We start from the raw sequence: 142986 nt of genomic DNA, 5'->3' as shown, positions 1-142986 counted from the left end.
TACTCTCATTGACAAAACTTTCCATTGAGGAAATGTATCACTTCAAATGCTTTTGGAAGAAGCTGAAAAAATGGCGTTTTTGCAAACAGTAATTGTGAGATACAGTATGCTCAAAATTATGAGATCACGTAGCAGCTTACTCGATGACTACATGTCCCTTCGCTGCTTTATGTCGCATACGCTTACTTGTTATGTGTTGCATTTTTGTTCAACGGTGCACTGTGTATTGTTCCAAAGAGCGCAAAATAAAGATGATAATGCCTCGTCTTCACTACAAAATATTTTGTATTGTAGACTAGGCATAATGCTCGGCGTCACATCAGACAAACAACAAATCGGCTTTCTTGATCATTGATTCAACATCTGAATACGTTGCGCCAATGTATAAGAGGCCGGCTATTGTGAAAACCCGCCATTTATAAACGATCTGATTATTCCTAAAGTGGGATAAACTAATGGATCAAAGAATGAAAAAACAATGCTGAGAAAACTAAATCTAAGTGACGAACAATACCGATGTCTTCATTTATTTTGGAAAAATGCTGCCTAAACTTATCAACAAAAAATACCGAAAAAAACGGCAGGGATCCCGAAAGCAGAATTTGCTCGACTTTGGCATGAATTTAGTCAGACAGCTAATAAATCCACACATACAATAACGGCCACTCAACGGCTATAATATTCATAATCAACCTGGTTCTGGGCGGTTTGTGTAACAGTTCAGGGGAAGACACTACTTGAAATGGTGCACCACACAAAAGATTTTCAATGTTGATTGTGGATTTCTAAAAACCGGTGTGGATTGTGCTGCACAGTGACTTCAAGTTTAGGACAGAAAAGGTACAAAAATATCAAGATAAAAACAAAGACCTTGTGGGAAATTTGTGGGAATCATAACACGATGCAAATACCATAAACGCGTAGTTTGCATGCTGCTGTAAGCTGGCCGGTAACCACAAAGGTAGACAACAAAGGCAGTTTATAACTAGATAACAGCGTAATAAACATTATAAATACGTAACCCGACAGTTTTCTTTTACAAGCGTTTTACGTCTAACAGTAAAGTCTCCGCAAAATTTTTGTGAAGCGTTTACAAACCATGGTTATGTGAAATTATTCATCATTATTTTTTTTACTTTTCGGATGTTGTAAAACGTCATCAGAAAAAATCACAAAAAAAACATTTCATTACTTCAATGTAGTAGGCCTAAGAATTTTTTATAGAATTGTAGCCACGTTTTATCAACCAAGAAGCCATTTTTTGGCAATATGAAGTTATACAAAATAATTTGCAATACTGCAAATGTTTGAAAAGAATCTAGGAAGTCTTCTCACAATCTAGCACAAAATGATTGTGTTTATTGTATCTCTGCAATATTTTTTATGACAAATTTTGAAGCTTCGTTATAATCATTTTTATCTTTCAAGTCATAAGTCCTTTTTTTTGGCCAGAAACATAATCGCTGCTTTGCTCTTGTATCGCTTCGTCGCGTTTACGCGTATTTTTTGTGTTCCAAACAATAACGACCCAGTCAGCAATTCAGTCCTTTTACATTGATTCAACATTTGTAAACGTTAAATTAATGTAGATCTGCTGACTGTGGGTTTATTTCACATTTCCTTTGTTTACGCATGTTCCTCACTGCGCTGTTGAATTGTTTCGACGCTGGCGGACTAAAATGCATTTTCAAATTGATTGACACAATCTTCAATAAAAAGTGAACTTCGAACTTAGCTTTGTTGATGTAAATGCTGTATTTTTAGTGGATGTAATTCATGAGTTATGTTTATAAACACCCGTAAGCCAAATGACTTATGATGTAGCCTGCATGATATTTGTGATGCGACTTGACACAAATCCACAATTCCAAAAGCGCCTAATTTGAACTTAGAAATTTCAGATAATTTCAACAGCTTGTTCAATTGTCTTCTCTCTACTAAAAATATTCATACTACAAACTCAATTGTAGACCTAAAATACACAAACGAACATGTAAACAGCTATTCAAGTAGGCCAAGGTGTTACTTATGAGAAGTCTGGTTCCATAAAACAAGAAGCTGGCCATGGGTTTCGCAAACCATTAGTTCAGGACAAAAATATAAAACAACGCAGTTTTGTTTTTTTCAAATTCATGTAACAATGTTACTTTGTAACTATTTTATAATTAATGAGTAGCCTACAATAAGATTTGCTCGCATGTCGTAAATCTTTATCGACGCAATGAGTCGGCACACCACACACACACTTCGTGCGGTTGATCGAGCTCTTTGTCCTTTAGAATTTTGCATGAAATCGGATTAGCACGGTTAATTAAAGGCGGCAAGTTAAATCAAAATTGTCGTTTTTGGGTACCTTTGCAAAAGTTGAAATATCAAGTTTAACATATAAAATTTTAGAATAATGACTTTTCAAACTCATAGACAAATGATTTTTTTTCACACCAGTGCAACTTCTGTTGAAATAGCACCAGCGGATCACACGTAACAGCTGATTGAATTTGATCCAAAAACGGCCCCCCCTTGAGCAGTTAACTTCCAAAAAAACGTTGAAAGCAAAGGGTTAATTCGATTAGTTTACACTTTTGGTGTTAACGGTGCAATGTGAACAAATATCGCTCCCTCAAACTGCTGGTAGACCCCTACATTATGGCGGAAGTGACTAAACGGCTTTAAGATGGTGTTTTTCAAGCCGGTCCACAAATGGGTCGTGGAAGCATTAGTATGAGTCACAAAACAAGTGAAAAATAAAAATATTTTCCCTATTATTTTAGCAAATAATAACTCCCTTCTTCTTTATGAAAAGTCTTAAAGTCTGAGCAGAGTCGTTTATTAATAAAAATGCCTAAACGATTATGAAGTGATTAATAACTCCGATTATTAACATAAGTGACGGAAATGTTTGTGGTCATCTTCCATCATCATTGTTTTCAATAAGTGTTTGGTATCAATAACACAGGAACACGAGAAGAAGAAGTACTGGGCTCTTATTTATCTATCCAACATAATCATTGCAGTAATTTTTTTGCAACTTTTGGCTTTTGGTAGAAAAATATTGCAGCGCTAACTTGCATGGGTTGGTCTAATTAGAAAATTAAAGAAACCCTATACACAAATGTTTTCAATATCACCGTCTTGGTTGTCGGAGTTAAAAATGCAGTGCTCTGTTTATAGTTTTACCTCGAAGCAATCAATCAAATCAAGAACCGTATTTCAGATTGCAGCTACCACTCCATATGTTGCTATGCAATTAGATCTCGTCTTTTTTGGAGCATTTCTTTGTACACGATTAGTCGTTTTATTTCCTACTTGCGATGTCTGTCTCACTTTTTAGCTAAGTAGTTTCAGAATTTGTTTCATTCGCATTTGCAATATGTTTCTCGTTCAATATGCCAAACACAATACATACTTGCTTAAAGCAGCGAGTGCAGTGCAATATTTATAGAATATATCGATACCACATTCTATTTGGCTTATCACATACCATTTGTTGACTCCGTGCCTTAATGGTGACAGCTCTGGTACGAAGTCCGAAATGAGGTTGGTTTAACAGAGATTGAGGTCTCGTTGATGTGTTTTTACCTGTGATAAACCACTGTGATAAACCACAGCAAACTCGCAGCATCAGGCTAAACAGGTCGTTAATATCTATATTGTGAAGTAAGCAACGGTCATGCTGCTAAAAGCGAAACTCAATCTATTGCAAAATGGACAATATCAAACAATAATTTGTAACAAGATGGACGCTGTTTTATTTACATTAAGCACAAGTACATATTTAATATTTCTGGATTTCTTGAATACGTACGTTGAATTATTTTTGACATTTTTCCGTAACCTGCAACACAAATCTATGCATGAGTAAGATAATACTTTTTTTAAACATACAAGGCATTAGTAAAATTGATTTTTCAGGATTCATTTTTGCAAGCTTATTAGATTTGTATAATTTTTTGATTACTCATCAATATTCTTTAATCGTATTAATATTAGTAGTAAATTTTAAAATGACCTATTAATGATAAAAATCTCTCAAAAAAATCTGGTTTTACATTACTATTGTTGATTTCTATTATCACGACCACACGTGCTCCTTCACTCTGCACCTTATGTCGTGCGTCAACAACTTCCCGTCTAAATAAACTGATACGGAGTCGTCTTCGTAAAAGCACTGAAGCCACTGGGAAAACTTAACCACTTGTCATATTCATAGACACTATTTTGACTAAGATTTTTAAATGTTGTTGTGACATTGTTAGAGTTGCCAGAACAACAATTAGTGTTGTTACTGATATGCCTTGGCTTATCATTGTTATTAACGTAATTGTTCCCGCAGGGTGTTTAGATATCGAGAGATGGATACAATGCGCCATTGTTCTCGACCATGAGCTGTTCGTTGTATCCAACCCTCAATACGAGGAAGGAATATAATGATGATGACGATGTGTTTCGATAAAAAATTCTGGTCCAAAAAATAAAAACTTGAAATTGCAAAAAAGAATTATAATCACGAATTGCTAGGTCAGAATAAATTTACATTCACTAAAGTGAAAGCATAATTAATAACAAACATTATTAATTATTTTATAATTGTTGGAAAGATTTAATTCGATCAACCGATAAGATTTTTGAACTAGCACAGGAAGCTTAAGATGTGCAACGTAAATGAGCTTTATTATTTTTCAACTAACTTTTTTTATGCAAGATTATCAGAAAGTTCTTTCTCTTAAGCCACCACGATGGCTCGGTCATCGCGGAGATATTTTCCTTGTCGTGTATCACCATGAGTGTCGCGAAAATAACGTTCTTGCTTTGCATCGGCATGGAATCCATGAGAATATTGTTCTTTTTTAGCATCACCTGGACATATACGAGAATTTTTTTCATCTTTTGTATCACAAGGATCACTGGAATATTCATCACTTTTCGTATCACCAGGTATGCCACGGGAACGCTCGTCTCCTATTTTGTCACCACACATGCCATGGGGACATTCGTCTCCTGTTGTATCACCAGGTATACCTATGGAATATTCGTCTCCTTTTGTATCACCAGGTATGCCACGGAAATATTCATTTTCTTTTGTATCACTAGTCATGCCAATGGAATATTCGTTTCCTTTTGTATCACCAGGTATGCCAATGGAATATTCGTCTCCTTTTGTATCACCAGGCATACCAATGGAATATTCGTCTCCTTTTGTATCACCAGGTATGCCACGGGAATATTCATCTTCTTTTGTATCACTAGTCATGCCAATGGAATATTCGTCTCCTTTTGTATCACCAGGTATGCCAATGGAATATTCGTCTCCTTTTGTATCACCAGGTATGCCACGGGAATATTCATCTTCTTTTGTATCACTAGTCATGCCAATGGAATATTCGTCTCCTTTTGTATCACCAGGTATGCCAATGGAATATTCGTCTCCTTTTGTATCACCAGGTATGCCACGGGAATATTCATCTTCTTTTGTATCACTAGTCATGCCAATGGAATATTCGTCTCCTTTTGTATCACCAGGTATGCCAATGGAATATTCGTCTCCTTTTGTATCACCAGGTATGCCACGGGAATATTCATCTTCTTTTGTATCACTAGTCATGCCATTGGAATATTCGTCTCCTTTTGTATCACCAGGTATGCCAATGGAATATTCGTCTCCTTTTGTATCACCAGGTATGCCAATGGAATATTCGTCTCCTTTTGTATCACCAGGCATACCAATGGAATATTCGTCTCCTTTTGTATCACCAGGTATGCCACGGGAATATTCATCTTCTTTTGTATCACTGGTCATGCCAATGGAATATTCGTCTCCTTTTGTATCACTAGTCATGCCAATGGAATATTCATCTTCTTTTGTATCACTAGTCATGCCAATGGAATTTTCGTCTCCTTTTGTATCACCAGGTATGCCAATGGAATATTCGTCTCCTTTTGTATCACCAGGTATGCCACGGGAATATTCATCTTCTTTTGTATCACTAGTCATGCCAATGGAATATTCGTCTCCTTTTGTATCACCAGGTATGCCAATGGAATATTCGTCTCCTTTTGTATCACCAGGTATGCCACGGGAATATTCATCTTCTTTTGTATCACTAGTCATGCCAATGGAATATTCGTCTCCTTTTGTATCACCAGGTATGCCACGGGAATATTCGTCTCCTTTTGTATCACCAGGTATGCCAATGGAATATTCGTCTCCTTTTGTATCACCAGGCATACCAATGGAATATTTGTCTCCTTTTGTATCACCAGGCATGCTGCGGGAATATTCGTATCCTTTTATGTCACTCTTCTTTCCTGTACAAGCTGGGAGGCATCCTTCCTCACATTCGTATCCACCACTTTTTGTGACGTAACAGCACTCTCGTACACAGCGCCTAAAATAGAAACAATTTGAAGGTAACTGAATTAGTAATTTATATTTAGTCATATCACAGACATGGAGATTTGGAAAAATATTTAGTCATATCACAGACAATGGAGATTTGGAAAAATTAGCATTATTGGGGATGATACAGGAAAAAAAAAAAGTTCGACAAAAATTAACTTATTTAAACAGCTTGAATCAATGGGCCACAAACACAACAGTCAAAACGAAGGATTTTATACGAGTGGCAAATGACCAAGAAGTTTGGAAGACCATGATCGCCAACGTCTGTATCAGATCAGGCACATAATCATCATCATTTAGTCATAAATCATTGCACTGTAAATTTAGTTTCGATAACTTAAAACTAGAAGGACCAAGTACGTCAATTGACGTTTGGTGAAACTTGCATGTCTTACACTTCATTTTTAATCCTCGTAAAAATCAAACTTTGCACTTTTAAAAGTCATTTATCCCTATGAATCAAGGAAAAACTCGCGAACATGTTTACAATGGTTGTGACATGTGCGACAAGCATTGTTTACTGCAACATGTTCTACATGCAGGATTTTGACACAAAGTTCAATGGCCAGTTCTATTTTTGCACTATTTAGCACAACATGTCCGGCGATATTTAGTTGCGGGTTGTTCCAGATTGTCACTTTCTCTTCGTTCCAGTGAGTTTTCCTGTAGCAGGAGAGGCTGTTTTGTACGTAGTAGATTTTGCAAGAGGTGATAAAAAAGAAGCAATCCAGAAGATCTTTGCTTACTTTTTGCGTGTACACTCTTCTGCTTATGATGATTTCACAAACTGCTTTGTAGATAACCCAACTGTTCATCGTACCAATGTACATGACATCATAACAGACGTGTACATTTTACGCTACTTGCTTGCACTGAGTGCAGCCCAGAAATTTGATCTAAAGCAGCGTGGTCTAACTTCTTTTCATTGCGGGCCAAAAACTTTTTTTTTTTTATCTTGCGGGCCAATGTTTTTAAACAGCGATTCATGGGCTCATTGCTGGCAAATTTTACATAGCCTATGGCATATAGTTACTACTCTTTAAAACCTCTACTAGGCTCTACAGCTTGTTTCATCCTAAAAGAGGGATCATCTTTAACTTTATCAACTTTAGATTTTAATTTTAGACAATAGCGTTGGTAGGCTATCCACGACCACGAGAATCGTAGTTGTGGCCATGCGAACGCAAGCGTAAAGAGCCTCGTTTCCAAGTTGATTTCGATTTTTAATATTGTTCATTGCCGAAAACGTACATTCGCAAATGTATGTAGTTCCAAACATCGAGTGGCCTACAGGCAGGGGCGCGGATGCCCCCCTGCCCTCAATTTTTCTGTGGATGGTGGGGGCAATGGTGCCCTTTTAAGGTCATGTCAGCTACTGCACATTTTGAAATTTAACAATTTCTGCTATTCGCTTTTAGCCTAATTGTAATCTTTCATTATTGCCTCAAAATAATATTCACAAAATGTGATACAAACACAAAAGTCTGTATCACAGTCGGTTAGATCATTATAACATTGCAGGATGCCCTTTTGTGCCATTGTTTTTTGTATACCGGACACTTATTATATCATTACTCGATAATGAGCTCATAGATGAGCATTATCGCTATATCTTGTCTTAAAAGTTTAAAAAAAATGGCCTTTCAGCAACAAAAGTGCCCTTTTTTCAAAATCTTGCCACCCTAGTCAAAAACCGCTCCGGCGCCCCTGCCTACAGGTTCAGAACAGCATCTTTTAAAAGGGGAAACTTCTCCCTTGACACTAACTTCCAAAAGCTTGCAGGATTTTCCATTTTCTTTGACAGCAAAAACGAATCGTTCTGAAGTTCACATAATTGGAGTTGAAGTTTTGAGGGCTGTCTACTAACTCTCACGCCCATGGGAAAATTTTTTGAACAAAGTGGTATGGTTGTGCATCACAAAGGATCACTCACAAAGTTTTTTTGTCAATTACAATAACAAAGAAACAAAAATTGAAGTGATATTGCTAGAAGCAAAGCTGACTATCAGTTCGATGGCCAAAAAAAAGGAGCTCGCGAGCCAAGTTTGGCCCGCGGGCATGCAGTTGGACCACTCTGATCTAAAGCATCTACACCAACTTTGGTTTTATTGTAAAAGAGCACAGTTGCAGGCTTACGATTGTTGGTTTTGGGAATAGCAACGTGCTTGGTTCTTCCAAGTCAAGGATTCTTCAACTTTTAGGCTGCGCCATCCTTGACGTCACTTGTAAAATTTGTGCAGATCCTTTTCTCGGTTTAGTTATAAATCAAAATCAAACTAAATAAATTTTAATTGAAATTAAGTTACTACTCACTAAAAATCTTATAGGCCTATTTCATCTTATTAGGATCACCGGGAGGAGCTTATTCAAATTAATCTTTAAATGTTTTGGATTTAAAAGCAAAGTTTACTTTCCATCATACATAAATCAATAGCCTAACAACTTTTTTTATACCTTTAATGATTCATTCGTATCTTAGTTCAAGACAATGCACATCTCATATCAAGTTCACAGTTAAGTTCGTTTTAGTTTGTGTCTTCACACTTGCAAGTCCAGAATAGCCACTTTCACACAAAAATATCGTCACAAACAGCTATTGTTACATAACGTGGGGCGTTCCCCCATGTTCACTGTTCTACTAACTCACTGTTCTAGACAATGCTGCACTTTCTCAGCAACCTTTGACTCTAAAAACACGATATTCGACCAATGTGTTTATACTATGGCCGTGGGAGAATAAAAGATTTTAGTTTTGCAAATCTATTTTTTAAATGCAACAATTTAAATTTTTCCAAATAATTGAATGTTTTTGTCCAAACTAGCAACGTTTTTTTTTTTTTTTTATCAAGGTTGCGACTGCCTCCGCTCCCTGCACCTTCATCTTTTACGGCTATGATATATAGGCTACCAATGAAAACATAACAGTCAGAAAGTATGAAGTAATACACTTTTACAGAATAGGAAATGCCAGAATTTAAAAATAAAACAACATCAGCTGAAGTGTTTGGTCCTTCTATGTTGACGAAATTTTAATAGCATATCATAATGAATAAATATATTTCAACTTACCTTAACCTTCTTGCGGATGAATTCGGTGATAGAAGTAAAACAGATAAGAGCAACATTTCTACCAACGTATTCATTGTAGCCTAACGCAAATTGATTTTTTTATAACATAGGACAAGATGGAACTTACAAAATGTTTTATAACTGATAAAGGAAAGTGAGAGTGAAAAGCTCTTAAAGTTTTTAGTATTTTCCTTTTTCTTCAGCAGCCATTGGCCGGGATAAAGAATGCATACTGCACCATGTGTTGTGCACAGATGTTCATCGATTTTACTCTGGTTTTCCCTTTGCCAATCATATAAAGATTAATTATTTCCATCACCTTTTTTACATCACATTTTGGGTATAGGTTATGTAATCTTATTTTAGTCTTTTCAAAACTTAGTCTTTGGATAGACTAAATTTAAATCTGTCCGGTTGAGAGGCCTCGTTTCAGTGTATAAAAAATTTGATTTAACATTTGTAAATTAATGGCCTTTTATAAAGTATTACATCTTGACCTTAATAACTGCATGGTCATCGAGACCACTAGAGTACTTCAAAGGTCAAAGTTTGAAGCATTCATATTCAATTCTTTTATAAGTTTGTATTTGTAAAAAATGAGTTGAAAATTTATTTTGATTCTTATAAACTGGTTATTGAAACAAAGTTTTTATAACGTTACGCAACGAAACAAACTTAAAAATAATTGTTTTTTTTTTAATTCTCGTGTAAATGTATAAATATTATTGGCCATATTTTTGTTAAAGTGATATATTAATCCTAAAGTTTATACAGTAGAATAATTTCAAACAAATGATTTGTCGTAGTTTGGTTGAAAAATTATGAAGTGAACAACCTGCCACAAGCTGATTAAAATTTCACAAGTTTAGTCTAAAATTTAACATAGAATATACGACTAAAGTAATAACAAGCGCTGCGTAGTTGCTTTAAAGTTGTAAGACCACTTATAGATTTATTCTGTTCAAGTAATGATCTTCTTACATGTTGGCCAGTGTTTTTCAGGAATCCAAAAGCCCATCTGGAGCTGAGACATAATGGAGGAATTCTACAATATAATGGCTTTCTTTTTGCATCAATAAGATAGATTTGATTATTGCTTGTATTCCCCGACCGGTTGGTTTTGGATCTTTATCCTCGCACTGCCAAAGCTTTTGATATGTTATTCCTGGGGGTTTCGCATACTTGTAGAATGTAGATGGCTTTTGAACTACTGACGCAGGGCCGGTTACCGAGATAGGCAAAGTGAAGTTGTTATATCTCTACCTGGGTGTAGCAAAAAAAAACAAAGATTCAAATCGACCAACCAACTTAATTTGCTTTCATTTTCAATCTGAAAATATTTTTCAAAACATACAATCCGTTCCACAATAGAGATCAAATCGGAACGACTATCAATCAATCTCTGCACAAGGCAAGAAACATATTGAAGCGATTGGCAGAGTGAAAAATAATGTTAATAGCAGCTCATGAATAGGAAATCAGTAAAATATCCCCTCTAAACACTCCGGATATGTTGTGTAAAGTGAAACCATTAGAACACATACCGGAATGCAGTAAGTCCAATCTTTTTTCTACTAGTAACTTAAAACTGCCATATGGGTTTTCTTATGTTCCAGTGGGGTTTTTGTCTAGAAACATATGCAGCTAAGCTTGAGAGTAGGATTTGCAACTCCTAGCATAAATGCTTTAAAAATGCTAACTCAAGCTAATGCAAAGATGGGTGATATAGGGTGTGATGTCATAGAAGTAGCATAGAAATAGTTTGCTGCATTGTGAGGGTACTACAAAACAATAATGTTGTTTTGCGCACAAAACTACCTTATGAACACCAGATTTTACTTAAAGTAAATCCACTAAACTCACTCTGGCTAACGGTAATGAGATATCGCCAGCATGGTTTTTCGATTTCCACTTTAGGTCTATTATGTTCATCTGTTTTCAATCTCATATCACGTCTAATGCAGTTTCTCGACTTCTTTTAAAAAGTTAATTCTAATAAAGTTTGTTGAACAAAATAGTTCACGAAATTATGCTTCAGTTTTATGCATTATTCTTGACTTCGTGTTGAAATTTATGAGTCTCATTCTGCAATACCCTGACCAAAAACAACCTATCTACCTTAGAATCCATAACGCAAAATTCAAAAGCGAGGCTTTGAATGACTTTTTCAATCTTTTTCTAATTTGTTAAGACTAATGGTTACTGGAAACAAGACTATTCAAAATAAAATGTTTTTATTGTTTTGAATTGTGTTTATAGAATTGATTTAATTTCGATAAATTCTTTCTGCAACTCACTGAAAGCAATGGCGTAGATCGTGAGTTATTCATTGAATTCGTTGAATAATAAGACAGATCTTTTGGTGGAGAGTTTACTTTGCTTTGCCACACACATTTGAAACAAATGAATATGTCCTGATTTATTTTTATTTTGGCAAAAACATAAAAAAAAATAAATACCGAATCATTTTTATAGTGCCTTGCTTTTATCACGAAAATTCCGCTGAACAGCGAAGTGGAGAGACTCTTGCACGACGTTCGAAAGTACGTTATATCTGAAAAGCTTTACGGGAAGAAAATGGTGAATAGAAATTATGATGGATGGCAAATTTTAAGCTGGAAGCTCAATTTATTCGAAATGACAGTAGTCTAACCGAAACACGACACATTTCAATAAGATATAAAATATATCTTACTTGTTTCACATGATAAATGATTCCGGCAACGGCTTTTATGACGTGAATCTTTTGGTTTTCAACAGAACCAAAATTTATGTCTGTTTTTTAATTCTTTTTTTTAAATTGAAGACCGAAGTGGCCATAATGCCATGTATTTGTGAAACGAATCAGGACACCTACTGTAGAAATCTCTGCTTTCGCATCTGTAAAGAAAACGTTCGTTGGTAAACACAAACAGCATTTAAAAATTGTACTTCCTGAAAAGACCAAACCGGTTATTTGTTACCGGGCATGTAAATGTGTGTTTGATTGTTGTTATGTTACACTATTTGTTCATTTTAATCTGACTTTCGGCAAAATTTTGAAAACATTTATAAATCAATCCGCAATTTCAAGTATCATTGCACAATGCACGAACGTACATTACATTGATTTTTTATAAAAAAGAATAAGCGCGCATCGACTACAGGCGATCACCATCATATCAAGCCATACCACTCACCAAGAATATTGGAATAGTTTTGAGCTGAAAAAGAAACTAGAAGTTTAATACGTAGACCTCATGATAAGCTTCGAGGGGTCACTGTTATATCATGCTTTTCCACAGCTCTAGACCACTACTATGAGTATAAACGAAGGACTAAAATTTAATGCGAGTGAATTCAAAAATGTTTCATAATATATTCAGATTGAATTTATATTTATCCCTTTGCTGGACTTTGTGTACCGGGGAACCAGAAATCTTGATGTATTTATTACTTTAATTTATTTGCTGTGTGGCAGATAAATGTTCATTTTGCACGATAGAGTGTACGATTTTTCAATTAAATGTACGATTTTGCACGAATCATTACTTATGTAAATTAATCGATTAATCAGTATTATGGAATAGTGATGTTGCAGATAGAAAATTGAGATTGTTTTTCGATTTTCATTCTTGCAGCTCGGAACCATGTATGTTGATTTTATTTAATTGAATTTTAAAGTGCTTTTCGGGATGAAACAATCTGGGTATAAATACAAAGATTGAAAAATGTTTGTCAAATTTTTATTCTCCATATGTTAGGCTTTTATCATAAATTATTATCTAATTTGAAGAAGCTGAATTTACTACAAATTCAAATAGCAGGATACACCTCGATTAGAGATATTAATCTTCGATCTGTTAAAACTGCCAATTTTCATATTGTTAGGGTAGCTTTATTATTTAAAAGCAATTTGGTTTTAATCCTTCAGCTTGATCAGGCATATTAAAAACTACAGTTGTAAGTAGATGAAGAAAGTCGATAAATAACAGGTTATTTTTCAAATATTGTATTTGTGGTAGATTTGATTGGAAATATAGACATTTTGCTTTTAAATTTATGCTGCAGAAAAGTTTGAAGCATTTTAAATTTCGAGAGCTTCTGCTTCTGGTTTTATTCTCACCTCAAGTGCAGTTGGTGGTGCAGATTGCACTCCTCCACATCACTCTGTCAACAGAATCTTCCTCCTTCACTCCCACTATTTCCATATCTTCTGCTACACAATCTCTTCATCTTCTTTTCGGCCTTCCTCTTTTTCCTCACCAACTTTCACTTGTTTCATTCTTCTTCTGTCATAATTTTCGTCTCCCCTTACGAAGTGGCCCAACGATTTAAGGCGCATTCTCAGATTAATATATTTTTTTCATACCGCAAGCACTCAAGAAAAATAGACTGACAATAACACGATTATCCCATTATCATCAGTGCAAATATATACCAGGATCAAAAGGAACTCTTATCAATGCACTGCGATAAGTTATCAGGACATGTTAAAAACATTTACAGTAGTTGAAGCATATTGAGATAACGTAGTTTGTCAAACTATACGATTGATGTTTCAAGAATGACTCCATCTTTTCGTTTGGGCTGCATTGGAGTGTATAAATTGGAATTTTATATTCACTATTAACACAATTAGATGTTTTTCTCGTAAATTATGTACTGTAGATGTGCTATTACTGTGTGCAAGTATTGTAATAACAAAACGTTAATACTCTAATAAAATAAATCCATTTTGTATGTAACTTGAACATATTGAAAACCTTACGTTGATAGAATTAATTTTACACCAATGTGATAAGTCTTTTCAACAAAATGTGGGTTGATTAACGATTTCTTTGAAAATGTGGTAAGTTGAATTAGTGAGAATAAGCTACCAGTGGCTTTATTTGCAGGAACGATGTGGTTACGACAGACTGAAAATCATTTTTAAGTTTATTCTATATGTACAGAATCCTAGCGTTTCAAAATTGTAACACTGTGTGAATGATTCAAATTTATTATTTACGTCAACATTACTGTCTTGGAAAAAAATTACCCTTTTTACTTCGAAACGTGGCAGTCTTGGAATAAACGAAGTATTTTATGATCTAACTGGAGCATTTAAGAATGAATTTGAAAGTCGTATTTTTAATGTTTTGTTTAATTGGTTGTTTGAACTTATCATCTGCTTGGCCAAGGGCACAAAGGTAAGAGGAGTTAGCTACTATTCATATCACGTATTTTTAAGCCGTTCCGTAGCCACGTGTGGCAAGAGGGTCTATACCGAGAAGGACATTTTAACTCATAAAAATAAGTTGTCAAGCTACAGAACTTTTACATTGCATTTGGTTAATTTTTTTTTATTTAAATTTTTTTATAATTATTTTTTTTTTTTTATTAAAAAAAATGATATTCATAATTATCTATTTCTAAAGATGATTTTCAATATGTTGATGGAAACGTTGTTGGCATACGCAACACAAAAGGCAATGTGTTTGATAAAAATCTACACTTTTTTTTCGGGTTTTCTGTATTTAACCGGTAGACTTTTCTATACACTTATCAATTACAACATGTCCGCAAATTAGGCTTCACTGTATATTATGGTAAACAATTCAAAATCTACAGATTTCTTTGCCAACGACAAAAGCAATGACATCGACTATACGTGGTAGTTAAAGAATTCTGTAGTCGCAGAAGAAAAGACTTCTCTAGCAATTTATGATTTGTGCAACATTATTATACGTTAAGTTATACTATATTGTATATTTTGACTTACAAAGCTGAATATTTATACATTATTATTACTGTAAAATTGCCATATGCACTTACAGTAGTACCCAAACATGCAATATTTGAAGTTATAATGATGCAAAATGTCGTTGTTTTGCATGAATCTTTCAAAGTGGAAAAATTGTAAGTATTTGTTTGATTTCAGTTTTTAAAAAAGTTAAACATACGTTCACTTACAGACCACGCAGTCGTCGACATGCAAGGCAGAACTGTCTATGGAGCCCATGGAGCACAACTACACCATGTACAAGAACTTGCGGAATTGGAGTCTACATAAGAACGCAATATAAAGTCGTAGAAGCAAGTCATGGCGGGTCGGATTGTTCTGGAAGTTTTATCCTGTTGAATTATTGCAATGTGCAATGCTGTCCAGTGAATTGTACATGGGGTTCATGAGACAACTACGGTGAATTTTCAGCATCATGCGGACGTGGAGAAATGAAAAGATCACGTACCATACAAACTGCTGCCAAGTTCGGTGGCGTAAGTTGTGTCGGTGAAGATACAGAAACAGAAAATTGTAATGACCAAAACTGTCCTATTGATTGTTCTTGGTCTGAGTGGAATGCATGGGAAGAATGTCCTGTGACTTGTGGAGGGGGATTACAATCACGAAGAAGATCAGTTAACGTTCCAGAGCAATATGAAGGCAAAACATGTAGCGGAAGCAATAGAGAAACAAGGTAACTGTTTACCAACGCTTGACTTTAATTCAAATGTACAATGTTTAAACTTGTACTGTATAGCCTACCGGAGTACAAAAAAGAGTGAACTTGTTCTTGAGCTTGAAGTTTCCTTATTACTTTACCATCTTACGAATACCATCTTACTATTTTACGAATACCATCTCACCATTTTACAAGTACCATTTTACCATCTTTCGAATATCATTTTACCATCTCACGAATACCATCTTGCAAATACCATCTTACAAATACCATGTTACTATTTTACGAATACTATTTTACCATCTTACGAATACCATCTTACCACCTTGCTAATACTATTTTTCTAGAGGCACCATCTTAAAATAGACCAGAAAGTTTGCGTGGCCTGGATCACGAGTCAAAAAACTGACTGCTCTTCAGTAGCATCACCAATACAAGATGATAAAAAGATAGATCTTCCACTCCACTTACATGATCATGTCGACTAAAAAGTATATCGAACACGCGTTAATTCAAAATTTGTCGGTAACGTTTGCAATGCTTTGTTTTGGTTGTCATGTAAAGTCGACTATGCTTTGCAGTAGCAACTAATTCGAATATTGTTTTATACGAATTCTATTACAAACAATAAACAAAATGACGAGATTTTCAAGACTTAAAATAAACATTAAAATTATGCTCTTCTGTAGCCTACTGTAGTTACTTACTAAAAAATTGAGTTTTGTGCATATGCAGTGGCAATATATTGTTGCTATGAAATGTGTAAGAATTTTTAGCAACCGATATTTTATGTGGTATATCATTTATTATTTACAAGGCGCACGTATTATCGGTAATATGTTTGATTTTTCAGATGTTAACAAAATCAAAATGTTTACCGTTTCCAATAACGTTAATAGTGGACAGTCTCATCAGAAGTAGGCCAGGCCGGGCACTGTACCACTGGTTAAGAGTTTTAATGAATGATGGCTTTCCTGCTTTGGTGATATTAACTATTAATCTGATAATTTCAAACAAAAAACAACGTTACAATGATGATGTTTTTCTCTATGAACTTGCCGGTATTTATGTATTGCGAGTTATGGTTATCAAATTGTAGTGTCACGGCTAGGAGCTCGGGTCAGGCGATTCAAAATATCCGTTACTCACAGTTATTTTTATTGTTAATTAACCCTTCTTCCGCCTCGAAATACCAACTGTTCCTTAAAATCATGAAGCCTTAACCCTTTGAAGGTTGGAGGGGGGCTGTCAATTCAACTTTTTTGTATCAACAGTTGTATCTCTAAAACCACTGAGGCTGCGACTACGAGATTTCTTGACTTTTCCTAACTTTTATTCACCTCTATTGAGCTGAAATTTTGAGCGAATAAAGGTTATAAATTGAGAGATATAAGGCATTTCTCAGCACATCCTCTGAAATATTTCATATCCTATTGTTCAAAAATTTCCCACCAGCTGGATGAAAGCAATTAATTTGGCCCATGTCTCGTTAATCCTAACTGTTTCACAGCGTGAAGGGAATTGGCTGTATGTAAAATTATGTAAAAAAAATTTAATCACAACATTGCAATGCATGCTCTTTATTACTCTACCAAACAACAATGTGTAAACTCACGCTACAATTACAGTTATAAGTCACCTCAACATTTCAACGTATATGAGCAGTTCTAAAATTCACATAATTTTAACTTTCGGATATGCTCAGCATGAATAATTTTACAAAGTGAATCCAAAATTTTGAAACCGTGCCTTCAAAAATAACAGAGATATCACTCCTAAAGCATAAGAAGAATCGACAGCCCCCCCCCCCCCCCCAAACTGAGCAAGACTCCAGGAGCCCAACCATCTGAGGGTTAAATAAAAATATGCTTACAAAAGCCAGGAAACTAAGCGTCATATTTAAAGTTCCCAAACAGTCTGCACATGGAAAGCTTGAAGCAATTGAAAATTTTTTTTTAGAACATGCAATGAATTGGAGTGTCCAGTGGATTGTATATTTTCAGAATGGTCGGAATGGGAAAGGTAAATTGGAATATTTTAAACTCTGTTGTGGAAAACAATTTTTTAATTATTCAAGATTGGATGAAGCTGCCAAAAAGGCAGAAACGCCAATACTCGTACCAATGTTTTACCAATTAATTGGAAATCCTACCATTGTTGTTTACGACCTATGGTTTCATGTTTGTTATTTGTGCGGTTCTTATAGTTCCCTCTGACCTCAAGCTAAAAGTAAAAGTACGAGCAAAAAGTCTTCACAAAATAATTTTCTCGAACATGTCTGCAACATAGGTCGCTCATTATTATGAAAATTTATTGTAAAATTATATCCAAGCTTTTTTCGAGTGATATTTAATGCCTGTGGTATTAACAGGCTCAAAGTTTTTGCCCTAAATAAACAATTAATTACACAGTTCTTTTTGTAGTTGTAGCAAGCGATGTGGGAATGGTACTCAAATCAGACGACGTCAACTTGTAATAGAAGCTTCATTTGGTGGAAGTGGTTGCACTGGAGACATAACAGAAGTTAAAAACTGCAGCATGGAATGCTTTCCAAGTAAAGAGCAACGCTTTAATTTTTCTTTTTTATCAGTCATACAAAAATGTTGCCATGATTTTGTATGCTCATTAAACCAATTTGGACAGATTCGTTTATATTTGATTGACAAAGAATAGTATAGCATTCTTGAATACCATAGACAGATAATTAATTAACCGTGAATTTAAATATATTCTATATAAAAATCTGCAATAAAGAAGGATGTGATAGTAAAACTTACAACTATCACAAGATTGTGCATTGTGCAATGCATCAATGAGCCAGGCAGTGGCCTAAGCGTGTGCAATGAAGGACTCGCCGAGGATAACTTGACTTGCAGAGATCATTTGGACTAAATATTTTCATTTGTTGTATAAACGGTATTTTATGCTCTAGTCTAGATGTTTGAAGTATGTGAATTTAAAATAAGCTGTCCAAATAAAAAAATAAAATATTTTAAGTCATGTCACACAGTTGCCCAAGGTCATATGCGTTTCATTATTTAAATTTTGGGACATGCAAATATGTTAAGATTAATATGTTTTGCAAATACTCCAATGAATCACTTGTTTTTAATATTAGCAAAATCAATGCGACATTGTTGTAATGCAATTTAATTGCCAATCTCTTTATTAATGGAAGCATAGGCTACATGTTGTCAAAACGTATCTCTTCGTAATTTTTTTGCATGAGGTGATTTCTCTTAAGTTTTCTCATCCAGCAGAGAATGCGGTTGAAATAGCAAAATTAAATCAATACAGCTGCACAGTGCGCGAAAAAGCTATTTTTTAATGACAGGCAATACTGACAATAACTCAAACTTTAACAAGACTTGTGTTAATTTTAAATGTATTCTTTATCAGAATCTCCGAAAGACCAAGAGAAAGATCGTGCTGCAAGATTGTAAGGGGACAGCAAGAAAAACTCATTCATAATTCCCAATCATGCATTGTCTACTAATCAATCATACCTACAAACGAGTCAGTGATATTTTGACACTGCGGGATGCGAAACACGAAATCTGCCCGTCCAATTGAAGGGCTAACTATGCTGTCTACATTGTATTGACCAATGCCGTGTTACTGCATGAGAATGTTTGTTTTGCACTGGCTGTTTTCACTTGAACGCTTCATGAACGTGGGATTTGTTATGTTTTTTTTACAAAAGTAATAATATTTCATAAGTTGATTGCCTTTAAGTTTAAGTTTATAAAAAAGTAACATGAAGAACGGACAAAATAAGAAAAACAACAACTATTGCCGTATTGTGCATTAGCTTGGCTAGCATGTACACAAAACAAAAATAATGCACATCGATATCATTGGACAATTAGATATTATAACTACAAACTGTCACCAAAATCAAGTGATGACATAAATTCAAATATTCACAGTCTTGCGTGAACCACCGCTCGTAAGCTTGCGAACTGTTAGAGTCATCTTCGCGGGTTCCTCGCACCTGGGAGCGTTCAAACGTTTATTCTAAGAAAATGTTCACCTTACCAAACCCATGCTCTGCTTTTGTTCGAGCTGATAAGAATGCCGCACAGACGTCATTCGGCTTGCAGGCTGGTGAAGCTTGTCCCATAGGCCACTATGACTTCGAATTGATTGTCAAAACTTTGTTTAATTGTTTCACCAAACATGAACTGAAACGCTTGAATGCTGCATGGAGAGTCTAAAATCAAATCAACAGTTTGCCTGCTTTGTTCTTAATTTGGACAAATCGGTGTGTTCTGATGCCTCCATCGATGAAGAGTGGTAACAGTTCGGACATGACAGGATAAAACTGTGTATTTGAACGCATGAGATTTGGTTTCAATTATATTCTTTGTCGATGATTTCCATTTTGATACGCTACAAATAAAACATTTTCAATTACATTTATTTACTTCTTGCCAAACATGCAAAGCAAAGCATCGGAGTTTCGAAATTGCCGTATTCAAGCTTTTATATCCGGTGGTTGAAAATTATTATTAATTGGACGTTAACCGTAGGCTATCTGTTACTGCTTCCTTTTGGCGGCAAGAGTTACTGGCCGAGACCATCAGGTCTACGTCTCTCTTATTGCTAATTACTCCGTCGGCTTATATCAAATAACACCGGGAAAAAGTATGCCGTTGGTCAAAAGCCTTATCTATCACTTCAATCAATTTATTTCGCAAAATATATTCGTGATTGTGTATTTTAGGTAGAAAAGGTAATAAAGACTCGGTTTTTTACCTATTTTCGCCATTTCTTGGTCAAATTTTTCAGTTCACATTTTATTTTGAAAGTCTTCTTGCATTGGACACAAAATTTCATCAATTTTGTTTTTCCGTTTCTGTGCAAACAGTATTCCATGCACTTTTTGCACTACAAAGCAATTTGTGCAAATAACAAATCACCTTCCTAATTATTGTCTGCCAGCAAAGAATGACTCATATCGCGTCAGAGACCGACTCCTTACCCAGACAGCAAAATCGACGTTGAATCAATGTAAAAATGACGGATTTTGCTGCCTGGGTTTCGGAGTGGAATTTTAGCGCCGTCGCGTTATGAGTGACAAACACAAAATGAAACCACACGCTTATAGTAAACTGTCAATCAAGCTTTGAATATTAGCAAATTTCTTGCATTTCATAACTGGCTGTGACAAAAGGTTTATTGTGAAGTTCACGATTATCCGATACCAACATAATCGGGGTTATAAGTTGGGGCAAGAAAAAAAAGTAAAAGTCAAGAAATCTCAGGTTTCTAGCGTCACTGCTGCTACGTGAAATTGCTGAATTAGCAGAGGGCGAGACCATAGGGTCTACGCCAGTAACAGGTACGGTTAAAGAAGCCAATGTTCGTCTCCACTTTCAAGGATGTCTTCAAATGTCTTGTCATAGATACAATCCCATGCTCTCGGTATGCGTGCAACTGATGATATTGCCCAAGCATCATGTTGCTTAGTCAACATTTTTGATAAATTTCGTGTTTGGTAAGTTAAACAGTCTCTTCTTGAAATGATGATGAGATGTCCGAGTAAGAACTTAGCTTTCTGTTCTCCAGATTTAGGCAAAATACAGTTTAACTTCATAAAGCAAACTGTTACAAAATCGTAGTGGCTGCTAAAACCAAAAACACCTTACACTGAATCAAATTTCAAAAGCCCTTCAAAAAAAGTGCAGATGCAGGAATACTGGGGAGTTTTGTTTTATTAAGTTAACTTGGCTTTGATGAAGCAAGTTACCTCAATCGACCTTTTGTAAATGGAAATGCATGATCTCAGAACTGCAGCGTGAAAAACTTCGATTTTTGTTGGTTTTAATCTTCCACATCACCAAACTTCTATGAAGCGGCTGAAAATTATTCTGTATAAAAACAAAGTGCTGCTTTTTACTACTAGATGTTGCTCCTATAAAACAATGTATTACTTATATTATTTATTCATATCATTAGTATTATTATATCAAATGTAGTTACTGTTTTCTAATACCTCTACTGCCGGTTTCCCCCTAAAAGGGGGATCATCAGAAGGTCTTTATTCAAATAGAAGATTATAATAATAGTAATAATAATATTCTAAAAGAAGATATAGATTCTATTTGAAAAAGGACCTTTTGATGATCCCTTTTTCAGGTGAAACAGGCTGTAGAGGTTTTAGAAAGTACTAACTTTATTTGATGTAATTTTCTCTTCTTAGCTTTTTTATTAGGCTGTGAGCACTTTTTGTAGTATTAATAGCATTTATTGTTTCATTACTATGTGATATCTATACAATCGATCAACTAACCTTTTTTTTGTTTTTTTTCATATTTTTCTGAAAAAGTTGCAAATTTTTTACAATTTGCAGCTTAGTTTCATTATAGTCTTTTGAAAAACATTAAATTAGTAAAAATGGTTTTATTGGTGTGCTGAAATTCATAAGTGTTTGTGCTTGGCAGCATATGTTTTTTGCATAGTCCTACGTTGTTTCGCTTTCTTCTTCTTTCTTAGGCATGTTTGTGGCACTAGACATGACAAACATTGAATTAATGCAATTTGATACATGACATAATGTAGATGAGTTAATTTCTTTTTCCTTTTATGGAAGTTAGCCTACGATGTTAGTATACCGGGACTGGTTATTCTTGTACACACTCAATGGGTTGACGAAATTTTGGCAAAAACAAGATGGCAGTATTCAAAACACACGTTACCTTGTTTGTGGTAATTTACTAATGCAAGCTATTGCCAATAGCTTGTTTAAACATATTTTTTAACTGATAGCTTAGCAAAGATGTACATGCTTTATAAACGTTGAAATAGAAGTATTCTTTTCGTGTGTTGTAAGGTCTTAGACACTTTGTCATTGATGCTTCTTGCAGATCATTTGTAACATAATGCAAGAGATCTTATCACTGATATTTTTAGCTGTCAAAAGTAAGTGTATTTGTAAGAAAAGGTTTATGTTAATGTTCCTTTCAAATTCCCACCACCCATGTTGACTATTGCTAGAAACTACCAACCTGAATGAAGAAATTTTCCCTTTAAAGTGGAGTTTTTCAGCACTGCTCAGTGTTCACATAGTGAATAAATGCTTCATAATACTTTTCTTGACAAGTGTAAAGTTTTACCCATATTCCTGCAATGCAGGATAAAAATACAAAACAAACATCAAAGATGAAAACTTATTTTATTTGGGAACTAGGCTTACTACTTTTTGTGATAAAAGAAATTGACCTCTTGTCGTTACGCACCAATAAAACCATAATGCGTTTTTTTTTTCATTGGGTTGAGGAAAGATTGACGAAAAGTTTGGCAAAAACAGAAAAGTGCTAAAGTCTCAAAGTCCTGCAAACTAGTTCAAATTGGATGGATTAAGTGCAACCATACTTCTTTTAAACATGTCCATGACAGCACAATGGTGTGATTAAGGGAAAAAAAACATCACTATGACATCACAAAGGAGTATTGAACCTCTTCAGGGAAAATAAAAAACATCAAAATGTTTCCATCTTTCACTACATTTAAATGTGATTTGAGCTAAAAGTTGGGACTTTAGCACTACACTGCTTTTGCCAAAATTTTCATCAATCTTTCCTCTACTCAAATAAAAAATTTTTTTAAAGTTACGCATCATGGTTTTGTCGGTGCGTAACGACAAAAGGTTAATTTCTTTTTATCTCAAAAAGTAGTAGCCAAAACTTGTTTTAATGTTTATAAACAGATAGCCCATCCCAAAGTAGAGCTAAAAATTATCCAAATATGGTAAGCGGTTCTTAAGATATTGCCGTTTTTCTATTGCTCTTTATCTATGAAGCCACCTAGTGGCTAAGGTTATTTCACTTATAACCCGAGAACCGCTTGTGTGATTTTCATCAAGTTTGCACCAAATGCACATCAACTGGAATAACCTCTTGACGTAGTACTGGAAAAGGTGTGGAGTGCTGGTCAAAAGTGCCTTTGTGAAGCAGAGAAACAGGACACTGACCACCTGGTCCTGACATGCCCATTAACCAAAATACCAGGTGGCTTCGAAACTGTACACGAGTGTGGTACTGCATTTAACAACTGGCTGGACCAAATTACAGACAATACTTGAGATGTGCCGACCATAGGACACTGTTAATACTATTTGAGACGATGAGAAATCTTTATGGCTCGTGTGTTGAGACTTGAGATCTACAAAATTGCAATGAAAAAATATACCAGACATATTGTCTGATTTGAAATAAGTTATACCAGTTATGAGACTGTTTGTTTGTTGAAAGAGACGCTATTGCAATGAGTTTACCCCAATTGCTGCATATTGTGACATTTAATGTCAAAATAGGTAAAAAAAAAAAAAAAAAAAAAAAAAAAAAAAAAAAAAAAAAAAACGAATAGAAAACAAAAAAAAACGATAAAAAACAAAAAAACGAGCTCGTTTTTTTTAAAAACAAAAAAAAACGTTTTTTTGCATCTCTACTCACAATGCATAACTAATACGTTGTTCAAAACAGTGTTTGTGGTAACAAAATTTCTTTCAGTGCAAGCATTCATTGACTAAAATAATTTGAGTCTCATGTTGTTTTCTTTGGGCTGTTTTCTTCACTGCATTATTTTTGTCATCATTCCATAATAAAACATCATGAATTGCATATATGTCTTGGTTTACATGCCATAGAAACGAAATTTATCTAAAAAATAAAACCAACTGATCACTTTTTTGATATGTACTTTATGGTTAACACCGCTCACCTCTACCCATGGTGTAATAAATTGGGTGGGCGTAGTTGCTGTAGGAAAGGCGGCCGAGAGAAAGGAACTGCCCCCCATACTCTCGTTAGTGCCGAAGGCTTAGTATAATGAGAACCTTATCTTCTCATCACCTGATGATTGGATTCAAGTATGGGACTCACATTTACCTTACTTTATGGTAAACTCGTTGCGAAAATATTCCTGCTGTTTAGGATTGCATGAGGAGGATTTCGTGGTTCTCACTTCTTGTTTTTATAACTGCCTACTGTATTCACATTCAAGAAGATAATAATGATAACAATATTATGTGTTTTTATATAGCACTGTATCCATCGCTGATATGCGTTGCTCCTCAGCGCTTTACAAAGCAGACAGTATCAGTGCAGCAGTTTGGAAGTGCAGTTGAATAACCCACACTATCGTCCTAAATTGAATTTATTTGCTGAATACCAAGCAGAAACAAGATTCAGTGCCACTTTAAAAAAATCATTGACAAAAGCCGATATGCTGTCTATGGGACTACGTAGCCTAAGTTGCGCATTGCCTATCATCGGCGTATGAGCAGATATTTCCAGGCTAGATTGGGGAGCAGGAAATCATCAGCCACTGAGCAGTCTCGTCGTCCAGGACCCTCAGACCATGCGCACCGTTTGAAGGCCTGTGGCTTAGGCAGTGGTGGATGACATGGTCTGCGGTCTGTTCAGTAACACCACTGTAACTGAGTAACTGCCTATGAAACAGAGGTACTTACTAATTTTTTCTTGTATGTATCGAAGTGAAATCAATAAAAAGTTTTATCAAAGGGTTAAAAAGAAATTAATGTTATTCTCATGTAAAATTAACAAAACTATTTTTCTTTTTTGCCCAATATTTCTATAACAGACAAAGAAATATCATATACTGTAGTTTTGGTACGACAGTATCTCTATGGAGAGGATCATACCATCGTTACGAGGTAATTACTTTGTTTGGTCTATTTGATGCCTTACATAAAAATCCCATTGCAAAGAATTATCTGTAGTAGTCATCTATACTTAGTCTAGAATATGAATTAATAAACTGGTAAAACGTCACAGCTTCTTAGGCTACGTCTTTTAATATCTAATCATAACGATTCAGCGTACAGGTTCCGCATCTCTGGTTGAACCCCGAATGCTCTAGAAGTGCAAGACACTATCATGATATTCTGTTGCTTCATAAAACACTCATATCATCTTAACCTTTAGAAGGTTGGGCTCCTGGAGTCTTGCTCAGTTTGTGAGGGGGGCTGTCGATTCTTCTTATGCTTGTGATATCTTTGTCAATTTTTGAGGCACGGTATCAAAATTTGGGATTCACTTTGTAAAATTATTCACGCTGAGCATATCCGAAAATTAAAATTATGTGAATTTTTGAACTGCTCATATACGTTGAATTGTTGAGGTGACTTATGACTGTAATTGTAGCGTGAGTTTACACATTGTTTTTTGGTAGAGTATTGAAGAACATGCATTGCAATGTTGTGATTAAATTTTTTTCTTACATAATTTTACATACAGCCAATTCCCTTCACGTTGTGAAACAGTTAGGATTAACGAGACATGGGCCAAATTAATTACTTTATCCAGCTGGTGGGAAAATTATAAACAATAGAATATGAAATATTTCAGAGGATGTGCTGAGAAATGCCTTATATCTCTCAATCTATAACCTTTATTCGCTCAAAATTTCAGCTCAATAGAGGTGAATAAAAGTTAGGAAAAGTCAAGAAATCTCGTAGTCGCAGCCTTAGTGGTTTTAGAGATACAACTGTTGATACAAAAAAGTTGAATTGACAGCCTCCCAACCTTCAAAGGGTTAAAGAAGATATTTTTCTTTGTTCACCGCAAGAATGTCCTTTCTCTGTAATTAGTCTCACAGCAGACCGTGAAATAAGGAACAGGTTTAGAGCTTTAATTAGAGAGCCTCCGCTTAACGCTGTCTTGCTCAACTATATTTTGTAGACGGTTGAAACAAAAACAATCACACGATTTTTGTTCTTCTTTTGTTAACATATTATTTTTTTCCTGTTTGTCAGTCACCTAGTGGTTGTTTATTTCATCATAAACAATACGTTTTTGCAGAATTTCTTTATTCATCTATTTATCCAGTTTAATATGAAAATCAAAAATAGTAAAGTATTTTCAAACAAGATTGACTCTGTTTTATTTAATTATTACAAAAGTTCAATACGAACAGGAAATTCACGAACGGTTTTTCTGGAATTCTTGAATACGCTGAATAACTCTTTCATCTTTTTATCAGTAGCCTATCCTGTAGCATACATGAGTGTAGAGATGAGATAAGTATAAAAATATACCAAATTGACATGACTTGTGCAATCATGTACAAAGTTTTGTTGATTGTATACTTGCTTATGAGGAATTTATTCTTGCGGCAAGATGAATCAAAAATTACTGCTATAACAAACCGTTACCGAACAGCCTAATCACAACAATGCCTTTAACACTTTGCTCCTCAAAGGGAGGCCAGATTTGGCCCCCCCCCTCATATTTCCGTTGATTACTTGAAGCACAGTAACGCCATGCACTTGGTTTTTCTTGACTTTTCCTAAAATTGCCAGGCGGATCTGATGATACTAAATTTGATGCTAAAAGTTGTGTAGTTTTCTTGTAAATTCAAGATTTTGGTGAATTTTTGCTATTTCTAGCTAACTTCCAGCAAAGCGTGAAATGGATTACATTGCGATAACAAGCCATTAGCTCATAATTGCTTCGTGAATCCATATGCGCGAGCAGAGAGGAACATCCTCTTGTTTTCCTTTGTTTGGTTTGACCTCAATAACACAAAGCGCGTTATTTCTAATGCTACAAAAAGAAGCCAGTGGTCACAAAGTTGTTAATTAGAAACAATAATAGCAAACGGTTTTTGCGTTATCAGCTTTACGAAGAAAAGCAATCTATGATCAATGTAGGCCACAAACTATTCAAAACAGTTGTTTCAACCAGCAAATATCCATTGACGAATAAAAAGCGTTACAATAAGAAATCTTCCCTTAGGTAGTGAGTAGTGACATGAAAAACCTGGTTTCGAAATAAACGTTCTATGGAAATACTCTCATTGACAAAACTTTCCATTGAGGAAATGTATCACTTCAAATGCTTTTGGAAGAAGCTGAAAAAATGGCGTTTTTGCAAACAGTAATTGTGAGATACAGTATGCTCAAAATTATGAGATCACGTAGCAGCTTACTCGATGACTACATGTCCCTTCGCTGCTTTATGTCGCATACGCTTACTTGTTATGTGTTGCATTTTTGTTCAACGGTGCACTGTGTATTGTTCCAAAGAGCGCAAAATAAAGATGATAATGCCTCGTCTTCACTACAAAATATTTTGTATTGTAGACTAGGCATAATGCTCGGCGTCACATCAGACAAACAACAAATCGGCTTTCTTGATCATTGATTCAACATCTGAATACGTTGCGCCAATGTATAAGAGGCCGGCTATTGTGAAAACCCGCCATTTATAAACGATCTGATTATTCCTAAAGTGGGATAAACTAATGGATCAAAGAATGAAAAAACAATGCTGAGAAAACTAAATCTAAGTGACGAACAATACCGATGTCTTCATTTATTTTGGAAAAATGCTGCCTAAACTTATCAACAAAAAATACCGAAAAAAACGGCAGGGATCCCGAAAGCAGAATTTGCTCGACTTTGGCATGAATTTAGTCAGACAGCTAATAAATCCACACATACAATAACGGCCACTCAACGGCTATAATATTCATAATCAACCTGGTTCTGGGCGGTTTGTGTAACAGTTTAGGGGAAGACACTACTTGAAATGGTGCACCACACAAAAGATTTTCAATGTTGATTGTGGATTTCTAAAAACCGGTGTGGATTGTGCTGCACAGTGACTTCAAGTTTAGGACAGAAAAGGTACAAAAATATCAAGATAAAAACAAAGACCTTGTGGGAAATTTGTGGGAATCATAACACGATGCAAATACCATAAACGCGTAGTTTGCATGCTGCTGTAAGCTGGCCGGTAACCACAAAGGTAGACAACAAAGGCAGTTTATAACTAGATAACAGCGTAATAAACATTATAAATACGTAACCCGACAGTTTTCTTTTACAAGCGTTTTACGTCTAACAGTAAAGTCTCCGCAAAATTTTTGTGAAGCGTTTACAAACCATGGTTATGTGAAATTATTCATCATTATTATTTTTACTTTTCGGATGTTGTAAAACGTCATCAGAAAAAATCACAAAAAAAACATTTCATTACTTCAATGTAGTAGGCCTAAGAATTTTTTATAGAATTGTAGCCACGTTTTATCAACCAAGAAGCCATTTTTTGGCAATATGAAGTTATACAAAATAATTTGCAATACTGCAAATGTTTGAAAAGAATCTAGGAAGTCTTCTCACAATCTAGCACAAAATGATTGTGTTTATTGTATCTCTGCAATATTTTTTATGACAAATTTTGAAGCTTCGTTATAATCATTTTTATCTTTCAAGTCATAAGTCCTTTTTTTTGGCCAGAAACATAATCGCTGCTTTGCTCTTGTATCGCTTCGTCGCGTTTACGCGTATTTTTTGTGTTCCAAACAATAACGACCCAGTCAGCAATTCAGTCCTTTTACATTGATTCAACATTTGTAAACGTTAAATTAATGTAGATCTGCTGACTGTGGGTTTATTTCACATTTCCTTTGTTTACGCATGTTCCTCACTGCGCTGTTGAATTGTTTCGACGCTGGCGGACTAAAATGCATTTTCAAATTGATTGACACAATCTTCAATAAAAAGTGAACTTCGAACTTAGCTTTGTTGATGTAAATGCTGTATTTTTAGTGGATGTAATTCATGAGTTATGTTTATAAACACCCGTAAGCCAAATGACTTATGATGTAGCCTGCATGATATTTGTGATGCGACTTGACACAAATCCACAATTCCAAAAGCGCCTAATTTGAACTTAGAAATTTCAGATAATTTCAACAGCTTGTTCAATTGTCTTCTCTCTACTAAAAATATTCATACTACAAACTCAATTGTAGACCTAAAATACACAAACGAACATGTAAACAGCTATTCAAGTAGGCCAAGGTGTTACTTATGAGAAGTCTGGTTCCATAAAACAAGAAGCTGGCCATGGGTTTCGCAAACCATTAGTTCAGGACAAAAATATAAAACAACGCAGTTTTGTTTTTTTCAAATTCATGTAACAATGTTACTTTGTAACTATTTTATAATTAATGAGTAGCCTACAATAAGATTTGCTCGCATGTCGTAAATCTTTATCGACGCAATGAGTCGGCACACCACACACACACTTCGTGCGGTTGATCGAGCTCTTTGTCCTTTAGAATTTTGCATGAAATCGGATTAGCACGGTTAATTAAAGGCGGCAAGTTAAATCAAAATTGTCGTTTTTGGGTACCTTTGCAAAAGTTGAAATATCAAGTTTAACATATAAAATTTTAGAATAATGACTTTTCAAACTCATAGACAAATGATTTTTTTTCACACCAGTGCAACTTCTGTTGAAATAGCACCAGCGGATCACACGTAACAGCTGATTGAATTTGATCCAAAAACGGCCCCCCCTTGAGCAGTTAACTTCCAAAAAAACGTTGAAAGCAAAGGGTTAATTCGATTAGTTTACACTTTTGGTGTTAACGGTGCAATGTGAACAAATATCGCTCCCTCAAACTGCTGGTAGACCCCTACATTATGGCGGAAGTGACTAAACGGCTTTAAGATGGTGTTTTTCAAGCCGGTCCACAAATGGGTCGTGGAAGCATTAGTATGAGTCACAAAACAAGTGAAAAATAAAAATATTTTCCCTATTATTTTAGCAAATAATAACTCCCTTCTTCTTTATGAAAAGTCTTAAAGTCTGAGCAGAGTCGTTTATTAATAAAAATGCCTAAACGATTATGAAGTGATTAATAACTCCGATTATTAACATAAGTGACGGAAATGTTTGTGGTCATCTTCCATCATCATTGTTTTCAATAAGTGTTTGGTATCAATAACACAGGAGCACGAGAAGAAGAAGTACTGGGCTCTTATTTATCTATCCAACATAATCATTGCAGTAATTTTTTTGCAACTTTTGGCTTTTGGTAGAAAAATATTGCAGCGCTAACTTGCATGGGTTGGTCTAATTAGAAAATTAAAGAAACCCTATACACAAATGTTTTCAATATCACCGTCTTGGTTGTCGGAGTTAAAAATGCAGTGCTCTGTTTATAGTTTTACCTCGAAGCAATCAATCAAATCAAGAACCGTATTTCAGATTGCAGCTACCACTCCATATGTTGCTATGCAATTAGATCTCGTCTTTTTTGGAGCATTTCTTTGTACACGATTAGTCGTTTTATTTCCTACTTGCGATGTCTGTCTCACTTTTTAGCTAAGTAGTTTCAGAATTTGTTTCATTCGCATTTGCAATATGTTTCTCGTTCAATATGCCAAACACAATACATACTTGCTTAAAGCAGCGAGTGCAGTGCAATATTTATAGAATATATCGATACCACATTCTATTTGGCTTATCACATACCATTTGTTGACTCCGTGCCTTAATGGTGACAGCTCTGGTACGAAGTCCGAAATGAGGTTGGTTTAACAGAGATTGAGGTCTCGTTGATGTGTTTTTACCTGTGATAAACCACTGTGATAAACCACAGCAAACTCGCAGCATCAGGCTAAACAGGTCGTTAATATCTATATTGTGAAGTAAGCAACGGTCATGCTGCTAAAAGCGAAACTCAATCTATTGCAAAATGGACAATATCAAACAATAATTTGTAACAAGATGGACGCTGTTTTATTTACATTAAGCACAAGTACATATTTAATATTTCTGGATTTCTTGAATACGTACGTTGAATTATTTTTGACATTTTTCCGTAACCTGCAACACAAATCTATGCATGAGTAAGATAATACTTTTTTTAAACATACAAGGCATTAGTAAAATTGATTTTTCAGGATTCATTTTTGCAAGCTTATTAGATTTGTATAATTTTTTGATTACTCATCAATATTCTTTAATCGTATTAATATTAGCAGTAAATTTTAAAATGACCTATTAATGATAAAAATCTCTCAAAAAAATCTGGTTTTACATTACTATTGTTGATTTCTATTATCACGACCACACGTGCTCCTTCACTCTGCACCTTATGTCGTGCGTCAACAACTTCCCGTCTAAATAAACTGATACGGAGTCGTCTTCGTAAAAGCACTGAAGCCACTGGGAAAACTTAACCACTTGTCATATTCATAGACACTATTTTGACTAAGATTTTTAAATGTTGTTGTGACATTGTTAGAGTTGCCAGACCAACAATTAGTGTTGTTACTGATATGCCTTGGCTTATCATTGTTATTAACGTAATTGTTCCCGCAGGGTGTTTAGATATCGAGAGATGGATACAATGCGCCATTGTTCTCGACCATGAGCTGTTCGTTGTATCCAACCCTCAATACGAGGAAGGAATATAATGATGATGACGATGTGTTTCGATAAAAAATTCTGCTCCAAAAAATAAAAACTTGAAATTGCAAAAAAGAATTATAATCACGAATTGCTAGGTCAGAATAAATTTACATTCACTAAAGTGAAAGCATAATTAATAACAAACATTATTAATTATTTTATAATTGTTGGAAAGATTTAATTCGATCAACCGATAAGATTTTTGAACTAGCACAGGAAGCTTAAGATGTGCAACGTAAATGAGCTTTATTATTTTTCAACTAACCTTTTTTATGCAAGATTATCAGAAAGTTCTTTCTCTTAAGCCACCACGATGGCTCGGTCATCGCGGAGATATTTTCCTTGTCGTGTATCACCATGAGTGTCGCGAAAATAACGTTCTTGCTTTGCATCGGCATGGAATCCATGAAAATATTGTTCTTTTTTAGCATCACCTGGACATATACGAGAATTTTTTTCATCTTTTGTATCACAAGGATCACTGGAATATTCATCACTTTTCGTATCACCAGGTATGCCACGGGAACGCTCGTCTCCTATTTTGTCACCACACATGCCATGGGGACATTCGTCTCCTGTTGTATCACCAGGTATACCTATGGAATATTCGTCTCCTTTTGTATCACCAGGTATGCCACGGGAATATTCATTTTCTTTTGTATCACTAGTCATGCCAATGGAATATTCGTTTCCTTTTGTATCACCAGGTATGCCAATGGAATATTCGTCTCCTTTTGTATCACCAGGCATACCAATGGAATATTCGTCTCCTTTTGTATCACCAGGTATGCCACGGGAATATTCATCTTCTTTTGTATCACTAGTCATGCCAATGGAATATTCGTCTCCTTTTGTATCACCAGGTATGCCAATGGAATATTCGTCTCCTTTTGTATCACCAGGTATGCCACGGGAATATTCATCTTCTTTTGTATCACTAGTCATGCCAATGGAATATTCGTCTCCTTTTGTATCACCAGGTATGCCAATGGAATATTCGTCTCCTTTTGTATCACCAGGTATGCCACGGGAATATTCATCTTCTTTTGTATCACTAGTCATGCCAATGGAATATTCGTCTCCTTTTGTATCACCAGGTATGCCAATGGAATATTCGTCTCCTTTTGTATCACCAGGTATGCCACGGGAATATTCATCTTCTTTTGTATCACTAGTCATGCCAATGGAATATTCGTCTCCTTTTGTATCACCAGGTATGCCACGGGAATATTCGTCTCCTTTTGTATCACCAGGTATGCCAATGGAATATTCGTCTCCTTTTGTATCACCAGGCATACCAATGGAATATTCGTCTCCTTTTGTATCACCAGGCATGCTGCGGGAATATTCGTATCCTTTTATGTCACTCTTCTTTCCTGTACAAGCTGGGAGGCATCCTTCCTCACATTCGTATCCACCACTTTTTGTGACGTAACAGCACTCTCGTACACAGCGCCTAAAATAGAAACAATTTGAAGGTAACTGAATTAGTAATTTATATTTAGTCATATCACAGACATGGAGATTTGGAAAAATATTTAGTCATATCACAGACAATGGAGATTTGGAAAAATTAGCATTATTGGGGATGATACAGGAAAAAAAAAAAGTTCGACAAAAATTAACTTATTTAAACAGCTTGAATCAATGGGCCACAAACACAACAGTCAAAACGAAGGATTTTATACGAGTGGCAAATGACCAAGAAGTTTGGAAGACCATGATCGCCAACGTCTGTATCAGATCAGGCACATAATCATCATCATTTAGTCATAAATCATTGCACTGTAAATTTAGTTTCGATAACTTAAAACTAGAAGGACCAAGTACGTCAATTGACGTTTGGTGAAACTTGCATGTCTTACACTTCATTTTTAATCCTCGTAAAAATCAAACTTTGCACTTTTAAAAGTCATTTATCCCTATGAATCAAGGAAAAACTCGCGAACATGTTTACAATGGTTGTGACATGTGCGACAAGCATTGTTTACTGCAACATGTTCTACATGCAGGATTTTGACACAAAGTTCAATGGCCAGTTCTATTTTTGCACTATTTAGCACAACATGTCCGGCGATATTTAGTTGCGGGTTGTTCCAGATTGTCACTTTCTCTTCGTTCCAGTGAGTTTTCCTGTAGCAGGAGAGGCTGTTTTGTACGTAGTAGATTTTGCAAGAGGTGATAAAAAAGAAGCAATCCAGAAGATCTTTGCTTACTTTTTGCGTGTACACTCTTCTGCTTATGATGATTTCACAAACTGCTTTGTAGATAACCCAACTGTTCATCGTACCAATGTACATGACATCATAACAGACGTGTACATTTTACGCTACTTGCTTGCACTGAGTGCAGCCCAGAAATTTGATCTAAAGCAGCGTGGTCTAACTTCTTTTCATTGCGGGCCAAAAACTTTTTTTTTTTTATCTTGCGGGCCAATGTTTTTAAACAGCGATTCATGGGCTCATTGCTGGCAAATTTTACATAGCCTATGGCATATAGTTACTACTCTTTAAAACCTCTACTAGGCTCTACAGCTTGTTTCATCCTAAAAGAGGGATCATCTTTAACTTTATCAACTTTAGATTTTAATTTTAGACAATAGCGTTGGTAGGCTATCCACGACCACGAGAATCGTAGTTGTGGCCATGCGAACGCAAGCGTAAAGAGCCTCGTTTCCAAGTTGATTTCGATTTTTAATATTGTTCATTGCCGAAAACGTACATTCGCAAATGTATGTAGTTCCAAACATCGAGTGGCCTACAGGCAGGGGCGCGGATGCCCCCCTGCCCTCAATTTTTCTGTGGATGGTGGGGGCAATGGTGCCCTTTTAAGGTCATGTCAGCTACTGCACATTTTGAAATTTAACAATTTCTGCTATTCGCTTTTAGCCTAATTGTAATCTTTCATTATTGCCTCAAAATAATATTCACAAAATGTGATACAAACACAAAAGTCTGTATCACAGTCGGTTAGATCATTATAACATTGCAGGATGCCCTTTTGTGCCATTGTTTTTTGTATACCGGACACTTATTATATCATTACTCGATAATGAGCTCATAGATGAGCATTATCGCTATATCTTGTCTTAAAAGTTTAAAAAAAATGGCCTTTCAGCAACAAAAGTGCCCTTTTTTCAAAATCTTGCCACCCTAGTCAAAAACCGCTCCGGCGCCCCTGCCTACAGGTTCAGAACAGCATCTTTTAAAAGGGGAAACTTCTCCCTTGACACTAACTTCCAAAAGCTTGCAGGATTTTCCATTTTCTTTGACAGCAAAAACGAATCGTTCTGAAGTTCACATAATTGGAGTTGAAGTTTTGAGGGCTGTCTACTAACTCTCACGCCCATGGGAAAATTTTTTGAACAAAGTGGTATGGTTGTGCATCACAAAGGATCACTCACAAAGTTTTTTTGTCAATTACAATAACAAAGAAACAAAAATTGAAGTGATATTGCTAGAAGCAAAGCTGACTATCAGTTCGATGGCCAAAAAAAAGGAGCTCGCGAGCCAAGTTTGGCCCGCGGGCATGCAGTTGGACCACTCTGATCTAAAGCATCTACACCAACTTTGGTTTTATTGTAAAAGAGCACAGTTGCAGGCTTACGATTGTTGGTTTTGGGAATAGCAACGTGCTTGGTTCTTCCAAGTCAAGGATTCTTCAACTTTTAGGCTGCGCCATCCTTGACGTCACTTGTAAAATTTGTGCAGATCCTTTTCTCGGTTTAGTTATAAATCAAAATCAAACTAAATAAATTTTAATTGAAATTAAGTTACTACTCACTAAAAATCTTATAGGCCTATTTCATCTTATTAGGATCACCGGGAGGAGCTTATTCAAATTAATCTTTAAATGTTTTGGATTTAAAAGCAAAGTTTACTTTCCATCATACATAAATCAATAGCCTAACAACTTTTTTTATACCTTTAATGATTCATTCGTATCTTAGTTCAAGACAATGCACATCTCATATCAAGTTCACAGTTAAGTTCGTTTTAGTTTGTGTCTTCACACTTGCAAGTCCAGAATAGCCACTTTCACACAAAAATATCGTCACAAACAGCTATTGTTACATAACGTGGGGCGTTCCCCCATGTTCACTGTTCTACTAACTCACTGTTCTAGACAATGCTGCACTTTCTCAGCAACCTTTGACTCTAAAAACACGATATTCGACCAATGTGTTTATACTATGGCCGTGGGAGAATAAAAGATTTTAGTTTTGCAAATCTATTTTTTAAATGCAACAATTTAAATTTTTCCAAATAATTGAATGTTTTTGTCCAAACTAGCAACGTTTTTTTTTTTTTTTTATCAAGGTTGCGACTGCCTCCGCTCCCTGCACCTTCATCTTTTACGGCTATGATATATAGGCTACCAATGAAAACATAACAGTCAGAAAGTATGAAGTAATACACTTTTACAGAATAGGAAATGCCAGCATTTAAAAATAAAACAACATCAGCTGAAGTGTTTGGTCCTTCTATGTTGACGAAATTTTAATAGCATATCATAATGAATAAATATATTTCAACTTACCTTAACCTTCTTGCGGATGAATTCGGTGATAGAAGTAAAACAGATAAGAGCAACATTTCTACCAACGTATTCATTGTAGCCTAACGCAAATTGATTTTTTTATAACATAGGACAAGATGGAACTTACAAAATGTTTTATAACTGATAAAGGAAAGTGAGAGTGAAAAGCTCTTAAAGTTTTTAGTATTTTCCTTTTTCTTCAGCAGCCATTGGCCGGGATAAAGAATGCATACTGCACCATGTGTTGTGCACAGATGTTCATCGATTTTACTCTGGTTTTCCCTTTGCCAATCATATAAAGATAAATTATTTCCATCACCTTTTTTACATCACATTTTGGGTATAGGTTATGTAATCTTATTTTAGTCTTTTCAAAACTTAGTCTTTGGATAGACTAAATTTAAATCTGTCCGGTTGAGAGGCCTCGTTTCAGTGTATAAAAAATTTGATTTAACATTTGTAAATTAATGGCCTTTTATAAAGTATTACATCTTGACCTTAATAACTGCATGGTCATCGAGACCACTAGAGTGCTTCAAAGGTCAAAGTTTGAAGCATTCATATTCAATTCTTTTATAAGTTTGTATTTGTAAAAAATGAGTTGAAAATTTATTTTGATTTTTATAAACTGGTTATTGAAACAAAGTTTTTATAACGTTACGCAACGAAACAAACTTAAAAATAACTGTTTTTTTTTTAATTCTCGTGTAAATGTATAAATATTATTGGCCATATTTTTGTTAAAGTGATATATTAGTCCTAAAGTTTATACAGTAGAATAATTTCAAACAAATGATTTGTCGTAGTTTGGTTGAAAAAATATGAAGTGAACAACCTGCCACAAGCTGATTAAAATTTCACAAGTTTAGTCTAAAATTTAACATAGAATATACGACTAAAGTAATAACAAGCGCTGCGTAGTTGCTTTAAAGTTGTAAGACCACTTATAGATTTATTCTGTTCAAGTAATGATCTTCTTACATGTTGGCCAGTGTTTTTCAGGAATCCAAAAGCCCATCTGGAGCTGAGACATAATGGAGGAATTCTACAATATAATGGCTCTCTTTTTGCATCAATAAGATAGATTTGATTATTGCTTGTATTCCCCGACCGGTTGGTTTTGGATCTTTATCCTCGCACTGCCAAAGCTTTTGATATGTTATTCCTGGGGGTTTCGCATACTTGTAGAATGTAGATGGCTTTTGAACTACTGACGCAGGGCCGGTTACCGAGATAGGCAAAGTGAAGTTGTTATATCTCTACCTGGGTGTAGCAAAAAAAACAAAGATTCAAATCGACCAACCAACTTAATTTGCTTTCATTTTCAATCTGAAAATATTTTTCAAAACATACAATCCGTTCCACAATAGAGATCAAATCGGAACGACTATCAATCAATCTCTGCACAAGGCAAGAAACATATTGAAGCGATTGGCAGAGTGAAAAATAATGTTAATAGCAGCTCATGAATAGGAAATCAGTAAAATATCCCCTCTAAACACTCCGGATATGTTGTGTAAAGTGAAACCATTAGAACACATACCGGAATGCAGTAAGTCCAATCTTTTTTCTACTAGTAACTTAAAACTGCCATATGGGTTTTCTTATGTTCCAGTGGGGTTTTTGTCTAGAAACATATGCAGCTAAGCTTGAGAGTAGGATTTGCAACTCCTAGCATAAATGCTTTAAAAATGCTAACTCAAGCTAATGCAAAGATGGGTGATATAGGGTGTGATGTCATAGAAGTAGCATAGAAATAGTTTGCTGCATTGTGAGGGTACTACAAAACAATAATGTTGTTTTGCGCACAAAACTACCTTATGAACACCAGATTTTACTTAAAGTAAATCCACTAAACTCACTCTGGCTAACGGTAATGAGATATCGCCAGCATGGTTTTTCGATTTCCACTTTAGGTCTATTATGTTCATCTGTTTTCAATCTCATATCACGTCTAATGCAGTTTCTCGACTTCTTTTAAAAAGTTAATTCTAATAAAGTTTGTTGAACAAAATAGTTCACGAAATTATGCCTCAGTTTTATGCATTATTCTTGACTTCGTGTTGAAATTTATGAGTCTCATTCTGCAATACCCTGACCAAAAACAACCTATCTACCTTAGAATCCATAACGCAAAATTCAAAAGCGATGCTTTGAATGACTTTTTCAATCTTTTTCTAATTTGTTAAGACTAATGGTTACTGGAAACAAGACTATTCAAAATAAAATGTTTTTATTGTTTTGAATTGTGTTTATAGAATTGATTTAATTTCGATAAATTCTTTCTGCAACTCACTGAAAGCAATGGCGTAGATCGTGAGTTATTCATTGAATTCGTTGAATAATAAGACAGATCTTTTGGTGGAGAGTTTACTTTGCTTTGCCACACACATTTGAAACAAATGAATATGTCCTGATTTATTTTTATTTTGGCAAAAAAATAAAAAAAAATAAATACCGAATCATTTTTATAGTGCCTTGCTTTTATCACGAAAATTCCGCTGAACAGCGAAGTGGAGAGACTCTTGCACGACGTTCGAAAGTAAGTTATATCTGAAAAGCTTTACGGGAAGAAAATGGTGAATAGAAATTATGATGGATGGCAAATTTTAAGCTGGAAGCTCAATTTATTCGAAATGACAGTAGTCTAACCGAAACACGACACATTTCAATAAGATATAAAATATATCTTACTTGTTTCACATGATAAATGATTCCGGCAACGGCTTTTATGACGTGAATCTTTTGGTTTTCAACAGAACCAAAATTTATGTCTGTTTTTTAATTCTTTTTTTTAAATTGAAGACCGAAGTGGCTATAATGCCATGTATTTGTGAAACGAATCAGGACACCTACTGTAGAAATCTCTGCTTTCGCATCTGTAAAGAAAACGTTCGTTGGTAAACACAAACAGCATTTAAAAATTGTACTTCCTGAAAAGACCAAACCGGTTATTTGTTACCGGGCATGTAAATGTGTGTTTGATTGTTGTTATGTTACACTATTTGTTCATTTTAATCTGACTTTCGGCAAAATTTTGAAAACATTTATAAATCAATCCGCAATTTCAAGTATCATTGCACAATGCACGAACGTACATTACATTGATTTTTTATAAAAAAGAATAAGCGCGCATCGACTACAGGCGATCACCATCATATCAAGCCATACCACTCACCAAGAATATTGGAATAGTTTTGAGCTGAAAAAGAAACTAGAAGTTTAATACGTAGACCTCATGATAAGCTTCGAGGGGTCACTGTTATATCATGCTTTTCCACAGCTCTAGACCACTACTATGAGTATAAACGAAGGACTAAAATTTAATGCGAGTGAATTCAAAAATGTTTCATAATATATTCAGATTGAATTTATATTTATCCCTTTGCTGGACTTTGTGTACCGGGGAACCAGAAATCTTGATGTATTTATTACTTTAATTTATTTGCTGTGTGGCAGATAAATGTTCATTTTGCACGATAGAGTGTACGATTTTTCAATTAAATGTACGATTTTGCACGAATCATTACTTATGTAAATTAATCGATTAATCAGTATTATGGAATAGTGATGTTGCAGATAGAAAATTGAGATTGTTTTTCGATTTTCATTCTTGCAGCTCGGAACCATGTATGTTGATTTTATTTAATTGAATTTTAAAGTGCTTTTCGGGATGAAACAATCTGGGTATAAATACAAAGATTGAAAAATGTTTGTCAAATTTTTATTCTCCATATGTTAGGCTTTTATCATAAATTATTATCTAATTTGAAGAAGCTGAATTTACTACAAATTCAAATAGCAGGATACACCTCGATTAGAGATATTAATCTTCGATCTGTTAAAACTGCCAATTTTCATATTGTTAGGGTAGCTTTATTATTTAAAAGCAATTTGGTTTTAATCCTTCAGCTTGATCAGGCATATTAAAAACTACAGTTGTAAGTAGATGAAGAAAGTCGATAAATAACAGGTTATTTTTCAAATATTGTATTTGTGGTAGATTTGATTGGAAATATAGACATTTTGCTTTTAAATTTATGCTGCAGAAAAGTATGAAGCATTTTAAATTTCGAGAGCTTCTGCTTCTGGTTTTATTCTCACCTCAAGTGCAGTTGGTGGTGCAGATTGCACTCCTCCACATCACTCTGTCAACAGAATCTTCCTCCTTCACTCCCACTATTTCCATATCTTCTGCTACACAATCTCTTCATCTTCTTTTCGGCCTTCCTCTTTTTCCTCACCAACTTTCACTTGTTTCATTCTTCTTCTGTCATAATTTTCGTCTCCCCTTACGAAGTGGCCCAACGATTTAAGGCGCATTCTCAGATTAATATATTTTTTTCATACCGCAAGCACTCAAGAAAAATAGACTGACAATAGCACGATTATCCCATTATCATCAGTGCAAATATATACCAGGATCAAAAGGAACTCTTATCAATGCACTGCGATAAGTTATCAGGACATGTTAAAAACATTTACAGTAGTTGAAGCATATTGAGATAACGTAGTTTGTCAAACTATACGATTGATGTTTCAAGAATGACTCCATCTTTTCGTTTGGGCTGCATTGGAGTGTATAAATTGGAATTTTATATTCACTATTAACACAATTAGATGTTTTTCTCGTAAATTATGTACTGTAGATGTGCTATTACTGTGTGCAAGTATTGTAATAACAAAACGTTAATACTCTAATAAAATAAATCCATTTTGTATGTAACTTGAACATATTGAAAACCTTACGTTGATAGAATTAATTTTACACCAATGTGATAAGTCTTTTCAACAAAATGTGGGTTGATTAACGATTTCTTTGAAAATGTGGGTAAGTTGAATTAGTGAGAATAAGCTACCAGTGGCTTTATTTGCAGGAACGATGTGGTTACGACAGACTGAAAATCATTTTTAAGTTTATTCTATATGTACAGAATCCTAGCGTTTCAAAATTGTAACACTGTGTGAATGATTCAAATTTATTATTTACGTCAACATTACTGTCTTGGAAAAAAATTACCCTTTTTACTTCGAAACGTGGCAGTCTTGGAATAAACGAAGTATTTTATGATCTAACTGGAGCATTTAAGAATGAATTTGAAAGTCGTATTTTTAATGTTTTGTTTAATTGGTTGTTTGAACTTATCATCTGCTTGGCCAAGGGCACAAAGGTAAGAGGAGTTAGCTACTATTCATATCACGTATTTTTAAGCCGTTCCGTAGCCACGTGTGGCAAGAGGATCTATACCGAGAAGGACATTTTAACTCATAAAAATAAGTTGTCAAGCTACAGAACTTTTACATTGCATTTGGTTAAATTTTTTTTATTTAAATTTTTTTATAATTATTTTTTTTTTTTTATTAAAAAAAATGATATTCATAATTATCTATTTCTAAAGATGATTTTCAATATGTTGATGGAAACGTTGTTGGCATACGCAACACAAAAGGCAATGTGTTTGATAAAAATCTACACTTTTTTTTCGGGTTTTCTGTATTTAACCGGTAGACTTTTCTATACACTTATCAATTACAACATGTCCGCAAATTAGGCTTCACTGTATATTATGGTAAACAATTCAAAATCTACAGATTTCTTTGCCAACGACAAAAGCAATGACATCGACTATACGTGGTAGTTAAAGAATTCTGTAGTCGCAGAAGAAAAGACTTCTCTAGCAATTTATGATTTGTGCAACATTATTATACGTTAAGTTATACTATATTGTATATTTTGACTTACAAAGCTGAATATTTATACATTATTATTACTGTAAAATTGCCGTATGCACTTACAGTAGTACCCAAACATGCAATATTTGAAGTTATAATGATGCAAAATGTCATTGTTTTGCATGAATCTTTCAAAGTGGAAAAATTGTAAGTATTTGTTTGATTTCAGTTTTTAAAAAAGTTAAACATACGTTCACTTACAGACCACGCAGTCGTCGACATGCAAGGCAGAACTGTCTATGGAGCCCATGGAGCACAACTACACCATGTACAAGAACTTGCGGAATTGGAGTCTACATAAGAACGCAATATAAAGTCGTAGAAGCAAGTCATGGCGGGTCGGATTGTTCTGGAAGTTTTATCCTGTTGAATTATTGCAATGTGCAATGCTGTCCAGTGAATTGTACATGGGGTTCATGAGACAACTACGGTGAATTTTCAGCATCATGCGGACGTGGAGAAATGAAAAGATCACGTACCATACAAACTGCTGCCAAGTTCGGTGGCGTAAGTTGTGTCGGTGAAGATACAGAAACAGAAAATTGTAATGACCAAAACTGTCCTATTGATTGTTCTTGGTCTGAGTGGAATGCATGGGAAGAATGTCCTGTGACTTGTGGAGGGGGATTACAATCACGAAGAAGATCAGTTAACGTTCCAGAGCAATATGAAGGCAAAACATGTAGCGGAAGCAATAGAGAAACAAGGTAACTGTTTACCAACGCTTGACTTTAATTCAAATGTACAATGTTTAAACTTGTACTGTATAGCCTACCGGAGTACAAAAAAGAGTGAACTTGTTCTTGAGCTTGAAGTTTCCTTATTACTTTACCATCTTACGAATACCATCTTACTATTTTACGAATACCATCTCACCATTTTACAAGTACCATTTTACCATTTTACCATCTTTCGAATATCATTTTACCATCTCACGAATACCATCTTGCAAATACCATCTTACAAATACCATGTTACTATTTTACGAATACTATTTTACCATCTTACGAATACCATCTTACCACCTTGCTAATACTATTTTTTTAGAGGCACCATCTTAAAATAGACCAGAAAGTTTGCGTGGCCTGGATCACGAGTCAAAAAACTGACTGCTCTTCAGTAGCATCACCAATACAAGATGATAAAAAGATAGATCTTCCACTCCACTTACATGATCATGTCGACTAAAAAGTATATCGAACACGCGTTAATTCAAAATTTGTCGGTAACGTTTGCAATGCTTTGTTTTGGTTGTCATGTAAAGTCGACTATGCTTTGCAGTAGCAACTAATTCGAATATTGTTTTATACGAATTCTATTACAAACAATAAACAAAATGACGAGATTTTCAAGACTTAAAATAAACATTAAAATTATGCTCTTCTGTAGCCTACTGTAGTTACTTACTAAAAAATTGAGTTTTGTGCATATGCAGTGGCAATATATTGTTGCTATGAAATGTGTAAGAATTTTTAGCAACCGATATTTTATGTGGTATATCATTTATTATTTACAAGGCGCACGTATTATCGGTAATATGTTTGATTTTTCAGATGTTAACAAAATCAAAATGTTTACCGTTTCCAATAACGTTAATAGTGGACAGTCTCATCAGAAGTAGGCCAGGCCGGGCACTGTACCACTGGTTAAGAGTTTTAATGAATGATGGCTTTCCTGCTTTGGTGATATTAACTATTAATCTGATAATTTCAAACAAAAAACAACGTTACAATGATGATGTTTTTCTCTATGAACTTGCCGGTATTTATGTATTGCGAGTTATGGTTATCAAATTGTAGTGTCACGGCTAGGAGCTCGGGTCAGGCGATTCAAAATATCCGTTACTCACAGTTATTTTTATTGTTAATTAACCCTTCTTCCGCCTCGAAATACCAACTGTTCTTTAAAATCATGAAGCCTTAACCCTTTTAAGGTTGGAGGGGGGCTGTCAATTCAACTTTTTTGTATCAACAGTTGTATCTCTAAAACCACTGAGGCTGCGACTACGAGATTTCTTGACTTTTCCTAACTTTTATTCACCTCTATTGAGCTGAAATTTTGAGCGAATAAAGGTTATAAATTGAGAGATATAAGGCATTTCTCAGCACATCCTCTGAAATATTTCATATCCTATTGTTCAAAAATTTCCCACCAGCTGGATGAAAGCAATTAATTTGGCCCATGTCTCGTTAATCCTAACTGTTTCACAGCGTGAAGGGAATTGGCTGTATGTAAAATTATGTAAAAAAAATTTAATCACAACATTGCAATGCATGCTCTTTATTACTCTACCAAAAAACAATGTGTAAACTCACGCTACAATTACAGTTATAAGTCACCTCAACATTTCAACGTATATGAGCAGTTCAAAAATTCACATAATTTTAACTTTCGGATATGCTCAGCATGAATAATTTTACAAAGTGAATCCAAAATTTTGAAACCGTGCCTTAAAAAATAACAGAGATATCACTCCTAAAGCATAAGAAGAATCGACAGCCCCCCCCCCCCAAACTGAGCAAGACTCCAGGAGCCCAACCATCTGAGGGTTAAATAAAAATATGCTTACAAAAGCCAGGAAACTAAGCGTCATATTTAAAGTTCCCAAACAGTCTGCACATGGAAAGCTTGAAGCAATTGAAAAATTTTTTTTAGAACATGCAATGAACTGGAGTGTCCAGTGGATTGTATATTTTCAGAATGGTCGGAATGGGAAAGGTAAATTGGAATATTTTAAACTCTGTTGTGGAAAACAATTTTTTAATTATTCAAGATTGGATGAAGCTGGCAAAAAGGCAGAAACGCCAATACTCGTACCAATGTTTTACCAATTAATTGGAAATCCTACCATTGTTGTTTACGACCTATGGTTTCATGTTTGTTATTTGTGCGGTTCTTATAGTTCCCTCTGACCTCAAGCTAAAAGTAAAAGTACGAGCAAAAAGTCTTCACAAAATAATTTTCTCGAACATGTCTGCAACATAGGTCGCTCATTATTATGAAAATTTATTGTAAAATTATATCCAAGCTTTTTTCGAGTGATATTTAATGCCTGTGGTATTAACAGGCTCAAAGTTTTTGCCCTAAATAAACAATTAATTACACAGTTCTTTTTGTAGTTGTAGCAAGCGATGTGGGAATGGTACTCAAATCAGACGACGTCAACTTGTAATAGAAGCTTCATTTGGTGGAAGTGGTTGCACTGGAGACATAACAGAAGTTAAAAACTGCAGCATGGAATGCCTTCCAAGTAAAGAGCAACGCTTTAATTTTTCTTTTTTATCAGTCATACAAAAATGTTGCCATGATTTTGTATGCTCATTAAACCAATTTGGACAGATTCGTTTATATTTGATTGACAAAGAATAGTATAGCATTCTTGAATATCATAGACAGATAATTAATTAACCGTGAATTTAAATATATTCTATATAAAAATCTGCAATAAAGAAGGATGTGATAGTAAAACTTACAACTATCACAAGATTGTGCATTGTGCAATGCATCAATGAGCCAGGCAGTGGCCTAAGCGTGTGCAATGAAGGACTCGCCGAGGATAACTTGACTTGCAGAGATCATTTGGACTAAATATTTTCATTTGTTGTATAAACGGTATTTTATGCTCTAGTCTAGATGTTTGAAGTATGTGAATTTAAAATAAGCTGTCCAAATAAAAAAATAAAATATTTTAAGTCATGTCACACAGTTGCCCAAGGTCATATGCGTTTCATTATTTAAATTTTGGGACATGCAAATATGTTAAGATTAATATGTTTTGCAAATACTCCAATGAATCACTTGTTTTTAATATTAGCAAAATCAATGCGACATTGTTGTAATGCAATTTAATTGCCAATCTCTTTATTAATGGAAGCATAGGCTACATGTTGTCAAAACGTATCTCTTCGTAATTTTTTTGCATGAGGTGATTTCTCTTAAGTTTTCTCATCCAGCAGAGAATGCGGTTGAAATAGCAAAATTAAATCAATACAGCTGCACAGTGCGCGAAAAAGCTATTTTTTAATGACAGGCAATACTGACAATAACTCAAACTTTAACAAGACTTGTGTTAATTTTAAATGTATTCTTTTTCAGAATCTCCGAAAGACCAAGAGAAAGATCGTGCTGCAAGATTGTAAGGGGACAGCAAGAAAAACTCATTCATAATTCCCAATCATGCATTGTCTACTAATCAATCATACCTACAAACGAGTCAGTGATATTTTGACACTGCGGGATGCGAAACACGAAATCTGCCCGTCCAATTGAAGGGCTAACTATGCTGTCTACATTGTATTGACCAATGCCGTGTTACTGCATGAGAATGTTTGTTTTGCACTGGCTGTTTTCACTTGAACGCTTCATGAACGTGGGATTTGTTATGTTTCTTTTACAAAAGTAATAATATTTCATAAGTTGATTGCCTTTAAGTTTAAGTTTATAAAAAAGTAACATGAAGAACGGACAAAATAAGAAAAACAACAACTATTGCCGTATTGTGCATTAGCTTGGCTAGCATGTACACAAAACAAAAATAATGCACATCGATATCATTGGACAATTAGATATTATAACTACAAACTGTCACCAAAATCAAGTGATGACATAAATTCAAATATTCACAGTCTTGCGTGAACCACCGCTCGTAAGCTTGCGAACTGTTAGAGTCATCTTCGCGGGTTCCTCGCACCTGGGAGCGTTCAAACGTTTATTCTAAGAAAATGTTCACCTTACCAAACCCACGCTCTGCTTTTGTTCGAGCTGATAAGAATGCCGCACAGACGTCATTCGGCTTGCAGGCTGGTGAAGCTTGTCCCATAGGCCACTATGACTTCGAATTGATTGTCAAAACTTTGTTTAATTGTTTCACCAAACATGAACTGAAACGCTTGAATGCTGCATGGAGAGTCTAAAATCAAATCAACAGTTTGCCTGCTTTGTTCTTAATTTGGACAAATCGGTGTGTTCTGATGCCTCCATCGATGAAGAGTGGTAACAGTTCGGACATGACAGGATAAAACTGTGTATTTGAACGCATGAGATTTGGTTTCAATTATATTCTTTGTCGATGATTTCCATTTTGATACGCTACAAATAAAACATTTTCAATTACATTTATTTACTTCTTGCCAAACATGCAAAGCAAAGCATCGGAGTTTCGAAATTGCCGTATTCAAGCTTTTATATCCGTTGGTTGAAAATTATTATTAATTGGACGTTAACCGTAGGCTATCTGTTACTGCTTCCTTTTGGCGGCAAGAGTTACTGGCCGAGACCATCAGGTCTACGTCTCTCTTATTGCTAATTACTCCGTCGGCTTATATCAAATAACACCGGGAAAAAGTATGCCGTTGGTCAAAAGCCTTATCTATCACTTCAATCAATTTATTTCGCAAAATATATTCGTGATTGTGTATTTTAGGTAGAAAAGGTAATAAAGACTCGGTTTTTTACCTATTTTCGCCATTTCTTGGTCAAATTTTTCAGTTCACATTTTATTTTGAAAGTCTTCTTGCATTGAACACAGAATTTCATCAATTTTGTTTTTCCGTTTCTGTGCAAACAGTATTCCATGCACTTTTTGCACTACAAAGCAATTTGTGCAAATAACAAATCACCTTCCTAATTATTGTCTGCCAGCAAAGAATGACTCATATCGCGTCAGAGACCGACTCCTTACCCAGACAGCAAAATCGACGTTGAATCAATGTAAAAATGACGGATTTTGCTGCCTGGGTTTCGGAGTGGAATTTTAGCGCCGTCGCGTTATGAGTGACAAACACAAAATGAAACCACACGCTTATAGTAAACTGTCAATCAAGCTTTGAATATTAGCAAATTTCTTGCATTTCATAACTGGCTGTGACAAAAGGTTTATTGTGAAGTTCACGATTATCCGATACCAACATAATCGGGGTTATAAGTTGGGGCAAGAAAAAAAAGTAAAAGTCAAGAAATCTCAGGTTTCTAGCGTCACTGCTGCTACGTGAAATTGCTGAATTAGCAGAGGGCGAGACCATAGGGTCTACGCCAGTAACAGGTACGGTTAAAGAAGCCAATGTTCGTCTCCACTTTCAAGGATGTCTTCAAATGTCTTGTCATAGATACAATCCCATGCTCTCGGTATGCGTGCAACTGATGATATTGCCCAAGCATCATGTTGCTTAGTCAACATTTTTGATAAATTTCGTGTTTGGTAAGTTAAACAGTCTCTTCTTGAAATGATGATGAGATGTCCGAGTAAGAACTTAGCTTTCTGTTCTCCAGATTTAGGCAAAATACAGTTTAACTTCATAAAGCAAACTGTTACAAAATCGTAGTGGCTGCTAAAACCAAAAACACCTTACACTGAATCAAATTTCAAAAGCCCTTCAAAAAAAGTGCAGATGCAGGAATACTGGGGAGTTTTGTTTTATTAAGTTAACTTGGCTTTGATGAAGCAAGTTACCTCAATCGACCTTTTGTAAATGGAAATGCATGATCTCAGAACTGCAGCGTGAAAAACTTCGATTTTTGTTGGTTTTAATCTTCCACATCACCAAACTTCTATGAAGCGGCTGAAAATTATTCTGTATAAAAACAAAGTGCTGCTTTTTACTACTAGATGTTGCTCCTATAAAACAATGTATTACTTATATTATTTATTCATATCATTAGTATTATTATATCAAATGTAGTTACTGTTTTCTAATACCTCTACTGCCTGTTTCCCCCTAAAAGGGGGATCATCAGAAGGTCTTTATTCAAATAGAAGATTATAATAATAGTAATAATAATATTCTAAAAGAAGATATAGATTCTATTTGAAAAAGGACCTTTTGATGATCCCTGTTTCAGGTGAAACAGGCTGTAGAGGTTTTAGAAAGTACTAACTTTATTTGATGTAATTTTCTCTTCTTAGCTTTTTTATTAGGCTGTGAGCACTTTTTGTAGTATTAATAGCATTTATTGTTTCATTACTATGTGATATCTATACAATCGATCAACTAACCTTTTTTTTGTTTTTTTTCATATTTTTCTGAAAAAGTTGCAAATTTTTTACAATTTGCAGCTTAGTTTCATTATAGTCTTTTGAAAAACATTAAATTAGTAAAAATGGTTTTATTGGTGTGCTGAAATTCATAAGTGTTTGTGCTTGGCAGCATATGTTTTTTGCATAGTCCTACGTTGTTTCGCTTTCTTCTTCTTTCTTAGGCATGTTTGTGGCACTAGACATGACAAACATTGAATTAATGCAATTTGATACATGACATAATGTAGATGAGTTAATTTCTTTTTCCTTTTATGGAAGTTAGCCTACGATGTTAGTATACCGGGACTGGTTATTCTTGTACACACTCAATGGGTTGACGAAATTTTGGCAAAAACAAGATGGCAGTATTCAAAACACACGTTACCTTGTTTGTGGTAATTTACTAATGCAAGCTATTGCCAATAGCTTGTTTAAACATATTTTTTAACTGATAGCTTAGCAAAGATGTACATGCTTTATAAACGTTGAAATAGAAGTATTCTTTTCGTGTGTTGTAAGGTCTTAGACACTTTGTCATTGATGCTTCTTGCAGATCATTTGTAACATAATGCAAGAGATCTTATCACTGATATTTTTAGCTGTCAAAAGTAAGTGTATTTGTAAGAAAAGGTTTATGTTAATGTTCCTTTCAAATTCCCACCACCCATGTTGACTATTGCTAGAAACTACCAACCTGAATGAAGAAATTTTCCCTTTAAAGTGGAGTTTTTCAGCACTGCTCAGTGTTCACATAGTGAATAAATGCTTCATAATACTTTTCTTGACAAGTGTAAAGTTTTACCCATATTCCTGCAATGCAGGATAAAAATACAAAACAAACATCAAAGATGAAAACTTATTTTATTTGGGAACTAGGCTTACTACTTTTTGTGATAAAAGAAATTGACCTCTTGTCGTTACGCACCAATAAAACCATAATGCGTTTTTTTTTTCATTGGGTTGAGGAAAGATTGACGAAAAGTTTGGCAAAAACAGAAAAGTGCTAAAGTCTCAAAGTCCTGCAAACTAGTTCAAATTGGATGGATTAAGTGCAACCATACTTCTTTTAAACATGTCCATGACAGCACAATGGTGTGATTAAGGGAAAAAAAACATCACTATGACATCACAAAGGAGTATTGAACCTCTTCAGGGAAAATAAAAAACATCAAAATGTTTCCATCTTTCACTACATTTAAATGTGATTTGAGCTAAAAGTTGGGACTTTAGCACTACACTGCTTTTGCCAAAATTTTCATCAATCTTTCCTCTACTCAAATAAAAAAAATTTTTAAAGTTACGCATCATGGTTTTGTCGGTGCGTAACGACAAAAGGTTAATTTCTTTTTATCTCAAAAAGTAGTAGCCAAAACTTGTTTTAATGTTTATAAACAGATAGCCCATCCCAAAGTAGAGCTAAAAATTATCCAAATATGGTAAGCGGTTCTTAAGATATTGCCGTTTTTCTATTGCTCTTTATCTATGAAGCCACCTAGTGGCTAAGGTTATTTCACTTATAACCCGAGAACCGCTTGTGTGATTTTCATCAAGTTTGCACCAAATGCACATCAACTGGAATAACCTCTTGACGTAGTACTGGAAAAGGTGTGGAGTGCTGGTCAAAAGTGCCTTTGTGAAGCAGAGAAACAGGACACTGACCACCTGGTCCTGACATGCCCATTAACCAAAATACCAGGTGGCTTCGAAACTGTACACGAGTGTGGTACTGCATTTAACAACTGGCTGGACCAAATTACAGACAATACTTGAGATGTGCCGACCATAGGACACTGTTAATACTATTTGAGACGATGAGAAATCTTTATGGCTCGTGTGTTGAGACTTGAGATCTACAAAATTGCAATGAAAAAATATACCAGACATATTGTCTGATTTGAAATAAGTTATACCAGTTATGAGACTGTTTGTTTGTTGAAAGAGACGCTATTGCAATGAGTTTACCCCAATTGCTGCATATTGTGACATTTAATGTCAAAATAGGTAAAAAAAAAAAAAAAAAAAAAAAAAAAAAAAAAAAAAAAAAAACGAATAAAAAACAAAAAAAAACGATAAAAAACAAAAAAACGAGCTCGTTTTTTTTAAAAACAAAAAAAAACGTTTTTTTGCATCTCTACTCACAATGCATAACTAATACGTTGTTCAAAACAGTGTTTGTGGTAACAAAATTTCTTTCAGTGCAAGCATTCATTGACTAAAATAATTTGAGTCTCATGTTGTTTTCTTTGGGCTGTTTTCTTCACTGCATTATTTTTGTCATCATTCCATAATAAAACATCATGAATTGCATATATGTCTTGGTTTACATGCCATAGAAACGAAATTTATCTAAAAAATAAAACCAACTGATCACTTTTTTGATATGTACTTTATGGTTAACACCGCTCACCTCTACCCATGGTGTAATAAATTGGGTGGGCGTAGTTGCTGTAGGAAAGGCGGCCGAGAGAAAGGAACTGCCCCCCATACTCTCGTTAGTGCCGAAGGCTTAGTATAATGAGAACCTTATCTTCTCATCACCTGATGATTGGATTCAAGTATGGGACTCACATTTACCTTACTTTATGGTAAACTCGTTGCGAAAATATTCCTGCTGTTTAGGATTGCATGAGGAGGATTTCGTGGTTCTCACTTCTTGTTTTTATAACTGCCTACTGTATTCACATTCAAGAAGATAATAATGATAACAATATTATGTGTTTTTATATAGCACTGTATCCATCGCTGATATGCGTTGCTCCTCAGCGCTTTACAAAGCAGACAGTATCAGTGCAGCAGTTTGGAAGTGCAGTTGAATAACCCACACTATCGTCCTAAATTGAATTTATTTGCTGAATACCAAGCAGAAACAAGATTCAGTGCCACTTTAAAAAAATCATTGACAAAAGCCGATATGCTGTCTATGGGACTACGTAGCCTAAGTTGCGCATTGCCTATCATCGGCGTATGAGCAGATATTTCCAGGCTAGATTGGGGAGCAGGAAATCATCAGCTACTGAGCAGTCTCGTCGTCCAGGACCCTCAGACCATGCGCACCGTTTGAAGGCCTGTGGCTTAGGCAGTGGTGGATGACATGGTCTGCGGTCTGTTCAGTAACACCACTGTAACTGAGTAACTGCCTATGAAACAGAGGTACTTACTAATTTTTTCTTGTATGTATCGAAGTGAAATCAATAAAAAGTTTTATCAAAGGGTTAAAAAGAAATTAATGTTATTCTCATGTAAAATTAACAAAACTATTTTTCTTTTTTGCCCAATATTTCTATAACAGACAAAGAAATATCATATACTGTAGTTTTGGTACGACAGTATCTCTATGGAGAGGATCATACCATCGTTACGAGGTAATTACTTTGTTTGGTCTATTTGATGCCTTACATAAAAATCCCATTGCAAAGAATTATCTGTAGTAGTCATCTATACTTAGTCTAGAATATGAATTAATAAACTGGTAAAACGTCACAGCTTCTTAGGCTACGTCTTTTAATATCTAATCATAACGATTCAGCGTACAGGTTCCGCATCTCTGGTTGAACCCCGAATGCTCTAGAAGTGCAAGACACTATCATGATATTCTGTTGCTTCATAAAACACTCATATCATCTTAACCTTTAGAAGGTTGGGCTCCTGGAGTCTTGCTCAGTTTGTGAGGGGGGCTGTCGATTCTTCTTATGCTTGTGATATCTTTGTCAATTTTTGAGGCACGGTATCAAAATTTGGGATTCACTTTGTAAAATTATTCACGCTGAGCATATCCGAAAATTAAAATTATGTGAATTTTTGAACTGCTCATATACGTTGAATTGTTGAGGTGACTTATGACTGTAATTGTAGCGTGAGTTTACACATTGTTTTTTGATAGAGTATTGAAGAACATGCATTGCAATGTTGTGATTAAATTTTTTTCTTACATAATTTTACATACAGCCAATTCCCTTCACGTTGTGAAACAGTTAGGATTAACGAGACATGGGCCAAATTAATTACTTTATCCAGCTGGTGGGAAAATTATAAACAATAGAATATGAAATATTTCAGAGGATGTGCTGAGAAATGCCTTATATCTCTCAATTTATAACCTTTATTCGCTCAAAATTTCAGCTCAATAGAGGTGAATAAAAGTTAGGAAAAGTCAAGAAATCTCGTAGTCGCAGCCTTAGTGGTTTTAGAGATACAACTGTTGATACAAAAAAGTTGAATTGACAGCCTCCCAACCTTCAAAGGGTTAAAGAAGATATTTTTCTTTGTTCACCGCAAGAATGTCCTTTCTCTGTAATTAGTCTCACAGCAGACCGTGAAATAAGGAACAGGTTTAGAGCTTTAATTAGAGAGCCTCCGCTTAACGCTGTCTTGCTCAACTATATTTTGTAGACGGTTGAAACAAAAGCAATCACACGATTTTTGTTCTTCTTTTGTTAACATATTATTTTTTTCCTGTTTGTCAGTCACCTAGTGGTTGTTTATTTCATCATAAACAATACGTTTTTGCAGAATTTCTTTATTCATCTATTTATCCAGTTTAATATGAAAATCAAAAATAGTAAAGTATTTTCAAACAAGATTGACTCTGTTTTATTTAATTATTACAAAAGTTCAATACGAACAGGAAATTCACGAACGGTTTTTCTGGAATTCTTGAATACGCTGAATAACTCTTTCATCTTTTTATCAGTAGCCTATCCTGTAGCATACATGAGTGTAGAGATGAGATAAGTATAAAAATATACCAAATTGACATGACTTGTGCAATCATGTACAAAGTTTTGTTGATTGTATACTTGCTTATGAGGAATTTATTCTTGCGGCAAGATGAATCAAAAATTACTGCTATAACAAACCGTTACCGAACAGCCTAATCACAACAATGCCTTTAACACTTTGCTCCTCAAAGGGAGGCCAGATTTGGCCCCCCCCTCATATTTCCGTTGATTACTTGAAGCACAGTAACGCCATGCACTTGGTTTTTCTTGACTTTTCCTAAAATTGCCAGGCGGATCTGATGATACTAAATTTGATGCTAAAAGTTGTGTAGTTTTCTTGTAAATTCAAGATTTTGGTGAATTTTTGCTATTTCTAGCTAACTTCCAGCAAAGCGTGAAATGGATTACATTGCGATAACAAGCCATTAGCTCATAATTGCTTCGTGAATCCATATGCGCGAGCAGAGAGGAACATCCTCTTGTTTTCCTTTGTTTGGTTTGACCTCAATAACACAAAGCGCGTTATTTCTAATGCTACAAAAAGAAGCCAGTGGTCACAAAGTTGTTAATTAGAAACAATAATAGCAAACGGTTTTTGCGTTATCAGCTTTACGAAGAAAAGCAATCTATGATCAATGTAGGCCACAAACTATTCAAAACAGTTGTTTCAACCAGCAAATATCCATTGACGAATAAAAAGCGTTACAATAAGAAATCTTCCCTTAGGTAGTGAGTAGTGACATGAAAAACCTGGTTTCGAAATAAACGTTCTATGGAAATACTCTCATTGACAAAACTTTCCATTGAGGAAATGTATCACTTCAAATGCTTTTGGAAGAAGCTGAAAAAATGGCGTTTTTGCAAACAGTAATTGTGAGATACAGTATGCTCAAAATTATGAGATCACGTAGCAGCTTACTCGATGACTACATGTCCCTTCGCTGCTTTATGTCGCATACGCTTACTTGTTATGTGTTGCATTTTTGTTCAACGGTGCACTGTGTATTGTTCCAAAGAGCGCAAAATAAAGATGATAATGCCTCGTCTTCACTACAAAATATTTTGTATTGTAGACTAGGCATAATGCTCGGCGTCACATCAGACAAACAACAAATCGGCTTTCTTGATCATTGATTCAACATCTGAATACGTTGCGCCAATGTATAAGAGGCCGGCTATTGTGAAAACCCGCCATTTATAAACGATCTGATTATTCCTAAAGTGGGATAAACTAATGGATCAAAGAATGAAAAAACAATGCTGAGAAAACTAAATCTAAGTGACGAACAATACCGATGTCTTCATTTATTTTGGAAAAATGCTGCCTAAACTTATCAACAAAAAATACCGAAAAAAACGGCAGGGATCCCGAAAGCAGAATTTGCTCGACTTTGGCATGAATTTAGTCAGACAGCTAATAAATCCACACATACAATAACGGCCACTCAACGGCTATAATATTCATAATCAACCTGGTTCTGGGCGGTTTGTGTAACAGTTTAGGGGAAGACACTACTTGAAATGGTGCACCACACAAAAGATTTTCAATGTTGATTGTGGATTTCTAAAAACCGGTGTGGATTGTGCTGCACAGTGACTTCAAGTTTAGGACAGAAAAGGTACAAAAATATCAAGATAAAAACAAAGACCTTGTGGGAAATTTGTGGGAATCATAACACGATGCAAATACCATAAACGCGTAGTTTGCATGCTGCTGTAAGCTGGCCGGTAACCACAAAGGTAGACAACAAAGGCAGTTTATAACTAGATAACAGCGTAATAAACATTATAAATACGTAACCCGACAGTTTTCTTTTACAAGCGTTTTACGTCTAACAGTAAAGTCTCCGCAAAATTTTTGTGAAGCGTTTACAAACCATGGTTATGTGAAATTATTCATCATTATTATTTTTACTTTTCGGATGTTGTAAAACGTCATCAGAAAAAATCACAAAAAAAACATTTCATTACTTCAATGTAGTAGGCCTAAGAATTTTTTATAGAATTGTAGCCACGTTTTATCAACCAAGAAGCCATTTTTTGGCAATATGAAGTTATACAAAATAATTTGCAATACTGCAAATGTTTGAAAAGAATCTAGGAAGTCTTCTCACAATCTAGCACAAAATGATTGTGTTTATTGTATCTCTGCAATATTTTTTATGACAAATTTTGAAGCTTCGTTATAATCATTTTTATCTTTCAAGTCATAAGTCCTTTTTATTGGCCAGAAACATAATCGCTGCTTTGCTCTTGTATCGCTTCGTCGCGTTTACGCGTATTTTTTGTGTTCCAAACAATAACGACCCAGTCAGCAATTCAGTCCTTTTACATTGATTCAACATTTGTAAACGTTAAATTAATGTAGATCTGCTGACTGTGGGTTTATTTCACATTTCCTTTGTTTACGCATGTTCCTCACTGCGCTGTTGAATTGTTTCGACGCTGGCGGACTAAAATGCATTTTCAAATTGATTGACACAATCTTCAATAAAAAGTGAACTTCGAACTTAGCTTTGTTGATGTAAATGCTGTATTTTTAGTGGATGTAATTCATGAGTTATGTTTATAAACACCCGTAAGCCAAATGACTTATGATGTAGCCTGCATGATATTTGTGATGCGACTTGACACAAATCCACAATTCCAAAAGCGCCTAATTTGAACTTAGAAATTTCAGATAATTTCAACAGCTTGTTCAATTGTCTTCTCTCTACTAAAAATATTCATACTACAAACTCAATTGTAGACCTAAAATACACAAACGAACATGTAAACAGCTATTCAAGTAGGCCAAGGTGTTACTTATGAGAAGTCTGGTTCCATAAAACAAGAAGCTGGCCATGGGTTTCGCAAACCATTAGTTCAGGACAAAAATATAAAACAACGCAGTTTTGTTTTTTTCAAATTCATGTAACAATGTTACTTTGTAACTATTTTATAATTAATGAGTAGCCTACAATAAGATTTGCTCGCATGTCGTAAATCTTTATCGACGCAATGAGTCGGCACACCACACACACACTTCGTGCGGTTGATCGAGCTCTTTGTCCTTTAGAATTTTGCATGAAATCGGATTAGCACGGTTAATTAAAGGCGGCAAGTTAAATCAAAATTGTCGTTTTTGGGTACCTTTGCAAAAGTTGAAATATCAAGTTTAACATATAAAATTTTAGAATAATGACTTTTCAAACTCATAGACAAATGATTTTTTTTCACACCAGTGCAACTTCTGTTGAAATAGCACCAGCGGATCACACGTAACAGCTGATTGAATTTGATCCAAAAACGGCCCCCCCTTGAGCAGTTAACTTCCAAAAAAACGTTGAAAGCAAAGGGTTAATTCGATTAGTTTACACTTTTGGTGTTAACGGTGCAATGTGAACAAATATCGCTCCCTCAAACTGCTGGTAGACCCCTACATTATGGCGGAAGTGACTAAACGGCTTTAAGATGGTGTTTTTCAAGCCGGTCCACAAATGGGTCGTGGAAGCATTAGTATGAGTCACAAAACAAGTGAAAAATAAAAATATTTTCCCTATTATTTTAGCAAATAATAACTCCCTTCTTCTTTATGAAAAGTCTTAAAGTCTGAGCAGAGTCGTTTATTAATAAAAATGCCTAAACGATTATGAAGTGATTAATAACTCCGATTATTAACATAAGTGACGGAAATGTTTGTGGTCATCTTCCATCATCATTGTTTTCAATAAGTGTTTGGTATCAATAACACAGGAGCACGAGAAGAAGAAGTACTGGGCTCTTATTTATCTATCCAACATAATCATTGCAGTAATTTTTTTGCAACTTTTGGCTTTTGGTAGAAAAATATTGCAGCGCTAACTTGCATGGGTTGGTCTAATTAGAAAATTAAAGAAACCCTATACACAAATGTTTTCAATATCACCGTCTTGGTTGTCGGAGTTAAAAATGCAGTGCTCTGTTTATAGTTTTACCTCGAAGCAATCAATCAAATCAAGAACCGTATTTCAGATTGCAGCTACCACTCCATATGTTGCTATGCAATTAGATCTCGTCTTTTTTGGAGCATTTCTTTGTACACGATTAGTCGTTTTATTTCCTACTTGCGATGTCTGTCTCACTTTTTAGCTAAGTAGTTTCAGAATTTGTTTCATTCGCATTTGCAATATGTTTCTCGTTCAATATGCCAAACACAATACATACTTGCTTAAAGCAGCGAGTGCAGTGCAATATTTATAGAATATATCGATACCACATTCTATTTGGCTTATCACATACCAGTTGTTGACTCCGTGCCTTAATGGTGACAGCTCTGGTACGAAGTCCGAAATGAGGTTGGTTTAACAGAGATTGAGGTCTCGTTGATGTGTTTTTACCTGTGATAAACCACTGTGATAAACCACAGCAAACTCGCAGCATCAGGCTAAACAGGTCGTTAATATCTATATTGTGAAGTAAGCAACGGTCATGCTGCTAAAAGCGAAACTCAATCTATTGCAAAATGGACAATATCAAACAATAATTTGTAACAAGATGGACGCTGTTTTATTTACATTAAGCACAAGTACATATTTAATATTTCTGGATTTCTTGAATACGTACGTTGAATTATTTTTGACATTTTTCCGTAACCTGCAACACAAATCTATGCATGAGTAAGATAATACTTTTTTTAAACATACAAGGCATTAGTAAAATTGATTTTTCAGGATTCATTTTTGCAAGCTTATTAGATTTGTATAATTTTTTGATTACTCATCAATATTCTTTAATCGTATTAATATTAGCAGTAAATTTTAAAATGACCTATTAATGATAAAAATCTCTCAAAAAAATCTGGTTTTACATTACTATTGTTGATTTCTATTATCACGACCACACGTGCTCCTTCACTCTGCACCTTATGTCGTGCGTCAACAACTTCCCGTCTAAATAAACTGATACGGAGTCGTCTTCGTAAAAGCACTGAAGCCACTGGGAAAACTTAACCACTTGTCATATTCATAGACACTATTTTGACTAAGATTTTTAAATGTTGTTGTGACATTGTTAGAGTTGCCAGACCAACAATTAGTGTTGTTACTGATATGCCTTGGCTTATCATTGTTATTAACGTAATTGTTCCCGCAGGGTGTTTAGATATCGAGAGATGGATACAATGCGCCATTGTTCTCGACCATGAGCTGTTCGTTGTATCCAACCCTCAATACGAGGAAGGAATATAATGATGATGACGATGTGTTTCGATAAAAAATTCTGCTCCAAAAAATAAAAACTTGAAATTGCAAAAAAGAATTATAATCACGAATTGCTAGGTCAGAATAAATTTACATTCACTAAAGTGAAAGCATAATTAATAACAAACATTATTAATTATTTTATAATTGTTGGAAAGATTTAATTCGATCAACCGATAAGATTTTTGAACTAGCACAGGAAGCTTAAGATGTGCAACGTAAATGAGCTTTATTATTTTTCAACTAACCTTTTTTATGCAAGATTATCAGAAAGTTCTTTCTCTTAAGCCACCACGATGGCTCGGTCATCGCGGAGATATTTTCCTTGTCGTGTATCACCATGAGTGTCGCGAAAATAACGTTCTTGCTTTGCATCGGCATGGAATCCATGAAAATATTGTTCTTTTTTAGCATCACCTGGACATATACGAGAATTTTTTTCATCTTTTGTATCACAAGGATCACTGGAATATTCATCACTTTTCGTATCACCAGGTATGCCACGGGAACGCTCGTCTCCTATTTTGTCACCACACATGCCATGGGGACATTCGTCTCCTGTTGTATCACCAGGTATACCTATGGAATATTCGTCTCCTTTTGTATCACCAGGTATGCCACGGGAATATTCATTTTCTTTTGTATCACTAGTCATGCCAATGGAATATTCGTTTCCTTTTGTATCACCAGGTATGCCAATGGAATATTCGTCTCCTTTTGTATCACCAGGCATACCAATGGAATATTCGTCTCCTTTTGTATCACCAGGTATGCCACGGGAATATTCATCTTCTTTTGTATCACTAGTCATGCCAAGGGAATATTCGTCTCCTTTTGTATCACCAGGTATGCCAATGGAATATTCGTCTCCTTTTGTATCACCAGGTATGCCACGGGAATATTCATCTTCTTTTGTATCACTAGTCATGCCAATGGAATATTCGTCTCCTTTTGTATCACCAGGTATGCCAATGGAATATTCGTCTCCTTTTGTATCACCAGGTATGCCACGGGAATATTCATCTTCTTTTGTATCACTAGTCATGCCAATGGAATATTCGTCTCCTTTTGTATCACCAGGTATGCCAATGGAATATTCGTCTCCTTTTGTATCACCAGGTATGCCACGGGAATATTCATCTTCTTTTGTATCACTAGTCATGCCAATGGAATATTCGTCTCCTTTTGTATCACCAGGTATGCCACGGGAATATTCGTCTCCTTTTGTATCACCAGGTATGCCAATGGAATATTCGTCTCCTTTTGTATCACCAGGCATACCAATGGAATATTCGTCTCCTTTTGTATCACCAGGCATGCTGCGGGAATATTCGTATCCTTTTATGTCACTCTTCTTTCCTGTACAAGCTGGGAGGCATCCTTCCTCACATTCGTATCCACCACTTTTTGTGACGTAACAGCACTCTCGTACACAGCGCCTAAAATAGAAACAATTTGAAGGTAACTGAATTAGTAATTTATATTTAGTCATATCACAGACATGGAGATTTGGAAAAATATTTAGTCATATCACAGACAATGGAGATTTGGAAAAATTAGCATTATTGGGGATGATACAGGAAAAAAAAAAAGTTCGACAAAAATTAACTTATTTAAACAGCTTGAATCAATGGGCCACAAACACAACAGTCAAAACGAAGGATTTTATACGAGTGGCAAATGACCAAGAAGTTTGGAAGACCATGATCGCCAACGTCTGTATCAGATCAGGCACATAATCATCATCATTTAGTCATAAATCATTGCACTGTAAATTTAGTTTCGATAACTTAAAACTAGAAGGACCAAGTACGTCAATTGACGTTTGGTGAAACTTGCATGTCTTACACTTCATTTTTAATCCTCGTAAAAATCAAACTTTGCACTTTTAAAAGTCATTTATCCCTATGAATCAAGGAAAAACTCGCGAACATGTTTACAATGGTTGTGACATGTGCGACAAGCATTGTTTACTGCAACATGTTCTACATGCAGGATTTTGACACAAAGTTCAATGGCCAGTTCTATTTTTGCACTATTTAGCACAACATGTCCGGCGATATTTAGTTGCGGGTTGTTCCAGATTGTCACTTTCTCTTCGTTCCAGTGAGTTTTCCTGTAGCAGGAGAGGCTGTTTTGTACGTAGTAGATTTTGCAAGAGGTGATAAAAAAGAAGCAATCCAGAAGATCTTTGCTTACTTTTTGCGTGTACACTCTTCTGCTTATGATGATTTCACAAACTGCTTTGTAGATAACCCAACTGTTCATCGTACCAATGTACATGACATCATAACAGACGTGTACATTTTACGCTACTTGCTTGCACTGAGTGCAGCCCAGAAATTTGATCTAAAGCAGCGTGGTCTAACTTCTTTTCATTGCGGGCCAAAAACTTTTTTTTTTTTATCTTGCGGGCCAATGTTTTTAAACAGCGATTCATGGGCTCATTGCTGGCAAATTTTACATAGCCTATGGCATATAGTTACTACTCTTTAAAACCTCTACTAGGCTCTACAGCTTGTTTCATCCTAAAAGAGGGATCATCTTTAACTTTATCAACTTTAGATTTTAATTTTAGACAATAGCGTTGGTAGGCTATCCACGACCACGAGAATCGTAGTTGTGGCCATGCGAACGCAAGCGTAAAGAGCCTCGTTTCCAAGTTGATTTCGATTTTTAATATTGTTCATTGCCGAAAACGTACATTCGCAAATGTATGTAGTTCCAAACATCGAGTGGCCTACAGGCAGGGGCGCGGATGCCCCCCTGCCCTCAATTTTTCTGTGGATGGTGGGGGCAATGGTGCCCTTTTAAGGTCATGTCAGCTACTGCACATTTTGAAATTTAACAATTTCTGCTATTCGCTTTTAGCCTAATTGTAATCTTTCATTATTGCCTCAAAATAATATTCACAAAATGTGATACAAACACAAAAGTCTGTATCACAGTCGGTTAGATCATTATAACATTGCAGGATGCCCTTTTGTGCCATTGTTTTTTGTATACCGGACACTTATTATATCATTACTCGATAATGAGCTCATAGATGAGCATTATCGCTATATCTTGTCTTAAAAGTTTAAAAAAAATGGCCTTTCAGCAACAAAAGTGCCCTTTTTTCAAAATCTTGCCACCCTAGTCAAAAACCGCTCCGGCGCCCCTGCCTACAGGTTCAGAACAGCATCTTTTAAAAGGGGAAACTTCTCCCTTGACACTAACTTCCAAAAGCTTGCAGGATTTTCCATTTTCTTTGACAGCAAAAACGAATCGTTCTGAAGTTCACATAATTGGAGTTGAAGTTTTGAGGGCTGTCTACTAACTCTCACGCCCATGGGAAAATTTTTTGAACAAAGTGGTATGGTTGTGCATCACAAAGGATCACTCACAAAGTTTTTTTGTCAATTACAATAACAAAGAAACAAAAATTGAAGTGATATTGCTAGAAGCAAAGCTGACTATCAGTTCGATGGCCAAAAAAAAGGAGCTCGCGAGCCAAGTTTGGCCCGCGGGCATGCAGTTGGACCACTCTGATCTAAAGCATCTACACCAACTTTGGTTTTATTGTAAAAGAGCACAGTTGCAGGCTTACGATTGTTGGTTTTGGGAATAGCAACGTGCTTGGTTCTTCCAAGTCAAGGATTCTTCAACTTTTAGGCTGCGCCATCCTTGACGTCACTTGTAAAATTTGTGCAGATCCTTTTCTCGGTTTAGTTATAAATCAAAATCAAACTAAATAAATTTTAATTGAAATTAAGTTACTACTCACTAAAAATCTTATAGGCCTATTTCATCTTATTAGGATCACCGGGAGGAGCTTATTCAAATTAATCTTTAAATGTTTTGGATTTAAAAGCAAAGTTTACTTTCCATCATACATAAATCAATAGCCTAACAACTTTTTTTATACCTTTAATGATTCATTCGTATCTTAGTTCAAGACAATGCACATCTCATATCAAGTTCACAGTTAAGTTCGTTTTAGTTTGTGTCTTCACACTTGCAAGTCCAGAATAGCCACTTTCACACAAAAATATCGTCACAAACAGCTATTGTTACATAACGTGGGGCGTTCCCCCATGTTCACTGTTCTACTAACTCACTGTTCTAGACAATGCTGCACTTTCTCAGCAACCTTTGACTCTAAAAACACGATATTCGACCAATGTGTTTATACTATGGCCGTGGGAGAATAAAAGATTTTAGTTTTGCAAATCTATTTTTTAAATGCAACAATTTAAATTTTTCCAAATAATTGAATGTTTTTGTCCAAACTAGCAACGTTTTTTTTTTTTTTTTATCAAGGTTGCGACTGCCTCCGCTCCCTGCACCTTCATCTTTTACGGCTATGATATATAGGCTACCAATGAAAACATAACAGTCAGAAAGTATGAAGTAATACACTTTTACAGAATAGGAAATGCCAGCATTTAAAAATAAAACAACATCAGCTGAAGTGTTTGGTCCTTCTATGTTGACGAAATTTTAATAGCATATCATAATGAATAAATATATTTCAACTTACCTTAACCTTCTTGCGGATGAATTCGGTGATAGAAGTAAAACAGATAAGAGCAACATTTCTACCAACGTATTCATTGTAGCCTAACGCAAATTGATTTTTTTATAACATAGGACAAGATGGAACTTACAAAATGTTTTATAACTGATAAAGGAAAGTGAGAGTGAAAAGCTCTTAAAGTTTTTAGTATTTTCCTTTTTCTTCAGCAGCCATTGGCCGGGATAAAGAATGCATACTGCACCATGTGTTGTGCACAGATGTTCATCGATTTTACTCTGGTTTTCCCTTTGCCAATCATATAAAGATAAATTATTTCCATCACCTTTTTTACATCACATTTTGGGTATAGGTTATGTAATCTTATTTTAGTCTTTTCAAAACTTAGTCTTTGGATAGACTAAATTTAAATCTGTCCGGTTGAGAGGCCTCGTTTCAGTGTATAAAAAATTTGATTTAACATTTGTAAATTAATGGCCTTTTATAAAGTATTACATCTTGACCTTAATAACTGCATGGTCATCGAGACCACTAGAGTGCTTCAAAGGTCAAAGTTTGAAGCATTCATATTCAATTCTTTTATAAGTTTGTATTTGTAAAAAATGAGTTGAAAATTTATTTTGATTTTTATAAACTGGTTATTGAAACAAAGTTTTTATAACGTTACGCAACGAAACAAACTTAAAAATAACTGTTTTTTTTTTAATTCTCGTGTAAATGTATAAATATTATTGGCCATATTTTTGTTAAAGTGATATATTAGTCCTAAAGTTTATACAGTAGAATAATTTCAAACAAATGATTTGTCGTAGTTTGGTTGAAAAAATATGAAGTGAACAACCTGCCACAAGCTGATTAAAATTTCACAAGTTTAGTCTAAAATTTAACATAGAATATACGACTAAAGTAATAACAAGCGCTGCGTAGTTGCTTTAAAGTTGTAAGACCACTTATAGATTTATTCTGTTCAAGTAATGATCTTCTTACATGTTGGCCAGTGTTTTTCAGGAATCCAAAAGCCCATCTGGAGCTGAGACATAATGGAGGAATTCTACAATATAATGGCTCTCTTTTTGCATCAATAAGATAGATTTGATTATTGCTTGTATTCCCCGACCGGTTGGTTTTGGATCTTTATCCTCGCACTGCCAAAGCTTTTGATATGTTATTCCTGGGGGTTTCGCATACTTGTAGAATGTAGATGGCTTTTGAACTACTGACGCAGGGCCGGTTACCGAGATAGGCAAAGTGAAGTTGTTATATCTCTACCTGGGTGTAGCAAAAAAAACAAAGATTCAAATCGACCAACCAACTTAATTTGCTTTCATTTTCAATCTAAAAATATTTTTCAAAACATACAATCCGTTCCACAATAGAGATCAAATCGGAACGACTATCAATCAATCTCTGCACAAGGCAAGAAACATATTGAAGCGATTGGCAGAGTGAAAAATAATGTTAATAGCAGCTCATGAATAGGAAATCAGTAAAATATCCCCTCTAAACACTCCGGATATGTTGTGTAAAGTGAAACCATTAGAACACATACCGGAATGCAGTAAGTCCAATCTTTTTTCTACTAGTAACTTAAAACTGCCATATGGGTTTTCTTATGTTCCAGTGGGGTTTTTGTCTAGAAACATATGCAGCTAAGCTTGAGAGTAGGATTTGCAACTCCTAGCATAAATGCTTTAAAAATGCTAACTCAAGCTAATGCAAAGATGGGTGATATAGGGTGTGATGTCATAGAAGTAGCATAGAAATAGTTTGCTGCATTGTGAGGGTACTACAAAACAATAATGTTGTTTTGCGCACAAAACTACCTTATGAACACCAGATTTTACTTAAAGTAAATCCACTAAACTCACTCTGGCTAACGGTAATGAGATATCGCCAGCATGGTTTTTCGATTTCCACTTTAGGTCTATTATGTTCATCTGTTTTCAATCTCATATCACGTCTAATGCAGTTTCTCGACTTCTTTTAAAAAGTTAATTCTAATAAAGTTTGTTGAACAAAATAGTTCACGAAATTATGCCTCAGTTTTATGCATTATTCTTGACTTCGTGTTGAAATTTATGAGTCTCATTCTGCAATACCCTGACCAAAAACAACCTATCTACCTTAGAATCCATAACGCAAAATTCAAAAGCGATGCTTTGAATGACTTTTTCAATCTTTTTCTAATTTGTTAAGACTAATGGTTACTGGAAACAAGACTATTCAAAATAAAATGTTTTTATTGTTTTGAATTGTGTTTATAGAATTGATTTAATTTCGATAAATTCTTTCTGCAACTCACTGAAAGCAATGGCGTAGATCGTGAGTTATTCATTGAATTCGTTGAATAATAAGACAGATCTTTTGGTGGAGAGTTTACTTTGCTTTGCCACACACATTTGAAACAAATGAATATGTCCTGATTTATTTTTATTTTGGCAAAAAAATAAAAAAAAATAAATACCGAATCATTTTTATAGTGCCTTGCTTTTATCACGAAAATTCCGCTGAACAGCGAAGTGGAGAGACTCTTGCACGACGTTCGAAAGTAAGTTATATCTGAAAAGCTTTACGGGAAGAAAATGGTGAATAGAAATTATGATGGATGGCAAATTTTAAGCTGGAAGCTCAATTTATTCGAAATGACAGTAGTCTAACCGAAACACGACACATTTCAATAAGATATAAAATATATCTTACTTGTTTCACATGATAAATGATTCCGGCAACGGCTTTTATGACGTGAATCTTTTGGTTTTCAACAGAACCAAAATTTATGTCTGTTTTTTAATTCTTTTTTTTAAATTGAAGACCGAAGTGGCTATAATGCCATGTATTTGTGAAACGAATCAGGACACCTACTGTAGAAATCTCTGCTTTCGCATCTGTAAAGAAAACGTTCGTTGGTAAACACAAACAGCATTTAAAAATTGTACTTCCTGAAAAGACCAAACCGGTTATTTGTTACCGGGCATGTAAATGTGTGTTTGATTGTTGTTATGTTACACTATTTGTTCATTTTAATCTGACTTTCGGCAAAATTTTGAAAACATTTATAAATCAATCCGCAATTTCAAGTATCATTGCACAATGCACGAACGTACATTACATTGATTTTTTATAAAAAAGAATAAGCGCGCATCGACTACAGGCGATCACCATCATATCAAGCCATACCACTCACCAAGAATATTGGAATAGTTTTGAGCTGAAAAAGAAACTAGAAGTTTAATACGTAGACCTCATGATAAGCTTCGAGGGGTCACTGTTATATCATGCTTTTCCACAGCTCTAGACCACTACTATGAGTATAAACGAAGGACTAAAATTTAATGCGAGTGAATTCAAAAATGTTTCATAATATATTCAGATTGAATTTATATTTATCCCTTTGCTGGACTTTGTGTACCGGGGAACCAGAAATCTTGATGTATTTATTACTTTAATTTATTTGCTGTGTGGCAGATAAATGTTCATTTTGCACGATAGAGTGTACGATTTTTCAATTAAATGTACGATTTTGCACGAATCATTACTTATGTAAATTAATCGATTAATCAGTATTATGGAATAGTGATGTTGCAGATAGAAAATTGAGATTGTTTTTCGATTTTCATTCTTGCAGCTCGGAACCATGTATGTTGATTTTATTTAATTGAATTTTAAAGTGCTTTTCGGGATGAAACAATCTGGGTATAAATACAAAGATTGAAAAATGTTTGTCAAATTTTTATTCTCCATATGTTAGGCTTTTATCATAAATTATTATCTAATTTGAAGAAGCTGAATTTACTACAAATTCAAATAGCAGGATACACCTCGATTAGAGATATTAATCTTCGATCTGTTAAAACTGCCAATTTTCATATTGTTAGGGTAGCTTTATTATTTAAAAGCAATTTGGTTTTAATCCTTCAGCTTGATCAGGCATATTAAAAACTACAGTTGTAAGTAGATGAAGAAAGTCGATAAATAACAGGTTATTTTTCAAATATTGTATTTGTGGTAGATTTGATTGGAAATATAGACATTTTGCTTTTAAATTTATGCTGCAGAAAAGTTTGAAGCATTTTAAATTTCGAGAGCTTCTGCTTCTGGTTTTATTCTCACCTCAAGTGCAGTTGGTGGTGCAGATTGCACTCCTCCACATCACTCTGTCAACAGAATCTTCCTCCTTCACTCCCACTATTTCCATATCTTCTGCTACACAATCTCTTCATCTTCTTTTCGGCCTTCCTCTTTTTCCTCACCAACTTTCACTTGTTTCATTCTTCTTCTGTCATAATTTTCGTCTCCCCTTACGAAGTGGCCCAACGATTTAAGGCGCATTCTCAGATTAATATATTTTTTTCATACCGCAAGCACTCAAGAAAAATAGACTGACAATAGCACGATTATCCCATTATCATCAGTGCAAATATATACCAGGATCAAAAGGAACTCTTATCAATGCACTGCGATAAGTTATCAGGACATGTTAAAAACATTTACAGTAGTTGAAGCATATTGAGATAACGTAGTTTGTCAAACTATACGATTGATGTTTCAAGAATGACTCCATCTTTTCGTTTGGGCTGCATTGGAGTGTATAAATTGGAATTTTATATTCACTATTAACACAATTAGATGTTTTTCTCGTAAATTATGTACTGTAGATGTGCTATTACTGTGTGCAAGTATTGTAATAACAAAACGTTAATACTCTAATAAAATAAATCCATTTTGTATGTAACTTGAACATATTGAAAACCTTACGTTGATAGAATTAATTTTACACCAATGTGATAAGTCTTTTCAACAAAATGTGGGTTGATTAACGATTTCTTTGAAAATGTGGGTAAGTTGAATTAGTGAGAATAAGCTACCAGTGGCTTTATTTGCAGGAACGATGTGGTTACGACAGACTGAAAATCATTTTTAAGTTTATTCTATATGTACAGAATCCTAGCGTTTCAAAATTGTAACACTGTGTGAATGATTCAAATTTATTATTTACGTCAACATTACTGTCTTGGAAAAAAATTACCCTTTTTACTTCGAAACGTGGCAGTCTTGGAATAAACGAAGTATTTTATGATCTAACTGGAGCATTTAAGAATGAATTTGAAAGTCGTATTTTTAATGTTTTGTTTAATTGGTTGTTTGAACTTATCATCTGCTTGGCCAAGGGCACAAAGGTAAGAGGAGTTAGCTACTATTCATATCACGTATTTTTAAGCCGTTCCGTAGCCACGTGTGGCAAGAGGATCTATACCGAGAAGGACATTTTAACTCATAAAAATAAGTTGTCAAGCTACAGAACTTTTACATTGCATTTGGTTAAATTTTTTTTATTTAAATTTTTTTATAATTATTTTTTTTTTTTTATTAAAAAAAATGATATTCATAATTATCTATTTCTAAAGATGATTTTCAATATGTTGATGGAAACGTTGTTGGCATACGCAACACAAAAGGCAATGTGTTTGATAAAAATCTACACTTTTTTTTCGGGTTTTCTGTATTTAACCGGTAGACTTTTCTATACACTTATCAATTACAACATGTCCGCAAATTAGGCTTCACTGTATATTATGGTAAACAATTCAAAATCTACAGATTTCTTTGCCAACGACAAAAGCAATGACATCGACTATACGTGGTAGTTAAAGAATTCTGTAGTCGCAGAAGAAAAGACTTCTCTAGCAATTTATGATTTGTGCAACATTATTATACGTTAAGTTATACTATATTGTATATTTTGACTTACAAAGCTGAATATTTATACATTATTATTACTGTAAAATTGCCGTATGCACTTACAGTAGTACCCAAACATGCAATATTTGAAGTTATAATGATGCAAAATGTCATTGTTTTGCATGAATCTTTCAAAGTGGAAAAATTGTAAGTATTTGTTTGATTTCAGTTTTTAAAAAAGTTAAACATACGTTCACTTACAGACCACGCAGTCGTCGACATGCAAGGCAGAACTGTCTATGGAGCCCATGGAGCACAACTACACCATGTACAAGAACTTGCGGAATTGGAGTCTACATAAGAACGCAATATAAAGTCGTAGAAGCAAGTCATGGCGGGTCGGATTGTTCTGGAAGTTTTATCCTGTTGAATTATTGCAATGTGCAATGCTGTCCAGTGAATTGTACATGGGGTTCATGAGACAACTACGGTGAATTTTCAGCATCATGCGGACGTGGAGAAATGAAAAGATCACGTACCATACAAACTGCTGCCAAGTTCGGTGGCGTAAGTTGTGTCGGTGAAGATACAGAAACAGAAAATTGTAATGACCAAAACTGTCCTATTGATTGTTCTTGGTCTGAGTGGAATGCATGGGAAGAATGTCCTGTGACTTGTGGAGGGGGATTACAATCACGAAAAAGATCAGTTAACGTTCCAGAGCAATATGAAGGCAAAACATGTAGCGGAAGCAATAGAGAAACAAGGTAACTGTTTACCAACGCTTGACTTTAATTCAAATGTACAATGTTTAAACTTGTACTGTATAGCCTACCGGAGTACAAAAAAGAGTGAACTTGTTCTTGAGCTTGAAGTTTCCTTATTACTTTACCATCTTACGAATACCATCTTACTATTTTACGAATACCATCTCACCATTTTACAAGTACCATTTTACCATTTTACCATCTTTCGAATATCATTTTACCATCTCACGAATACCATCTTGCAAATACCATCTTACAAATACCATGTTACTATTTTACGAATACTATTTTACCATCTTACGAATACCATCTTACCACCTTGCTAATACTATTTTTTTAGAGGCACCATCTTAAAATAGACCAGAAAGTTTGCGTGGCCTGGATCACGAGTCAAAAAACTGACTGCTCTTCAGTAGCATCACCAATACAAGATGATAAAAAGATAGATCTTCCACTCCACTTACATGATCATGTCGACTAAAAAGTATATCGAACACGCGTTAATTCAAAATTTGTCGGTAACGTTTGCAATGCTTTGTTTTGGTTGTCATGTAAAGTCGACTATGCTTTGCAGTAGCAACTAATTCGAATATTGTTTTATACGAATTCTATTACAAACAATAAACAAAATGACGAGATTTTCAAGACTTAAAATAAACATTAAAATTATGCTCTTCTGTAGCCTACTGTAGTTACTTACTAAAAAATTGAGTTTTGTGCATATGCAGTGGCAATATATTGTTGCTATGAAATGTGTAAGAATTTTTAGCAACCGATATTTTATGTGGTATATCATTTATTATTTACAAGGCGCACGTATTATCGGTAATATGTTTGATTTTTCAGATGTTAACAAAATCAAAATGTTTACCGTTTCCAATAACGTTAATAGTGGACAGTCTCATCAGAAGTAGGCCAGGCCGGGCACTGTACCACTGGTTAAGAGTTTTAATGAATGATGGCTTTCCTGCTTTGGTGATATTAACTATTAATCTGATAATTTCAAACAAAAAACAACGTTACAATGATGATGTTTTTCTCTATGAACTTGCCGGTATTTATGTATTGCGAGTTATGGTTATCAAATTGTAGTGTCACGGCTAGGAGCTCGGGTCAGGCGATTCAAAATATCCGTTACTCACAGTTATTTTTATTGTTAATTAACCCTTCTTCCGCCTCGAAATACCAACTGTTCTTTAAAATCATGAAGCCTTAACCCTTTTAAGGTTGGAGGGGGGCTGTCAATTCAACTTTTTTGTATCAACAGTTGTATCTCTAAAACCACTGAGGCTGCGACTACGAGATTTCTTGACTTTTCCTAACTTTTATTCACCTCTATTGAGCTGAAATTTTGAGCGAATAAAGGTTATAAATTGAGAGATATAAGGCATTTCTCAGCACATCCTCTGAAATATTTCATATCCTATTGTTCAAAAATTTCCCACCAGCTGGATGAAAGCAATTAATTTGGCCCATGTCTCGTTAATCCTAACTGTTTCACAGCGTGAAGGGAATTGGCTGTATGTAAAATTATGTAAAAAAAATTTAATCACAACATTGCAATGCATGCTCTTTATTACTCTACCAAAAAACAATGTGTAAACTCACGCTACAATTACAGTTATAAGTCACCTCAACATTTCAACGTATATGAGCAGTTCAAAAATTCACATAATTTTAACTTTCGGATATGCTCAGCATGAATAATTTTACAAAGTGAATCCAAAATTTTGAAACCGTGCCTTAAAAAATAACAGAGATATCACTCCTAAAGCATAAGAAGAATCGACAGCCCCCCCCCCCAAACTGAGCAAGACTCCAGGAGCCCAACCATCTGAGGGTTAAATAAAAATATGCTTACAAAAGCCAGGAAACTAAGCGTCATATTTAAAGTTCCCAAACAGTCTGCACATGGAAAGCTTGAAGCAATTGAAAAATTTTTTTTAGAACATGCAATGAACTGGAGTGTCCAGTGGATTGTATATTTTCAGAATGGTCGGAATGGGAAAGGTAAATTGGAATATTTTAAACTCTGTTGTGGAAAACAATTTTTTAATTATTCAAGATTGGATGAAGCTGGCAAAAAGGCAGAAACGCCAATACTCGTACCAATGTTTTACCAATTAATTGGAAATCCTACCATTGTTGTTTACGACCTATGGTTTCATGTTTGTTATTTGTGCGGTTCTTATAGTTCCCTCTGACCTCAAGCTAAAAGTAAAAGTACGAGCAAAAAGTCTTCACAAAATAATTTTCTCGAACATGTCTGCAACATAGGTCGCTCATTATTATGAAAATTTATTGTAAAATTATATCCAAGCTTTTTTCGAGTGATATTTAATGCCTGTGGTATTAACAGGCTCAAAGTTTTTGCCCTAAATAAACAATTAATTACACAGTTCTTTTTGTAGTTGTAGCAAGCGATGTGGGAATGGTACTCAAATCAGACGACGTCAACTTGTAATAGAAGCTTCATTTGGTGGAAGTGGTTGCACTGGAGACATAACAGAAGTTAAAAACTGCAGCATGGAATGCCTTCCAAGTAAAGAGCAACGCTTTAATTTTTCTTTTTTATCAGTCATACAAAAATGTTGCCATGATTTTGTATGCTCATTAAACCAATTTGGACAGATTCGTTTATATTTGATTGACAAAGAATAGTATAGCATTCTTGAATATCATAGACAGATAATTAATTAACCGTGAATTTAAATATATTCTATATAAAAATCTGCAATAAAGAAGGATGTGATAGTAAAACTTACAACTATCACAAGATTGTGCATTGTGCAATGCATCAATGAGCCAGGCAGTGGCCTAAGCGTGTGCAATGAAGGACTCGCCGAGGATAACTTGACTTGCAGAGATCATTTGGACTAAATATTTTCATTTGTTGTATAAACGGTATTTTATGCTCTAGTCTAGATGTTTGAAGTATGTGAATTTAAAATAAGCTGTCCAAATAAAAAAATAAAATATTTTAAGTCATGTCACACAGTTGCCCAAGGTCATATGCGTTTCATTATTTAAATTTTGGGACATGCAAATATGTTAAGATTAATATGTTTTGCAAATACTCCAATGAATCACTTGTTTTTAATATTAGCAAAATCAATGCGACATTGTTGTAATGCAATTTAATTGCCAATCTCTTTATTAATGGAAGCATAGGCTACATGTTGTCAAAACGTATCTCTTCGTAATTTTTTTGCATGAGGTGATTTCTCTTAAGTTTTCTCATCCAGCAGAGAATGCGGTTGAAATAGCAAAATTAAATCAATACAGCTGCACAGTGCGCGAAAAAGCTATTTTTTAATGACAGGCAATACTGACAATAACTCAAACTTTAACAAGACTTGTGTTAATTTTAAATGTATTCTTTTTCAGAATCTCCGAAAGACCAAGAGAAAGATCGTGCTGCAAGATTGTAAGGGGACAGCAAGAAAAACTCATTCATAATTCCCAATCATGCATTGTCTACTAATCAATCATACCTACAAACGAGTCAGTGATATTTTGACACTGCGGGATGCGAAACACGAAATCTGCCCGTCCAATTGAAGGGCTAACTATGCTGTCTACATTGTATTGACCAATGCCGTGTTACTGCATGAGAATGTTTGTTTTGCACTGGCTGTTTTCACTTGAACGCTTCATGAACGTGGGATTTGTTATGTTTCTTTTACAAAAGTAATAATATTTCATAAGTTGATTGCCTTTAAGTTTAAGTTTATAAAAAAGTAACATGAAGAACGGACAAAATAAGAAAAACAACAACTATTGCCGTATTGTGCATTAGCTTGGCTAGCATGTACACAAAACAAAAATAATGCACATCGATATCATTGGACAATTAGATATTATAACTACAAACTGTCACCAAAATCAAGTGATGACATAAATTCAAATATTCACAGTCTTGCGTGAACCACCGCTCGTAAGCTTGCGAACTGTTAGAGTCATCTTCGCGGGTTCCTCGCACCTGGGAGCGTTCAAACGTTTATTCTAAGAAAATGTTCACCTTACCAAACCCACGCTCTGCTTTTGTTCGAGCTGATAAGAATGCCGCACAGACGTCATTCGGCTTGCAGGCTGGTGAAGCTTGTCCCATAGGCCACTATGACTTCGAATTGATTGTCAAAACTTTGTTTAATTGTTTCACCAAACATGAACTGAAACGCTTGAATGCTGCATGGAGAGTCTAAAATCAAATCAACAGTTTGCCTGCTTTGTTCTTAATTTGGACAAATCGGTGTGTTCTGATGCCTCCATCGATGAAGAGTGGTAACAGTTCGGACATGACAGGATAAAACTGTGTATTTGAACGCATGAGATTTGGTTTCAATTATATTCTTTGTCGATGATTTCCATTTTGATACGCTACAAATAAAACATTTTCAATTACATTTATTTACTTCTTGCCAAACATGCAAAGCAAAGCATCGGAGTTTCGAAATTGCCGTATTCAAGCTTTTATATCCGTTGGTTGAAAATTATTATTAATTGGACGTTAACCGTAGGCTATCTGTTACTGCTTCCTTTTGGCGGCAAGAGTTACTGGCCGAGACCATCAGGTCTACGTCTCTCTTATTGCTAATTACTCCGTCGGCTTATATCAAATAACACCGGGAAAAAGTATGCCGTTGGTCAAAAGCCTTATCTATCACTTCAATCAATTTATTTCGCAAAATATATTCGTGATTGTGTATTTTAGGTAGAAAAGGTAATAAAGACTCGGTTTTTTACCTATTTTCGCCATTTCTTGGTCAAATTTTTCAGTTCACATTTTATTTTGAAAGTCTTCTTGCATTGAACACAGAATTTCATCAATTTTGTTTTTCCGTTTCTGTGCAAACAGTATTCCATGCACTTTTTGCACTACAAAGCAATTTGTGCAAATAACAAATCACCTTCCTAATTATTGTCTGCCAGCAAAGAATGACTCATATCGCGTCAGAGACCGACTCCTTACCCAGACAGCAAAATCGACGTTGAATCAATGTAAAAATGACGGATTTTGCTGCCTGGGTTTCGGAGTGGAATTTTAGCGCCGTCGCGTTATGAGTGACAAACACAAAATGAAACCACACGCTTATAGTAAACTGTCAATCAAGCTTTGAATATTAGCAAATTTCTTGCATTTCATAACTGGCTGTGACAAAAGGTTTATTGTGAAGTTCACGATTATCCGATACCAACATAATCGGGGTTATAAGTTGGGGCAAGAAAAAAAAGTAAAAGTCAAGAAATCTCAGGTTTCTAGCGTCACTGCTGCTACGTGAAATTGCTGAATTAGCAGAGGGCGAGACCATAGGGTCTACGCCAGTAACAGGTACGGTTAAAGAAGCCAATGTTCGTCTCCACTTTCAAGGATGTCTTCAAATGTCTTGTCATAGATACAATCCCATGCTCTCGGTATGCGTGCAACTGATGATATTGCCCAAGCATCATGTTGCTTAGTCAACATTTTTGATAAATTTCGTGTTTGGTAAGTTAAACAGTCTCTTCTTGAAATGATGATGAGATGTCCGAGTAAGAACTTAGCTTTCTGTTCTCCAGATTTAGGCAAAATACAGTTTAACTTCATAAAGCAAACTGTTACAAAATCGTAGTGGCTGCTAAAACCAAAAACACCTTACACTGAATCAAATTTCAAAAGCCCTTCAAAAAAAGTGCAGATGCAGGAATACTGGGGAGTTTTGTTTTATTAAGTTAACTTGGCTTTGATGAAGCAAGTTACCTCAATCGACCTTTTGTAAATGGAAATGCATGATCTCAGAACTGCAGCGTGAAAAACTTCGATTTTTGTTGGTTTTAATCTTCCACATCACCAAACTTCTATGAAGCGGCTGAAAATTATTCTGTATAAAAACAAAGTGCTGCTTTTTACTACTAGATGTTGCTCCTATAAAACAATGTATTACTTATATTATTTATTCATATCATTAGTATTATTATATCAAATGTAGTTACTGTTTTCTAATACCTCTACTGCCTGTTTCCCCCTAAAAGGGGGATCATCAGAAGGTCTTTATTCAAATAGAAGATTATAATAATAGTAATAATAATATTCTAAAAGAAGATATAGATTCTATTTGAAAAAGGACCTTTTGATGATCCCTGTTTCAGGTGAAACAGGCTGTAGAGGTTTTAGAAAGTACTAACTTTATTTGATGTAATTTTCTCTTCTTAGCTTTTTTATTAGGCTGTGAGCACTTTTTGTAGTATTAATAGCATTTATTGTTTCATTACTATGTGATATCTATACAATCGATCAACTAACCTTTTTTTTGTTTTTTTTCATATTTTTCTGAAAAAGTTGCAAATTTTTTACAATTTGCAGCTTAGTTTCATTATAGTCTTTTGAAAAACATTAAATTAGTAAAAATGGTTTTATTGGTGTGCTGAAATTCATAAGTGTTTGTGCTTGGCAGCATATGTTTTTTGCATAGTCCTACGTTGTTTCGCTTTCTTCTTCTTTCTTAGGCATGTTTGTGGCACTAGACATGACAAACATTGAATTAATGCAATTTGATACATGACATAATGTAGATGAGTTAATTTCTTTTTCCTTTTATGGAAGTTAGCCTACGATGTTAGTATACCGGGACTGGTTATTCTTGTACACACTCAATGGGTTGACGAAATTTTGGCAAAAACAAGATGGCAGTATTCAAAACACACGTTACCTTGTTTGTGGTAATTTACTAATGCAAGCTATTGCCAATAGCTTGTTTAAACATATTTTTTAACTGATAGCTTAGCAAAGATGTACATGCTTTATAAACGTTGAAATAGAAGTATTCTTTTCGTGTGTTGTAAGGTCTTAGACACTTTGTCATTGATGCTTCTTGCAGATCATTTGTAACATAATGCAAGAGATCTTATCACTGATATTTTTAGCTGTCAAAAGTAAGTGTATTTGTAAGAAAAGGTTTATGTTAATGTTCCTTTCAAATTCCCACCACCCATGTTGACTATTGCTAGAAACTACCAACCTGAATGAAGAAATTTTCCCTTTAAAGTGGAGTTTTTCAGCACTGCTCAGTGTTCACATAGTGAATAAATGCTTCATAATACTTTTCTTGACAAGTGTAAAGTTTTACCCATATTCCTGCAATGCAGGATAAAAATACAAAACAAACATCAAAGATGAAAACTTATTTTATTTGGGAACTAGGCTTACTACTTTTTGTGATAAAAGAAATTGACCTCTTGTCGTTACGCACCAATAAAACCATAATGCGTTTTTTTTTTCATTGGGTTGAGGAAAGATTGACGAAAAGTTTGGCAAAAACAGAAAAGTGCTAAAGTCTCAAAGTCCTGCAAACTAGTTCAAATTGGATGGATTAAGTGCAACCATACTTCTTTTAAACATGTCCATGACAGCACAATGGTGTGATTAAGGGAAAAAAAACATCACTATGACATCACAAAGGAGTATTGAACCTCTTCAGGGAAAATAAAAAACATCAAAATGTTTCCATCTTTCACTACATTTAAATGTGATTTGAGCTAAAAGTTGGGACTTTAGCACTACACTGCTTTTGCCAAAATTTTCATCAATCTTTCCTCTACTCAAATAAAAAAAATTTTTAAAGTTACGCATCATGGTTTTGTCGGTGCGTAACGACAAAAGGTTAATTTCTTTTTATCTCAAAAAGTAGTAGCCAAAACTTGTTTTAATGTTTATAAACAGATAGCCCATCCCAAAGTAGAGCTAAAAATTATCCAAATATGGTAAGCGGTTCTTAAGATATTGCCGTTTTTCTATTGCTCTTTATCTATGAAGCCACCTAGTGGCTAAGGTTATTTCACTTATAACCCGAGAACCGCTTGTGTGATTTTCATCAAGTTTGCACCAAATGCACATCAACTGGAATAACCTCTTGACGTAGTACTGGAAAAGGTGTGGAGTGCTGGTCAAAAGTGCCTTTGTGAAGCAGAGAAACAGGACACTGACCACCTGGTCCTGACATGCCCATTAACCAAAATACCAGGTGGCTTCGAAACTGTACACGAGTGTGGTACTGCATTTAACAACTGGCTGGACCAAATTACAGACAATACTTGAGATGTGCCGACCATAGGACACTGTTAATACTATTTGAGACGATGAGAAATCTTTATGGCTCGTGTGTTGAGACTTGAGATCTACAAAATTGCAATGAAAAAATATACCAGACATATTGTCTGATTTGAAATAAGTTATACCAGTTATGAGACTGTTTGTTTGTTGAAAGAGACGCTATTGCAATGAGTTTACCCCAATTGCTGCATATTGTGACATTTAATGTCAAAATAGGTAAAAAAAAAAAAAAAAAAAAAAAAAAAAAAAAAAAAAAAAAAAACGAATAGAAAACAAAAAAAAACGATAAAAAACAAAAAAACGAGCTCGTTTTTTTTAAAAACAAAAAAAAACGTTTTTTTGCATCTCTACTCACAATGCATAACTAATACGTTGTTCAAAACAGTGTTTGTGGTAACAAAATTTCTTTCAGTGCAAGCATTCATTGACTAAAATAATTTGAGTCTCATGTTGTTTTCTTTGGGCTGTTTTCTTCACTGCATTATTTTTGTCATCATTCCATAATAAAACATCATGAATTGCATATATGTCTTGGTTTACATGCCATAGAAACGAAATTTATCTAAAAAATAAAACCAACTGATCACTTTTTTGATATGTACTTTATGGTTAACACCGCTCACCTCTACCCATGGTGTAATAAATTGGGTGGGCGTAGTTGCTGTAGGAAAGGCGGCCGAGAGAAAGGAACTGCCCCCCATACTCTCGTTAGTGCCGAAGGCTTAGTATAATGAGAACCTTATCTTCTCATCACCTGATGATTGGATTCAAGTATGGGACTCACATTTACCTTACTTTATGGTAAACTCGTTGCGAAAATATTCCTGCTGTTTAGGATTGCATGAGGAGGATTTCGTGGTTCTCACTTCTTGTTTTTATAACTGCCTACTGTATTCACATTCAAGAAGATAATAATGATAACAATATTATGTGTTTTTATATAGCACTGTATCCATCGCTGATATGCGTTGCTCCTCAGCGCTTTACAAAGCAGACAGTATCAGTGCAGCAGTTTGGAAGTGCAGTTGAATAACCCACACTATCGTCCTAAATTGAATTTATTTGCTGAATACCAAGCAGAAACAAGATTCAGTGCCACTTTAAAAAAATCATTGACAAAAGCCGATATGCTGTCTATGGGACTACGTAGCCTAAGTTGCGCATTGCCTATCATCGGCGTATGAGCAGATATTTCCAGGCTAGATTGGGGAGCAGGAAATCATCAGCCACTGAGCAGTCTCGTCGTCCAGGACCCTCAGACCATGCGCACCGTTTGAAGGCCTGTGGCTTAGGCAGTGGTGGATGACATGGTCTGCGGTCTGTTCAGTAACACCACTGTAACTGAGTAACTGCCTATGAAACAGAGGTACTTACTAATTTTTTCTTGTATGTATCGAAGTGAAATCAATAAAAAGTTTTATCAAAGGGTTAAAAAGAAATTAATGTTATTCTCATGTAAAATTAACAAAACTATTTTTCTTTTTTGCCCAATATTTCTATAACAGACAAAGAAATATCATATACTGTAGTTTTGGTACGACAGTATCTCTATGGAGAGGATCATACCATCGTTACGAGGTAATTACTTTGTTTGGTCTATTTGATGCCTTACATAAAAATCCCATTGCAAAGAATTATCTGTAGTAGTCATCTATACTTAGTCTAGAATATGAATTAATAAACTGGTAAAACGTCACAGCTTCTTAGGCTACGTCTTTTAATATCTAATCATAACGATTCAGCGTACAGGTTCCGCATCTCTGGTTGAACCCCGAATGCTCTAGAAGTGCAAGACACTATCATGATATTCTGTTGCTTCATAAAACACTCATATCATCTTAACCTTTAGAAGGTTGGGCTCCTGGAGTCTTGCTCAGTTTGTGAGGGGGGCTGTCGATTCTTCTTATGCTTGTGATATCTTTGTCAATTTTTGAGGCACGGTATCAAAATTTGGGATTCACTTTGTAAAATTATTCACGCTGAGCATATCCGAAAATTAAAATTATGTGAATTTTTGAACTGCTCATATACGTTGAATTGTTGAGGTGACTTATGACTGTAATTGTAGCGTGAGTTTACACATTGTTTTTTGATAGAGTATTGAAGAACATGCATTGCAATGTTGTGATTAAATTTTTTTCTTACATAATTTTACATACAGCCAATTCCCTTCACGTTGTGAAACAGTTAGGATTAACGAGACATGGGCCAAATTAATTACTTTATCCAGCTGGTGGGAAAATTATAAACAATAGAATATGAAATATTTCAGAGGATGTGCTGAGAAATGCCTTATATCTCTCAATTTATAACCTTTATTCGCTCAAAATTTCAGCTCAATAGAGGTGAATAAAAGTTAGGAAAAGTCAAGAAATCTCGTAGTCGCAGCCTTAGTGGTTTTAGAGATACAACTGTTGATACAAAAAAGTTGAATTGACAGCCTCCCAACCTTCAAAGGGTTAAAGAAGATATTTTTCTTTGTTCACCGCAAGAATGTCCTTTCTCTGTAATTAGTCTCACAGCAGACCGTGAAATAAGGAACAGGTTTAGAGCTTTAATTAGAGAGCCTCCGCTTAACGCTGTCTTGCTCAACTATATTTTGTAGACGGTTGAAACAAAAGCAATCACACGATTTTTGTTCTTCTTTTGTTAACATATTATTTTTTTCCTGTTTGTCAGTCACCTAGTGGTTGTTTATTTCATCATAAACAATACGTTTTTGCAGAATTTCTTTATTCATCTATTTATCCAGTTTAATATGAAAATCAAAAATAGTAAAGTATTTTCAAACAAGATTGACTCTGTTTTATTTAATTATTACAAAAGTTCAATACGAACAGGAAATTCACGAACGGTTTTTCTGGAATTCTTGAATACGCTGAATAACTCTTTCATCTTTTTATCAGTAGCCTATCCTGTAGCATACATGAGTGTAGAGATGAGATAAGTATAAAAATATACCAAATTGACATGACTTGTGCAATCATGTACAAAGTTTTGTTGATTGTATACTTGCTTATGAGGAATTTATTCTTGCGGCAAGATGAATCAAAAATTACTGCTATAACAAACCGTTACCGAACAGCCTAATCACAACAATGCCTTTAACACTTTGCTCCTCAAAGGGAGGCCAGATTTGGCCCCCCCCTCATATTTCCGTTGATTACTTGAAGCACAGTAACGCCATGCACTTGGTTTTTCTTGACTTTTCCTAAAATTGCCAGGCGGATCTGATGATACTAAATTTGATGCTAAAAGTTGTGTAGTTTTCTTGTAAATTCAAGATTTTGGTGAATTTTTGCTATTTCTAGCTAACTTCCAGCAAAGCGTGAAATGGATTACATTGCGATAACAAGCCATTAGCTCATAATTGCTTCGTGAATCCATATGCGCGAGCAGAGAGGAACATCCTCTTGTTTTCCTTTGTTTGGTTTGACCTCAATAACACAAAGCGCGTTATTTCTAATGCTACAAAAAGAAGCCAGTGGTCACAAAGTTGTTAATTAGAAACAATAATAGCAAACGGTTTTTGCGTTATCAGCTTTACGAAGAAAAGCAATCTATGATCAATGTAGGCCACAAACTATTCAAAACAGTTGTTTCAACCAGCAAATATCCATTGACGAATAAAAAGCGTTACAATAAGAAATCTTCCCTTAGGTAGTGAGTAGTGACATGAAAAACCTGGTTTCGAAATAAACGTTCTATGGAAATACTCTCATTGACAAAACTTTCCATTGAGGAAATGTATCACTTCAAATGCTTTTGGAAGAAGCTGAAAAAATGGCGTTTTTGCAAACAGTAATTGTGAGATACAGTATGCTCAAAATTATGAGATCACGTAGCAGCTTACTCGATGACTACATGTCCCTTCGCTGCTTTATGTCGCATACGCTTACTTGTTATGTGTTGCATTTTTGTTCAACGGTGCACTGTGTATTGTTCCAAAGAGCGCAAAATAAAGATGATAATGCCTCGTCTTCACTACAAAATATTTTGTATTGTAGACTAGGCATAATGCTCGGCGTCACATCAGACAAACAACAAATCGGCTTTCTTGATCATTGATTCAACATCTGAATACGTTGCGCCAATGTATAAGAGGCCGGCTATTGTGAAAACCCGCCATTTATAAACGATCTGATTATTCCTAAAGTGGGATAAACTAATGGATCAAAGAATGAAAAAACAATGCTGAGAAAACTAAATCTAAGTGACGAACAATACCGATGTCTTCATTTATTTTGGAAAAATGCTGCCTAAACTTATCAACAAAAAATACCGAAAAAAACGGCAGGGATCCCGAAAGCAGAATTTGCTCGACTTTGGCATGAATTTAGTCAGACAGCTAATAAATCCACACATACAATAACGGCCACTCAACGGCTATAATATTCATAATCAACCTGGTTCTGGGCGGTTTGTGTAACAGTTTAGGGGAAGACACTACTTGAAATGGTGCACCACACAAAAGATTTTCAATGTTGATTGTGGATTTCTAAAAACCGGTGTGGATTGTGCTGCACAGTGACTTCAAGTTTAGGACAGAAAAGGTACAAAAATATCAAGATAAAAACAAAGACCTTGTGGGAAATTTGTGGGAATCATAACACGATGCAAATACCATAAACGCGTAGTTTGCATGCTGCTGTAAGCTGGCCGGTAACCACAAAGGTAGACAACAAAGGCAGTTTATAACTAGATAACAGCGTAATAAACATTATAAATACGTAACCCGACAGTTTTCTTTTACAAGCGTTTTACGTCTAACAGTAAAGTCTCCGCAAAATTTTTGTGAAGCGTTTACAAACCATGGTTATGTGAAATTATTCATCATTATTATTTTTACTTTTCGGATGTTGTAAAACGTCATCAGAAAAAATCACAAAAAAAACATTTCATTACTTCAATGTAGTAGGCCTAAGAATTTTTTATAGAATTGTAGCCACGTTTTATCAACCAAGAAGCCATTTTTTGGCAATATGAAGTTATACAAAATAATTTGCAATACTGCAAATGTTTGAAAAGAATCTAGGAAGTCTTCTCACAATCTAGCACAAAATGATTGTGTTTATTGTATCTCTGCAATATTTTTTATGACAAATTTTGAAGCTTCGTTATAATCATTTTTATCTTTCAAGTCATAAGTCCTTTTTTTTGGCCAGAAACATAATCGCTGCTTTGCTCTTGTATCGCTTCGTCGCGTTTACGCGTATTTTTTGTGTTCCAAACAATAACGACCCAGTCAGCAATTCAGTCCTTTTACATTGATTCAACATTTGTAAACGTTAAATTAATGTAGATCTGCTGACTGTGGGTTTATTTCACATTTCCTTTGTTTACGCATGTTCCTCACTGCGCTGTTGAATTGTTTCGACGCTGGCGGACTAAAATGCATTTTCAAATTGATTGACACAATCTTCAATAAAAAGTGAACTTCGAACTTAGCTTTGTTGATGTAAATGCTGTATTTTTAGTGGATGTAATTCATGAGTTATGTTTATAAACACCCGTAAGCCAAATGACTTATGATGTAGCCTGCATGATATTTGTGATGCGACTTGACACAAATCCACAATTCCAAAAGCGCCTAATTTGAACTTAGAAATTTCAGATAATTTCAACAGCTTGTTCAATTGTCTTCTCTCTACTAAAAATATTCATACTACAAACTCAATTGTAGACCTAAAATACACAAACGAACATGTAAACAGCTATTCAAGTAGGCCAAGGTGTTACTTATGAGAAGTCTGGTTCCATAAAACAAGAAGCTGGCCATGGGTTTCGCAAACCATTAGTTCAGGACAAAAATATAAAACAACGCAGTTTTGTTTTTTTCAAATTCATGTAACAATGTTACTTTGTAACTATTTTATAATTAATGAGTAGCCTACAATAAGATTTGCTCGCATGTCGTAAATCTTTATCGACGCAATGAGTCGGCACACCACACACACACTTCGTGCGGTTGATCGAGCTCTTTGTCCTTTAGAATTTTGCATGAAATCGGATTAGCACGGTTAATTAAAGGCGGCAAGTTAAATCAAAATTGTCGTTTTTGGGTACCTTTGCAAAAGTTGAAATATCAAGTTTAACATATAAAATTTTAGAATAATGACTTTTCAAACTCATAGACAAATGATTTTTTTTCACACCAGTGCAACTTCTGTTGAAATAGCACCAGCGGATCACACGTAACAGCTGATTGAATTTGATCCAAAAACGGCCCCCCCTTGAGCAGTTAACTTCCAAAAAAACGTTGAAAGCAAAGGGTTAATTCGATTAGTTTACACTTTTGGTGTTAACGGTGCAATGTGAACAAATATCGCTCCCTCAAACTGCTGGTAGACCCCTACATTATGGCGGAAGTGACTAAACGGCTTTAAGATGGTGTTTTTCAAGCCGGTCCACAAATGGGTCGTGGAAGCATTAGTATGAGTCACAAAACAAGTGAAAAATAAAAATATTTTCCCTATTATTTTAGCAAATAATAACTCCCTTCTTCTTTATGAAAAGTCTTAAAGTCTGAGCAGAGTCGTTTATTAATAAAAATGCCTAAACGATTATGAAGTGATTAATAACTCCGATTATTAACATAAGTGACGGAAATGTTTGTGGTCATCTTCCATCATCATTGTTTTCAATAAGTGTTTGGTATCAATAACACAGGAGCACGAGAAGAAGAAGTACTGGGCTCTTATTTATCTATCCAACATAATCATTGCAGTAATTTTTTTGCAACTTTTGGCTTTTGGTAGAAAAATATTGCAGCGCTAACTTGCATGGGTTGGTCTAATTAGAAAATTAAAGAAACCCTATACACAAATGTTTTCAATATCACCGTCTTGGTTGTCGGAGTTAAAAATGCAGTGCTCTGTTTATAGTTTTACCTCGAAGCAATCAATCAAATCAAGAACCGTATTTCAGATTGCAGCTACCACTCCATATGTTGCTATGCAATTAGATCTCGTCTTTTTTGGAGCATTTCTTTGTACACGATTAGTCGTTTTATTTCCTACTTGCGATGTCTGTCTCACTTTTTAGCTAAGTAGTTTCAGAATTTGTTTCATTCGCATTTGCAATATGTTTCTCGTTCAATATGCCAAACACAATACATACTTGCTTAAAGCAGCGAGTGCAGTGCAATATTTATAGAATATATCGATACCACATTCTATTTGGCTTATCACATACCATTTGTTGACTCCGTGCCTTAATGGTGACAGCTCTGGTACGAAGTCCGAAATGAGGTTGGTTTAACAGAGATTGAGGTCTCGTTGATGTGTTTTTACCTGTGATAAACCACTGTGATAAACCACAGCAAACTCGCAGCATCAGGCTAAACAGGTCGTTAATATCTATATTGTGAAGTAAGCAACGGTCATGCTGCTAAAAGCGAAACTCAATCTATTGCAAAATGGACAATATCAAACAATAATTTGTAACAAGATGGACGCTGTTTTATTTACATTAAGCACAAGTACATATTTAATATTTCTGGATTTCTTGAATACGTACGTTGAATTATTTTTGACATTTTTCCGTAACCTGCAACACAAATCTATGCATGAGTAAGATAATACTTTTTTTAAACATACAAGGCATTAGTAAAATTGATTTTTCAGGATTCATTTTTGCAAGCTTATTAGATTTGTATAATTTTTTGATTACTCATCAATATTCTTTAATCGTATTAATATTAGTAGTAAATTTTAAAATGACCTATTAATGATAAAAATCTCTCAAAAAAATCTGGTTTTACATTACTATTGTTGATTTCTATTATCACGACCACACGTGCTCCTTCACTCTGCACCTTATGTCGTGCGTCAACAACTTCCCGTCTAAATAAACTGATACGGAGTCGTCTTCGTAAAAGCACTGAAGCCACTGGGAAAACTTAACCACTTGTCATATTCATAGACACTATTTTGACTAAGATTTTTAAATGTTGTTGTGACATTGTTAGAGTTGCCAGACCAACAATTAGTGTTGTTACTGATATGCCTTGGCTTATCATTGTTATTAACGTAATTGTTCCCGCAGGGTGTTTAGATATCGAGAGATGGATACAATGCGCCATTGTTCTCGACCATGAGCTGTTCGTTGTATCCAACCCTCAATACGAGGAAGGAATATAATGATGATGACGATGTGTTTCGATAAAAAATTCTGCTCCAAAAAATAAAAACTTGAAATTGCAAAAAAGAATTATAATCACGAATTGCTAGGTCAGAATAAATTTACATTCACTAAAGTGAAAGCATAATTAATAACAAACATTATTAATTATTTTATAATTGTTGGAAAGATTTAATTCGATCAACCGATAAGATTTTTGAACTAGCACAGGAAGCTTAAGATGTGCAACGTAAATGAGCTTTATTATTTTTCAACTAACCTTTTTTATGCAAGATTATCAGAAAGTTCTTTCTCTTAAGCCACCACGATGGCTCGGTCATCGCGGAGATATTTTCCTTGTCGTGTATCACCATGAGTGTCGCGAAAATAACGTTCTTGCTTTGCATCGGCATGGAATCCATGAAAATATTGTTCTTTTTTAGCATCACCTGGACATATACGAGAATTTTTTTCATCTTTTGTATCACAAGGATCACTGGAATATTCATCACTTTTCGTATCACCAGGTATGCCACGGGAACGCTCGTCTCCTATTTTGTCACCACACATGCCATGGGGACATTCGTCTCCTGTTGTATCACCAGGTATACCTATGGAATATTCGTCTCCTTTTGTATCACCAGGTATGCCACGGGAATATTCATTTTCTTTTGTATCACTAGTCATGCCAATGGAATATTCGTTTCCTTTTGTATCACCAGGTATGCCAATGGAATATTCGTCTCCTTTTGTATCACCAGGCATACCAATGGAATATTCGTCTCGTTTTGTATCACCAGGTATGCCACGGGAATATTCATCTTCTTTTGTATCACTAGTCATGCCAATGGAATATTCGTCTCCTTTTGTATCACCAGGTATGCCAATGGAATATTCGTCTCCTTTTGTATCACCAGGTATGCCACGGGAATATTCATCTTCTTTTGTATCACTAGTCATGCCAATGGAATATTCGTCTCCTTTTGTATCACCAGGTATGCCAATGGAATATTCGTCTCCTTTTGTATCACCAGGTATGCCACGGGAATATTCATCTTCTTTTGTATCACTAGTCATGCCAATGGAATATTCGTCTCCTTTTGTATCACCAGGTATGCCAATGGAATATTCGTCTCCTTTTGTATCACCAGGTATGCCACGGGAATATTCATCTTCTTTTGTATCACTAGTCATGCCAATGGAATATTCGTCTCCTTTTGTATCACCAGGTATGCCACGGGAATATTCGTCTCCTTTTGTATCACCAGGTATGCCAATGGAATATTCGTCTCCTTTTGTATCACCAGGCATACCAATGGAATATTCGTCTCCTTTTGTATCACCAGGCATGCTGCGGGAATATTCGTATCCTTTTATGTCACTCTTCTTTCCTGTACAAGCTGGGAGGCATCCTTCCTCACATTCGTATCCACCACTTTTTGTGACGTAACAGCACTCTCGTACACAGCGCCTAAAATAGAAACAATTTGAAGGTAACTGAATTAGTAATTTATATTTAGTCATATCACAGACATGGAGATTTGGAAAAATATTTAGTCATATCACAGACAATGGAGATTTGGAAAAATTAGCATTATTGGGGATGATACAGGAAAAAAAAAAAGTTCGACAAAAATTAACTTATTTAAACAGCTTGAATCAATGGGCCACAAACACAACAGTCAAAACGAAGGATTTTATACGAGTGGCAAATGACCAAAAAGTTTGGAAGACCATGATCGCCAACGTCTGTATCAGATCAGGCACATAATCATCATCATTTAGTCATAAATCATTGCACTGTAAATTTAGTTTCGATAACTTAAAACTAGAAGGACCAAGTACGTCAATTGACGTTTGGTGAAACTTGCATGTCTTACACTTCATTTTTAATCCTCGTAAAAATCAAACTTTGCACTTTTAAAAGTCATTTATCCCTATGAATCAAGGAAAAACTCGCGAACATGTTTACAATGGTTGTGACATGTGCGACAAGCATTGTTTACTGCAACATGTTCTACATGCAGGATTTTGACACAAAGTTCAATGGCCAGTTCTATTTTTGCACTATTTAGCACAACATGTCCGGCGATATTTAGTTGCGGGTTGTTCCAGATTGTCACTTTCTCTTCGTTCCAGTGAGTTTTCCTGTAGCAGGAGAGGCTGTTTTGTACGTAGTAGATTTTGCAAGAGGTGATAAAAAAGAAGCAATCCAGAAGATCTTTGCTTACTTTTTGCGTGTACACTCTTCTGCTTATGATGATTTCACAAACTGCTTTGTAGATAACCCAACTGTTCATCGTACCAATGTACATGACATCATAACAGACGTGTACATTTTACGCTACTTGCTTGCACTGAGTGCAGCCCAGAAATTTGATCTAAAGCAGCGTGGTCTAACTTCTTTTCATTGCGGGCCAAAAACTTTTTTTTTTTTATCTTGCGGGCCAATGTTTTTAAACAGCGATTCATGGGCTCATTGCTGGCAAATTTTACATAGCCTATGGCATATAGTTACTACTCTTTAAAACCTCTACTAGGCTCTACAGCTTGTTTCATCCTAAAAGAGGGATCATCTTTAACTTTATCAACTTTAGATTTTAATTTTAGACAATAGCGTTGGTAGGCTATCCACGACCACGAGAATCGTAGTTGTGGCCATGCGAACGCAAGCGTAAAGAGCCTCGTTTCCAAGTTGATTTCGATTTTTAATATTGTTCATTGCCGAAAACGTACATTCGCAAATGTATGTAGTTCCAAACATCGAGTGGCCTACAGGCAGGGGCGCGGATGCCCCCCTGCCCTCAATTTTTCTGTGGATGGTGGGGGCAATGGTGCCCTTTTAAGGTCATGTCAGCTACTGCACATTTTGAAATTTAACAATTTCTGCTATTCGCTTTTAGCCTAATTGTAATCTTTCATTATTGCCTCAAAATAATATTCACAAAATGTGATACAAACACAAAAGTCTGTATCACAGTCGGTTAGATCATTATAACATTGCAGGATGCCCTTTTGTGCCATTGTTTTTTGTATACCGGACACTTATTATATCATTACTCGATAATGAGCTCATAGATGAGCATTATCGCTATATCTTGTCTTAAAAGTTTAAAAAAAATGGCCTTTCAGCAACAAAAGTGCCCTTTTTTCAAAATCTTGCCACCCTAGTCAAAAACCGCTCCGGCGCCCCTGCCTACAGGTTCAGAACAGCATCTTTTAAAAGGGGAAACTTCTCCCTTGACACTAACTTCCAAAAGCTTGCAGGATTTTCCATTTTCTTTGACAGCAAAAACGAATCGTTCTGAAGTTCACATAATTGGAGTTGAAGTTTTGAGGGCTGTCTACTAACTCTCACGCCCATGGGAAAATTTTTTGAACAAAGTGGTATGGTTGTGCATCACAAAGGATCACTCACAAAGTTTTTTTGTCAATTACAATAACAAAGAAACAAAAATTGAAGTGATATTGCTAGAAGCAAAGCTGACTATCAGTTCGATGGCCAAAAAAAAGGAGCTCGCGAGCCAAGTTTGGCCCGCGGGCATGCAGTTGGACCACTCTGATCTAAAGCATCTACACCAACTTTGGTTTTATTGTAAAAGAGCACAGTTGCAGGCTTACGATTGTTGGTTTTGGGAATAGCAACGTGCTTGGTTCTTCCAAGTCAAGGATTCTTCAACTTTTAGGCTGCGCCATCCTTGACGTCACTTGTAAAATTTGTGCAGATCCTTTTCTCGGTTTAGTTATAAATCAAAATCAAACTAAATAAATTTTAATTGAAATTAAGTTACTACTCACTAAAAATCTTATAGGCCTATTTCATCTTATTAGGATCACCGGGAGGAGCTTATTCAAATTAATCTTTAAATGTTTTGGATTTAAAAGCAAAGTTTACTTTCCATCATACATAAATCAATAGCCTAACAACTTTTTTTATACCTTTAATGATTCATTCGTATCTTAGTTCAAGACAATGCACATCTCATATCAAGTTCACAGTTAAGTTCGTTTTAGTTTGTGTCTTCACACTTGCAAGTCCAGAATAGCCACTTTCACACAAAAATATCGTCACAAACAGCTATTGTTACATAACGTGGGGCGTTCCCCCATGTTCACTGTTCTACTAACTCACTGTTCTAGACAATGCTGCACTTTCTCAGCAACCTTTGACTCTAAAAACACGATATTCGACCAATGTGTTTATACTATGGCCGTGGGAGAATAAAAGATTTTAGTTTTGCAAATCTATTTTTTAAATGCAACAATTTAAATTTTTCCAAATAATTGAATGTTTTTGTCCAAACTAGCAACGTTTTTTTTTTTTTTTTTATCAAGGTTGCGACTGCCTCCGCTCCCTGCACCTTCATCTTTTACGGCTATGATATATAGGCTACCAATGAAAACATAACAGTCAGAAAGTATGAAGTAATACACTTTTACAGAATAGGAAATGCCAGCATTTAAAAATAAAACAACATCAGCTGAAGTGTTTGGTCCTTCTATGTTGACGAAATTTTAATAGCATATCATAATGAATAAATATATTTCAACTTACCTTAACCTTCTTGCGGATGAATTCGGTGATAGAAGTAAAACAGATAAGAGCAACATTTCTACCAACGTATTCATTGTAGCCTAACGCAAATTGATTTTTTTATAACATAGGACAAGATGGAACTTACAAAATGTTTTATAACTGATAAAGGAAAGTGAGAGTGAAAAGCTCTTAAAGTTTTTAGTATTTTCCTTTTTCTTCAGCAGCCATTGGCCGGGATAAAGAATGCATACTGCACCATGTGTTGTGCACAGATGTTCATCGATTTTACTCTGGTTTTCCCTTTGCCAATCATATAAAGATAAATTATTTCCATCACCTTTTTTACATCACATTTTGGGTATAGGTTATGTAATCTTATTTTAGTCTTTTCAAAACTTAGTCTTTGGATAGACTAAATTTAAATCTGTCCGGTTGAGAGGCCTCGTTTCAGTGTATAAAAAATTTGATTTAACATTTGTAAATTAATGGCCTTTTATAAAGTATTACATCTTGACCTTAATAACTGCATGGTCATCGAGACCACTAGAGTGCTTCAAAGGTCAAAGTTTGAAGCATTCATATTCAATTCTTTTATAAGTTTGTATTTGTAAAAAATGAGTTGAAAATTTATTTTGATTTTTATAAACTGGTTATTGAAACAAAGTTTTTATAACGTTACGCAACGAAACAAACTTAAAAATAACTGTTTTTTTTTTAATTCTCGTGTAAATGTATAAATATTATTGGCCATATTTTTGTTAAAGTGATATATTAGTCCTAAAGTTTATACAGTAGAATAATTTCAAACAAATGATTTGTCGTAGTTTGGTTGAAAAAATATGAAGTGAACAACCTGCCACAAGCTGATTAAAATTTCACAAGTTTAGTCTAAAATTTAACATAGAATATACGACTAAAGTAATAACAAGCGCTGCGTAGTTGCTTTAAAGTTGTAAGACCACTTATAGATTTATTCTGTTCAAGTAATGATCTTCTTACATGTTGGCCAGTGTTTTTCAGGAATCCAAAAGCTCATCTGGAGCTGAGACATAATGGAGGAATTCTACAATATAATGGCTCTCTTTTTGCATCAATAAGATAGATTTGATTATTGCTTGTATTCCCCGACCGGTTGGTTTTGGATCTTTATCCTCGCACTGCCAAAGCTTTTGATATGTTATTCCTGGGGGTTTCGCATACTTGTAGAATGTAGATGGCTTTTGAACTACTGACGCAGGGCCGGTTACCGAGATAGGCAAAGTGAAGTTGTTATATCTCTACCTGGGTGTAGCAAAAAAAACAAAGATTCAAATCGACCAACCAACTTAATTTGCTTTCATTTTCAATCTGAAAATATTTTTCAAAACATACAATCCGTTCCACAATAGAGATCAAATCGGAACGACTATCAATCAATCTCTGCACAAGGCAAGAAACATATTGAAGCGATTGGCAGAGTGAAAAATAATGTTAATAGCAGCTCATGAATAGGAAATCAGTAAAATATCCCCTCTAAACACTCCGGATATGTTGTGTAAAGTGAAACCATTAGAACACATACCGGAATGCAGTAAGTCCAATCTTTTTTCTACTAGTAACTTAAAACTGCCATATGGGTTTTCTTATGTTCCAGTGGGGTTTTTGTCTAGAAACATATGCAGCTAAGCTTGAGAGTAGGATTTGCAACTCCTAGCATAAATGCTTTAAAAATGCTAACTCAAGCTAATGCAAAGATGGGTGATATAGGGTGTGATGTCATAGAAGTAGCATAGAAATAGTTTGCTGCATTGTGAGGGTACTACAAAACAATAATGTTGTTTTGCGCACAAAACTACCTTATGAACACCAGATTTTACTTAAAGTAAATCCACTAAACTCACTCTGGCTAACGGTAATGAGATATCGCCAGCATGGTTTTTCGATTTCCACTTTAGGTCTATTATGTTCATCTGTTTTCAATCTCATATCACGTCTAATGCAGTTTCTCGACTTCTTTTAAAAAGTTAATTCTAATAAAGTTTGTTGAACAAAATAGTTCACGAAATTATGCCTCAGTTTTATGCATTATTCTTGACTTCGTGTTGAAATTTATGAGTCTCATTCTGCAATACCCTGACCAAAAACAACCTATCTACCTTAGAATCCATAACGCAAAATTCAAAAGCGATGCTTTGAATGACTTTTTCAATCTTTTTCTAATTTGTTAAGACTAATGGTTACTGGAAACAAGACTATTCAAAATAAAATGTTTTTATTGTTTTGAATTGTGTTTATAGAATTGATTTAATTTCGATAAATTCTTTCTGCAACTCACTGAAAGCAATGGCGTAGATCGTGAGTTATTCATTGAATTCGTTGAATAATAAGACAGATCTTTTGGTGGAGAGTTTACTTTGCTTTGCCACACACATTTGAAACAAATGAATATGTCCTGATTTATTTTTATTTTGGCAAAAAAATAAAAAAAAATAAATACCGAATCATTTTTATAGTGCCTTGCTTTTATCACGAAAATTCCGCTGAACAGCGAAGTGGAGAGACTCTTGCACGACGTTCGAAAGTAAGTTATATCTGAAAAGCTTTACGGGAAGAAAATGGTGAATAGAAATTATGATGGATGGCAAATTTTAAGCTGGAAGCTCAATTTATTCGAAATGACAGTAGTCTAACCGAAACACGACACATTTCAATAAGATATAAAATATATCTTACTTGTTTCACATGATAAATGATTCCGGCAACGGCTTTTATGACGTGAATCTTTTGGTTTTCAACAGAACCAAAATTTATGTCTGTTTTTTAATTCTTTTTTTTAAATTGAAGACCGAAGTGGCTATAATGCCATGTATTTGTGAAACGAATCAGGACACCTACTGTAGAAATCTCTGCTTTCGCATCTGTAAAGAAAACGTTCGTTGGTAAACACAAACAGCATTTAAAAATTGTACTTCCTGAAAAGACCAAACCGGTTATTTGTTACCGGGCATGTAAATGTGTGTTTGATTGTTGTTATGTTACACTATTTGTTCATTTTAATCTGACTTTCGGCAAAATTTTGAAAACATTTATAAATCAATCCGCAATTTCAAGTATCATTGCACAATGCACGAACGTACATTACATTGATTTTTTATAAAAAAGAATAAGCGCGCATCGACTACAGGCGATCACCATCATATCAAGCCATACCACTCACCAAGAATATTGGAATAGTTTTGAGCTGAAAAAGAAACTAGAAGTTTAATACGTAGACCTCATGATAAGCTTCGAGGGGTCACTGTTATATCATGCTTTTCCACAGCTCTAGACCACTACTATGAGTATAAACGAAGGACTAAAATTTAATGCGAGTGAATTCAAAAATGTTTCATAATATATTCAGATTGAATTTATATTTATCCCTTTGCTGGACTTTGTGTACCGGGGAACCAGAAATCTTGATGTATTTATTACTTTAATTTATTTGCTGTGTGGCAGATAAATGTTCATTTTGCACGATAGAGTGTACGATTTTTCAATTAAATGTACGATTTTGCACGAATCATTACTTATGTAAATTAATCGATTAATCAGTATTATGGAATAGTGATGTTGCAGATAGAAAATTGAGATTGTTTTTCGATTTTCATTCTTGCAGCTCGGAACCATGTATGTTGATTTTATTTAATTGAATTTTAAAGTGCTTTTCGGGATGAAACAATCTGGGTATAAATACAAAGATTGAAAAATGTTTGTCAAATTTTTATTCTCCATATGTTAGGCTTTTATCATAAATTATTATCTAATTTGAAGAAGCTGAATTTACTACAAATTCAAATAGCAGGATACACCTCGATTAGAGATATTAATCTTCGATCTGTTAAAACTGCCAATTTTCATATTGTTAGGGTAGCTTTATTATTTAAAAGCAATTTGGTTTTAATCCTTCAGCTTGATCAGGCATATTAAAAACTACAGTTGTAAGTAGATGAAGAAAGTCGATAAATAACAGGTTATTTTTCAAATATTGTATTTGTGGTAGATTTGATTGGAAATATAGACATTTTGCTTTTAAATTTATGCTGCAGAAAAGTTTGAAGCATTTTAAATTTCGAGAGCTTCTGCTTCTGGTTTTATTCTCACCTCAAGTGCAGTTGGTGGTGCAGATTGCACTCCTCCACATCACTCTGTCAACAGAATCTTCCTCCTTCACTCCCACTATTTCCATATCTTCTGCTACACAATCTCTTCATCTTCTTTTCGGCCTTCCTCTTTTTCCTCACCAACTTTCACTTGTTTCATTCTTCTTCTGTCATAATTTTCGTCTCCCCTTACGAAGTGGCCCAACGATTTAAGGCGCATTCTCAGATTAATATATTTTTTTCATACCGCAAGCACTCAAGAAAAATAGACTGACAATAACACGATTATCCCATTATCATCAGTGCAAATATATACCAGGATCAAAAGGAACTCTTATCAATGCACTGCGATAAGTTATCAGGACATGTTAAAAACATTTACAGTAGTTGAAGCATATTGAGATAACGTAGTTTGTCAAACTATACGATTGATGTTTCAAGAATGACTCCATCTTTTCGTTTGGGCTGCATTGGAGTGTATAAATTGGAATTTTATATTCACTATTAACACAATTAGATGTTTTTCTCGTAAATTATGTACTGTAGATGTGCTATTACTGTGTGCAAGTATTGTAATAACAAAACGTTAATACTCTAATAAAATAAATCCATTTTGTATGTAACTTGAACATATTGAAAACCTTACGTTGATAGAATTAATTTTACACCAATGTGATAAGTCTTTTCAACAAAATGTGGGTTGATTAACGATTTCTTTGAAAATGTGGGTAAGTTGAATTAGTGAGAATAAGCTACCAGTGGCTTTATTTGCAGGAACGATGTGGTTACGACAGACTGAAAATCATTTTTAAGTTTATTCTATATGTACAGAATCCTAGCGTTTCAAAATTGTAACACTGTGTGAATGATTCAAATTTATTATTTACGTCAACATTACTGTCTTGGAAAAAAATTACCCTTTTTACTTCGAAACGTGGCAGTCTTGGAATAAACGAAGTATTTTATGATCTAACTGGAGCATTTAAGAATGAATTTGAAAGTCGTATTTTTAATGTTTTGTTTAATTGGTTGTTTGAACTTATCATCTGCTTGGCCAAGGGCACAAAGGTAAGAGGAGTTAGCTACTATTCATATCACGTATTTTTAAGCCGTTCCGTAGCCACGTGTGGCAAGAGGATCTATACCGAGAAGGACATTTTAACTCATAAAAATAAGTTGTCAAGCTACAGAACTTTTACATTGCATTTGGTTAAATTTTTTTATAATTATTTTTTTTTTTTTATTAAAAAAAATGATATTCATAATTATCTATTTCTAAAGATGATTTTCAATATGTTGATGGAAACGTTGTTGGCATACGCAACACAAAAGGCAATGTGTTTGATAAAAATCTACACTTTTTTTTCGGGTTTTCTGTATTTAACCGGTAGACTTTTCTATACACTTATCAATTACAACATGTCCGCAAATTAGGCTTCACTGTATATTATGGTAAACAATTCAAAATCTACAGATTTCTTTGCCAACGACAAAAGCAATGACATCGACTATACGTGGTAGTTAAAGAATTCTGTAGTCGCAGAAGAAAAGACTTCTCTAGCAATTTATGATTTGTGCAACATTATTATACGTTAAGTTATACTATATTGTATATTTTGACTTACAAAGCTGAATATTTATACATTATTATTACTGTAAAATTGCCGTATGCACTTACAGTAGTACCCAAACATGCAATATTTGAAGTTATAATGATGCAAAATGTCATTGTTTTGCATGAATCTTTCAAAGTGGAAAAATTGTAAGTATTTGTTTGATTTCAGTTTTTAAAAAAGTTAAACATACGTTCACTTACAGACCACGCAGTCGTCGACATGCAAGGCAGAACTGTCTATGGAGCCCATGGAGCACAACTACACCATGTACAAGAACTTGCGGAATTGGAGTCTACATAAGAACGCAATATAAAGTCGTAGAAGCAAGTCATGGCGGGTCGGATTGTTCTGGAAGTTTTATCCTGTTGAATTATTGCAATGTGCAATGCTGTCCAGTGAATTGTACATGGGGTTCATGAGACAACTACGGTGAATTTTCAGCATCATGCGGACGTGGAGAAATGAAAAGATCACGTACCATACAAACTGCTGCCAAGTTCGGTGGCGTAAGTTGTGTCGGTGAAGATACAGAAACAGAAAATTGTAATGACCAAAACTGTCCTATTGATTGTTCTTGGTCTGAGTGGAATGCATGGGAAGAATGTCCTGTGACTTGTGGAGGGGGATTACAATCACGAAGAAGATCAGTTAACGTTCCAGAGCAATATGAAGGCAAAACATGTAGCGGAAGCAATAGAGAAACAAGGTAACTGTTTACCAACGCTTGACTTTAATTCAAATGTACAATGTTTAAACTTGTACTGTATAGCCTACCGGAGTACAAAAAAGAGTGAACTTGTTCTTGAGCTTGAAGTTTCCTTATTACTTTACCATCTTACGAATACCATCTTACTATTTTACGAATACCATCTCACCATTTTACAAGTACCATTTTACCATTTTACCATCTTTCGAATATCATTTTACCATCTCACGAATACCATCTTGCAAATACCATCTTACAAATACCATGTTACTATTTTACGAATACTATTTTACCATCTTACGAATACCATCTTACCACCTTGCTAATACTATTTTTTTAGAGGCACCATCTTAAAATAGACCAGAAAGTTTGCGTGGCCTGGATCACGAGTCAAAAAACTGACTGCTCTTCAGTAGCATCACCAATACAAGATGATAAAAAGATAGATCTTCCACTCCACTTACATGATCATGTCGACTAAAAAGTATATCGAACACGCGTTAATTCAAAATTTGTCGGTAACGTTTGCAATGCTTTGTTTTGGTTGTCATGTAAAGTCGACTATGCTTTGCAGTAGCAACTAATTCGAATATTGTTTTATACGAATTCTATTACAAACAATAAACAAAATGACGAGATTTTCAAGACTTAAAATAAACATTAAAATTATGCTCTTCTGTAGCCTACTGTAGTTACTTACTAAAAAATTGAGTTTTGTGCATATGCAGTGGCAATATATTGTTGCTATGAAATGTGTAAGAATTTTTAGCAACCGATATTTTATGTGGTATATCATTTATTATTTACAAGGCGCACGTATTATCGGTAATATGTTTGATTTTTCAGATGTTAACAAAATCAAAATGTTTACCGTTTCCAATAACGTTAATAGTGGACAGTCTCATCAGAAGTAGGCCAGGCCGGGCACTGTACCACTGGTTAAGAGTTTTAATGAATGATGGCTTTCCTGCTTTGGTGATATTAACTATTAATCTGATAATTTCAAACAAAAAACAACGTTACAATGATGATGTTTTTCTCTATGAACTTGCCGGTATTTATGTATTGCGAGTTATGGTTATCAAATTGTAGTGTCACGGCTAGGAGCTCGGGTCAGGCGATTCAAAATATCCGTTACTCACAGTTATTTTTATTGTTAATTAACCCTTCTTCCGCCTCGAAATACCAACTGTTCTTTAAAATCATGAAGCCTTAACCCTTTTAAGGTTGGAGGGGGGCTGTCAATTCAACTTTTTTGTATCAACAGTTGTATCTCTAAAACCACTGAGGCTGCGACTACGAGATTTCTTGACTTTTCCTAACTTTTATTCACCTCTATTGAGCTGAAATTTTGAGCGAATAAAGGTTATAAATTGAGAGATATAAGGCATTTCTCAGCACATCCTCTGAAATATTTCATATCCTATTGTTCAAAAATTTCCCACCAGCTGGATGAAAGCAATTAATTTGGCCCATGTCTCGTTAATCCTAACTGTTTCACAGCGTGAAGGGAATTGGCTGTATGTAAAATTATGTAAAAAAAATTTAATCACAACATTGCAATGCATGCTCTTTATTACTCTACCAAAAAACAATGTGTAAACTCACGCTACAATTACAGTTATAAGTCACCTCAACATTTCAACGTATATGAGCAGTTCAAAAATTCACATAATTTTAACTTTCGGATATGCTCAGCATGAATAATTTTACAAAGTGAATCCAAAATTTTGAAACCGTGCCTTAAAAAATAACAGAGATATCACTCCTAAAGCATAAGAAGAATCGACAGCCCCCCCCCCCCAAACTGAGCAAGACTCCAGGAGCCCAACCATCTGAGGGTTAAATAAAAATATGCTTACAAAAGCCAGGAAACTAAGCGTCATATTTAAAGTTCCCAAACAGTCTGCACATGGAAAGCTTGAAGCAATTGAAAAATTTTTTTTAGAACATGCAATGAACTGGAGTGTCCAGTGGATTGTATATTTTCAGAATGGTCGGAATGGGAAAGGTAAATTGGAATATTTTAAACTCTGTTGTGGAAAACAATTTTTTAATTATTCAAGATTGGATGAAGCTGGCAAAAAGGCAGAAACGCCAATACTCGTACCAATGTTTTACCAATTAATTGGAAATCCTACCATTGTTGTTTACGACCTATGGTTTCATGTTTGTTATTTGTGCGGTTCTTATAGTTCCCTCTGACCTCAAGCTAAAAGTAAAAGTACGAGCAAAAAGTCTTCACAAAATAATTTTCTCGAACATGTCTGCAACATAGGTCGCTCATTATTATGAAAATTTATTGTAAAATTATATCCAAGCTTTTTTCGAGTGATATTTAATGCCTGTGGTATTAACAGGCTCAAAGTTTTTGCCCTAAATAAACAATTAATTACACAGTTCTTTTTGTAGTTGTAGCAAGCGATGTGGGAATGGTACTCAAATCAGACGACGTCAACTTGTAATAGAAGCTTCATTTGGTGGAAGTGGTTGCACTGGAGACATAACAGAAGTTAAAAACTGCAGCATGGAATGCCTTCCAAGTAAAGAGCAACGCTTTAATTTTTCTTTTTTATCAGTCATACAAAAATGTTGCCATGATTTTGTATGCTCATTAAACCAATTTGGACAGATTCGTTTATATTTGATTGACAAAGAATAGTATAGCATTCTTGAATATCATAGACAGATAATTAATTAACCGTGAATTTAAATATATTCTATATAAAAATCTGCAATAAAGAAGGATGTGATAGTAAAACTTACAACTATCACAAGATTGTGCATTGTGCAATGCATCAATGAGCCAGGCAGTGGCCTAAGCGTGTGCAATGAAGGACTCGCCGAGGATAACTTGACTTGCAGAGATCATTTGGACTAAATATTTTCATTTGTTGTATAAACGGTATTTTATGCTCTAGTCTAGATGTTTGAAGTATGTGAATTTAAAATAAGCTGTCCAAATAAAAAAATAAAATATTTTAAGTCATGTCACACAGTTGCCCAAGGTCATATGCGTTTCATTATTTAAATTTTGGGACATGCAAATATGTTAAGATTAATATGTTTTGCAAATACTCCAATGAATCACTTGTTTTTAATATTAGCAAAATCAATGCGACATTGTTGTAATGCAATTTAATTGCCAATCTCTTTATTAATGGAAGCATAGGCTACATGTTGTCAAAACGTATCTCTTCGTAATTTTTTTGCATGAGGTGATTTCTCTTAAGTTTTCTCATCCAGCAGAGAATGCGGTTGAAATAGCAAAATTAAATCAATACAGCTGCACAGTGCGCGAAAAAGCTATTTTTTAATGACAGGCAATACTGACAATAACTCAAACTTTAACAAGACTTGTGTTAATTTTAAATGTATTCTTTTTCAGAATCTCCGAAAGACCAAGAGAAAGATCGTGCTGCAAGATTGTAAGGGGACAGCAAGAAAAACTCATTCATAATTCCCAATCATGCATTGTCTACTAATCAATCATACCTACAAACGAGTCAGTGATATTTTGACACTGCGGGATGCGAAACACGAAATCTGCCCGTCCAATTGAAGGGCTAACTATGCTGTCTACATTGTATTGACCAATGCCGTGTTACTGCATGAGAATGTTTGTTTTGCACTGGCTGTTTTCACTTGAACGCTTCATGAACGTGGGATTTGTTATGTTTCTTTTACAAAAGTAATAATATTTCATAAGTTGATTGCCTTTAAGTTTAAGTTTATAAAAAAGTAACATGAAGAACGGACAAAATAAGAAAAACAACAACTATTGCCGTATTGTGCATTAGCTTGGCTAGCATGTACACAAAACAAAAATAATGCACATCGATATCATTGGACAATTAGATATTATAACTACAAACTGTCACCAAAATCAAGTGATGACATAAATTCAAATATTCACAGTCTTGCGTGAACCACCGCTCGTAAGCTTGCGAACTGTTAGAGTCATCTTCGCGGGTTCCTCGCACCTGGGAGCGTTCAAACGTTTATTCTAAGAAAATGTTCACCTTACCAAACCCACGCTCTGCTTTTGTTCGAGCTGATAAGAATGCCGCACAGACGTCATTCGGCTTGCAGGCTGGTGAAGCTTGTCCCATAGGCCACTATGACTTCGAATTGATTGTCAAAACTTTGTTTAATTGTTTCACCAAACATGAACTGAAACGCTTGAATGCTGCATGGAGAGTCTAAAATCAAATCAACAGTTTGCCTGCTTTGTTCTTAATTTGGACAAATCGGTGTGTTCTGATGCCTCCATCGATGAAGAGTGGTAACAGTTCGGACATGACAGGATAAAACTGTGTATTTGAACGCATGAGATTTGGTTTCAATTATATTCTTTGTCGATGATTTCCATTTTGATACGCTACAAATAAAACATTTTCAATTACATTTATTTACTTCTTGCCAAACATGCAAAGCAAAGCATCGGAGTTTCGAAATTGCCGTATTCAAGCTTTTATATCCGTTGGTTGAAAATTATTATTAATTGGACGTTAACCGTAGGCTATCTGTTACTGCTTCCTTTTGGCGGCAAGAGTTACTGGCCGAGACCATCAGGTCTACGTCTCTCTTATTGCTAATTACTCCGTCGGCTTATATCAAATAACACCGGGAAAAAATATGCCGTTGGTCAAAAGCCTTATCTATCACTTCAATCAATTTATTTCGCAAAATATATTCGTGATTGTGTATTTTAGGTAGAAAAGGTAATAAAGACTCGGTTTTTTACCTATTTTCGCCATTTCTTGGTCAAATTTTTCAGTTCACATTTTATTTTGAAAGTCTTCTTGCATTGAACACAGAATTTCATCAATTTTGTTTTTCCGTTTCTGTGCAAACAGTATTCCATGCACTTTTTGCACTACAAAGCAATTTGTGCAAATAACAAATCACCTTCCTAATTATTGTCTGCCAGCAAAGAATGACTCATATCGCGTCAGAGACCGACTCCTTACCCAGACAGCAAAATCGACGTTGAATCAATGTAAAAATGACGGATTTTGCTGCCTGGGTTTCGGAGTGGAATTTTAGCGCCGTCGCGTTATGAGTGACAAACACAAAATGAAACCACACGCTTATAGTAAACTGTCAATCAAGCTTTGAATATTAGCAAATTTCTTGCATTTCATAACTGGCTGTGACAAAAGGTTTATTGTGAAGTTCACGATTATCCGATACCAACATAATCGGGGTTATAAGTTGGGGCAAGAAAAAAAAGTAAAAGTCAAGAAATCTCAGGTTTCTAGCGTCACTGCTGCTACGTGAAATTGCTGAATTAGCAGAGGGCGAGACCATAGGGTCTACGCCAGTAACAGGTACGGTTAAAGAAGCCAATGTTCGTCTCCACTTTCAAGGATGTCTTCAAATGTCTTGTCATAGATACAATCCCATGCTCTCGGTATGCGTGCAACTGATGATATTGCCCAAGCATCATGTTGCTTAGTCAACATTTTTGATAAATTTCGTGTTTGGTAAGTTAAACAGTCTCTTCTTGAAATGATGATGAGATGTCCGAGTAAGAACTTAGCTTTCTGTTCTCCAGATTTAGGCAAAATACAGTTTAACTTCATAAAGCAAACTGTTACAAAATCGTAGTGGCTGCTAAAACCAAAAACACCTTACACTGAATCAAATTTCAAAAGCCCTTCAAAAAAAGTGCAGATGCAGGAATACTGGGGAGTTTTGTTTTATTAAGTTAACTTGGCTTTGATGAAGCAAGTTACCTCAATCGACCTTTTGTAAATGGAAATGCATGATCTCAGAACTGCAGCGTGAAAAACTTCGATTTTTGTTGGTTTTAATCTTCCACATCACCAAACTTCTATGAAGCGGCTGAAAATTATTCTGTATAAAAACAAAGTGCTGCTTTTTACTACTAGATGTTGCTCCTATAAAACAATGTATTACTTATATTATTTATTCATATCATTAGTATTATTATATCAAATGTAGTTACTGTTTTCTAATACCTCTACTGCCTGTTTCCCCCTAAAAGGGGGATCATCAGAAGGTCTTTATTCAAATAGAAGATTATAATAATAGTAATAATAATATTCTAAAAGAAGATATAGATTCTATTTGAAAAAGGACCTTTTGATGATCCCTGTTTCAGGTGAAACAGGCTGTAGAGGTTTTAGAAAGTACTAACTTTATTTGATGTAATTTTCTCTTCTTAGCTTTTTTATTAGGCTGTGAGCACTTTTTGTAGTATTAATAGCATTTATTGTTTCATTACTATGTGATATCTATACAATCGATCAACTAACCTTTTTTTTGTTTTTTTTCATATTTTTCTGAAAAAGTTGCAAATTTTTTACAATTTGCAGCTTAGTTTCATTATAGTCTTTTGAAAAACATTAAATTAGTAAAAATGGTTTTATTGGTGTGCTGAAATTCATAAGTGTTTGTGCTTGGCAGCATATGTTTTTTGCATAGTCCTACGTTGTTTCGCTTTCTTCTTCTTTCTTAGGCATGTTTGTGGCACTAGACATGACAAACATTGAATTAATGCAATTTGATACATGACATAATGTAGATGAGTTAATTTCTTTTTCCTTTTATGGAAGTTAGCCTACGATGTTAGTATACCGGGACTGGTTATTCTTGTACACACTCAATGGGTTGACGAAATTTTGGCAAAAACAAGATGGCAGTATTCAAAACACACGTTACCTTGTTTGTGGTAATTTACTAATGCAAGCTATTGCCAATAGCTTGTTTAAACATATTTTTTAACTGATAGCTTAGCAAAGATGTACATGCTTTATAAACGTTGAAATAGAAGTATTCTTTTCGTGTGTTGTAAGGTCTTAGACACTTTGTCATTGATGCTTCTTGCAGATCATTTGTAACATAATGCAAGAGATCTTATCACTGATATTTTTAGCTGTCAAAAGTAAGTGTATTTGTAAGAAAAGGTTTATGTTAATGTTCCTTTCAAATTCCCACCACCCATGTTGACTATTGCTAGAAACTACCAACCTGAATGAAGAAATTTTCCCTTTAAAGTGGAGTTTTTCAGCACTGCTCAGTGTTCACATAGTGAATAAATGCTTCATAATACTTTTCTTGACAAGTGTAAAGTTTTACCCATATTCCTGCAATGCAGGATAAAAATACAAAACAAACATCAAAGATGAAAACTTATTTTATTTGGGAACTAGGCTTACTACTTTTTGTGATAAAAGAAATTGACCTCTTGTCGTTACGCACCAATAAAACCATAATGCGTTTTTTTTTTCATTGGGTTGAGGAAAGATTGACGAAAAGTTTGGCAAAAACAGAAAAGTGCTAAAGTCTCAAAGTCCTGCAAACTAGTTCAAATTGGATGGATTAAGTGCAACCATACTTCTTTTAAACATGTCCATGACAGCACAATGGTGTGATTAAGGGAAAAAAAACATCACTATGACATCACAAAGGAGTATTGAACCTCTTCAGGGAAAATAAAAAACATCAAAATGTTTCCATCTTTCACTACATTTAAATGTGATTTGAGCTAAAAGTTGGGACTTTAGCACTACACTGCTTTTGCCAAAATTTTCATCAATCTTTCCTCTACTCAAATAAAAAATTTTTTTAAAGTTACGCATCATGGTTTTGTCGGTGCGTAACGACAAAAGGTTAATTTATTTTTATCTCAAAAAGTAGTAGCCAAAACTTGTTTTAATGTTTATAAACAGATAGCCCATCCCAAAGTAGAGCTAAAAATTATCCAAATATGGTAAGCGGTTCTTAAGATATTGCCGTTTTTCTATTGCTCTTTATCTATGAAGCCACCTAGTGGCTAAGGTTATTTCACTTATAACCCGAGAACCGCTTGTGTGATTTTCATCAAGTTTGCACCAAATGCACATCAACTGGAATAACCTCTTGACGTAGTACTGGAAAAGGTGTGGAGTGCTGGTCAAAAGTGCCTTTGTGAAGCAGAGAAACAGGACACTGACCACCTGGTCCTGACATGCCCATTAACCAAAATACCAGGTGGCTTCGAAACTGTACACGAGTGTGGTACTGCATTTAACAACTGGCTGGACCAAATTACAGACAATACTTGAGATGTGCCGACCATAGGACACTGTTAATACTATTTGAGACGATGAGAAATCTTTATGGCTCGTGTGTTGAGACTTGAGATCTACAAAATTGCAATGAAAAAATATACCAGACATATTGTCTGATTTGAAATAAGTTATACCAGTTATGAGACTGTTTGTTTGTTGAAAGAGACGCTATTGCAATGAGTTTACCCCAATTGCTGCATATTGTGACATTTAATGTCAAAATAGGTAAAAAAAAAAAAAAAAAAAAAAAAAAAAAAAAAAAAAAAAAAAACGAATAGAAAACAAAAAAAAACGATAAAAAACAAAAAAACGAGCTCGTTTTTTTTAAAAACAAAAAAAAACGTTTTTTTGCATCTCTACTCACAATGCATAACTAATACGTTGTTCAAAACAGTGTTTGTGGTAACAAAATTTCTTTCAGTGCAAGCATTCATTGACTAAAATAATTTGAGTCTCATGTTGTTTTCTTTGGGCTGTTTTCTTCACTGCATTATTTTTGTCATCATTCCATAATAAAACATCATGAATTGCATATATGTCTTGGTTTACATGCCATAGAAACGAAATTTATCTAAAAAATAAAACCAACTGATCACTTTTTTGATATGTACTTTATGGTTAACACCGCTCACCTCTACCCATGGTGTAATAAATTGGGTGGGCGTAGTTGCTGTAGGAAAGGCGGCCGAGAGAAAGGAACTGCCCCCCATACTCTCGTTAGTGCCGAAGGCTTAGTATAATGAGAACCTTATCTTCTCATCACCTGATGATTGGATTCAAGTATGGGACTCACATTTACCTTACTTTATGGTAAACTCGTTGCGAAAATATTCCTGCTGTTTAGGATTGCATGAGGAGGATTTCGTGGTTCTCACTTCTTGTTTTTATAACTGCCTACTGTATTCACATTCAAGAAGATAATAATGATAACAATATTATGTGTTTTTATATAGCACTGTATCCATCGCTGATATGCGTTGCTCCTCAGCGCTTTACAAAGCAGACAGTATCAGTGCAGCAGTTTGGAAGTGCAGTTGAATAACCCACACTATCGTCCTAAATTGAATTTATTTGCTGAATACCAAGCAGAAACAAGATTCAGTGCCACTTTAAAAAAATCATTGACAAAAGCCGATATGCTGTCTATGGGACTACGTAGCCTAAGTTGCGCATTGCCTATCATCGGCGTATGAGCAGATATTTCCAGGCTAGATTGGGGAGCAGGAAATCATCAGCCACTGAGCAGTCTCGTCGTCCAGGACCCTCAGACCATGCGCACCGTTTGAAGGCCTGTGGCTTAGGCAGTGGTGGATGACATGGTCTGCGGTCTGTTCAGTAACACCACTGTAACTGAGTAACTGCCTATGAAACAGAGGTACTTACTAATTTTTTCTTGTATGTATCGAAGTGAAATCAATAAAAAGTTTTATCAAAGGGTTAAAAAGAAATTAATGTTATTCTCATGTAAAATTAACAAAACTATTTTTCTTTTTTGCCCAATATTTCTATAACAGACAAAGAAATATCATATACTGTAGTTTTGGTACGACAGTATCTCTATGGAGAGGATCATACCATCGTTACGAGGTAATTACTTTGTTTGGTCTATTTGATGCCTTACATAAAAATCCCATTGCAAAGAATTATCTGTAGTAGTCATCTATACTTAGTCTAGAATATGAATTAATAAACTGGTAAAACGTCACAGCTTCTTAGGCTACGTCTTTTAATATCTAATCATAACGATTCAGCGTACAGGTTCCGCATCTCTGGTTGAACCCCGAATGCTCTAGAAGTGCAAGACACTATCATGATATTCTGTTGCTTCATAAAACACTCATATCATCTTAACCTTTAGAAGGTTGGGCTCCTGGAGTCTTGCTCAGTTTGTGAGGGGGGCTGTCGATTCTTCTTATGCTTGTGATATCTTTGTCAATTTTTGAGGCACGGTATCAAAATTTGGGATTCACTTTGTAAAATTATTCACGCTGAGCATATCCGAAAATTAAAATTATGTGAATTTTTGAACTGCTCATATACGTTGAATTGTTGAGGTGACTTATGACTGTAATTGTAGCGTGAGTTTACACATTGTTTTTTGATAGAGTATTGAAGAACATGCATTGCAATGTTGTGATTAAATTTTTTTCTTACATAATTTTACATACAGCCAATTCCCTTCACGTTGTGAAACAGTTAGGATTAACGAGACATGGGCCAAATTAATTACTTTATCCAGCTGGTGGGAAAATTATAAACAATAGAATATGAAATATTTCAGAGGATGTGCTGAGAAATGCCTTATATCTCTCAATTTATAACCTTTATTCGCTCAAAATTTCAGCTCAATAGAGGTGAATAAAAGTTAGGAAAAGTCAAGAAATCTCGTAGTCGCAGCCTTAGTGGTTTTAGAGATACAACTGTTGATACAAAAAAGTTGAATTGACAGCCTCCCAACCTTCAAAGGGTTAAAGAAGATATTTTTCTTTGTTCACCGCAAGAATGTCCTTTCTCTGTAATTAGTCTCACAGCAGACCGTGAAATAAGGAACAGGTTTAGAGCTTTAATTAGAGAGCCTCCGCTTAACGCTGTCTTGCTCAACTATATTTTGTAGACGGTTGAAACAAAAGCAATCACACGATTTTTGTTCTTCTTTTGTTAACATATTATTTTTTTCCTGTTTGTCAGTCACCTAGTGGTTGTTTATTTCATCATAAACAATACGTTTTTGCAGAATTTCTTTATTCATCTATTTATCCAGTTTAATATGAAAATCAAAAATAGTAAAGTATTTTCAAACAAGATTGACTCTGTTTTATTTAATTATTACAAAAGTTCAATACGAACAGGAAATTCACGAACGGTTTTTCTGGAATTCTTGAATACGCTGAATAACTCTTTCATCTTTTTATCAGTAGCCTATCCTGTAGCATACATGAGTGTAGAGATGAGATAAGTATAAAAATATACCAAATTGACATGACTTGTGCAATCATGTACAAAGTTTTGTTGATTGTATACTTGCTTATGAGGAATTTATTCTTGCGGCAAGATGAATCAAAAATTACTGCTATAACAAACCGTTACCGAACAGCCTAATCACAACAATGCCTTTAACACTTTGCTCCTCAAAGGGAGGCCAGATTTGGCCCCCCCCTCATATTTCCGTTGATTACTTGAAGCACAGTAACGCCATGCACTTGGTTTTTCTTGACTTTTCCTAAAATTGCCAGGCGGATCTGATGATACTAAATTTGATGCTAAAAGTTGTGTAGTTTTCTTGTAAATTCAAGATTTTGGTGAATTTTTGCTATTTCTAGCTAACTTCCAGCAAAGCGTGAAATGGATTACATTGCGATAACAAGCCATTAGCTCATAATTGCTTCGTGAATCCATATGCGCGAGCAGAGAGGAACATCCTCTTGTTTTCCTTTGTTTGGTTTGACCTCAATAACACAAAGCGCGTTATTTCTAATGCTACAAAAAGAAGCCAGTGGTCACAAAGTTGTTAATTAGAAACAATAATAGCAAACGGTTTTTGCGTTATCAGCTTTACGAAGAAAAGCAATCTATGATCAATGTAGGCCACAAACTATTCAAAACAGTTGTTTCAACCAGCAAATATCCATTGACAAATAAAAAGCGTTACAATAAGAAATCTTCCCTTAGGTAGTGAGTAGTGACATGAAAAACCTGGTTTCGAAATAAACGTTCTATGGAAATACTCTCATTGACAAAACTTTCCATTGAGGAAATGTATCACTTCAAATGCTTTTGGAAGAAGCTGAAAAAATGGCGTTTTTGCAAACAGTAATTGTGAGATACAGTATGCTCAAAATTATGAGATCACGTAGCAGCTTACTCGATGACTACATGTCCCTTCGCTGCTTTATGTCGCATACGCTTACTTGTTATGTGTTGCATTTTTGTTCAACGGTGCACTGTGTATTGTTCCAAAGAGCGCAAAATAAAGATGATAATGCCTCGTCTTCACTACAAAATATTTTGTATTGTAGACTAGGCATAATGCTCGGCGTCACATCAGACAAACAACAAATCGGCTTTCTTGATCATTGATTCAACATCTGAATACGTTGCGCCAATGTATAAGAGGCCGGCTATTGTGAAAACCCGCCATTTATAAACGATCTGATTATTCCTAAAGTGGGATAAACTAATGGATCAAAGAATGAAAAAACAATGCTGAGAAAACTAAATCTAAGTGACGAACAATACCGATGTCTTCATTTATTTTGGAAAAATGCTGCCTAAACTTATCAACAAAAAATACCGAAAAAAACGGCAGGGATCCCGAAAGCAGAATTTGCTCGACTTTGGCATGAATTTAGTCAGACAGCTAATAAATCCACACATACAATAACGGCCACTCAACGGCTATAATATTCATAATCAACCTGGTTCTGGGCGGTTTGTGTAACAGTTCAGGGGAAGACACTACTTGAAATGGTGCACCACACAAAAGATTTTCAATGTTGATTGTGGATTTCTAAAAACCGGTGTGGATTGTGCTGCACAGTGACTTCAAGTTTAGGACAGAAAAGGTACAAAAATATCAAGATAAAAACAAAGACCTTGTGGGAAATTTGTGGGAATCATAACACGATGCAAATACCATAAACGCGTAGTTTGCATGCTGCTGTAAGCTGGCCGGTAACCACAAAGGTAGACAACAAAGGCAGTTTATAACTAGATAACAGCGTAATAAACATTATAAATACGTAACCCGACAGTTTTCTTTTACAAGCGTTTTACGTCTAACAGTAAAGTCTCCGCAAAATTTTTGTGAAGCGTTTACAAACCATGGTTATGTGAAATTATTCATCATTATTATTTTTACTTTTCGGATGTTGTAAAACGTCATCAGAAAAAATCACAAAAAAAACATTTCATTACTTCAATGTAGTAGGCCTAAGAATTTTTTATAGAATTGTAGCCACGTTTTATCAACCAAGAAGCCATTTTTTGGCAATATGAAGTTATACAAAATAATTTGCAATACTGCAAATGTTTGAAAAGAATCTAGGAAGTCTTCTCACAATCTAGCACAAAATGATTGTGTTTATTGTATCTCTGCAATATTTTTTATGACAAATTTTGAAGCTTCGTTATAATCATTTTTATCTTTCAAGTCATAAGTCCTTTTTTTTGGCCAGAAACATAATCGCTGCTTTGCTCTTGTATCGCTTCGTCGCGTTTACGCGTATTTTTTGTGTTCCAAACAATAACGACCCAGTCAGCAATTCAGTCCTTTTACATTGATTCAACATTTGTAAACGTTAAATTAATGTAGATCTGCTGACTGTGGGTTTATTTCACATTTCCTTTGTTTACGCATGTTCCTCACTGCGCTGTTGAATTGTTTCGACGCTGGCGGACTAAAATGCATTTTCAAATTGATTGACACAATCTTCAATAAAAAGTGAACTTCGAACTTAGCTTTGTTGATGTAAATGCTGTATTTTTAGTGGATGTAATTCATGAGTTATGTTTATAAACACCCGTAAGCCAAATGACTTATGATGTAGCCTGCATGATATTTGTGATGCGACTTGACACAAATCCACAATTCCAAAAGCGCCTAATTTGAACTTAGAAATTTCAGATAATTTCAACAGCTTGTTCAATTGTCTTCTCTCTACTAAAAATATTCATACTACAAACTCAATTGTAGACCTAAAATACACAAACGAACATGTAAACAGCTATTCAAGTAGGCCAAGGTGTTACTTATGAGAAGTCTGGTTCCATAAAACAAGAAGCTGGCCATGGGTTTCGCAAACCATTAGTTCAGGACAAAAATATAAAACAACGCAGTTTTGTTTTTTTCAAATTCATGTAACAATGTTACTTTGTAACTATTTTATAATTAATGAGTAGCCTACAATAAGATTTGCTCGCATGTCGTAAATCTTTATCGACGCAATGAGTCGGCACACCACACACACACTTCGTGCGGTTGATCGAGCTCTTTGTCCTTTAGAATTTTGCATGAAATCGGATTAGCACGGTTAATTAAAGGCGGCAAGTTAAATCAAAATTGTCGTTTTTGGGTACCTTTGCAAAAGTTGAAATATCAAGTTTAACATATAAAATTTTAGAATAATGACTTTTCAAACTCATAGACAAATGATTTTTTTTCACACCAGTGCAACTTCTGTTGAAATAGCACCAGCGGATCACACGTAACAGCTGATTGAATTTGATCCAAAAACGGCCCCCCCTTGAGCAGTTAACTTCCAAAAAAACGTTGAAAGCAAAGGGTTAATTCGATTAGTTTACACTTTTGGTGTTAACGGTGCAATGTGAACAAATATCGCTCCCTCAAACTGCTGGTAGACCCCTACATTATGGCGGAAGTGACTAAACGGCTTTAAGATGGTGTTTTTCAAGCCGGTCCACAAATGGGTCGTGGAAGCATTAGTATGAGTCACAAAACAAGTGAAAAATAAAAATATTTTCCCTATTATTTTAGCAAATAATAACTCCCTTCTTCTTTATGAAAAGTCTTAAAGTCTGAGCAGAGTCGTTTATTAATAAAAATGCCTAAACGATTATGAAGTGATTAATAACTCCGATTATTAACATAAGTGACGGAAATGTTTGTGGTCATCTTCCATCATCATTGTTTTCAATAAGTGTTTGGTATCAATAACACAGGAGCACGAGAAGAAGAAGTACTGGGCTCTTATTTATCTATCCAACATAATCATTGCAGTAATTTTTTTGCAACTTTTGGCTTTTGGTAGAAAAATATTGCAGCGCTAACTTGCATGGGTTGGTCTAATTAGAAAATTAAAGAAACCCTATACACAAATGTTTTCAATATCACCGTCTTGGTTGTCGGAGTTAAAAATGCAGTGCTCTGTTTATAGTTTTACCTCGAAGCAATCAATCAAATCAAGAACCGTATTTCAGATTGCAGCTACCACTCCATATGTTGCTATGCAATTAGATCTCGTCTTTTTTGGAGCATTTCTTTGTACACGATTAGTCGTTTTATTTCCTACTTGCGATGTCTGTCTCACTTTTTAGCTAAGTAGTTTCAGAATTTGTTTCATTCGCATTTGCAATATGTTTCTCGTTCAATATGCCAAACACAATACATACTTGCTTAAAGCAGCGAGTGCAGTGCAATATTTATAGAATATATCGATACCACATTCTATTTGGCTTATCACATACCATTTGTTGACTCCGTGCCTTAATGGTGACAGCTCTGGTACGAAGTCCGAAATGAGGTTGGTTTAACAGAGATTGAGGTCTCGTTGATGTGTTTTTACCTGTGATAAACCACTGTGATAAACCACAGCAAACTCGCAGCATCAGGCTAAACAGGTCGTTAATATCTATATTGTGAAGTAAGCAACGGTCATGCTGCTAAAAGCGAAACTCAATCTATTGCAAAATGGACAATATCAAACAATAATTTGTAACAAGATGGACGCTGTTTTATTTACATTAAGCACAAGTACATATTTAATATTTCTGGATTTCTTGAATACGTACGTTGAATTATTTTTGACATTTTTCCGTAACCTGCAACACAAATCTATGCATGAGTAAGATAATACTTTTTTTAAACATACAAGGCATTAGTAAAATTGATTTTTCAGGATTCATTTTTGCAAGCTTATTAGATTTGTATAATTTTTTGATTACTCATCAATATTCTTTAATCGTATTAATATTAGTAGTAAATTTTAAAATGACCTATTAATGATAAAAATCTCTCAAAAAAATCTGGTTTTACATTACTATTGTTGATTTCTATTATCACGACCACACGTGCTCCTTCACTCTGCACCTTATGTCGTGCGTCAACAACTTCCCGTCTAAATAAACTGATACGGAGTCGTCTTCGTAAAAGCACTGAAGCCACTGGGAAAACTTAACCACTTGTCATATTCATAGACACTATTTTGACTAAGATTTTTAAATGTTGTTGTGACATTGTTAGAGTTGCCAGACCAACAATTAGTGTTGTTACTGATATGCCTTGGCTTATCATTGTTATTAACGTAATTGTTCCCGCAGGGTGTTTAGATATCGAGAGATGGATACAATGCGCCATTGTTCTCGACCATGAGCTGTTCGTTGTATCCAACCCTCAATACGAGGAAGGAATATAATGATGATGACGATGTGTTTCGATAAAAAATTCTGGTCCAAAAAATAAAAACTTGAAATTGCAAAAAAGAATTATAATCACGAATTGCTAGGTCAGAATAAATTTACATTCACTAAAGTGAAAGCATAATTAATAACAAACATTATTAATTATTTTATAATTGTTGGAAAGATTTAATTCGATCAACCGATAAGATTTTTGAACTAGCACAGGAAGCTTAAGATGTGCAACGTAAATGAGCTTTATTATTTTTCAACTAACCTTTTTTATGCAAGATTATCAGAAAGTTCTTTCTCTTAAGCCACCACGATGGCTCGGTCATCGCGGAGATATTTTCCTTGTCGTGTATCACCATGAGTGTCGCGAAAATAACGTTCTTGCTTTGCATCGGCATGGAATCCATGAAAATATTGTTCTTTTTTAGCATCACCTGGACATATACGAGAATTTTTTTCATCTTTTGTATCACAAGGATCACTGGAATATTCATCACTTTTCGTATCACCAGGTATGCCACGGGAACGCTCGTCTCCTATTTTGTCACCACACATGCCATGGGGACATTCGTCTCCTGTTGTATCACCAGGTATACCTATGGAATATTCGTCTCCTTTTGTATCACCAGGTATGCCACGGGAATATTCATTTTCTTTTGTATCACTAGTCATGCCAATGGAATATTCGTTTCCTTTTGTATCACCAGGTATGCCAATGGAATATTCGTCTCCTTTTGTATCACCAGGCATACCAATGGAATATTCGTCTCCTTTTGTATCACCAGGTATGCCACGGGAATATTCATCTTCTTTTGTATCACTGGTCATGCCAATGGAATATTCGTCTCGTTTTGTATCACTAGTCATGCCAATGGAATATTCATCTTCTTTTGTATCACTAGTCATGCCAATGGAATTTTCGTCTCCTTTTGTATCACCAGGTATGCCAATGGAATATTCGTCTCCTTTTGTATCACCAGGTATGCCACGGGAATATTCATCTTCTTTTGTATCACTAGTCATGCCAATGGAATATTCGTCTCCTTTTGTATCACCAGGTATGCCAATGGAATATTCGTCTCCTTTTGTATCACCAGGTATGCCACGGGAATATTCATCTTCTTTTGTATCACTAGTCATGCCAATGGAATATTCGTCTCCTTTTGTATCACCAGGTATGCCAATGGAATATTCGTCTCCTTTTGTATCACCAGGTATGCCACGGGAATATTCATCTTCTTTTGTATCACTAGTCATGCCAATGGAATATTCGTCTCCTTTTGTATCACCAGGTATGCCAATGGAATATTCGTCTCCTTTTGTATCACCAGGTATGCCACGGGAATATTCATCTTCTTTTGTATCACTAGTCATGCCATTGGAATATTCGTCTCCTTTTGTATCACCAGGTATGCCAATGGAATATTCGTCTCCTTTTGTATCACCAGGTATGCCAATGGAATATTCGTCTCCTTTTGTATCACCAGGCATACCAATGGAATATTCGTCTCCTTTTGTATCACCAGGTATGCCACGGGAATATTCATCTTCTTTTGTATCACTGGTCATGCCAATGGAATATTCGTCTCGTTTTGTATCACTAGTCATGCCAATGGAATATTCATCTTCTTTTGTATCACTAGTCATGCCAATGGAATTTTCGTCTCCTTTTGTATCACCAGGTATGCCAATGGAATATTCGTCTCCTTTTGTATCACCAGGTATGCCACGGGAATATTCATCTTCTTTTGTATCACTAGTCATGCCAATGGAATATTCGTCTCCTTTTGTATCACCAGGTATGCCAATGGAATATTCGTCTCCTTTTGTATCACCAGGTATGCCACGGGAATATTCATCTTCTTTTGTATCACTAGTCATGCCAATGGAATATTCGTCTCCTTTTGTATCACCAGGTATGCCAATGGAATATTCGTCTCCTTTTGTATCACCAGGTATGCCACGGGAATATTCATCTTCTTTTGTATCACTAGTCATGCCAATGGAATATTCGTCTCCTTTTGTATCACCAGGTATGCCAATGGAATATTCGTCTCCTTTTGTATCACCAGGTATGCCACGGGAATATTCATCTTCTTTTGTATCACTAGTCATGCCAATGGAATATTCGTCTCCTTTTGTATCACCAGGTATGCCACGGGAATATTCGTCTCCTTTTGTATCACCAGGTATGCCAATGGAATATTCGTCTCCTTTTGTATCACCAGGCATACCAATGGAATATTCGTCTCCTTTTGTATCACCAGGCATGCTGCGGGAATATTCGTATCCTTTTATGTCACTCTTCTTTCCTGTACAAGCTGGGAGGCATCCTTCCTCACATTCGTATCCACCACTTTTTGTGACGTAACAGCACTCTCGTACACAGCGCCTAAAATAGAAACAATTTGAAGGTAACTGAATTAGTAATTTATATTTAGTCATATCACAGACATGGAGATTTGGAAAAATATTTAGTCATATCACAGACAATGGAGATTTGGAAAAATTAGCATTATTGGGGATGATACAGGAAAAAAAAAAAGTTCGACAAAAATTAACTTATTTAAACAGCTTGAATCAATGGGCCACAAACACAACAGTCAAAACGAAGGATTTTATACGAGTGGCAAATGACCAAGAAGTTTGGAAGACCATGATCGCCAACGTCTGTATCAGATCAGGCACATAATCATCATCATTTAGTCATAAATCATTGCACTGTAAATTTAGTTTCGATAACTTAAAACTAGAAGGACCAAGTACGTCAATTGACGTTTGGTGAAACTTGCATGTCTTACACTTCATTTTTAATCCTCGTAAAAATCAAACTTTGCACTTTTAAAAGTCATTTATCCCTATGAATCAAGGAAAAACTCGCGAACATGTTTACAATGGTTGTGACATGTGCGACAAGCATTGTTTACTGCAACATGTTCTACATGCAGGATTTTGACACAAAGTTCAATGGCCAGTTCTATTTTTGCACTATTTAGCACAACATGTCCGGCGATATTTAGTTGCGGGTTGTTCCAGATTGTCACTTTCTCTTCGTTCCAGTGAGTTTTCCTGTAGCAGGAGAGGCTGTTTTGTACGTAGTAGATTTTGCAAGAGGTGATAAAAAAGAAGCAATCCAGAAGATCTTTGCTTACTTTTTGCGTGTACACTCTTCTGCTTATGATGATTTCACAAACTGCTTTGTAGATAACCCAACTGTTCATCGTACCAATGTACATGACATCATAACAGACGTGTACATTTTACGCTACTTGCTTGCACTGAGTGCAGCCCAGAAATTTGATCTAAAGCAGCGTGGTCTAACTTCTTTTCATTGCGGGCCAAAAACTTTTTTTTTTTTATCTTGCGGGCCAATGTTTTTAAACAGCGATTCATGGGCTCATTGCTGGCAAATTTTACATAGCCTATGGCATATAGTTACTACTCTTTAAAACCTCTACTAGGCTCTACAGCTTGTTTCATCCTAAAAGAGGGATCATCTTTAACTTTATCAACTTTAGATTTTAATTTTAGACAATAGCGTTGGTAGGCTATCCACGACCACGAGAATCGTAGTTGTGGCCATGCGAACGCAAGCGTAAAGAGCCTCGTTTCCAAGTTGATTTCGATTTTTAATATTGTTCATTGCCGAAAACGTACATTCGCAAATGTATGTAGTTCCAAACATCGAGTGGCCTACAGGCAGGGGCGCGGATGCCCCCCTGCCCTCAATTTTTCTGTGGATGGTGGGGGCAATGGTGCCCTTTTAAGGTCATGTCAGCTACTGCACATTTTGAAATTTAACAATTTCTGCTATTCGCTTTTAGCCTAATTGTAATCTTTCATTATTGCCTCAAAATAATATTCACAAAATGTGATACAAACACAAAAGTCTGTATCACAGTCGGTTAGATCATTATAACATTGCAGGATGCCCTTTTGTGCCATTGTTTTTTGTATACCGGACACTTATTATATCATTACTCGATAATGAGCTCATAGATGAGCATTATCGCTATATCTTGTCTTAAAAGTTTAAAAAAAATGGCCTTTCAGCAACAAAAGTGCCCTTTTTTCAAAATCTTGCCACCCTAGTCAAAAACCGCTCCGGCGCCCCTGCCTACAGGTTCAGAACAGCATCTTTTAAAAGGGGAAACTTCTCCCTTGACACTAACTTCCAAAAGCTTGCAGGATTTTCCATTTTCTTTGACAGCAAAAACGAATCGTTCTGAAGTTCACATAATTGGAGTTGAAGTTTTGAGGGCTGTCTACTAACTCTCACGCCCATGGGAAAATTTTTTGAACAAAGTGGTATGGTTGTGCATCACAAAGGATCACTCACAAAGTTTTTTTGTCAATTACAATAACAAAGAAACAAAAATTGAAGTGATATTGCTAGAAGCAAAGCTGACTATCAGTTCGATGGCCAAAAAAAAGGAGCTCGCGAGCCAAGTTTGGCCCGCGGGCATGCAGTTGGACCACTCTGATCTAAAGCATCTACACCAACTTTGGTTTTATTGTAAAAGAGCACAGTTGCAGGCTTACGATTGTTGGTTTTGGGAATAGCAACGTGCTTGGTTCTTCCAAGTCAAGGATTCTTCAACTTTTAGGCTGCGCCATCCTTGACGTCACTTGTAAAATTTGTGCAGATCCTTTTCTCGGTTTAGTTATAAATCAAAATCAAACTAAATAAATTTTAATTGAAATTAAGTTACTACTCACTAAAAATCTTATAGGCCTATTTCATCTTATTAGGATCACCGGGAGGAGCTTATTCAAATTAATCTTTAAATGTTTTGGATTTAAAAGCAAAGTTTACTTTCCATCATACATAAATCAATAGCCTAACAACTTTTTTTATACCTTTAATGATTCATTCGTATCTTAGTTCAAGACAATGCACATCTCATATCAAGTTCACAGTTAAGTTCGTTTTAGTTTGTGTCTTCACACTTGCAAGTCCAGAATAGCCACTTTCACACAAAAATATCGTCACAAACAGCTATTGTTACATAACGTGGGGCGTTCCCCCATGTTCACTGTTCTACTAACTCACTGTTCTAGACAATGCTGCACTTTCTCAGCAACCTTTGACTCTAAAAACACGATATTCGACCAATGTGTTTATACTATGGCCGTGGGAGAATAAAAGATTTTAGTTTTGCAAATCTATTTTTTAAATGCAACAATTTAAATTTTTCCAAATAATTGAATGTTTTTGTCCAAACTAGCAACGTTTTTTTTTTTTTTTTATCAAGGTTGCGACTGCCTCCGCTCCCTGCACCTTCATCTTTTACGGCTATGATATATAGGCTACCAATGAAAACATAACAGTCAGAAAGTATGAAGTAATACACTTTTACAGAATAGGAAATGCCAGCATTTAAAAATAAAACAACATCAGCTGAAGTGTTTGGTCCTTCTATGTTGACGAAATTTTAATAGCATATCATAATGAATAAATATATTTCAACTTACCTTAACCTTCTTGCGGATGAATTCGGTGATAGAAGTAAAACAGATAAGAGCAACATTTCTACCAACGTATTCATTGTAGCCTAACGCAAATTGATTTTTTTATAACATAGGACAAGATGGAACTTACAAAATGTTTTATAACTGATAAAGGAAAGTGAGAGTGAAAAGCTCTTAAAGTTTTTAGTATTTTCCTTTTTCTTCAGCAGCCATTGGCCGGGATAAAGAATGCATACTGCACCATGTGTTGTGCACAGATGTTCATCGATTTTACTCTGGTTTTCCCTTTGCCAATCATATAAAGATTAATTATTTCCATCACCTTTTTTACATCACATTTTGGGTATAGGTTATGTAATCTTATTTTAGTCTTTTCAAAACTTAGTCTTTGGATAGACTAAATTTAAATCTGTCCGGTTGAGAGGCCTCGTTTCAGTGTATAAAAAATTTGATTTAACATTTGTAAATTAATGGCCTTTTATAAAGTATTACATCTTGACCTTAATAACTGCATGGTCATCGAGACCACTAGAGTGCTTCAAAGGTCAAAGTTTGAAGCATTCATATTCAATTCTTTTATAAGTTTGTATTTGTAAAAAATGAGTTGAAAATTTATTTTGATTCTTATAAACTGGTTATTGAAACAAAGTTTTTATAACGTTACGCAACGAAACAAACTTAAAAATAATTGTTTTTTTTTTAATTCTCGTGTAAATGTATAAATATTATTGGCCATATTTTTGTTAAAGTGATATATTAGTCCTAAAGTTTATACAGTAGAATAATTTCAAACAAATGATTTGTCGTAGTTTGGTTGAAAAAATATGAAGTGAACAACCTGCCACAAGCTGATTAAAATTTCACAAGTTTAGTCTAAAATTTAACATAGAATATACGACTAAAGTAATAACAAGCGCTGCGTAGTTGCTTTAAAGTTGTAAGACCACTTATAGATTTATTCTGTTCAAGTAATGATCTTCTTACATGTTGGCCAGTGTTTTTCAGGAATCCAAAAGCCCATCTGGAGCTGAGACATAATGGAGGAATTCTACAATATAATGGCTTTCTTTTTGCATCAATAAGATAGATTTGATTATTGCTTGTATTCCCCGACCGGTTGGTTTTGGATCTTTATCCTCGCACTGCCAAAGCTTTTGATATGTTATTCCTGGGGGTTTCGCATACTTGTAGAATGTAGATGGCTTTTGAACTACTGACGCAGGGCCGGTTACCGAGATAGGCAAAGTGAAGTTGTTATATCTCTACCTGGGTGTAGCAAAAAAAACAAAGATTCAAATCGACCAACCAACTTAATTTGCTTTCATTTTCAATCTGAAAATATTTTTCAAAACATACAATCCGTTCCACAATAGAGATCAAATCGGAACGACTATCAATCAATCTCTGCACAAGGCAAGAAACATATTGAAGCGATTGGCAGAGTGAAAAATAATGTTAATAGCAGCTCATGAATAGGAAATCAGTAAAATATCCCCTCTAAACACTCCGGATATGTTGTGTAAAGTGAAACCATTAGAACACATACCGGAATGCAGTAAGTCCAATCTTTTTTCTACTAGTAACTTAAAACTGCCATATGGGTTTTCTTATGTTCCAGTGGGGTTTTTGTCTAGAAACATATGCAGCTAAGCTTGAGAGTAGGATTTGCAACTCCTAGCATAAATGCTTTAAAAATGCTAACTCAAGCTAATGCAAAGATGGGTGATATAGGGTGTGATGTCATAGAAGTAGCATAGAAATAGTTTGCTGCATTGTGAGGGTACTACAAAACAATAATGTTGTTTTGCGCACAAAACTACCTTATGAACACCAGATTTTACTTAAAGTAAATCCACTAAACTCACTCTGGCTAACGGTAATGAGATATCGCCAGCATGGTTTTTCGATTTCCACTTTAGGTCTATTATGTTCATCTGTTTTCAATCTCATATCACGTCTAATGCAGTTTCTCGACTTCTTTTAAAAAGTTAATTCTAATAAAGTTTGTTGAACAAAATAGTTCACGAAATTATGCCTCAGTTTTATGCATTATTCTTGACTTCGTGTTGAAATTTATGAGTCTCATTCTGCAATACCCTGACCAAAAACAACCTATCTACCTTAGAATCCATAACGCAAAATTCAAAAGCGAGGCTTTGAATGACTTTTTCAATCTTTTTCTAATTTGTTAAGACTAATGGTTACTGGAAACAAGACTATTCAAAATAAAATGTTTTTATTGTTTTGAATTGTGTTTATAGAATTGATTTAATTTCGATAAATTCTTTCTGCAACTCACTGAAAGCAATGGCGTAGATCGTGAGTTATTCATTGAATTCGTTGAATAATAAGACAGATCTTTTGGTGGAGAGTTTACTTTGCTTTGCCACACACATTTGAAACAAATGAATATATCCTGATTTATTTTTATTTTGGCAAAAAAATAAAAAAAAATAAATACCGAATCATTTTTATAGTGCCTTGCTTTTATCACGAAAATTCCGCTGAACAGCGAAGTGGAGAGACTCTTGCACGACGTTCGAAAGTAAGTTATATCTGAAAAGCTTTACGGGAAGAAAATGGTGAATAGAAATTATGATGGATGGCAAATTTTAAGCTGGAAGCTCAATTTATTCGAAATGACAGTAGTCTAACCGAAACACGACACATTTCAATAAGATATAAAATATATCTTACTTGTTTCACATGATAAATGATTCCGGCAACGGCTTTTATGACGTGAATCTTTTGGTTTTCAACAGAACCAAAATTTATGTCTGTTTTTTAATTCTTTTTTTTAAATTGAAGACCGAAGTGGCCATAATGCCATGTATTTGTGAAACGAATCAGGACACCTACTGTAGAAATCTCTGCTTTCGCATCTGTAAAGAAAACGTTCGTTGGTAAACACAAACAGCATTTAAAAATTGTACTTCCTGAAAAGACCAAACCGGTTATTTGTTACCGGGCATGTAAATGTGTGTTTGATTGTTGTTATGTTACACTATTTGTTCATTTTAATCTGACTTTCGGCAAAATTTTGAAAACATTTATAAATCAATCCGCAATTTCAAGTATCATTGCACAATGCACGAACGTACATTACATTGATTTTTTATAAAAAAGAATAAGCGCGCATCGGCTACAGGCGATCACCATCATATCAAGCCATACCACTCACCAAGAATATTGGAATAGTTTTGAGCTGAAAAAGAAACTAGAAGTTTAATACGTAGACCTCATGATAAGCTTCGAGGGGTCACTGTTATATCATGCTTTTCCACAGCTCTAGACCACTACTATGAGTATAAACGAAGGACTAAAATTTAATGCGAGTGAATTCAAAAATGTTTCATAATATATTCAGATTGAATTTATATTTATCCCTTTGCTGGACTTTGTGTACCGGGGAACCAGAAATCTTGATGTATTTATTACTTTAATTTATTTGCTGTGTGGCAGATAAATGTTCATTTTGCACGATAGAGTGTACGATTTTTCAATTAAATGTACGATTTTGCACGAATCATTACTTATGTAAATTAATCGATTAATCAGTATTATGGAATAGTGATGTTGCAGATAGAAAATTGAGATTGTTTTTCGATTTTCATTCTTGCAGCTCGGAACCATGTATGTTGATTTTATTTAATTGAATTTTAAAGTGCTTTTCGGGATGAAACAATCTGGGTATAAATACAAAGATTGAAAAATGTTTGTCAAATTTTTATTCTCCATATGTTAGGCTTTTATCATAAATTATTATCTAATTTGAAGAAGCTGAATTTACTACAAATTCAAATAGCAGGATACACCTCGATTAGAGATATTAATCTTCGATCTGTTAAAACTGCCAATGTTCATATTGTTAGGGTAGCTTTATTATTTAAAAGCAATTTGGTTTTAATCCTTCAGCTTGATCAGGCATATTAAAAACTACAGTTGTAAGTAGATGAAGAAAGTCGATAAATAACAGGTTATTTTTCAAATATTGTATTTGTGGTAGATTTGATTGGAAATATAGACATTTTGCTTTTAAATTTATGCTGCAGAAAAGTTTGAAGCATTTTAAATTTCGAGAGCTTCTGCTTCTGGTTTTATTCTCACCTCAAGTGCAGTTGGTGGTGCAGATTGCACTCCTCCACATCACTCTGTCAACAGAATCTTCCTCCTTCACTCCCACTATTTCCATATCTTCTGCTACACAATCTCTTCATCTTCTTTTCGGCCTTCCTCTTTTTCCTCACCAACTTTCACTTGTTTCATTCTTCTTCTGTCATAATTTTCGTCTCCCCTTACGAAGTGGCCCAACGATTTAAGGCGCATTCTCAGATTAATATATTTTTTTCATACCGCAAGCACTCAAGAAAAATAGACTGACAATAGCACGATTATCCCATTATCATCAGTGCAAATATATACCAGGATCAAAAGGAACTCTTATCAATGCACTGCGATAAGTTATCAGGACATGTTAAAAACATTTACAGTAGTTGAAGCATATTGAGATAACGTAGTTTGTCAAACTATACGATTGATGTTTCAAGAATGACTCCATCTTTTCGTTTGGGCTGCATTGGAGTGTATAAATTGGAATTTTATATTCACTATTAACACAATTAGATGTTTTTCTCGTAAATTATGTACTGTAGATGTGCTATTACTGTGTGCAAGTATTGTAATAACAAAACGTTAATACTCTAATAAAATAAATCCATTTTGTATGTAACTTGAACATATTGAAAACCTTACGTTGATAGAATTAATTTTACACCAATGTGATAAGTCTTTTCAACAAAATGTGGGTTGATTAACGATTTCTTTGAAAATGTGGGTAAGTTGAATTAGTGAGAATAAGCTACCAGTGGCTTTATTTGCAGGAACGATGTGGTTACGACAGACTGAAAATCATTTTTAAGTTTATTCTATATGTACAGAATCCTAGCGTTTCAAAATTGTAACACTGTGTGAATGATTCAAATTTATTATTTACGTCAACATTACTGTCTTGGAAAAAAATTACCCTTTTTACTTCGAAACGTGGCAGTCTTGGAATAAACGAAGTATTTTATGATCTAACTGGAGCATTTAAGAATGAATTTGAAAGTCGTATTTTTAATGTTTTGTTTAATTGGTTGTTTGAACTTATCATCTGCTTGGCCAAGGGCACAAAGGTAAGAGGAGTTAGCTACTATTCATATCACGTATTTTTAAGCCGTTCCGTAGCCACGTGTGGCAAGAGGGTCTATACCGAGAAGGACATTTTAACTCATAAAAATAAGTTGTCAAGCTACAGAACTTTTACATTGCATTTGGTTAATTTTTTTTTATTTAAATTTTTTTATAATTATTATTATTTTTTTATTAAAAAAAATGATATTCATAATTATCTATTTCTAAAGATGATTTTCAATATGTTGATGGAAACGTTGTTGGCATACGCAACACAAAAGGCAATGTGTTTGATAAAAATCTACACTTTTTTTTCGGGTTTTCTGTATTTAACCGGTAGACTTTTCTATACACTTATCAATTACAACATGTCCGCAAATTAGGCTTCACTGTATATTATGGTAAACAATTCAAAATCTACAGATTTCTTTGCCAACGACAAAAGCAATGACATCGACTATACGTGGTAGTTAAAGAATTCTGTAGTCGCAGAAGAAAAGACTTCTCTAGCAATTTATGATTTGTGCAACATTATTATACGTTAAGTTATACTATATTGTATATTTTGACTTACAAAGCTGAATATTTATACATTATTATTACTGTAAAATTGCCATATGCACTTACAGTAGTACCCAAACATGCAATATTTGAAGTTATAATGATGCAAAATGTCGTTGTTTTGCATGAATCTTTCAAAGTGGAAAAATTGTAAGTATTTGTTTGATTTCAGTTTTTAAAAAAGTTAAACATACGTTCACTTACAGACCACGCAGTCGTCGACATGCAAGGCAGAACTGTCTATGGAGCCCATGGAGCACAACTACACCATGTACAAGAACTTGCGGAATTGGAGTCTACATAAGAACGCAATATAAAGTCGTAGAAGCAAGTCATGGCGGGTCGGATTGTTCTGGAAGTTTTATCCTGTTGAATTATTGCAATGTGCAATGCTGTCCAGTGAATTGTACATGGGGTTCATGAGACAACTACGGTGAATTTTCAGCATCATGCGGACGTGGAGAAATGAAAAGATCACGTACCATACAAACTGCTGCCAAGTTCGGTGGCGTAAGTTGTGTCGGTGAAGATACAGAAACAGAAAATTGTAATGACCAAAACTGTCCTATTGATTGTTCTTGGTCTGAGTGGAATGCATGGGAAGAATGTCCTGTGACTTGTGGAGGGGGATTACAATCACGAAGAAGATCAGTTAACGTTCCAGAGCAATATGAAGGCAAAACATGTAGCGGAAGCAATAGAGAAACAAGGTAACTGTTTACCAACGCTTGACTTTAATTCAAATGTACAATGTTTAAACTTGTACTGTATAGCCTACCGGAGTACAAAAAAGAGTGAACTTGTTCTTGAGCTTGAAGTTTCCTTATTACTTTACCATCTTACGAATACCATCTTACTATTTTACGAATACCATCTCACCATTTTACAAGTACCATTTTACCATTTTACCATCTTTCGAATATCATTTTATCATCTTTCGAATATCATTTTACCATCTCACGAATACCATCTTGCAAATACCATCTTACAAATACCATGTTACTATTTTACGAATACTATTTTACCATCTTACGAATACCATCTTACCACCTTGCTAATACCATTTTTCTAGAGGCACCATCTTAAAATAGACCAGAAAGTTTGCGTGGCCTGGATCACGAGTCAAAAAACTGACTGCTCTTCAGTAGCATCACCAATACAAGATGATAAAAAGATAGATCTTCCACTCCACTTACATGATCATGTCGACTAAAAAGCATATCGAACACGCGTTAATTCAAAATTTGTCGGTAACGTTTGCAATGCTTTGTTTTGGTTGTCATGTAAAGTCGACTATGCTTTGCAGTAGCAACTAATTCGAACATTGTTTTATACGAATTCTATTACAAACAATAAACAAAATGACGAGATTTTCAAGACTTAAAATAAACATTAAAATTATGCTCTTCTGTAGCCTACTGTAGTTACTTACTAAAAAATTGAGTTTTGTGCATATGCAGTGCCAATATATTGTTGCTATGAAATGTGTAAGAATTTTTAGCAACCAATATTTTATGTGGTATATCATTTATTATTTACAAGGCGCACGTATTATCGGTAATATGTTTGATTTTTCAGATGTTAACAAAATCAAAATGTTTACCGTTTCCAATAACGTTAATAGTGGACAGTCTCATCAGAAGTAGGCCAGGCCGGGCACTGTACCACTGGTTAAGAGTTTTAATGAATGATGGCTTTCCTGCTTTGGTGATATTAACTATTAATCTGATAATTTCAAACAAAAAACAACGTTACAATGATGATGTTTTTCTCTATGAACTTGCCGGTATTTATGTATTGCGAGTTATGGTTATCAAATTGTAGTGTCACGGCTAGGAGCTCGGGTCAGGCGATTCAAAATATCCGTTACTCAAAATTATTTTTATTGTTAACCCTTCTTCCGCCTCGAAATACCAACTGTTCCTTAAAATCATGAAGCCTTAACCCTTTGAAGGTTGGAGGGGGGCTGTCAATTCAACTTTTTTGTATCAACAGTTGTATCTCTAAAACCACTGAGGCTGCGACTACGAGATTTCTTGACTTTTCCTAACTTTTATTCACCTCTATTGAGCTGAAATTTTGAGCGAATAAAGGTTATAAATTGAGAGATATAAGGCATTTCTCAGCACATCCTCTGAAATATTTCATATCCTATTGTTCAAAAATTTCCCACCAGCTGGATGAAAGCAATTAATTTGGCCCATGTCTCGTTAATCCTAACTGTTTCACAGCGTGAAGGGAATTGGCTGTATGTAAAATTATGTAAAAAAAATTTAATCACAACATTGCAATGCATGCTCTTTATTACTCTACCAAAAAACAATGTGTAAACTCACGCTACAATTACAGTTATAAGTCACCTCAACATTTCAACGTATATGAGCAGTTCTAAAATTCACATAATTTTAACTTTCGGATATGCTCAGCATGAATAATTTTACAAAGTGAATCCAAAATTTTGAAACCGTGCCTTAAAAAATAACAGAGATATCACTCCTAAAGCATAAGAAGAATCGACAGCCCCCCCCCCCCCCCAAACTGAGCAAGACTCCAGGAGCCCAACCATCTGAGGGTTAAATAAAAATATGCTTACAAAAGCCAGGAAACTAAGCGAAAACTAAGCCAGGAAACTAAATGGGAAAGGTAAATTGGAATATTTTAAACTCTGTTGTGGAAAACAATTTTTTAATTATTCAAGATTGGATGAAGCTGCCAAAAAGGCAGAAACGCCAATACTCGTACCAATGTTTTACCAATTAATTGGAAATCCTACCATTGTTTTTTACGACCTATGGTTTCATGTTTGTTATTTGTGCGGTTCTTATAGTTCCCTCTGACCTCAAGCTAAAAGTAAAAGTACGAGCAAAAAGTCTTCACAAAATAATTTTCTCGAACATGTCTGCAACATAGGTCGCTCATTATTATGAAAATTTATTGTAAAATTATATCCAAGCTTTTTCCGAATGATATTTAATGCCTGTGGTATTAACAGGCTCAAAGTTTTTGCCCTAAATAAACAATTAATTACACAGTTCTTTTTGTAGTTGTAGCAAGCGATGTGGGAATGGTACTCAAATCAGACGACGTCAACTTGTAATAGAAGCTTCATTTGGTGGAAGTGGTTGCACTGGAGACATAACAGAAGTTAAAAACTGCAGCATGGAATGCCTTCCAAGTAAAGAGCAACGCTTTAATTTTTCTTTTTTATCAGTCATACAAAAATGTTGCCATGATTTTGTATGCTCATTAAACCAATTTGGACAGATTCGTTTATATTTGATTGACAAAGAATAGTATAGCATTCTTGAATACCATAGACAGATAATTAATTAACCGTGAATTTAAATATATTCTATATAAAAATCTGCAATAAAGAAGGATGTGATAGTAAAACTTACAACTATCACAAGATTGTGCATTGTGCAATGCATCAATGAGCCAGGCAGTGGCCTAAGCGTGTGCAATGAAGGACTCGCCGAGGATAACTTGACTTGCAGAGATCATTTGGACTAAATATTTTCATTTGCTGTATAAATGGTATTTTATGCTCTAGTCTAGATGTTTGAAGTATGTGAATTTAAAATAAGCTGTCCAAATAAAAAAATAAAATATTTTAAGTCATGTCACACAGTTGCCCAAGGTCATATGCGTTTCATTATTTAAATTTTGGGACATGCAAATATGTTAAGATTAATATGTTTTGCAAATACTCCAATGAATCACTTGTTTTTAATATTAGCAAAATCAATGCGACATTGTTGTAATGCAATTTAATTGCCAATCTCTTTATTAATGGAAGCATAGGCTACATGTTGTCAAAACGTATCTCTTCGTAATTTTTTTGCATGAGGTGATTTCTCTTAAGTTTTCTCATCCAGCAGAGAATGCGGTTGAAATAGCAAAATTAAATCAATACAGCTGCACAGTGCGCGAAAAAGCTATTTTTTAATGACAGGCAATACTGACAATAACTCAAACTTTAACAAGACTTGTGTTAATTTTAAATGTATTCTTTTTCAGAATCTCCGAAAGACCAAGAGAAAGATCGTGCTGCAAGATTGTAAGGGGACAGCAAGAAAAACTCATTCATAATTCCCAATCATGCATTGTCTACTAATCAATCATACCTACAAACGAGTCAGTGATATTTTGACACTGCGGGATGCGAAACACGAAATCTGCCCGTCCAATTGAAGGGCTAACTATGCTGTCTACATTGTATTGACCAATGCCGTGTTACTGCATGAGAATGTTTGTTTTGCACTGGCTGTTTTCACTTGAACGCTTCATGAACGTGGGATTTGTTATGTTTTTTTTACAAAAGTAATAATATTTCATAAGTTGATTGCCTTTAAGTTTAAGTTTATAAAAAAGTAACATAAAGAACGGACAAAATAAGAAAAACAACAACTATTGCCGTATTGTGCATTAGCTTGGCTAGCATGTACACAAAACAAAAATAATGCACATCGATATCATTGGACAATTAGATATTATAACTACAAACTGTCACCACAATCAAGTGATGACATAAATTCAAATATTCACAGTCTTGCGTGAACCACCGCTCGTAAGCTTGCGAACTGTTAGAGCCATCTTCGCGGGTTCCTCGCACCTGGGAGCGTTCAAACGTTTATTCTAAGAAAATGTTCACTTTACCAAACCCACGCTCTGCTTTTGTTCGAGCTGTTAAGAATGCCGCACAGACGTCATTCGGCTTGCAGGCTGATGAAGCTTGTCCCATAGGCCACTATGACTTCGAATTGATTGTCAAAACTTTGTTTAATTGTTTCACCAAACATGAACTAAAACATTTGAACGCTACATGGACAGTCTAAAATCAAATCAACAGTTTGCCTGCTTTGTTCTTAATTTGGACAAATCGGTGTGTTCTGATGCCTCCATCGATGAAGAGTGGTAGCAGTTCGGGCATGACAGGATAAAACTGTGTATTTGAACGCATGATATTTGGTTTGAATTATATTCTTTTTCGATGATTTCCATTTTGTTACGCTACAAATAAAACATTTTCAATCACGTTGATTTACTTCTTACCAAACATACAAAACCAAGCATCGGAGTTTCAAAATTGCCCTATTCATCATGCTAATGCTCGGTGGTTGAAAATTATTATTAATTGGACGTTAACACGACCTGTTATCAGCCGGGACCTGATGGTCCCGCCCTTCACTAGTTTTGAAATTTTATACAGAAGGAATTTTCCTAAAACGCTGATATTTCTTGACTTTTACTTTTTATCATTTGAGCATCGTTTAAACCTAATTTGGTTATTTTTGGAACATTATGTGTTTCGCAATAAGCATTTTGTCACAGGTTGATCAGAAATTTTGTATAAATTCCTATATTTTGGCAATCGGCCTCGAAATGACTCATCGCTTCTGCTATTGTATACACAGTGGCCGCAGTCAACCGCGAATCAAGTCATCAATCACACATTTAAACTTAGAACTAAACGCAATGGGACTCCTAGTGCAATTTATCGTTTTATCTAAATCCAGACAGTTTTTGTTGCGTCATTGCACAATCTCGGCAAGTGAAGTTGACCAGTTTTTACGAAGATTCGACGTGTTCAAAACATGAAAAGCAAACTTTGGCAACTAGGAATGATCCGTTACTTTAGTTTAGAATTTACACTTTGCTACTTCTGAAAAGAAAAACAGGGCTAATCACAACCGAATCATCAACCACAGCTATCCACAAAGCGTTGTACCATTATGTGTAGACGACATCAGAGGAACGGGTTATTCCAAAAAAAGAAATAATCTCGTCAAAGTTTCTTATGGTCGCTCCAAATGCAATATGCCTTTTTGCACAAAGCACATGTTGAAACTATGTATGTCATGCCATTCATGACATGTACAGTTGAGAAGGAGCGATCTTCCTGGCGAAAGCACTATCTGACTACTTACAACAGAACAGCGAGCATTGTGTTTCGCTAAATGTTTGTAAACTGAATTTTTCATAACTCCACGATCATTTGTGTGTTGATCCAGAATTGTGGTACATTTTATTTTTAATCTTGTAAAAGTAAAATTAACTATTCTTACATTGTCTCGACATTGCCAGACTCAAGTTAAACAACCAGACAGAAAAACCCGTCATTTTTACATTGATTCAACGTCTGAAAAGTGACGGGTTTTGCTATCTGGGAAATTTAGCAAAAAGCAGCAGCCCAGGCAGAAAAGTTGGCTTTTATATCGTTTCAACATTTAGCTACATTGAAAAGTATCAAAAAGAAGTTTTTTTTCTGATTCTAAAACATTTTAGCAGGTTGAAATGAAAGCTACACTCTATGTCATGAAATGAAACGCCTGAAAAAACAGCTGACTGGAAATCGTGTTACCTATACTTCTAACCCAGCCAGTAAATCAACCACTTTCAACAATGATTCGACGTCTGCAGACGTTAAATAAATGTAAAAAGGACCAATTTTGCAGGCTGGGAAAGAATGTGATAAACTAGAGTTCTTTCAACCAGAAAATCAATCTGCGAACGTTGAATCAATGTAAAAAATGATTTGCTGGCTGGGACGCGACAACTATTTTATGCTTTCATTCATCTTGATTTGTCATGAGAGATACTGCGATGCTAAGCAGCCATGACCACATGTGGAGAACCTATCAGAGCAATTCATCACAATAAACTCAAAATCGCTTGATGTAGTATGAATATGAAAAATACTGCATTTATTGTAGGAAAAAATAATTTGTTTCAAAGTATTTTTTTGAATGTTCACAAATCATCAAAATTAAAATTCGAACGAAGAAAATCGGACATAAAATGACTAAATGCCAGCAAAATTCGCGTTTTTAGAGCTTTTTTGCAACATATGTCTTCAGAATACACAAACTAAGCATTTATTTCGAAAACAAATAATTACAATATAAAATCAAAGCATTTGACTATGTACATGCAAATTTTCTCAAATGTGCGATATTTAGCGGCTGAGTTATAAGCCATTCTTCAGGGCGGGCTCAAATGGTCCCGTCTCGTGCTTTTCGAGCGTCTTAGCAACGAATACCAGATAGGGTTAAAGAAGCTGATGTTCGTGTCTACTTTCAAGGATGTCGTCAAGTGTCTTGCCATAGATACAATCCCATGCTCTCGATATGGATGCAGCTGATGATCGTGTCCAAGCATCGTCTTGCTTAGTCAACATTTTTGATAAATTTTGTGTTTGGTTAATTAGACAGTCTCTTGTTGAAATGATGATGAAATGTCCGAGTAAGATCTTAGCTTTCTGTTCCCCAGATTTGGGCAAAATACAGGTTAACTTCATAAAGCAAACTGTTACAAAATCGTAGTGGCTGCTAAAACCAAAAACACCTTACACTGAATCAAATTTCAAAAGCCCTTCAAAAAAAGTGCAGATGCAGGAATACTGGGGAGTTTTGTTTTATTAAGTTAACTTGGCTTTGATGAAGCAAGTTACCTCAATCGACCTTTTGTAAATGGAAATGCATGATCTCAGAACTGCAGCGTGTAAAACTTCGATTTTTTTTGGTTATAATCTTCCACATCACCAAACTTCTATGACGTGGATGAAAATTATTCCGTATAAAAACAAAGTGCTGCTTTTCACTACTAGATGTTGCTCCTATAAAACAATGTATTACTTATATTATTTATTCATATCATTAGTATTATTATATCAAATGTAGTTACTGTTTTCTATTACCTCTACTGCCTGTTTCCCCCTAAAAGGGGGATCATCAGAAGGTCTTTTGTAACAACCCCATATCGCCAGCTACAGTACCCAGCCTACGTCACAGCTTGATAGAACTGGATTTCGTAAAAACTACTGTATACGTGGCTCATTATTCATCTTAGTATTTCATAAACAAATGGTGAAAACAAATAATGTTGATGCCTCGGAAATGCATGCGAAGCGTGGCCCAAAGACTATATACACAAAGTGCTGTAATTTCTCCTGATCATTTATCCGAGTTTTACGATCAGCGATATCGTGTTTGAGATGTTGGATCGTTTTATATATGTCGGAACTTCCGTAAACATATCCGACCCATTCACGATCCACTCGGAGGATGTCACGACAGCGTCAGATAAAATTACTTAATTACAGAGTGACAAATTATATAAACTTTTGTAGCTGAATTATTTGATTGGCCGAAAAAGTGTCTATGTGGACTTATTCGAGTATTTCATTGACTGGACCAGACATATAAGCAGGTGTTTGCTTGCCAGAAGTTAGTTGAGCTTAGTTGGGTTTAGTAGCATTTAGTTAGGTTTAGTTGGGTTAAGTTGGGTTGAGTGCGGTTCAGTTGGGTTTTCATCTAGACCAACTCACATGCGCGGCAAGCATCGGCACATGTTTATATGGCTGGTCCTAACTCCTAATGTGTCAGACTATTTCAGTGCATTAATATAATCAATGTATGATATAACTAGTGTTGTGGTCTTGTCCAGAAAAGTTAAGTCAGGGCAATAATCAGGACTCACGAACAATTTGAATAAAGAACTCAAACCCCGAATAAGTCAAATTAAGTAATTACGCTATTCGGAACTTTACATTGATTATATGAGCACTCTAGGCGACATGTGGGTGTCATAGTCTTTATTCAAATAGAAGATTATAATAATAGTAATAATAATATTCTAAAAGAAGATATAGATTCTATTTGAAAAAGGACCTTTTGATGATCCCTTTTTCAGGTGAAACAGGCTGTAGAGGTTTTAGGAAGTAGGTTAGTAACTTTATTTGATGTAATTTTCTCTTCTTAGCTTTTTTACTTGGCTGTAAGCACTTTTTGTAGTAATAATAGCATTTATCAGGGATGGAGGAACCATTTTAAAAGTAAGTGGGCCCAGAGGCACAGCAGTAAAAGTCAATCCAACTTCTGGGGGGCAAAGCCCCCTAGGCCCCCTTAGCTTTGCTGCATTCCAAATATTTATGTCCTTTTTACATTGAGTTTTCATGATTGCCTTTCGTACCAACAAGCGAAAAGTTTCCATTTTTGGGCCCAATTTGGCCAAAACATTTACAAAATTGTTAAATTGCTTTATAGTGATAATAAAGCTTTGGTAGAGAGTTTGCTTTGTTAAACCATAGAGAAATAAAACATAGTAACCTTAGCGGGTATAACATACTTTATTACACACAAAAAATATAACATAATTAAAATAAACTCAAACGTTTTCGACACGTACGTGTCTCCTCATCAGAAAACAACACATACATTCGTATGTCAACCATACATTTGTTGACAAGGGTCGGGGAGCACTTAAACCCAAACCTAACAACTAAAAGTGCAATTAAAGAGCACATAGCCTCTTGTGAAACATGCACTGACAATGTCTCGATCGGCCAATTTAAAATCATCTCTCGGGGCAGATCTGATTTTCAGACTAAGATCATGGAAGCCTTAAGAATCAAACGTAACAATCTATCTCTCAACCGGCAGTTATTCGCCTGTGGCTCGTCGTTCCTTTTTTGTGTGTTGTAATTGTTTGTCCAATGCCAGTAGTCTACACCTCATGTGATCTGTTTCCCAATGCATAATTTACTCGTAATCATTCTCTTATCATTTGTTCAATTTGTGCTTTTCAGTCCAGAGTGTCGTTACATTTACAGTGCAAAGTCAAATTTATCTTCCCATTTTTCATTTTATGTATATTGCAGATTTAATTCCTAATGAGGACACACGTACGTGTCCAAAACATTTTGAGTTTATTTTAATTATGTTATATTTTGTGTGTGTAATAAAGCATGTTAAACCCGCTAAGGTTACTATGTTTTATTTCTCTATGCTTTATAGTGCTGTACAAAATATGGCGATGAACACACAAATAAAAAATAAACAATACACACACAGTTATAACACCACCTGGGATAAATATCTGCAGCATTATACAGTAGGCTGTGCGCATATGTAACAGCCGCAGCACCAATATGCAAATATAATACTGGCATCAACTATGCACAGCTAATTACCACAAAGTTTCAATACCAGGAGTACCGGTACTGGTATATACACATATTTAACAGTTAGCAAAGTTATCCGGGAGTAACAGCCTGCAGTATTATGTGCATACACAACAGCTGCACCACCAATATACAAATATAATAGGCCTAGTGGTATCAAACAACAACAAGGTTTCTTCAACTGTCACTATATAGGTGGCTGCTACTGTATTATCAGTCTGTGGCACGAAAAAGACCTTTTTGCAGGACCATTAAACATAGGGATTTCCAGGTAAAACTGTATCAGTTTTGTTAGATCTATGTAAATGTTTTATCTATTTTAACAGCTTGAGTTCGTTTTCGAGAGAATTAACATCAATATCCCCATCTAGCCTGGTTTAAGTGCCTTCTTTTAGAGACAAAATTGCTGCATCCTCTACCCTTGCTGCAGCTAAAATTCCTTTCTTTACGGTATATCACAAAAAACTGCAGGTTATCTTGGTAAAATCTTTCGCTATCTTTTCAAAAATATTTGGCTTTCAAAAGTGGGTGGGCCAAGTCCACCCAGAAAATAAAGTAGGTGGGCCCAGGCCCACGAGGCCCACGTGGTTCCTCCATCCCTGGCATTTATTGTTTCATTACTATGTGATATCTATACAATCGATCAACTAACGTCTAACCAATCAATAATAAAAAAAAATTAACACAGCTAAAAAAAAGTTAGTCAGCAATAAACTTACAAGTAAACGGTAGCATTACTTGCGATATTAATCACAAACACATTAGGTCGCAAACGGTTTTAGGTCGCATTAATGAGAACCCTTTCTCATTTCTCATTTCTCATTTGAGAACCCTTTCTCAACTAAATGAGAACTCTTCTTTAAACTGTTGTTATTAAAATTTGTACAAGATTTAAATTGTGGTTGCTTAATCTTGCCATATACTTGCTTACGGGGTCGACTGTTTGTTGACAATGCTATCGCGATAAAAGGGCATCTAAACAATTTTGGGTAGATTGAAAAGTGATAACGATTTTTTAGTTTGATTCGATTGCTCTACGATCACGTTGAATTGATTAGTTGATCAAATGTAGGAATGTTTATATTCGGATTACAAATTATGTTTGGAAGTTTAATGAAAGCAGTTTTGTGCATGTGGAGGATTTGAACCACTGACGCAAATCAGGAGCAGATGCAGCAAATAGCTATAAAGCAAAACACATTTTTGTGCAGGTCTACGTTGAATCGGACCTTGCAAATACACCATGAATACAGCTACTTACCTTTGAAAGTTTAATTAAAACGGTTTTGCACTTCCAAAGGATTTAAACCATTGACACAGTCGTGGTCAAGAAAGTTGATTAAAGTCTCCGCATGGTAGTACTTCCAATGAAGTATAACGCATTTTGAAGCGTGTACATTTAAAAGTGGTTTTCATCCAAATGCAACTTGACTCACGTACGCAGCCAACCTAAAAACTCACGCACAAGAATGACGTTGGTGACGTTTTCTTACGTTGTAAGAAATGATTGTTTATTAAACAAATAATGAGCCAAATGTACCAATATAATTATAGGCTCATTTTATAAGGAAAGCTTCTGCAAAGAATTAAATGCCGCGATAATATTCGCCAAGTAAATAAAAAGCGGATCAAAAAAATTAACCTAAGTAAAGCAATTTTATTTTACTTTAAACTTTGTTAATTCTTTTTGTTTCAAAGGTATAACTTCTAACAAGCATTTTCCTTGAAATATTTTTTGGTAATAAATAAAAATATAGTTCATTTTGCATAGACACAACTAGGCGCAGGTGTATGATTTAGACAAGGTTTGTTTCAGCTAGCTTTTGTTTAGAGAACTTATAAAACAAACAAGCAAGCAACATGTCAAAGTTGACCTTCCTTTTGGTCATCATTCTTTTGCTATGTTTGTTGTCTTCATCTACAGCTTGGTAAGTTAATCTATTTCAATAAAACTAAATGTCAAATAAACTATAGGCTACGGAATTTTTTGGTTGTCTACCATGAGTAAATTTTACAAGTTTAATATGTGAAACTGATCAAAAAAATATTGTACAGTGTGCTTCAGTAACATGAATTACTAAAGACTTTGACAAATTTAAAATTTAACCCTTTGAAGGTTGGGGGGGGGCTGTCAATTCAACTTTTTTGTATCAACAGTTGTATCTCTAAAACCACTGAGGCTGCGACTACGAGATTTCTTGACTTTTCCTAACTTTTATTCACCTCTATTGAGCTGAAATTTTGAGCGAATAAAGGTTATAAATTGAGAGATATAAGGCATTTCTCAGCACATCCTCTGAAATATTTCATATTCTATTGTTCAAAATTTTTCCACCAGCTGGATGAAAGCAATTAATTTGGCCCATGTCTCGTTAATCAAATGATTTAAATAAAGATTATGTAAAAAAAATTTAATCACAACATTGCAATGCATGTTTTTCATTACTCTATCAAAAAATACCAAATAATTCAAACGTCATAAGTCACATCAACATTTCAACGTATATAAGCAGTTCTAAAATGTACATAGTTTTAATTTTTCGATATGCTTTGCGTGAATAGTTTTACAAAGTGAATCCCAAATTTTGAAACCGTGCCTTAAAAAATAACAGAGATATCACTCCTAAAGCATAAGAAGAATCGACAGCCCCCCCCCAAACTGAGCAAGACTCCAGAGAGCCCAACCGCCTAAGGGTTAAGGAATTAAAGAAATAAAATTGGAATTTATTGTCAATACTGTATAATACAGTGTAATATATCTAGTTAAATTTCATCATTTGCTAGACGGTTCAACTTAAAAGCTCAAACCGTTTCAAGTTTTTTTTTTTAGAAAAACGGCTACTTTGCAAAATCGGTTAAACATATCACCAGTATTTTTTGATATTGTCGTGCTTGAGTTACAACATACAAAAGTGACGTAGACACAGCGAGTTTGCTCAACAAATTTTATAACTTTGGTTGAACATTCGTACCAGATCTTACATAATAATATAACTCACTTCAAAAGACACAAGACACTTAGGCTACCAAAGTCAGTGCCTGTTCTGTATCTCATGCGTGGGATGTTATTACTTCAAATCACGTTTTGATTTAAGATTTGTTCAACAAAGGCCGGGCAGCCCGGGCTAGTAAAAGGGAAGAAGCAATGAACAAGCATATTGTTCGCTACATAGTTATTTATTTTTCACACAAATAATGCTATATAGGTCTACTGCTTTTTTAAGAAAAAAATCATTTAGAAATTTTAATTTTTTTGTTCGATTCTGCTTAAAAGAGGCGAAGAAGGAGACGTGGACGTAGACGACGTGCGTGTTCAGCTGTCAACTGTCAATGGGCTGCATGGGGAGGTTTCGGATCGTGCTCCGCTTCTTGCGACACTGGCACGTGTACCAGGCATAGGGGGATTGCTAGATATGCAAGTTGTGGAGGCGCAGGTTGTTCCGGCCCATCAAGATCTTCGCGAGCATGTAACCTACGTTGTTGTACAGTCAATTGCCAGATGGGACCTTGGAAAGTAATTAGTGGCTGTTCTCTGACGTGCGGTGGTGGAATGCAAAGCAGAATGAGGGAGGTTGTTGTTCCACATAAATGTGGGGGTACTCCCTGCTCTCATAACGACAGATTTGGTACAATACCTTGTAACACACAATGTTGCATTATCGACTGTCAATGGGGTTCATGGACTAACTACAACGCATGCCCGGTTACGTGCGGTGGAGGCAGCCAATCTAGAAAAAGACAAATTGAGCAACTAGCGGTTTGCGGTGGTGCCCCTTGCATGGGCTCAACCACTGACGAGCAAGAATGCAACACAGAATGCTGTCCAGTAGATTGTCGTTAGACAGATTGGAGTGAATATGGTGAATGTTCTGTATCTTGTGGTGGCGGAACCCAGACTAGAGAGCAGAGTGTGGATGTTGAACAAAGCTGCGGAGGTGCTGCATGCTCCGGAGTAGATAGTGAAACAAAACCATGCAATATTCAGTGTTGCAAAGTTGACTGTTCATGGGGTTCATGGAGTGAATATGGACCTTGTACTCGTACATGTGGAGCAGGAACCGAAAATCGGACACGATCTATTGCCTTGTACGAAGAATGTGGAGGAGATCCATGTCTCGGATTTTCATTTGATTCACGTGATTGCAATGCTGGATGTTGTCCTGTCGATTGTCGCTGGGGATCTTGGAGTGACTTTACATCTTGCTCTGCATCTTGCGGAGGTGGAACAAAGGAAAGAACTAGGAGCATAAATTCCAATGCAGTTTGCGGCGGATCCGAATGCCTTGGAGAAAGCAAAGAAGCAGGAACATGCAACGAACATAACTGTCCCATTGATTGTTTGTGGTCGGATTGGAGCGAATGGGGAGAGTGCACTGTGATTTGCGGTGGAGGAACAGAAACGCGAACAAGGAGCATTGATGTTATGGAACAATACGGTGGAGAAAAGTGCCAAGGAGATGACAGCCAAACAAGGTGATGCAAATATTGTGTTCTTATTATCTTGAATTTTTAAATATGCTGAGTAAAAATAGGTTTGCCGCTGTACAAGAAGGTTAGTTTTAGTTTCAAATGTCATTGAACGTTTCTGGAGTATAAACACTTTCGAAAACATTTTCATATTAGTTCAATGAAAAAAAAGCTTGATGAATGGTATATCTTTATAGAATTTGTATTGTAAACACTCTTTTTTCATAATCTGAGCTGCTTAAAACGGTTGCGAAAACAATAGAGTAATTTTACAGAGTGTTCTACTCAAAGTTTTTAATTTTCAGAAATTGCAATGAGAACTGCTGTGCCTTGCTGGATTGTATCTGGGGTGGCTGGAGTTTGTGGACGGCTTGCTTGAAATCTTGTGAGAAAGGTTCGATCATTTAAATAATTGAGTATTTTACTAAATAACCTAACTTTTTTGTCACCTAACATTTTTAAATTTGCTACGACAATTTTTCAACAAATCTTAAATAGAGGGTTTTTTAAACTTTTTCAAAACATTAGTATTTTATTTATACACATTTGATGCACTTTGCAAGGTTTTAAAAAACTGTGGTTGTCTAAATCTAGTTTAACCCATTTACGGCCGGTGTCCTTTTAAAAGGACATCGTCTAAAATGACTTAGTATTGCATCATCCTATTTCGATTGAATGATTTTGGACTTGCTAATAGTTGCTTAGGATCTGTATTGGAAGGTGCTGATAAATATTTGAGAACAGTGTACTTTTTCTGGATTTTGTGGAAGTTTGAAGATTGTTGAAAAATGAGCAGAGCCGGAAGTGGTGAAGTGAGGAGGGACATGCAAGTTTTACTACCTATTAGTAATAGATATGAAATATGTCTGTTCATACTTTGACACTCTATAATGTTGTGTTTCTTACTACACTTTAATTTGTGTAAGGTTTTGCTTCTTTTGTTTGTTTATTTTGCTTTATATTTATTGAATACTGAAAAGTTTGGGTGTTCATCAGGACTATTATTGTTTCTAGCAACGTTGCAACGTTCACCTGATGAAATTGAAAGTAAAAGTAACAACAAACAAGATGGTTTATTGCTTCACTGACGTTTCGCGCACCATAACAATGCGCATCCTCAGAGCGAATAAGATACAAAATAAAATTTCACAAGGTTATATAATGCAGTGCGATTGAAGGTAAGAAAAAATAAAACACGCAATATTTTAAAAATTGGCCAATGATGTGTGAGCGGTTACTTTCCACGTTAAATTACGCAAAAAAACTTCCAACAATAAACATAAAAATTCGAAGCAGTGACGACCAACAGAAAAAAAATGCGATTAAAAGCAAGAGAAATAGAACACAATGTTTTAAAGATTGGCTAATGATGTGTGGTTACTTTCGACGTTAAATTACGTAAAAAACTTCCAACAATAAACATAAATTCGAAGCACTGAAGACCACTGGAAATTCGAGACAAAATTAGATTGCAGTAACGTTTTCAATTGTGTTTAAGTAGGCTTGAAGCTTGCATGTCAAGACAATAATGATTTATAAGGTTTTGGTAAAAGGTTTCCGTCGTTCCGGTTGAGTACATTGCAATGTTTGGATGTGATGTTCATGAAGCAACTTTCTGCGGTGGTGCGTTGATAATAATTACTTTCATTTTTCAAAATTTTTGTTTCTGACCAGTTAATTTTGTGATCCTCTTCTAGCATGTGTGAACAAAGGGCTGACTTTTCATGTTCCATATTTTTGACAGCTCTGCGATGTTCTTTGACCCGGGAATTTATGCTACGTTCAGTTTGGCCAATATAAACTGCGTCACAATCATTACACGGAATCTCATAAACAACACCACATTTATTGTGAAAAGGGGTAGGGTCTTTTGGTAGTGATAAAATATTGCCGATGGTTCGAAATGGTTTCATAGCGACTTTAACTCCGGCGCGATTCAATGCTCGCCTTATCGACTCAGAAACTCCCTGTATGTATGGAATGGTGGTGAAACTGTTATAAGTTTTGCTGTTGCTTTGTTTGACCTGACGTTTGGTCGAGAAATGAGTGTTCCGTTCTGCCATTTTCTTGGGAAATCCATTAAGTTTTAAAGTGTTATAAATTTGTTTGTTTTCGTTTTTCTTGTTCTTTGCAGAGGTTGCCTTTATAAAGGACACCGGCCAAATGGCCAAATTTTTTGGCTGTTTTCAGCTTTTCTATTCTCAAAAAAGAAAAGACTCTAGACTCTAGTCTAAGACTAAGACTCTGTCTAAGACTCTAGTCTACACTACCTCTGCCCCGGCCCTCGCTTCAATACGCCGTAATGTGCAAGCTCACGTCAGTGGTCTGATGCGATTGCTTGACTACCTAACTGAAAAAAATATTGGTGGAACAGGAACCATTCGGAGTAACCGTATTGGAAAAACAACACTGACCGATTAAAGTGAGCTGAAGAACATGCCACGTGGGTCATATTCCTATGCATCTGATCCATCAGGAATTTTGCTTGCGAGGTGGCACGACAACAGTATAGTGACACTTGCATCCAACTGCATAGGTGTTGCTCCACTTTGTATGGCACAGCGATGGAGCCAAAGCGAAAAAAAGAAGATAGATATCCCACAACCTTATCTGATTCAGATGTACAATAAGCACTTGGGCGAAGTCGATCGCATTGATCGAAACATCGCCAAACCACGAATCGGGATCCGCATGAAAACATGGTGGTGGCCATTCTTTTCGTTGTTACTCAATGTGTCAGTGCAAAACGCGTGGTAAGTGTACCGTGGAGTCAGTGCAGAGCAAGAGCTTGAAAAACTGGACTTATTGCACTTTACACGCAGAATTTATCATTACTATCTAGCTTTCCATTCGTTCAAGAAGAGAAGTGTTGCGGTGAGATTAAATGTTTCACCAGAAATCCGTTATGACGAGCGGAATCATCTGGCAATATCCTGCAAGGCTCAAGTGCACTGTGCAGTCTGCAGTGGGAAAGTACAGCGGTAGTGTAGAAAGTGTGACATTGGTTTACATATTGATTGCTTTGTACCTTATCACAGAAAATAAAAGCGTGCTACCAGCAAAAGCGTATCATTGTTATTACACAGTAACGGTGTTGATCCGCATTATATGAGAAGAAGGTAAACTTGTACAAGAGAAAGATCTATTAACCCTTTGAAGGTTGGGTTCCTATGGAGTCTTGCTCAGTTTGGGGGGCTGTCGATTCTTTTTATGCTTTAGGAGTGATATCTCTGTTATTTTTTAAGGCACGGTTTCAAAATTTCGGACTCACTTTATAAAATTACACACAATGAGCGTTGGAAGAATTGAAAGTATTCAGAACGATAGAAACAATCAGATGACATCAGGTCTGATATAAAGCAATTTGAGGAGTGAATGCAACGGAGTGAATGCAATGCATAAAATCAACAAATAGCCAAACTTTTTTAAAAATTGAACATATTATTACCATAAAAATGTAGGACTAGCAGTAAAAATTGCCTTTGAACATTGATTTTGTTGTAATTTGCAGTGAGCAACTACCCTAACAGCAAAATCCGCTATTTTTACATTGATTCAACGTCTGCAGACGTTGAATCAATGTAAAAATGGTGGATTTTGCTGTCAGGGTAGTCATAAA

At 35.1% G+C, this 142986-nt stretch overlaps 8 protein-coding genes and 1 long non-coding RNA gene across 14 annotated transcripts; 3 read left to right on the top strand and 6 right to left on the bottom strand.

The window, feature by feature from the left end:
- Positions 1-3598: 3598 nt before the first annotated feature.
- On the bottom strand, positions 3599-9604 carry LOC145776806 (uncharacterized). The gene is made up of 4 exons (XM_082588027.1): positions 9470-9604; positions 5674-6386; positions 4689-5622; positions 3599-3835 (listed from the first exon to the last, which is right to left on the bottom strand). Exons 1-3 carry the CDS (start codon positions 9541-9543, stop codon positions 4724-4726), a joined length of 1686 nt encoding a protein of 561 aa, XP_082444153.1. The 5' UTR covers positions 9544-9604; the 3' UTR covers positions 3599-3835; positions 4689-4723.
- A 10508-nt stretch (positions 9605-20112) lies between these two features.
- LOC145777630 (uncharacterized) lies at positions 20113-33094 on the bottom strand. Of its 2 annotated transcripts, XR_014290335.1 has the most exons (4): positions 32398-33094; positions 31515-31544; positions 31191-31288; positions 20113-20286 (listed from the first exon to the last, which is right to left on the bottom strand). XR_014290335.1 is itself a non-coding variant. In XM_082589063.1 (2 exons), exon 1 carries the CDS (start codon positions 33075-33077, stop codon positions 32433-32435), a length of 645 nt encoding a protein of 214 aa, XP_082445189.1. In that variant the 5' UTR covers positions 33078-33094; the 3' UTR covers positions 31308-31544; positions 32398-32432. The 2 variants fall into 2 exon arrangements, 1 of the variants encoding a protein (XP_082445189.1); XM_082589063.1 differs by lacking the exons at positions 20113-20286; positions 31191-31288 and having other exon boundaries at positions 31308-31544.
- An 11963-nt stretch (positions 33095-45057) lies between these two features.
- LOC145777642 (uncharacterized) lies at positions 45058-47107 on the top strand. Its single transcript, XR_014290342.1, has 3 exons — positions 45058-45122; positions 45524-45654; positions 46500-47107. It is a non-coding gene; the product is annotated as an uncharacterized LOC145777642 (long non-coding RNA).
- An 11310-nt stretch (positions 47108-58417) lies between these two features.
- Positions 58418-64012, bottom strand: LOC145776805 (uncharacterized). The gene is made up of 3 exons (XM_082588026.1): positions 63876-64012; positions 59602-60792; positions 58418-58748 (listed from the first exon to the last, which is right to left on the bottom strand). The coding sequence occupies exons 1-2, from the start codon at positions 63947-63949 to the stop codon at positions 59637-59639; spliced, it is 1230 nt and encodes a 409-aa protein (XP_082444152.1). The 5' UTR covers positions 63950-64012; the 3' UTR covers positions 58418-58748; positions 59602-59636.
- Positions 64013-70070: 6058 nt separating this feature from the next.
- On the top strand, positions 70071-101034 carry LOC145776804 (spondin-1-like). Its single transcript, XM_082588025.1, has 5 exons — positions 70071-70315; positions 72263-72325; positions 99454-99516; positions 99918-100048; positions 100894-101034. The coding sequence occupies exons 1-5, from the start codon at positions 70071-70073 to the stop codon at positions 100935-100937; spliced, it is 546 nt and encodes a 181-aa protein (XP_082444151.1). The 3' UTR covers positions 100938-101034.
- Positions 73689-87300, bottom strand: LOC145777633 (uncharacterized). 3 transcript variants are annotated; one of them, XM_082589068.1, is made up of 4 exons: positions 86806-87300; positions 85923-85952; positions 85599-85696; positions 73689-74695 (listed from the first exon to the last, which is right to left on the bottom strand). In XM_082589068.1, exons 1-4 carry the CDS (start codon positions 87032-87034, stop codon positions 74657-74659), a joined length of 396 nt encoding a protein of 131 aa, XP_082445194.1. In that variant the 5' UTR covers positions 87035-87300; the 3' UTR covers positions 73689-74656. The 3 variants fall into 3 exon arrangements, 2 of the variants coding, with proteins under 2 accessions (XP_082445194.1, XP_082445193.1); XR_014290338.1 differs by lacking the exon at positions 73689-74695 and having other exon boundaries at positions 85521-85696; XM_082589067.1 differs by lacking the exons at positions 73689-74695; positions 85599-85696 and having other exon boundaries at positions 85716-85952.
- On the bottom strand, positions 87365-91217 carry LOC145777411 (uncharacterized). The gene is made up of 3 exons (XM_082588779.1): positions 91081-91217; positions 87557-87996; positions 87365-87477 (listed from the first exon to the last, which is right to left on the bottom strand). The coding sequence occupies exons 1-3, from the start codon at positions 91152-91154 to the stop codon at positions 87365-87367; spliced, it is 627 nt and encodes a 208-aa protein (XP_082444905.1). The 5' UTR covers positions 91155-91217.
- Positions 101035-101480: 446 nt separating the features above from the next.
- LOC145777632 (uncharacterized) lies at positions 101481-114563 on the bottom strand. Of its 3 annotated transcripts, XR_014290336.1 has the most exons (4): positions 113997-114563; positions 113114-113143; positions 112790-112887; positions 101481-101886 (listed from the first exon to the last, which is right to left on the bottom strand). XR_014290336.1 is itself a non-coding variant. In XM_082589065.1 (2 exons), the coding sequence occupies exon 1, from the start codon at positions 114557-114559 to the stop codon at positions 114032-114034; it is 528 nt and encodes a 175-aa protein (XP_082445191.1). In that variant the 5' UTR covers positions 114560-114563; the 3' UTR covers positions 112907-113143; positions 113997-114031. The 3 variants fall into 3 exon arrangements, 1 of the variants encoding a protein (XP_082445191.1); XR_014290337.1 differs by lacking the exon at positions 101481-101886 and having other exon boundaries at positions 112710-112887; XM_082589065.1 differs by lacking the exons at positions 101481-101886; positions 112790-112887 and having other exon boundaries at positions 112907-113143.
- Positions 114564-125401: 10838 nt separating this feature from the next.
- LOC145776803 (adhesion G protein-coupled receptor B1-like) lies at positions 125402-139377 on the top strand. Its single transcript, XM_082588023.1, has 5 exons — positions 125402-125646; positions 127981-128111; positions 128957-128996; positions 138175-138367; positions 138742-139377. Exons 1-5 carry the CDS (start codon positions 125402-125404, stop codon positions 139375-139377), a joined length of 1245 nt encoding a protein of 414 aa, XP_082444149.1.
- Positions 139378-142986: the final 3609 nt, after the last annotated feature.

The sequence above is a fragment of the Aplidium turbinatum genome, chromosome 9 (assembly GCF_918807975.1).
Source record: "Aplidium turbinatum chromosome 9, kaAplTurb1.1, whole genome shotgun sequence".
NCBI classification, from domain to species: Eukaryota; Metazoa; Chordata; class Ascidiacea; order Aplousobranchia; family Polyclinidae; genus Aplidium; species Aplidium turbinatum.
This window is presented reverse-complemented; position numbering and strand designations above follow the sequence as displayed.

Bases quoted from the DNA above. Each gene is read 5' to 3' on its own strand.
- LOC145777632 (XM_082589065.1), bottom strand. From the start codon at position 114,559: ATGACCAGTGATACAAAAGAAGATGAATATTCCCGTGGCATACCTGGT.
- LOC145776803 (XM_082588023.1), top strand. From the start codon at position 125,402: ATGAAAAGATCACGTACCATACAAACTGCTGCCAAGTTCGGTGGCGTA. The intron at 128,112-128,956 runs GTAAAGAGCAAC...ATTCTTTTTCAG, and splicing joins CAGCATGGAATGCCTTCCAA to AATCTCCGAAAGACCAAGAG. The intron at 138,368-138,741 runs GTAACCTACGTT...GATTGTCGTTAG, and splicing joins ATCAAGATCTTCGCGAGCAT to ACAGATTGGAGTGAATATGG.
- LOC145776805 (XM_082588026.1), bottom strand. From the start codon at position 63,949: ATGAATACGTTGGTAGAAATGTTGCTCTTATCTGTTTTACTTCTATCA. The intron at 60,793-63,875 runs GTAAGTTGAAAT...TTTCTATTTTAG, and splicing joins TCATCCGCAAGAAGGTTAAG to GCGCTGTGTACGAGAGTGCT.
- LOC145777630 (XM_082589063.1), bottom strand. From the start codon at position 33,077: ATGACTAGTGATACAAAAGAAGATGAATATTCCCGTGGCATACCTGGT.
- LOC145776804 (XM_082588025.1), top strand. From the start codon at position 70,071: ATGAAAAGATCACGTACCATACAAACTGCTGCCAAGTTCGGTGGCGTA. The intron at 70,316-72,262 runs GTAACTGTTTAC...AATTTTTTTTAG, and splicing joins GGAAGCAATAGAGAAACAAG to AACATGCAATGAACTGGAGT. The intron at 99,517-99,917 runs GTAAATTGGAAT...TTCTTTTTGTAG, and splicing joins GAATGGTCGGAATGGGAAAG to TTGTAGCAAGCGATGTGGGA.
- LOC145776806 (XM_082588027.1), bottom strand. From the start codon at position 9,543: ATGAATACGTTGGTAGAAATGTTGCTCTTATCTGTTTTACTTCTATCA. The intron at 6,387-9,469 runs GTAAGTTGAAAT...TTTCTATTTTAG, and splicing joins TCATCCGCAAGAAGGTTAAG to GCGCTGTGTACGAGAGTGCT. The intron at 5,623-5,673 runs GTGATACAAAAG...GTGATACAAAAG, and splicing joins ATATTCCATTGGCATACCTG to GAGACGAATATTCCAATGGC.
- LOC145777411 (XM_082588779.1), bottom strand. From the start codon at position 91,154: ATGAATACGTTGGTAGAAATGTTGCTCTTATCTGTTTTACTTCTATCA. The intron at 87,997-91,080 runs GTAAGTTGAAAT...TTTCTATTTTAG, and splicing joins TCATCCGCAAGAAGGTTAAG to GCGCTGTGTACGAGAGTGCT. The intron at 87,478-87,556 runs GTGATACAAAAG...TGGCATGACTAG, and splicing joins ATATTCCCGTGGCATACCTG to TGATACAAAAGAAGATGAAT.
- LOC145777633 (XM_082589067.1), bottom strand. From the start codon at position 87,290: ATGCCTGGTGATACAAAAGGAGACGAATATTCCATTGGCATACCTGGT.